We start from the raw sequence: 144,179 nt of genomic DNA on the forward strand, positions 1-144,179 counted from the left end.
AAATCAAATGTTTGAGATCAGATCAAGGAGGTGAATTCACATCTAAGGAATTTAATACATTCTATGAGGTGAATGGGATCAGAAGATAGTTATCAGCACCCCAGACACCCCAACAGAATGGAGTTGTCGAAAGGAAAAACAAAACTATCTTGGATGCACCCAGAAGTATGATATTAGAAGAAAATCTACCTCATATATACTAGAGAGAAGCGGTCAATACAACAATTTACACATTTAACAGAGTTCACATCAGAGGTGAAATCGGTAAGACCCCTCATGAACTATGGTTTGGTAATACTCCTACTCTTAAATATTTCAGAATATTTGGAAGTAAATGCTATATTAGAAGATATGAGTATATTGGAAAATTTGATCCTAGAAGGGATGAAGGAATATTTCTTGGTTATTCATCTAAGAGCAAGGCATATAGATGTTTTAACAAAAGATTGTAGAAAATTGTTGAGAGTGCAAATGTGAAGATTGATGAATAGTTTAGAGGAAATTCAAGGTACATGGACTCTAAACCATCAATAGAGATAATCACAAATGAACCTACTATGAGTAAATTGGTACAGAATGGTGATCTAGTTACATCGGCATCATCTGAAGATTCAACAGTTACTGAAGAACAACCGCAAGTAAAAACACCCTGGTATGTAAGATTGAATCACTCTGAAGATCAGATAAGTGGAAACAAATTTCAAGGAGTTATGACTAGAGGAAGATTGGCAAATGAAGATGTATTTCTTATTTCTCAAATTGAACCTACATCAATTAATAAAGCATGTGAAGATAAATATTGGATTAAAACTATGGAAGATGAATTGGAACAAATTGAAAGGAATAACACTTGGTCATTAGTTCCCCGACCTAAAGACAAAAATGTAATTGGAACTAAATGGGTTTTTAGATATAAACTTAATGAAGATGGTAAGGTAATCATAAATAAAGCAAGATTAGTGTGTAAGGGATATTCTCAGAAAGAAGGAATTGATTACAATGAAACCTTTGCATCGGTAGCTAGAATTGACGCAGTCAGACTTTTATTGGCTTTTGTAGCACACAAGAACTATAAAGTATATCAAATGGATGTTAAAAGTGCATTTCTGAATGGAGATCTTGAAGAAGAAGTTTATATTGAAAAACCTGATGGATTTTCTTTGATAGATAACAAGGATATGGTTTGCAAGTTAAGGAAAGCTTTATATGGACTAAAGCAAGCTCCTAGAGCTTGGTATGCTAGATTGGACAAATATCTTTTGAAGCTTGGTTATACTAAAGGTAATACTGACAGCAATCTATACTACAAAATGACTAATGATGACATCTTGGTTATTGAAGTTTTTGTTGATGATATAATCTTTGGAGGAGAAGATGGATTGTGTAAAGACTTTTCTAATAAAATGCAGCAAGAATTTGAAATGTCTATGATTGGAGAGATAAAATTCTTTTTAGGATTACAGATTTCACAAACTAATAAAGGTATATTCCTATGTCAATCTAAGTACTTGAAAGAGTTACTCAAGAAATTTGGCATGGAAAACTATAAACCGGTAAGCACACCTATGACTACAACTGATAAATTATCTTTGAAGGATGAATCAACACATGTTAATCCGACTAGATACAAGTCTATGATAGGAGGTTTATTGTATTTGACACAAACAAGACCTGATATTATAAATGCAGTATGTATTGTCTCAAGATTTCAGAGTAATCCTAAAGAAAATCATGAATCAGCAGTGAAAAGGATTTTTCGATGCCTACAAGGCACTACAAATCTTGGTTTATGGTATCCTAGAAATGAAAATTTTGATTTATGTGCATACAGAAATGCTAATTGGGCAGGAGATGTAGATGACAGAAAAAGAAGCACCGGCGGAGCATTTTTTCTTGGTAGTAGACTAATTTCATGGTTGAGCAAGAAACAAAGTTGTACAAGTCTATCAACAACAAAATCAGAATATGTTGCAGGAACAACCAATTGTACATAGGTATTATGGATTAAACAAATGTTGAAGGACATAAAGGTAAAATGCAAGGAACCTATAACTATTTACTATGATAATATGGCAGCAATTGATATATCTAAGAATCCGGTATTTCACTCAAAAACTAAACATGTTTCTATCAAATTCAATTTTCTGAAAGAGAATGTTGAAGCAAAAGAAGTGAAATTGGTTTATGTGAATACTAAAGAGCAAATTGCAGATATTTTTACAAAGCATTTGCCTAAGGAGACTTTTAAATATCTCAGAGAGCAACTTGAAGTTCTACCCCCACCGGTAGAGGCTTAGACAATTGATGTTTGTCATCAACCGGTAGAATTAATAGAAAAATCTTTAATTCCGACTTTGATGAGGAGAGCTACTTCTCAGGGGGAGTAGTTGGTATTTTGTAATGAGTTGGTATTTTATACTTGAATCTGGTTTTGTATTGCTTTGGCATTTGATGTCAAAGGGGGAGAGATTGATATGGAGAAACACATTATCCCTTGGGGGAGAGATTGATTGATGGAGAGATTGATTACTCTCTATTTTTTGGTTAATGATCTCTTTGGGAGACTGTTGGTTTTTGGTTTTTGGCATTTTTGTTTTGGCACTTTGATGGTTTTTCCATCTTGTGTTGCCATCAATACCAAAGGGGGAGATTGTTGGTATTTTGGATATGTTGATATGGTTTTGTCATTGATGTCAACACCTGTCATCACTTGTCAACACTTATCAGCACTTGGAGATCTTTGTTTTGTTCACCGGCAAGTCAGAAACTTATGCACAATCACTGGTATTTGGTTCACCGATAGATTATATTGTTCACCAACACTTGGAATGACTTGGAGACTACCTGGTTATGTTGAAGACATTATTTGATCACTTGGTTTTGGTGATTTGGTTATTGGTTTATTCAGGTTTGCAGATTTGTTATTACTGGCAAATAGGTCTATGTTATGCACCGACAAGCATATCTATTCCAGATCAGCATGGCACGTTATGAAGATGATTTATTATTATTGTAAATGCATTGAGCCGACATGATGCATCAGATATCGATTTATTTGTAATTGATTTTATTGTAATATTCTTTGTAAGCCGACCTACACATTTTGGTCTTAGCTTTTGGTATAAATGTAAGATCTCAATTGTGAGATTGATATGCGATTGGAAAAAGAATTGTAATAGGGTATATGAGAAAAGAAGTAGAGCTATATGCAAAGACATCATTTGAAGGTTGAAGGAAGGTTTTGAGGAAGATAATTTGAACTAAACTGGTACTGAATCCAACATATGAAGATGCTATTTTGAGCAGTACATTATCATTGGATTTAACCATCCAATTGTAATCAGTGTGACTCCCATTTTGTGATTGAGGAGTGAGCTCTAGGCAGCTGGCCTTTCTACATGTGCAGACTCCATATTGTATACACATACTATCTACAGTAGTATCATTTGATTGTGGGTAAGGCTTCCCACCATGGTTTTTCCCCTTATAGGGTTTCCACATACAAATATTTGTGTTATGTGTTGTGGATGTTATTGTCTTTCTATTTCATGCATTAATCTTTACCGGTACTGCAATTAACTGATAAAACTATCTACCAGCATAAAGTTTGGTTTATCGGCATTAAGCATTAAGTTTGATTACCCCCCCCCCTCTCAGTTATCTCTGGGACCTAACAACTTGATCACCCAGTGTCAAGAGGTGGCAGAGATAATAGGGTAGTTGGAGAAAGGAAAGAAGCACGCAGAGGAAGTTTTGAAGAAATACAAATTTAGAATTAAACATGTAGTTGATCCTCATGTTCAAGCAGTCATATGCATTATCAATAATTATAGAGCTTTCATTAAAAAGTGAAAGATGAACACACAGTTGCTAAAGATAGCAGGCTTTTTGCATGACTCCCAATTTTATATTTTTTAGCTACAGCTCCAACTCGAGTTCCAATTTTGAGAAAAATTCTGCATGACTACAAAAGCTTGGCTCACCCAACATGGTCTTTGTAGTCCTCATGCAACCCCCATTTCATAGTAGTCAATTGGAGTATTAAGGCAGAAACTTGCAAGTTAACTGTGACTCCTAGTTTTGAGTTCTTAATTTAGGTTATATTTATTTCCTAGATAGTAGGGCAGAAAACTTCTATAAATTGAGAATTTGGATTCATTTGTAGGGGTCCCCGAATTGATGATTTGTGGCCCACTTAGAGATTTTTAGAGTATTTTGCAAATTGTTAAGAAGTTGAGTTATTTTTGTTACACATTTATTGAAATTAATACAAGAAGCAGCTTGTAGATTGCCTGATCTACGTCTATATTCTACGAAATTGTTCTATATAATCTAATAATTTTTGTTATTTAGAATTAGCAATGTGGTTTTATCTTTTGTTTATTTCTTTATGAATCATATTGCGCACATGAGTGGTGTATGATAATTATTGTGGTAGGTGATATTGTTGATGATTTTATTTCCATAAGTCTGTGAAATTGATGATTTTGCAGGTTTACTGGAGGTCCATTGTTGAATGCTAATTTGAATAATATTTGATGATTTCTTGGATTGCAAGGAGCTAACTAAGTAGTTTGTTAAGTTTTTATTGAAATGATTTCATTGTTGTTTTCTTGTTCCCTTTACTCTTCATAGTTTTTTTCAAAGAATCTTAAATTATAAAATACAAAAAAAAGGAAGTTAAGCCATTCATGTTCAACAGGATTTAGTTTCAACCAGCAAGCCCCTTAATAGGTACAACCACATCAACCATTGGTCTTCCCACCACCATCATTACCCGACTCTAGAGACCTTGGAGTAATGATTTTTCCCAAACTCATTGCTTTTCAGGAGAGGTGGTGAGTTGGCTACCTAACTGTTGATGGGTGTGTCAAAAACAGTCGTCAACATGACCATTATCCTTTGATTTGTCCTTTCTTGGGGGTATATCATTGTGGTTACATGCTTGTCTTTGGGATGCATGATACCTTAAAGCAATTTCTCCCAATGAGGCTTATACAATTCTTTAACATGGGGGCATACACTCTTCTCAATGTTTCACTTTTTTGCACACAATTTCACATATCTCAATACTCAAGTCACTTTAGAAACTAAGCCTTTGCTTTGTAAATTTGGTATTTTTCTTTTCATGACTCATAGTAAGAAAACCTTATTAAGCTATTAGTCATGATTATCTCTCTCTTATGATGTCCCTTTTATCTTGATGTTGAAGTAGTAAGATCCTAAAGTCCATTAGGAGCTTGGTGCATCTTGTCTCTTTGATATGTTCATTAAAGTTTTCGATGTGAACCTTTGTACTTTGTCGAGAGTATGCTTAGTCTCATACTCTTGCTAAAGTGGGGGCTAAATATAGTGACCAAAATTGTACTCTATTACAATTTTTTCCTCATTTGGGGCCCTCACCTTGGCATTCATCCCCCAAGGCCTAATCAGAGCCTTGCTTCTGCTCACAACATGCAAATAACTCAAAATATTTATCATGTACACCTTTCTCCTCAATTTCTTAAAGTCCCTGATTGGTTAAGACTAGGGTGCTAGCATCGTAATCCTCCCAATTAGGGCCCATTTTGATGCCTCATAATGGTCATTTAATTTGACAATGAATTATGATCTTGAATTGGCTCATGTAGAAACATTAAGTTGTTTTTTGGCAAGAAAGTATAAAAGGAGGTCTACCCCTCTCATTTTAATCCTAACAATCATATTTGATCAATTCATTCAAGCAATAAAGCATTTGAATTCAAGCTGTGAGCAAGCAATTGATCTTCTTTTAAGCATTGAGGCATAAGTAAAGTAAATATTCAAGGATTGGAGTTGACATTCATGTTCTATGCTTATGAATACTACACAAAACTCCATAAAAAGGTATATCATTAGTGTTTCAGGCATTATTGAGCATTTCCCTCAAAAAAAAATCATTTTCATTACAACAATTCATTTACATTTTATTTCTATTTCATGGTTTAATTCTAAAATCGAGGTTTGACCTAAGGAAAAACCCTTATTCCCAACCATTTCCCCTTCTCTACTATGCACAGGAACAAGTACAGAGCTGTGATTTTTAGGATTGACATTATTCACAAAGAGGAACAAATTTCCTTTTGGGTAAGGAAAAGTTTGGAGGACTAGAGCGATGCGCATTCCAGTCCTAAAAAATTAGGATGACCTTCTGGGAATAGATCCAAACACTCTCTTATATTGCTTAGATATAGGTTTGTGGCTTTGTCCAATGATTTTAGCTCACTATTTATGCACAGTTACTTCAATTTCAGCACATTTACCCTAATTTCAGCATTTTCACAATTCAATTTAAAAGAGGATAGTCAACCCTAAGTTAGTTGAATCTAATAATAATTCTCAGCCCTATCCTTGTTGATTTCAGGCTAGATCTATCAGGTTCACCCATGTTTTAATGTGGTGGTCCTTAAGAAAAAATTAAAATAGGAAGCTCTTCAGCATGTCCCAACCAATAAAAGATTCAGCTTGACACTCATCATGATTCATTCCATTTGGCCAACAAATAAAGGGCATTAACAGCTATCGGGAGTCATTTGAACCCTTTTTCTTTTCTTCCACCAAAAACCCCATCCCCATCGTAGCTCTTTCCAATATCCAATATAAGTCATACAACCAATCCTTTGCAACACATCCCCACATAAACCCTTCAACCTCCTCCTTCCTTCTTACCTCAAGGCCCCAAGCCACTACCATTGAAATAATCTCTACATTTGTGCAATAACGATGCTTAACTATCATGAACTCTTCACCCAATAAAATCTCCAAAATTTGCTAGAACACCTCATAATTAAATTTAAACACATTTCTCAACCTCTTCTCATCGATCCTCCCCATGAAAGCCATTTTTTGGCATGGTGTAACCAGATAAAAGGTGGCCCATCTTGTAAACCTTCTGCCACGATCCTCTAAATTAAATACGAGCCCACCATGCTAGTATAAATAGACAAATGACTCATGTCCCATCTAATAAAGCCAAACCTAATTGTCCATCAAAAACAACATCGCTCCAACTCATGTGAAAAAGGTTCAAAATTTCACAAATCTTCAAATACCCTTCGGTACCATCATTAAATCTCATAGACAATTTGTAGAGTTTATCCACAATCCCATTGCACCTCAACGTACGTGACCAATATCATAATCATAGAAAGATGATAGGATTTCTTTTGCCACTGTAATATAAGTATTCAAATTCCATGCGTTAATATCACCTTGCTTTAGGTTATTAATGATAATTAAAGAATCTCCCTCTAAAAAACCTTAGAAAGACCTAATTCTTTACCCAATTTTAGAGCTTCAATTGCCACCTTGGCTTCGGCCACATTGTTCATTCTGTATGAAAGCCTCAAAGCTCCAAAGGCAATAAGATTTCCCTCCCAATCAATCACCATGACACCAGCTCCTAATGGGCCCGATTTACCCCTAGAATCCCCATCAAGATTCAATTTGAACCACCCATCTTTTGACTTTTCCCATGCTACCTTCTCCACCTCATTTGGAATGATATCAACCTACACTAATAGTGGTGATAGTGGGGGGTAATTTTTATTGGGATAAGCTCGGTCTTGAAGAGGTATGTATTAAGTGTGAAAGATCAATGAAGAACCAGTAGAGGTACTACCCATTAACAAGCCAAAACCTAATGACCAACCATACACAATGAATTCCCATGTCCTCTATAATGAAGGTGACATTATTTTGATTCAAAAAGAAGTAGCTAAGCTCACCAATTCGCTTATAGACAATTCAATATGGGTCACATAATATTTTAGTACTTTCCCATTTGTCTTGAAACAACAACTTATTTATGTCTTTCCCAATATCCCAAATCACTATGGATGGGCAAATCTGTTACTATTTACTAAGTTGTCATTAGTTTTATATCCAAAGTCATCCTATATACTCTAGTCGGTTAATACTACCAGAACATTCAGTCGGTAAGCACTAAAGTAGTCAGTTACAAAAGAAAAAAGTCACAGAGTTTAGTATACACCGAGTTGTCTACCGAGCAACATTCTATGTCTACCGAGCAGCAAAGAAGGTATACCGAGTAACCTAAACCGAGTGAAAACGTGTTACCAAATTCATTGAACCTAGACACATGTGTGAAAACGTGTTACAAGATCGAGGAACAAAGAACCGTTATCACATAGGAAATTGCACTTCTAGATTGTGTATGATTTTGAGGACATCTATCCAATGAAATAATTTCTAGGGTTATTCATTCGATGAATCATGAACAGGTCACCGATACAAGAGATCTATTTATACAGCATGAATTGAGGATTAAAATATGTGTGTGTGAAGTAAGACTTGTGTGAAAAGCAAAATCATGGGGAAGCACAGAATGTTATGACTGTTACAATTGACAGAGATACATAGAGGTCACTAGGAGGGATTTCAGAGAACAGTCAAGCAATAGAGTAAACAGAAGGGTTTACCTATTGGTATTTTGGTATGGTTTTGTCATTGATGTCAACACCTACTAAAACACTAGCACTTTGGAGATCCAGCAACATTCACCGACAAGCAAGTAACTATTGCACAGTTACTGGTATATGGTTCACCGATAGGATATAATGATCACTGGCACTTGGAATGATATGGAAGAAACTTGGTAATGTCGAAGACATCGTGTGGACACCTTATTTTGAAGAATTAATCATTGGTATAATCATATTTGCATATTTATTATTGTTGTAAATGCATTAAGCTGACATGTTTAATCAGTTATTGCATCGAATATTATATTGTTTGTAAAATGTTTTTATTGTAATATCTTGTAGAGCCGACCTACTAAAATTGGTCATAGGTTATGCTATAAATGTAAGATCTTATTTGTAAGATTGAATGTGGAATGCGAAAAATAATTGTGAGAAGGTATATGCGAGATTAAGCAGAGCTATACACAAAGACATCATTTGAAGGTGAAGTTAGGTTTTTGTGGAAGCATATCAGCATTACACGGGTATTGAATCCAGCATATGAAGATGCTATTTTGTGTAGTACATTCTTATTGGATTTAACCATCCAACTGTAGTCAGTGTGACTCCCATTTTGTGATTGAGCAGTGAGCTCTACGTTGTTGGCCTTTCTGCATGTGCAGACCCCATTTATGTACACTTACTATCTACAGTAGTATCATCTTATTGTGGGTAAGGTTTCCCACCGTGGTTTTTCCCCTTACAGGGTTTCCATGTACAGATATTGGTGTTATGTGTTGTGGATGACTTTATGTTTATGTTTCATGCATTAATATTTACTAGTATAGCAATTAACTATTAACACTGTCTACCGGCATACTAAACTGGTTTACCGGTATTAAGCATTAAGTTGGTTAAGTTGGTTTTGGTTTAAATTTATTTGACAACTGATTCACCCCCCCCCCACTCTCAGTTGTCTCCGGGACCTAACATTACCAAGTTAATTTATGGATTACCAAGGTATGATATAAGCAAGGTAATATCATTTTGAGCACATAGAATCTGCTATAACATTTCAAATGTGAAGTTGTAGATATTTTGTAAGATTTTGATTGTAATATTTTGAGTTGTAATAGAAACCTTTAACAGGGTAAAAGACTCTAACAAAGTCTATAAATTGTAAAGCCTTTAACCAGGTACAACATTTAGTATAAGTGTTGTAAAAATCCTTTAGCAACGTAGATCTAAAGATCTTGATACTCCTAATAGGGTAAGCTATCAGAAATAGCTAAACATGTAGCTCTAACCGAGCAACCTTTATTATTGCAGTAGTGAAGTTGTGGGTGCCATCCCCACCGTAGTTTTTCTCTCGAACCAAGAGTTTCTGCATAACCAAAACATATGTGTTATGGAGTGAATCATTTATGATTGTTATTTATTTGTTTTAGCATTATATTATGTTACAACAATATTTAGTTTATGCTTAACAGTAAAGTTATTGTTCAAGAAAAGTTTTGAAGTACTGATTCACCCCTCCCCTCTCAGTACATTAGCTTTCCATATTGGGCCTAACAATTGGTATTAGAGCCTGAATCTTGGAAAAGGGTTTAACTGCCTAAAGAAAAAGATCTTATCAATGGAAGGCTACAATCAATCTTGGAGAATTGTGAATCTTCAAAATAAATTGGATCATGCTAATCAAGTAATTGCAGACATGCAGAAACAAATGCAAAGATCACTGAAAGTTAGAAGAAGATTGTCTGATGATTTGCAGGACTCTCAAGAGCTGGTGGAACAAATTGAGACATCATCTGAGAATAGTATATCTGAGGAGACTGAATAAATGATTGGAGAACTGAAAGAAAAGAACAAAGCACTGAGTGAACAGCTAAAAGCAATGAAAAGAGAACATGAGCATTTCAGAAAATAGATGACTGAAAATCTAGATGCATTAAGGACAACCGAGGATAACATAAGAGATTTAGAAAGAGAAAAACAACAGCTTGAAGCATTAGTGTCTGAAAAGAATGATGAAATCACAAGAATGACTGGAATTCAACATAATTTGTCTGATCAATTGGGGTATGCACATCAAGAATCAAATCTGAAAGAAAATGAGAATCAAGCATTGAAACTTGAAGTATCAAAATTGACTGATGAACTTGAAGCAGAGAAGAAAGCCAAAGAATCACTAATGAAAAGTTATGAAGCATCAAAAATGTTGGATGAGCAACTGAATATAAAAAGACCCAACAAAGTTGCCGGACTCGGTTACAAAGGAAAAGACTTTATCAAGAAAGGAATCCATACCACTGAGAGAGGAGAATCATCAAAGCAAGCTGGAAACAAGAAGAATATCAAAGGAAAGAAGCCTATTTGCAACTATTGTGGAAATCAAGGTCATACTGCCAACATGTGCCAAATCATAAAAGGTAAGCAACCGAATGTCACTATGTCTGATGGTTATTGTTACAATTGCAATAAGTATGGTCACACATCTAATCAATTTAGGACAAAGTCTGTTAGCAATTATCAGAAGGCAAAATTCAAGGGGTTTTGTAAAAACTACAATAGATATGGACACAGTATCGAAAAGTGTTGGTTTAAGTAGAAGAACTATATGTGGTCTGCACACCAAGCAAATACTGGAAGCTACCAAACTCACATAGATCTTAACCGACAATATGTTGTAGTACCATGGGATTACAATACAAGGATATGGTGTGAATGTTGTGGAAGATATGGACATATAAGTGCCAACTACTTTATAAGGTTTGGAATGAAAAACTGAAGATCATGGAGAAATCCTGGTATGGCATGTTTTCATTGTCACAAAGTTGGACACTTGGCTGGAGATTGCAGAGATCAACCTAGAGGAGATACCGAGGAAATAAAAAGAAAATTACATATGATTTGGAAAAAGAAGGAAAATAGGTCAACTAATGAAGAAGGCACCTTACCTACCGAGTTAGGTGCACCTACTTCGAATTAATCGGTAAAGGAATGAAGGGACTACATTCTCTCAAAGTTAGATCTTAACAGTTCCTATTTTATCATGTACTTAATTCCAAAATCTGCATAGCTAAAATGCATTAGCAAGTTTGAAATTTTTATCTAGTCTTTTGGAGCACTAGTCAAGTCGGTAAATGCAGGAAGTCTAGCTACTCGGTTAAAGGCAAAAAGGAAGGTAATCGGTTTAGTGGAACCAAGTTCATTTAATTTTTTTGACCTAACCTGCACGGAGCCCGATAAGGTAAAATGTGTACTTAAAGTTTTTACGCGGTCATTTTACACTTACCAAGTTTTCAGAAAGTAGAGCGAAGTGATTCAAAGGTGATCAAACACCTCCCAAGAAAATTTCAAGGTATTTACACATCGATCTCAAGCATTTTTAAGAGCTAGTTAACCGGGCAATATCAGTGTGACTATCTGTTTCATATTTACTAAGTGAAAGCATTTGTTGGTTAAGTTTCAAACCCTAAGCTTTTTTCATTAGTAGATATCCTAAGTTTGTAATGGCTCCAAAGATTCAGAAACCCATTGTTGTTGAAACCAATGAGAAGCACTCATTGAAATATTCCTTACCTCCCAAAATAGCATCTGAACCGGATGATAAAATGGCATTTTCACTCATTCCGGATAAGGTTCTGTTGGTTGAGGATATTAGATTTTTCACCAAATGTCATGTTGAGGAACTAGGTCATACTGAGATCAAGGACATGTATGATGAACTTTGCACCGATGGGAACCTAGATAGCAAATTTGAGCATATCAAAGTCAAGGGATTGACCGAAGCTTTAACCTATCCCCGTGTCTTCAAACCCCAAAGGGTCAAGTTTGTTCTGAGTAGGGTTCATGATGATTTCATATGGTTAGAGGAGAAACCATTCAAAATCACCAAGGAAATCATTCACTTTATAACCGGATACCCTATATACAGCCATGCCCGAGCTCAGAAGATGATATCATAGAAAGAATCGATCACTTTAACCGGAGTCGAATCTGATTGCAGAGGTCTAAAATTGAACAATGTTACAGACCCTGAGCTAAAGTTTGCAATTAGAGTCATAGGTTATTGTTTCTTAAAATCGGCAAGGGAAAACAATGTACCATGTGTAGCTGTTGATTTAGCATATAAAATTGTGAAGAAGGGAATGAAGATTGATCTTTGTGAAGTGTTGTTGAAGAATCTACTTGAAAATCTAAACACCATAAGGAAGCCGAAGAAGAACAACTCGACAAACACACTGAAGTTTGGATCACTTTTGGTATGCATGTTTTTCTATTTTGAAAAGTTCTTTCCATCAGTCGGTAAAGTAGTTTGGGAGCTACACCAACTAATCACCCATCAAATCAATGACTTCATCAAACAGCTAGGTGATAACTTTAATGATATTATGGATGATTACTTTAGCAAGTTTTAGGAAAAGATGCATAACAGGTATAGAATACCACCCTAGTTAGTGAAGAAATACAAGGAAGATATATGTTTTGAAGTAGACACCGACTACTGCTATGTTAATGTTGTAGAACCAAGAACTCAATCTTTGCCACCTATGGGTTATGAGATTGACTTTGTCATTACATAACAGCAGATAGATGCCTATCTTTCACTTCCAAGGCATGCTACCAAACTCAGATACGGTACATATGAAGAGGTCAAAGAAAAAGTTAAGATGAGCATTGTAGTACCAAAGGCTACAAGAAAAGCTACAAAGATGATCAAAGTCTTGACTGAAAAATTTGGAGAAGGTTCTACCTCCACTCCTGCCAAAAGTGAACTACTTGCAATTGAGGAAGAATCTGAAGCTTATGAAGCTGCTGTTACATTGAGCACTGAGTTGCCAAAAGGCAAAATTTTGAAGAGGAAGAAACAGGACACATCACAGGTAACACCGACTCCTCCAGTAAAGTGACCTAATACTAGATCATCTGCAGTGTCACCGAGTAAGAAGCAGAAAACTGTTGAACTACCTAAGGTCACAAGGACTTACAAGAAAATGTCCTGGAAACTCACTTTGAGCAAAGAGTCAAGTGACACAGAGTCTGAAGACATTAGTAAATTTCAGATTGTTAAGAGTACAAAGGAAAATGTACATAGTGTTGAAAATTTTTGTACAAATGTGAAAGAATATGGTGGATTTGGAGCATTCAGATATGTCAAATATGACTCCAGAACTAAAGATGAGAAGAGACAAATAGAAGAAGCTGTAATTTGCACTCCTTTGAAATTCCGATTGGTCCCATTGGAAGTAACTAACTCTCTTCCAAAAGAATTGTATTTGCATATTGATAACAGGTGGAAATATGTCATGGACTTAGAAAAATAGATAAGAGAAAGAAGTCTGGCACATCTCTTTCCAAACATGTCGGTAGATGAGATAAAGGAACATCTGAAAAACTACCACACAAACTTCCTAGTCAAGCAAAGAGCCTTGAAATTGATGAATGACCTTTCTATTGAAGTGGAGAAGGAGAGTAAAGAACAATGGCAGAAATTTTTCGAATCAAGAGTGCTGATGAACAAGGTGAAGTTGAAATAGTTGATATCACCAAACAAGATCCTGATATCACCAAACAAGATCCTGATATCATCGAGTAAGATCCTGCTGGTGCTATACAACTTGATGAGGATATCATGGATACCAAAGCACAGGAACAGGAAATGATAGAAGGAAATGCCTATGCCAAACTGGTATCTAGTGAATCAGTTTTGGAACAAGTCAAATCCTATCCTCCGGTAACTCACCCAGTTTCAACCGAGACTCCTCAAGACACTGAACAAGGCAAAGAGGGTCAACAGTCTACAAAAGGAGAAGCTACTTCTCAGGCCACAGGGGAACAAACTTCTCAAGCACCTGCAAGAACAAAAACTATTGCCACTGAGTCCACATGCACAGAACCACCAAAGGACTCAACAGAGGCTACAGGAACCGACAAAAGTGTTGCCTCTACCGAGCAACCTACCGAGGATGATGAAGCCTCCAAAGCCATTGTACTAGTTCAACCACTAAAAGCCTCATCTTCCAAAGACAAGTAAATGAAGAAGCATAGCTCCAAGATAGATTTGTCTAAGCCCATTGTGTTGCCAAATGTTGACATATCAAAACTGAAAGGGCAAGCACTTATTGAATTCAGAGAACTCTGCAAAGCCAAAGTAGAACAAGAGAGACAAATGGCCATTCAGAAGAAAAATAGAGTACTTTAGAAGGTGAAAGCATTATTAACAGACATGCTACCTAAAGCTTTCGTGACAAAAGATGCAGCCATCCATGTGCAACTAGATGAACTCCTCACCAAATTAGAAGCATCAGGAGTAGACGCACCTGAGTACCTAAGCAAACTGAAGGACAAAGAGCTCTCTGCCAAAATGATTGAAGAAGTACAGAAAGCCATTGTTGTCGGTAAAGTTAAGCTTGTCAACCTCATTGCTGAGTTGTCCCCTCAACTCACGCATATTCTTTATTTATTTTAGAAGCTTTGTACATTCTCTTTATTCATTAAAGATATCAAGAATAAAACCAAAGTTATAGAACAAGAGATCATCGATCTCTCCAATAACTTGACCATTGAGCCAAATTTTATTCAGAATTTCTACACCAAATTGCAAAATCTTATGGCTCCATAGTTAGAACTTTGAAATGAAGAGCATAAGATCATAATGGATATCATGACTCTTCAAACCTTATTCATTCCACACTTGTCCTCCGTCCAAGAATAGATCAACTGAGCTACCTATTTATCTACTACACAAGAGGGAAGCACATTAGATGGTTTAATCTCACTGTTAGCTGACATTACAACTTAGAATTCTTTAATGGACAATGTCAAGGATTCCCTCTCTACCGCTCTCACCCATGCCAGTTCAAAGTATAAATCCATTTTTGACCAGTTGCCTCCATTGAATGGTAACTAGTTTTGATGTTTGTCAAAAAGGGGGAGTGTAGTATATGAGAATACTGAGCAAATCAATGTATCAACTCATACAGGTAATTTTGACAAGGGGAGCAGTGATCAAAGAGAAAAGAACAAATGTAGTAAACACAAAACATTGATCACTGAGCATGCAAACTCAGAATTATGTACAGTATATTGATAAGGGGAGTATATCTGAGTATACTATTTATTGACTATTGTATATACTATCAGTTTAGTCAAATTTTGGAAGTATATAGAATTTGAGTTATGACTTTGAAAGGAGTTTTGTCAAACATTTCAAAACTAATGTCAAAAGGGGAGATTGTTACTATTTACTAAGTCGTCATTAGTTTTATATCCAAAATCATCCTATATACTCTAGTCGGTTAATACTACTAGAACATTCAATCGGTAAGCACTAAAGCGGTCGGTTATAGAAGAAAGAAGTCACAGAGTTTAGTATACACCGAGCTGTCTACCGAGTAACATTCTATGTCTACCGAGCAACAAAGAAGGTATACCGAGTAACCTAAACTGAGTGAAAACGTGTTACCAGATTCATTGAACCTGGACACATGTGTGAAAACGTGTTACAAGATCGAGGAACAAAGAACCATTATCACATAGGAAATTGCACTTCTAGATTGTGTATGATTTTGAGGACATCTATCCAATGAAATAATTTCTAGGGTTATTAATTCGATGAATCATGTTTGTAAGATCGAAGCATGAACAGGTCACTGTTACAAGAGATCTATTTATACAGCATGAATTGAGGATTAAAATATGTGTGTGTGAAGCAAGACTTGTGTGAAAAGAAAAATCAGGGGGAAGCACAGAATGTTATGACTGTTACAATTGACGGAAATACACAGAGGTCACCGAGAGGGATTTTAGAGAACGGTCAAGGAACAAAGAAAATAGAAGGGTTTACCGAGTTAATTTATGGATTACTGAGGTATGCTATAAGCAAGGTAATATCATTTTGAGCATATAGAATTTGCTATAACATTTCAGATGTGAAGTTGCAGATATTTTGTAAGATTTTGATTGTAATTTTTTGAGTTGTAATAGAAACCTTTAACAGGGTAAAAGACTCTAACAAAGTCTATAAATTGTAAAGTCTTTAACCAGGTACAACATTTAGTATAAGTGTTGTAAAAATCCTTTAGCAAGGTAGATCTAAAGATCTTGATACTCCTAATAGGGTAAGCTATCAGAAATAGCTAAACATGTAGCTCTAACCGAGCAACCTTTATTATTGCTGTAGTGAAGTTGTGGGTGCCATCCCCACCGCAGTTTTTCTCTCTAACCAAGAGTTTTTGCGTAACCAAAATATGTGTTATGGAGTGAATCATGTATGATTGTTATTTATTTGTTTTAGCATATATTATGTTACAACAATATTTAGTTTATGCTTAACAGTAAAGTTATTGTTCAAGAAAAGTTTTGAAGTACTGATTCACCCCTCCCCTCTCAGCACATTAGCTTTCCATATTGGGCCTAATAAAATCTGTCAAATACGGGAGAATGTTGAGGCTTTACCAACCTGGTGCCAACCTTGAAAATAATATCACACAATCTTAGGGAAAGGACACAACCATCCCAGTTTTTGGATAATCATTTTCCAACACTTAGTTGCCACTTCACAGTAAAGTAGTCAATGATCAACAGTTTCATCAACACCACCACTGATGCAGAGGTGGGAGTAACATCAATCAACATACAGGATATACTTAAATAAATTCAAGGTGCATTCTAATTACACCACTTGGACATTTCTTCTTTGGTATATTTCACATATGTCATCTAAACTTAAGTAATGACATACAATATTGTCTTAATCATGACCTCTCACTATGGATTTTGATGGCATACAAGTCATTACTACATCAAACAACTCAATAATGTATTGTTTTGTTAAACTCTCGTGACAACATTTACTATGAAAACACACACAAAAACATCCATATCTTTTCCAAATGATCAAATAACCCAAATTCCTTTGTAGGAGCCTTTTGAAGAAATGTAAAGAAGACTATCACCAAGTTTGAGCCCTTTGGGATGATTCCATACAAAGATATAGTTTTCTTAATGCTTGTTGGAAACCCTAGTTTTATCACAGACCTACTCTCACCAAAAATGTCATCTCATTCAAAACTTAATGAAATTGGATAAATAAAATAAAATGAAACTAGAATAATTTATCCACATTTTACCATTGGTTTCACACCATTATTGTATCTTACCAATCCATGCCATACGTTTCTTTCAGACTGTTACAGAAAAATAAGTCATTTAGGACAAACTTCACCAAAATCGCCATATCTTACACAAAACTCAATAAAATATAATAAGAAAAAAGTATTTGGAAACTAGAAACAAATATATTTCCATCAATATATTATCGTCCTCAATATGAAGCCATCAAAGGTCATACAATGGTATGTTTTAGATTGCAAATTCTGAAAACTTCAGAAAGCAATGTAAGGATGCTACAAAAATAAGTTCCTTCTTTATTCCATCCTTCTCCAACCCTCTCCAACATCCAAATTCGAGTTTGTGAAAAAAATTTATACAATTTGAATCATATTAAACTACCCAACTAACCTACAACTACCCATAAACAACTTTTAACAAACTTTTAAAAAGTTGTCATGACAATTTTGACAACTTTTGATCAACTTTTACAATTTTTATCCAAATGACTCAAAACTTGACATAATGATCCAAAATGATCATGAATGGTCAAAAATTACCTTATAAATATTAAATAACACAAATTAAATCAAAAATATAAACTTTTCCTCTTGTAGGCATATTAGGTCCCAAGGGTGCTCTGCACCATACTCCCCATGGAAATGAAACTCAAGTTCCTTGAGTGAGGACCTGCAAAAAAATGATGATTGGTCTCCTTCTGATTTGATTTTCAAATGCTCCTATCATTCGGTATACCTGTCCAATGCACTAGGTACTGGAAACATGCATCATCTCTTGAACTTGCACCATCACTATGCTTCATTTTCACCCTTGGCCTTCCTATCCTTCTGCTTGGGTACTTGGACCTATCAAAGGGAATATGCTACCCATTCCAATATGATTTTATTGATTCCTTCCCTAGAATAAACATAATAACAAATTCCTTAACAAAACAAAATGATTAGTATCAATATTGTTCATGAAATCTTGGTATTGTCTCTCAAATTGCCATGACCACACATGATGCATTTGTATGGTCCATAAAACCAATCTTTCACAATAATTTTCCCATTAAGATCCTATTTCTTAAAGAAAACCAAGCAAACGCACCAACCTTAGGCAAACAAAATTATTCCAATAATCACAAGGGTCACTCCTCTAACTCATCAACTGCCTCCATAATTTTATATCCTATCTTTGTCGAGTATTGACCTTTATTTACCATAACCCAAATCACTCTTCCTTTCATATTAAAATTAATTTCCACTCCACAAAGATAATATAATTCTTTTCTGTTCCTCGGTGATATTCAAATTTTCCACCTTTTCCACTCCTAAATCACAAATCCATTCACAACGGACCTATCCAAATAACCTCTCACCCTTGTTCCCCGCTATTGTTTCAACAATTGTTTAATTTGTTAAACCTATCCAACTCTTCCAACATAGGCAATCCATCTCAAGAGTCTTCCCAAAATATTGCCAAATAGCTATCCACCAGCTACCATGAGATGTGCTCAATAATCATTGGTCTACAATAAAGAATAAAATTTTAAACTGTCAAGCTTTAGGGAGGTTTTAAATTATTAAGATTCATTCATTCACCTGGGAGTCCAAGTATTTGGCCTTGATAATTTTCACCCATAGTTGATTAGGTTTGAAGTATATATTCCACACAAGCTCTTCTCTCATAGCTTGATTCATAATATGCCAATTTCGAAGCCCAACTTCACTAGACTATTTTAGTTCACAAATATTTGCCCATACTAATAATGGGAATTTGTTCTATTCATTTGCATCATTCCAAAAAAAATTCCAAATTTTTGGTCCTCAATCTTGATAACTTTTCTCGAGATTAATTTCAAAAAAATTATAGACTAAATGGGCATAGTAGAAATTATTGTCTTCAACATCATCATTATTCTTGTTTAAGTCAACCACTCGCTCTTCCATCCAACTCAAAGAAGTTTCTAATTTTTTTCAAAGAGTAAATTTATTCACTCCACCAAATAAAGGAATACCAATATATTTCCCCAGGAACGAGCCCATGGTCATTTCAACAATCCTAGAGATCTCCCTTTGCATATGAACTGGGGTATTTAGGAAAAAAATATCTGACTTTTACTAGTTTACACAATGACCTAAAATTCTATTGTACCTATCCACCACCACTTTCATTATCTGAGATTCTCCGCAAGGATGCCTCTCCCATCGACAAAGTATCGACATTTGTGAATTGAAGTTGAGAAATAGGCTCTAGTCCATAACCAATCTGCCAAGGACTTCCACTATAATAATGAAGAGAAAGGTAGAAATTGGGTCCCCTTGTTGTAGGCCATTAGCAAACTCAAAAAACCCTACGGACTTCCATTCAACAAGATAGAGAACCTTGAAGTGTTTATACAACCACTCACCCATTCAACCCATTCATCACAATAGGTCTAGTTTTGATCAAAACCTTTAAAAGAAAATTTACGTTTACCTAATCATATGCCTTCTTGATGTCAAGCATGACCATCATTCTCTCAGTACTAGCAAGGTGGAAAAAGTGAATAACCTCATGTGCAATAATAATCCCTTCAAAAATAGACCTATTAGTAGAAAAGCCACTCCGCTCCTCGAAGATCACCAAGCCAAGAGTCTTTGTCAATCTATTGGTCATAACTTTTAATATGATTTTATAAATCATGTTACATAAAGTAATGGGCCTGAAATAATCAAAAGAAAACACCTCAATCTTCTTTGAAAAAATGGCAATAAGAGTGTTGTTCAAGTCTTTTAAGATGAATCTACCCTTCCTATATTCTTCAGCCACATTCAATATATCACTAGCAAACACATCCCAAAACTTTTGGGGAAAAAGGGCTAGAAATCCATTTATCCTTGGAGCTTTTCCAAAGCTTTTAAAAATATCGAACAACCTCCTTATTGACATCACTTTGGCCTTTTAAGAGTATCCCATTTTGGTCCATAATAGAAAAGAAATTTATTGCTTAATCTTCTAGCCTTGGCCGAATTATGAAAAAAATTGTGTTTCGGTCACCTTCTTTGAGCCAAGTATATCTCAAATTTTTACGCCAATACACCTCTTCTCGAGCAAGAATTTTCAAAAAAAGTTGATTCAAGTGTTTTTCTTTCACAAAGTCACTCTCCTGCATCCCCTCTTGGATTCTTTCTGATGAAGTTTCTCCAACTTGTCTTCTAAAATATATTTCTTAGCAAAGATATTTTTTAAATGAACCCTATTCCATTTCTTCAGAGATTCCTTGAGAAATTGGAGTTTCTTAACAAAAATAAAGGCAAAATTTCTCGTTCTTTCAGGAGCATTAACCCATTACTTAGCAATCAAATCTTTGAAGACCTCAGTACGCAATCACGTCTTTTTAAACTTCAAAGGGAATCTAGTCACTACCACATCATCATCAATAAAGAAATAGATTGGATAATGATCCGATACATGGAAGGGACATATATTAGCCTCAAAAACCCAAGGAAGGTCCACCCAATTCCCAACAAAAAACTTGTGATTTTTTTTTACGATATTAAAAAAATATTGCCTGCAATTAGTCCATGCAAATTCTCCAAATTTAAGTTTGATCTCCATCAGCCCATTATCATTCACAAATTTGTTGAAGTTCTTTTGAATTGGGCCAAACCAACCTTAAAACCCTTTCTTATCATTGGGACTTAATTTAGCATTGAAGTCCCCTCCCACAAGGATAGTTTCATCAACCGGGACTCAAATAATCTCATAAAGACACATGCATAGTCTTCTTTTATCTTTAGTCTTCATTGGCCCATAAAAATTGATAATATGAATACATTTGTTTAAAGGTTTAGAAAAAACCTTCACTAAATACCAATGTTTCTCTTGAAGAGCCACATCCCCCACCATTGTCGAAATATTCCACAAGCATCCCAAACCTCCAGAAGGACCCAAAAAGTCACTGAATACACCTTCCCACAACGCAATTTTTTTCTTGAAACTAGAAATGTCATCCCCTTCAACTTAATTTATTGAAGGATAACAACATATAAGCACGATTGGTCAAGGAAACTTTTGATCAATCACCTTTTTTCAGAGGCATTGCAACCCTTGACATTCCACAAAAGGACCTTCATTGCCCTCAAAAAAAGGCATAGCCTTTCCCAATCTGAGCTTACTTTGGCCTTTATCACTACTGACCAATTCCAACTTCTTATTGGTAGTCTTTGGATCCCTCTAGTTATTCTCTCCTATCTTGACTTTGTTAGTTTCAGATTTTGACTATCCCAAAGAGAACTTATCCATTATGCCATCAATAGCTTGTATCCCTAGCTCATCTTCTACCTTATCCTCTTCCCATGATTCAACATTACTTTCATTTTCAACTAGAGAAGCATCCTCATCCTTAGCTTCATCCAAATTCATGTCCAAGTATCTAATATGGGAGATCTAAATATCCTTGAACTAAGCATCCTCATCCAAAATCTCCTCATTGTTTGCATCTATGATTTCTAACATTTATCACTACCCATCTCTGCTTCCCAAAAATACAAATCTATAATAGCTTTATCATTCCTAACTACTTGGTTCATATACCCAATCTCTCCCTTTGTTGAAACTATCTAAATGTCGCCATCTGTGGGGGTCATATTCGGTAGCTTAACAACCTCATCTTCCCCAGAACTATCAACCACTCTCTGAAGATCTTCACATATAGGAGATGACACAGTCTCCTAGGGGAAAAGTTGGTTCTTTTAATGGGGAACATCTCATATTGTTGCTCTTCCACCTGAGCATTGTTCGCAGTGTCATCTGTCATGATATGAATAGAGTTGTTTCCATCCTTCATGGACTTTATTTCATTCCCATTGCATCTAGGGGATCATTACTCCTCAAAATCTTGGACTAAAGACAATATTATTCTAAACATGTCCCTTTCTCAGACAAAAGACACTCCTTGGCCAAATGACCCATCTTCTTACACTTGAAACAATTTTCTACTATGTCTTCAACCTCTATTTCTTGCCACCGAAACCCTTCTCCAGTTCTAATTTTAATCACCTTTGGGAGGGGAGGGAAAGGTTTCTAGATGATACATATCCTTACATACATGCTATGTTCCTTATTATCCAAAGCTTCATCCACTTTCACAAATTTTACTATGCGATTACTAATACATTTCAGGGTTTCAATGTCTCGTTACTCATGGGGAGGTTATACAGTCTTATCCATATAGAAACTTCCTCAATGGATGCCTTTTTTGAATCAAAGTTGGGAACCTAGTCTTTATTAAAAAACCCCATTCCACCCATCATAAAGGGGCCATTATGCATGATATCAAATTTCTCTCGCTCACTAGAGAAAAAAACCATCAAAAACCCATTGGGGAGAGTCTTTAGCACAATCTCCTTATTAGTGATATTAGTGATTTGTTTTCTACTCTTGAGCTCTCTTACATCCTGATGATGGATTACACAGTGTGATCCAAAACTTTGATGCAAATAAAAATACATGATCATAATCCATAAACAACACACAACAACAATCTCCTTATTTCAATTTTCATTACACCATCTACGAACCCTGGAAAAGGTCGGTCAATCCCCAACCCACTTCATATAGAAGGCCTTTTCTCTAAAAACTTAACCAAATATTTCCATTCAACATTATCAATATTCAAAGAGACCGAATGATTTTTTTATGTTTTGATACATACTTGCTTTGGAGGAGGTTCATATTCCTTCTATTTTGGTCTCTAAAACTTCTTTTCAAGATTATTAAACAAAACCTTCTGTCCATAGTGGACTCTTGTAAACCCTTAGTAGTTTTATTTATTCGGGTCACGATTCTCTTCTCCCACTTTGTGAGTAGACCATACATGTTGGATTCTGCTATGAAGATGTGTTATCATTGATGTCAACATATTCTTTTGTGTATTTCAGTGTTGCAATCAAATTAAATGAGTTGGTTTGGTCAATTTTTGCGGAAGAATTGATGCAAGTTAATGAGTTTGGAGATGCTTATCTCTAGTTGATTTTGCATAATTTTCAATGGTCCACATGATGTTCTAATCGAGTTATATGATCTAGTATTGAGATTGGTATTCAATTGTTCATGTTATTCGATATTCTAGTTTATGCTCCAAATTGCTCTGAAATTGCTATATCTTTAGTTGCGAATGTATGGGATGTGTTCAGGAGCTTGATGTGTATCCTCGGTTCAATCAGTTCATGTTTTGGATATCTACAAGTGAATATTTCATGTTGACAGTCAATTTTGATGATGTTCTTGAGCTTTGGTGGTGAGATGGTGATGATTGTAATTCGAGTTGTTGTGGTTGTTGTGGTGCAATTCATGTTGCTTGTGAATATTTCTAGATCACGTTCTATGAGTATTGGTGGTCTGCATTGATCATTGTGCGTGTTCTTGAAAATTTTCTTAGTTTGGTGATGTTCTTCGTGTTATGTGACATTCTTGGAGGTTGTAGCATGTTGCGAATGATTGAGGCGTAATTGTTGGAGGTGTTGCGAGTTTGCAGTGTTTATTTGGGTCGAGGATATGTCTTAGCTGATATTGCTTTGGTCTGCATATGTTGTTGTAGCATGTGAGGATATTATTTTGTAATTTGTGTTGAGGGTTTAGCCGACCTATATTTCACAGGTTGATGTCAGGTATAAATGTAATAATCATGTAAGATTCATGACTACAATCTTTGAAAGTGTGTATGATCAATTTATGTGTGCGAACAAGTGATTTCATCTTTCAGAAGTGCAAAAGAGAAGAGAAGTGTTGCAAAGAAGACTGTGTGCTTAACTGGAACTATACTTAAGAATTTGCAGATGCCATCTTTGCATTTCATGTAATCCGGATTATTGTTCGAATCCTTTTGTAAGTCAGTGAGACTTCTTGTAAGGTAGTGACCCTTCCCTTAAGGTTGTAGACTTTCTAGGTTTCTTGTTTGAGCAGTGAGTTCTAGGCAGTGAGCCTAAATGCATGTGCATTCCCCATTGTAATATTTCATTTACTCCTAACATGGTATTATCTCATTGTGGGTAGGTTCCCACCATGGTTTTTCCCTCAATAATTTTTTCCACGTCAAAAATATTGGTGTTATGTGTGATATTGATGTGGTGTTGTTTCATGTTTTAATTGTCAATTATCAGATCTGATTTGTTTCATGTTGATCTGATTTGTGCAAATTGATTCACCCCCCCTCTTAGTTTTCTGTCAGTTTCCAACTATTGGTATCAAAGCTAGATCCTTCAAAAGAAGCCTAACCACTTGAGGGAGATCCAGGATAGAAAACTTTGATTTCAAGAAGGAAAGCCCGAGGTTCAATGGAATGAATTACACTCTCGGGAAGAACCAGATGCAAGTTCATTTAAGATGCATAGAAGGAGTATTGAAGGATCACTAAGAATGTATACAATGTTATGCAGAATGGTCCTACTACTCTGGATGAAGTTAAGGAAGAAAAATGTAACATCTGAGCAAAGGAAGCATTGTTGAGTGCCTTGTCAACTTTTGAGATGACAAATGTAATGGACTTAGATACTGCACATGAGATCTGGGTAAAAATGGAAACTTTGCATGAAGGAGATAGTCATGTAAAGATTGCTAAGCTATACAGCCTGAAAAGTAAATATGAGAACCTGAAGATGAGTGAATATGAGAATGTCACCTCTTTTATACAGAAAGTAAATGAGCTTGTGTGCAGAATCAAATGTGTCAATGGAGTGCTAGAAGAGTCTAAGATTGTTGCCAAGGTACTGAGATCCTTGCCTCCTGCTTATAAACATAAGGTTGTTGCTATCGATGAGATCCAGACTGTGACAAATGTAACAAGAGATATGTTGATCGACAAACTAGCTGCTTTCGAGCTGAGTGAGTTTGGAGACTCCCTTCCTAAAACTGAATCTGCATTTAAAGCTACTGTTTTCTGGGAGCGGAGATATGATTGGGGAGAAATTTCTACAAGAGTATCTAGATATGAGAAAGAGATGAAAGATATGGAAGATGAAGAAAGAGAGCTTGGGGATCTTGAAGCACTTATTGCCAGAAGATTGCCTAAAGTTGCCAGTAAGTACAAAGGTAAGTTGCCACTTGAATGCTTTTCATGTAATAAGATAGGAAATTTTGCATCAAGGTGTCAGGAAAGAGATAGAAATCCTAAGAAGCCATTTAAACCATATAAGTCTAAGTATCAGAAGAAGTGTTATTATGTCGCTGATAAAGGTGTGACAGATGATGAATTGGATAAGGGTAATTCAGGAGATGAATTTGTGTTCATTGCTATCAAGGAAGATGATATTGTGACTACAAATTCTACAAGGTGCATTAATGAGGAGAAAGCCTTAGCTACAATAGTTGAAGAGAAAGATGAATGGGTGATTGATAGTGGTTTCTCTCATCATATGATAGGTGATAAGAGTAAATATGTGAACTTTGAAAAGTATGATGGTAGTTTAGTGAGATTTGGTGATAATAAAGCTTGTACAGTTCATGGTAGAGGTTTTATTTCTCTTGATGGTAAGCATAATACTGATGATGTGTTGTATGTTGAAGGATTAAAGCATATGTTGGCCAGATGGTTGATAAAGGATATAACATGCAATTCAAAAATGGCAAATGTGAGATCTTGAGTAGCTTCGAAACTAAGATTGCATCAGGAACACGGACAAAAGGTAATATCTTTCACTTGAATGCTGGCAGTAAAAGTTGTTTGATTGCTCAAAATGATGAAAGTTGGTTATGGCATAAAAGTATGTGTCATGTAGATTTTGATTGCATGGTAAAGATAAGTTCTACTAGAGTTGTAAGAGATCTATCAAAGTTGATAAAGCCTTCTAATCTGGTATGTAAGGAATGTCAATTAGGGAAGCTAACAAGAGTTACTTATAAGAGAAAACAATACAATTCTAATGGATTGTTAGATCTTGTGCATACTGATCTATGTGGTCCCTCCAGAACAAGAATCTTGCAGGGTGACATGTATTTCACGTTGCTAATTGATGATTATTCAAGGATGATGTGGGTTACCTTCCTAAAGAAGAAATCAGAAGCATTAGAAAATTTCAAGATTTTCAAGACTATGGTTGAGACACAAACTGGTTTGAAGTTGAAGTGTCTAAGATCTAATAGAGGTGGAGAATCTACCTCTAGTGAGTTTATTTCATATTGTGAAGAGCATGGAATCAAGAGACCGTTATTTGCTCTGAGGACACCACAATAGAATGGTGTTGTGGAAAGAAAGAATAAAACAGTTCAAGAAGCTACTAGAACCATGATGATTGAAGGAAATATTTCACATATTTTTTGGAGAGAAGCTGTGAGTACTGCAGTGTACACTCTTAACCGAGTAAATGTTGAAATTGGTACTGGTAAGAATCCTTATGAGTTACGGTTTGGTCACGCTCATACTGTTAGATATTTCATAACTTTTGGGTGTAAATGCTATATCAAAAGAGATGAAGATCTTGGAAATTTTGATGCTATAAGTCATGAAGGAATCTTTCTTGGTTATTCTACTAAAAGTAAGGCATTTCGGTGTTATAATAACAAACTGAGAAAGATTTTTGAACATGTTGATGTGAAGGTTGATGAAGGTAATATGTATCAGATTAGATCTTGTGGATATGATTCTGATGATCAAGATGTTAGTTCAGATAAAGGAAGACAAATGAAGACCCAAAGTCAAGTTCAGACTGCTCCGAAAAAATCCTGAAAATGGAAGTGCAGATGTTGATGCAAAAGAAAGAGTTCAAGAGACTAAAATTCCACAAAATCCTAAAGGTGTGATGACTAGGAGAAGAATTGCTGAAGAAATTTGTATGATTTCTAAGATTGAGCCTAAAAGTATTGATGAATATTGTAAATATGAAAATGGATCAAATCTATGGAAGAAGAATTAAATAAAATTGAGAAAAATAACACATGGATTCTTGTCCCTATACCTAAGGATAAAAATGTAATTGGAACTAAGTGGGTATTCCAGAATAAGTTGAATGAATAGAGTGAAGTTGTTCGAAATAAAGCTAGACTTGCTTGTAAAGGTTAGTCACAGATGGAAGGAATTGACTATGAGGAGACTTTTGCTTTAGTAGCTAAGATTGAAGCTATTAGATTATTTCTTTTCTATGCTTCTCACAAAGATTTCAAAGTCTATTAGATGGATGTCAAATCAACCTTTCTTAATGGTGAGTTGGAAGAAGAAGTCTACATTGAGTAACTAGATGGATTTTTGTTGATAGAAGAAAAGGACATGGTTTGTTGGTTGAAGAAAGCATTTTATGGATTAAAACAAGCCGCCAGAGCCTCGTATGCCAGATTGGACATGTATTTGATGAAGCTTGGATTTAATAAAGGTACTGCTGATAGTAATCTCTAATTTAAGATTAATCAAAATGACCTTTTGATTGTTTAATTTTTTGTTGATGACATTATCTTTGGAGGAAATGATTGTCTATGTAAGAAATTTGCTAAATAAATGCAAAATGAATTTGAGATGTCTATGATTGGTGAAATGAAATTCTTTTTGGGATTGCAAATTACTCAGTTGGATAAAGGTGTTTTCATATCTCAATCTAAGTATGTGAAATAACTGATGAATTTTTTTGGTTTTGAAGACTCTAAGCCTGTTGGTAGACCTATGGTGATCACATGTAAGATGATAAAGGATGACGATTCTCTGAAAGCTAATCAAAACAAATATAGATCTATGATTGGTGGTTTATTATACTTGACTCATACTAGACCTGATATAACGAATGATGTATGTCATGTTGCCAAATTTCAAGCTGATCCTAAAGAATCTCATATTGCTGCTATAAAAAGGATATTCAAATATTTGAAAGGAACAGTTGATTTCGGTTTATGATATTCTAAAAATGATGATTTCACTTTGAGTGCTTTTAAAGATGCTGATTTGGCTCGAGATGTTGATGACCATAAGAGTACTAGAGGTGGTGCATTATTTTTGGGTAAGAAGTTGGTCTCTTGGGCAAGTAAGAAACAACATGTTGTTTCCTAACCTATTGCAGAAGTTGAATACATTGTTGTTACTGGCAATTGTACTCAAGTTATTCGGATGAAATAGATGTTGAGAGATATAAGAGTAATTTATGATGAGCCTATTGCTATGTATTGTGACAATTCAATTGCTATCAATATTTCAATTAATCTGGTGGTGCATTCTAAAACAAAGCATATATCAATCAAGTTCCATTTCTTGAGAGAGAAAGTGAATGAGAAAGAATTCAGACTAGAGTATGTATCTACAAAGGAACAGGTTGAAGATATATTTATGAAGCCTTTGCATAAAGATACTTTTGAGTATCTCAGAGAGAAGTTAGGGGTAGTTTCCCCTCCTGATAATGACTAAGATGCATGGATTTGCATCAGTCCAGTGAACTTCACAGAGCTATCTTGTGATCTGGATTGATGAATGAGGTTGCTACTCAGGGCGAGTAGTCAGTATTGATGTTCAGATTTGTGTTTTTATCATAGGGGGAGAGAATCAAGATTTGTGTTGTATATGTCTTTGTCATTGATGTCAAAGGGGGAGAGAAGCATTTAAAAAATTATTATATCCAATGGAGAGTTTGTTGAGAATTATGGGGAGATTGTTGGTTGTTGATTTATTTCTTTGCATTGATTGTTTTTCATATTCATATGTTACCATCAACATATTCTTCTATGTATTTTAATGTTGCAATTAGATTAAATGAGTTGGTTTGGTCAGTGTTTTATAGATGAGTTGATGAGGTTTAATGAGTTTGGAGATTCTTATCTCTAGTTGATTCAACATACTTTTCAGTGGTCCGTGTGATGTTCTGACCGAGTTATATGATCCGGTATTGAGATTGGTATTCAATTGTTCATGTTATTTGGTATTGTGGTTTATGCTCTGAACTACTCTGAAATTTATATATCTTTAGTTGCAGATGTATGGGATGTGTTCGAGACGTTGATGTGTATCCTCAGTTATATTGGTTCATGTTTCTGATATCCAAAAGAGAATATTTCATGTTGATAGTCATTTTTGATGATGTTCTTGATCTCTAGTGGTGAGATGGTGATGATTCTTATAATTTGAGTTGTTGCGGTTGTTGTGGTGCAATTCACATTGCTTGTGAATATTTATAGATCATTTTCTATGAGTATTGGTAATCCACATTGATCATTGTGCACGTTCTTGAAGACTTTCTTGGTATGATGATGTTCTTCGTGTTATGTGACATTCTTGGAGGTTGTAGCGTGTTGAGAATGATCAAGGCATAATTGTTGGAGGTGTTGCAAGTTTTTAGTGTTGATTTAGGTCTAAGATATGTCTTAGTTGACATTGTTTTGGTCTGTATATGTTGTTTTAGCGTGTGAGGTTATTATTTTATAATTTGTGTTCAAGTTTTAGCCGACCTATATTTCATGGGTTGATGTCATATTTCATGGGTTGATGTCATGCATAAATAAATATAATAATAATGTAAGATGCATGTCTATGATCTTTGAAAGGGTGTATGATTGATTTGTGTGTGCGAACAAGTGATTTCATCTTTTGGAAGTGAAGAAAAGAAGAGAAGTGTTGTAGAGAAGACTGTGTGCTTAACTGGAACTATACTCAGGCATTTGCAGATGCTATCTTTGCAATTCATGTAATCTTGATTGTTGTATGAATGCTTTTGTAAGTCAGTGAGACTTCTTGTAAGGAAATGAGCCTTCCCTTAAGGTTGTAGCCTTTATAGGTTTCTTGTTTGAGTAGTGAGCTCAAGGCAATGAGCTTGAATGCATGTGCATTCCCCATGTAATATTTCATTTACTACTAATAGGGTATTATCTCATTGTGGGTAGGTTCCCACCATGGTTTTTCCCTTAACTAAGTTTTCCACGTCAAAAATATTGGTGTTATTTGTGATATTGATGTGGTGTTGTTTCATGTTTTAATTGTTAATTATCAGATCTGATTTTTGGTATAAGTTGCAAAAAGTTTTTGTCGAAATTGACTCACCCCCCCTCCCCCCTCTCAGTTTCTTGTCGGTTGCCAAAAATAAATTTCTTGTGATACCCTTCCATGCCCACCTCAATGGTCGCCATGCATTATTTCAAAATACTTGAGGCCTTTTGATTGTAGGCAACCACCTGCTTTTGTCATTAACAATCCTTCAAAATCTTAAATCTTGGCTCCTCCATGGCTCCATTATAAATTTTAATTTATCAAAAGATATTATCCTCTTATATCCTTTACTATTCTATTGTTTTTTTAATAACTATCAAGTTAATGAGATTCAAAAGAAAATCATAAACTTCTTATGGTTTGATGGAAAGGGGAAGAGAAAGAAGCACTTTGTCAAATTGGACTAGTGTTGTCTGGACACAACCCTGGGTAGTTTAGTCCTTAAGGATTTAAAAAGGCATGGCATTTCTCTTGCAGTTAAATGGATTACTAAGGAATTGGAAGGTGATGAACCAGAGAATGTTCTTGTGAGGAACAATATCCACCTTGTTGTCTCTAAATAGGCCAAAACTTGAAAACTTATGTCATTTTGCAATCTTATTATTACCAAACACCCAATAGCTCTGACAAGGTCTTATGTGTTTAAGAGTCTTTGAAAATCATGGGAACTTATTAAGGAAAATTTCATTAAATGTCAATTCATTAAAAATAACAATACACAAGTTCTTGCTCATTAGTCCATATGATAGAACTTGGAACACAAGGATAAACACCTTGCTTGATATAAGGGTGTTTTGCTAAGAGATGGTCCTAGAAAGGGAACAAATTCGTTAGTGACATTATCTATAATTGGCAAAAAACATGGGCCTCTTTAAGCTATGAATATGTTTTACCTCCATCAAATTAGAGGACCTATTTATTTATTAGGGAAGCCTATAAGTTGTTGCATACTCGTACTATTTGTATACAAAAAATTGAAAATTAAAAGGAATTCAAATGGACTGATGGAACACCTCTTTATAATGTGAAATCTAAGATGGTTTTAAAAAATTATCTAGTACTGACTCCATTACTGAATTTGTAAATAGATGAAATTTAAACTTAGAGGATAAACAATAGCAAAAAATCTTTAAAGTTTTACGGTCTATAATCTTTGATCCCAAAAAGGCTTGCTTTAGGTGGTTATTCATAGTGCAAAGATTACCATACAAAATAAATTCTTCTAAAGTTGAAATGTGTAACATATGTGAGAAGCGTAAATCAATAAAACTTATTTTTCTTGAATTCTTTTATGCTTAAAAAAATTGGAAAATGTTTTATGAGGGTTTAAATAATTCGACGGATCTGACTAATATGATGAATAATTTAGATAAAGAATATAATTTATTTTAGTTGTGTTTTTCAATTGAGATATTATGGAATATATGGAAAGCAAGGAATGATGAAAATTTTAAAGGGTTTATAAGGACACTGAGTGTGCAAAAGGACTTGTTTTCTTCAATGTTTTTGTGCAAGCAACCTTAACAATTGAGGTTTCTAAAAGAAATTTTTTGAAGTTGCTCAGAAAGGGTACTATGGAGGTAAAGAAATAAAAAATCAAACATGGTCAAATGTGGCCATTCAACAAAACTAAGAACACCCCCTTTCTATAAAGCTACCTGAAATTCCAAATGAAATATAATGACCAAGTGCCAAAAAAGACACTAAAGAAGGACTTGGGTTTTCAAAGCAAGACTAAATTTGAATTTGCAATGGAGGTGGTGACGTCTAGTGATGAGGCACCTCAGATCATTGTACTACTGGAATTAAATGGGGTGGATGACTACACCAATAGCAAATATTGTTAATAAACTATGCAACAATTTATTTGGTGATAAATGTTTTGTTTGGTATATATCTATTGTGTAAAAGTAGGAAATCTTGAGTATATTGTACTCAATTTTGTATACTTGTAACTTGATTGTGGCAATCTTGTATATCTACAACATGCATATCTAACTCCCTATGGTCTCATATAGTCCTGGGAAACTTTTTATGATGTACATTATGTTAAACTATATATAATATAAATAACTCTCCTCTCCAACTCTATGTATGAAATACTTGATCAACAAAAATCACAAAATATTGTTACTTATACAAATCTTTCTTTTCCAATGCAATTTTTTATTGAAATTTCCTACAAAACCCAAAGAGTTTCCATCCCTTGATCATGATGATCAATGGGTTTTCGGATCCACTCACTATAGTCTTTAACAATTTTTTGTCGATGAAAGATGTGTACAACACAATTGTTTCAGAGAAGACTTTTTATATAATATTGAATAACCCAAATGAGAAATCCCAAAATCCCACGCAAATATTTGAGAGGGAAAACAATTTGAATTTAGAATTTCGTCCCACTTTATAACGATCAACCAAATATGGTAACAAGATAATATCTTGAAGATGCTCTAGAGAAAGTCAATCAAACTATAAATTAACTATGAGAGATTCTGAACGCCCCATTCAATTGGAGACAATAAATTTAATAATTAATTGTCTTATAAAATTAAAAATTCAAGACAATTATGAATATTAAAATTATTATTTTCTCTTCGAATTTTAAATTAACCCATTGAAATTAAAATGGGTTAATTCAGCTATTCAACTTGCCATTTAATTAATCTCAAAAACTTCAAATTTGATAATATCAAATTTATAACCCTCTTCATTCAAGTTATTTTAATTAACATTTCTTTTAGACACAATTCCTAAAAATATTTTTTGTCAAAGTTTTAAAAACAATATTTTTTGTTCCTATTTAAAAAAAAAATATTGAACAAATTATTATTATTATTAGTTTTTTAAATATATCATTTTTGGAAGAAGAACCTTTGCTTAAAAAGGGGACATGACATGATTGAAAAGGCAAAGAAAAAGAAGAATGGAAGAATGATTTTATATTCAATTTCACTTGATTGTTGGGAGTATAAATGAATTATTATGGTTGATTTTTTTGGTTGTTGAAAATTATGTTTGGGTTTGTTGTGGGTTTTCTACATTTGGTCATATGTGGTTCTTCATGTGCCTTTTTTATTTGTATCTTAGGTCATATAGATGCTCTTTGAGTTATATTTGTATATTTTTTTTTATAAAATAAAAAATTTGATTCATTTCACAACACACTTCATGATCTATCATGAAGATGTTTAAGGCAAATTAATCCAAACCTATGTGAACAACAATTGATTTTATTTGTTGTAAAGCATGCAAACAAAAAGATTTAGATATATTATAACATGTTTGAATGATTGTTTCATACATTACAATGTTCAATGAAGCTTGAATCTTGTCTATCATTAGGATCATGACTCAATGTCTATATCTTTCTAGCATTATAATCAAAATGCCATCTTTTTGTGATATCCTCGTAGGATAGGACTTCCCTACATTGTAATTTGTATCCAGGACAGATCTTTTAGCAATTATTAATAAGAGTATCATCATCAACAAACATGTCCAAATTTCACAAGTGTTAGAGGGCTACATCACAAGTGAAAAAGGAGATTCATCAAAGGACCATAAAGATCGAGAAGACAAAGGGAAGTGATCGGAAGGTGGTGATTCACCACCAAAAACTCCTTCATCTCCTTCTTCTCCTTCTTTCCCTTCTTCTACTTCTGTTAATCTTTTCAAGAGCACATCTGAGTGTTGGTATTTGTATGAAGATTGCATTGATGAAATGTTATGTTGTCATTGATGTCAATTACAACCTGTAATGATGTTGTTATAATGTTGTTTTGCTACCAGTAGGAAGAGCTAGTGAAGGGAATTGTAACCGGTATGTGAGTTTGTGAAGGAAACCGGTATTACTAGAGAAGAAGTGAGATCAACCGGTAAACCCTACCTGTTGATATGATAAACCCTAACTGATGGAGTTTGGTGAATCGGTTGTATTGGTTATGATCTAATGATGAGCGGTAATGATTATGCCATGTATGCATGTTGTATGAGAAGAGTTTCAAATGGTTTTTGGCACGTAGAGATAACAGTTTTTTACTTGGGAATGAGCAAGTTCATTGCATGTAATGTAAACCGCATGATGAGTTATAGTGTTCGATGAAGCGGTGATCAAGGAGCAGTCAAGGATATCTTGAATATTGTGCAATGATTGTTATGTAATCCAACATCATACTTGAACTGATTTGTTTGTAATCTCTATGAGATAATTAGGTTTGTGATGTGTTACCAACCTGATGATTTGTTTATAAGGTCGATGAGTTGTTTTGTTGTAGAGTTGGCAATTTTTCATTGAGAGTAAGAGAGTGTGGTTGCTGAACCAGATGATGTATCTGCAGTATGTGTAAAGGCAGATAGGAGCATGAAAAGGATCTGAACAAGCAAGTGTAGTGCTATTCAACCAGATCAGTAAACCCCTGTTGTTTTCTAACAATTACAACAGTCAAATCCCCTAACCGGGTAAGCTCTAACAAGCTTAGTGTTATTAAAATCCTCTAACTAGGTGGTCCATTAGCTTGGATTTCAAATCCTCTACCGAGGTTACTCCTTATAGGGTATTGCTTCTAATAGGGCGTTATAGTCAATCCCTTAACTAGGTGGTCCCTAATAGGATCTGCTCTTAACAAGACTTTTTGTAAAGCTTTAACAGGCTAGGCTTCTAACAGGGCGAACTTTAGAAAAGTTTAGAATACTTGTGGGTATTCATCCCCACCGTGGTTTTTCCCATTTGGGTTTCCACATCAAAAAAATTATGTCAAGTGGTGAATGCTTTTGTGGTTATGTTTACTATGGTTGAATTGCTTAACTGCTAAATCTACTTTGATATGTTATGTTAACCAGCAACAATCTAAAATATGTTTTAACTACTATCAGTAAAGTATTTGAATGATTTAGTTAAAAGGTTTTGTGAGTTTCAGAGTTGTTTTACTGTTAGTTTGTTATAATAGTCAACCGGTTTAAATTGTCAATAATATTGCATTTGAAGTTCAGTGTTTAAACCAGTCAGTTTAGAGTTTACTTTGAGAGGTTGATTTTGAGATTGGTGAAAGTATATATAGTTTTGTATCTACTGATTCACCCCCCCCCCCCTCTTAGTAGTTGACCGGATCCTTATTCTTTTATCATGCCATCAATTGGTACCAAAGCATTTTAGGTCCTCTAAGGTCTAAGCCTAACAGCTTGAGGTAAATATCTTGTAGAACATGATGAAGAAAGAAGGTTCAAAGTTTAATAGAGATAACTATAGAATATGGAGTGATAGAATGAAAATTTATATCAAGAGTCTAGGAAATCAATATTGGGAACATGTTTGTACTCAATATGTTGCACCTAGTGGGATTATGGCTGATGATCAGAAGAAAGAGCAACAAGAAATAAATCAAGCACTGGAGGCTATTATCAGTTCTTTGTCTGATGCAGAGTATGTAGATGTCCATGGTCAGGAGACTGCCTATGAGGTATGGAAGAAACTTGAAGAGATCTACAGCAGTGATGAGCATGTGAAGATTGCCAAAGAAGAGAGTCTAAGAGGAAAATTTGATGACATGCGGATGGATGAAGGTGAGAATATACAATAGTATGGTCAAAAGATCAAAGAGATAGTTGGTGAGATCAAGAGTGTTGGTGGTAAAGTGGAGGATGCCACAGTAGTTAGCAAGGTGTTGAGAACCCTTCTACCAGTCTACGCTATCCGAGTTGCAGCCATTCAGGAGCTAAAGTCAATTGATAAAACTAAGGTAACCCTTGACTCCATCATTGGTAAGCTTACTACTTTTGAATTAAATGGTTATGATGGTAGTGTTCAGAAATCTGAATCTCCATTTAGAGCTTCAATTTCTAACCCATCTATGAGGAAAAGTAAAGATGTCAATCACAGTTATGAATCTAGATCCAACAAAGAATTTGATGATGAAGACAGTTTGGTTGAGCTTGAAGCATTGTTGGCCAAGCGGTTGCCTAGAGGTACCGGTAAGTACAGAGGTAAATTACCTTTGAAATGCTTTGCATGTAACAAGATTGGACACATTGCAGCTAACTGTCCTAATGGTGACAATGAGCACAAGCGTGAGAAGTTCAAGAAGTACAAAAGAAAAGGCAAAAGAGATTATCTTATTGCAGTTGATGGTGGTATCACTGATGAGGAATCTAAGGGTGATGCTAATGAAGACATTGTCTTTGTAGCTATTAAAGAGGACACATTTGATTAGAAAGCATTAGTTTCTCACATGGATAATTCTAATGATTGGATCATTGATAGTGGTTGTTCACACCACATGACTAGTGACCGGAGTAAATTTCTTTCTTTGAAGGAATTTGATGGTGGAGTTGTGAGATTTGGTAATGACTCACCCTGCATGGTAAAAGGTAAGGGAACTATTTCTCTTAATGGAAAGAGTAGTGCATATGATGTCTACTCGATTAAATGATTAAAGCAAAAAATTTTAAGTGTAGCTCAACTCAATGTCAGGGGTTATCCATTGGAATTTAATAATGGAATGTGCAAAATCTATGGGAGAAAAGGTGAACTGATTGCAACCAGCAAGTAGACTAAAGGTAACCTATTTCACCTGAATCCTAAAGTCAACAATTGTTTAATTGCTAAAGTAGATGATAGTTGGCTTTGGCATAGGAGATTTTATCATATAAATTTTGATAACATTGTTAAAGTTAGTAAGTCTAATACAGTGAGAGGTTTGCCTCAGTTGGACAAACTAGTTAATGCTCTGTGTAAGGAATGTCAGTTGGGAAAGATGACATCCTCAACTTTCAAGAGCAAATCTTTTTCAGTAGAACATCTATTAGATTTGGTTCATACAGATCTCTGTGGATCCATACAGACTAAAAGTATTCAAGGTGATAGATACTTTATGATCTTCACTTATGATTGCTCAAGAATGATGTGGGTTACATTCTTGAAGGATAAAATAGAAGCTTTTAGTAAATTCAAGGCATTCAGGGCCTTAGCTGAAAAGGAAAGTGGTAAGAAGATAAAGTGTCTCAAGGTGGTGAATTTACTTCAAAGGAATTCACTAGATATTGTGAAGAAAATGGTATCAAAAGGTAGCTTTCTGCACCAAGGACACCATAGTAGAATGGTATTGCAGAGAGGAACAAACTGTCAGTTGTTGAAGCTGCTAGAATGATGTTGATACAAGGAGGTGTAGCAAAAACTTTCTGGAGAGAAGTTGTCAGCATAGCTGTCTATACTATGAACTGAATATTGGTAAAGAGAGGTAACGATAAAACTCCTTATGAATACAGGTATGGTAGATCACCTAATGTCAATTATTTTAAGATATTTGGCAGTAAATGTGTTATTAAGAGAGGTGACTATGTTAGAAAGTTTGAGGCTAAGAGTGATGAAGGCATATTTCTTGGTTACTCGACCAAGAGTAAGGCCTACAAATGTTACAACAACCAGACACAGAGAATCATTGAGAGTGTTGATGTTCAAGTGGATGAGTATCCTGAAGTGTCAATGGAAACTAGTGTGGAGAAAAGGAAAGAAGATCCTTGCATTCTATTTTTGGAGCCAAAACCGGTGAAGCCTGAAATTGGTAAAGAGAATGTTGTTGTACCAGTTCAACCAGAACAGGTAGATTCAGAAGAAGATGATGATAATGAAGAAGAACCTGAAGATAATGATCATGTTATTTTGAGGTATGTGAGACTCAATCATAATCCTGACTAGATTATTGGAGATAAAGATGCTGGAGTGTTAACCAGAAGAAGAATTAGAGAGAATTCTTGCATGATCTCCACTATTGAGCCTAGAAATGCTAAGCAATAATTTGGAGATGATCACTGGATCAAAGCTATGGAGGAGGAGCTTGATCAAATTGAGAAGAACAACACATGGACCTTAGTACCCAGACCGGTGAATAAAAATGTGATAGGTACTAAGTGGGTACTCAAGAACAAATTGAATGAAGATGAAGTTGTAGTCCGAAACAAAGATAGATTGGTATGCAAAGGTTATGCACGGGAAGAAGGAGAAGACTATGGTAAGACTTTTACACCAATTGCTAGACTGGAATGTGTCAGGACTTTACTTGCATTTGCAGCACATAAGGGATTCAAAGTATATTAGATGGATGTGAAGTCAACATTTTTGAATGGTGTACTGGAAGAAGAAGTATACATTGAGCAGCCAGATGGTTATGTTTTGATTGATGCAAAGGACATGGTATATAAATTGCACAAGGCACTACATGGTTTGAAGCAAGCACCAAGAGCATGGTATGAGAGGTTACATTCACACCTGATGAAGATATGTTTTCAGAAAACTAGTGAAGACAACAACATATATCTCAAATCTGAAGGAGATAAGATATTGGTTAGTGAAGTGTTTGTGGATGATATAATATTTGGATGCAATAATGACATGAGCAATGACTTTGCAAATGAAATGAAAAGTAAGTTTGAAATGTCTCTAGTGGGAGAGATACAATTCTTCATAGGTTTGCAAATTCAGCAAATGAAAAGTGGTATTTTTATCACACAGTCTAAGTATGTGAAAGATGTATTAAAGACATTTGGCATGAGTGATTGTAAACTAGTTGGGACACCAATAGTTACACGTTGTAAACTGTCTAAGAAAGATGAAGCCACATCTGTTGATGAAAAGGAGTACAGGTCAATGATAGGGAAATTGCACTATGTTATTCACAGCAGACTGGATATAGCTCATGCAGTTGGTCTAGTTGCTAGATTTCAAAAGATTCCAAAGGAAACACACTTAATAGCAAGCAAGAGGATATTCAGATATTTGAAAGGTACTATTGACTATGGTTTATGGTATCCATATGCAGGTAACTTTGATTTGAAGGTGTATATAGATGTAGACCGGCCAGGTAATGTTGATGATAGGAAAAGCACAATCGGTGGAGCATTCTTTCTTGGAGGAAGACTTGTTTCATGGAGCAACAAGAAGCAGAGTTGTATATCTCAGTCTAATGTTGAAGCTAAGTATGTTGCAGCTTATATGAATTATACCCAAGCTATCTGGATGAGACACATTATGGAAGGTTTCAAGATGAAGATTTTAGAACCTGTAAAGATCTTATGTGACAATACCAGTCCCATAAATATTTCCAAGAACCCTGTTTTGCATGCACGAACCAAGCATATTGAATTGAAGTATCATTTCTTGAGAGAAAAAGTGTAGAGTAAAGATGTGATATTGGAGCATGTTTCTACCAAGGAGCAGCTTGCAGATATCTTTACTAAACCTTTGCCTAAGACTACTTTTAAATATCTTAGAAGTCAGCTAGGGGTTGTACCCCTCCATGAGGTCAATTGAGCATGATGTAGATTACATCAGTCTCGGACTACTTGTAGAATCTTACGACAGGATTGGTGTAGAGTGGAGATATTCCATAGGGGGAGCATCAAGTTGCAGGTTGATGATGCTTAATAGTGAAGTTTGACATTGCATGTTTTACTTTCACTTTGGCATTGTTGTCAAAGGGGGAGAAGAACTATATGATTGGGGAGAAGAATTGTATGATTGACAGAGAGAAGGTCTATAGCCAGTTACCAGTCAAAGACAAGGAGAGTACATGATAAAATGTAAACCAGGATTCCTATTCACAATCATAGCAATCGAGGGTATTGGTACTTGTATTTCCATCAATGCCAAAGGGGGAGATTGTTGGTATTTGCATGAAGATTGCATTGATGAAATGTTATGTTGTCATTGATGTCAATTACAACTGGTAATGATGTTGTTATAATGTTGTTTTGCTACCGATAGGAAGAGCTAGTGAAGGGAATTGTAACTGGTATGTGAGTTTGTGAAGGAAACCAATATTACTAGAGAAGAAGTGAAATCAACCGGTAAACCCTACCTGTTGATATGATAAACCCTAACCGATGGAGTTTGGTGAATTGGTTGTATTGGTTATGATCTAATGATGAGAGGTAATGATTATGCCACGTATGCATTTTGTATGAGAAGAGTTTCAAATGGTTTTTGGCGCGTAGAGATAACGGTTTTTGTCTTGGGAATGAGAAAGTTCATTGCATGTAATGTAAACCGCGTGATGTGTTACAGTGTTCGATGAAGCAGTGATCAAGGAGCGGTCAAGGATATCTTGAATATTGTGCAATGATTATTATGCAATCCAATGGTCATACTTGAACCGATTTGTTTGTAATCTCTATGAGATAATTAGGTTGTGATGTGTTACCGACCTGATTATATGTTTATAAGGTCGATGAGTTGTTTTGATGTAGAGTTGGCAATTTTTTATTGAGAGTAAGAGAGTGTGGTTGTCAAACCAGATGATGTATCTATAGTATGTGTAAAAGAAAATAGGAGCATGAAAAGGATCTGAACAAGAAAGTGTAGTGTTATTCAAAGAGATCAGTAAACCCTTGTTGCTTTCTAACAATTACAGCAGTCAAATCCCCTAACCGGGTAAGCTCTAACAAGCTTAGTGTTATTCAAATCCTCTAACCAGGTGGTCCATTAGCTTGGATTTCAAATCCTCTATTGAGGTTACTCCTTACAGTGTATTGCTTCTAATAGGGCATTATAGTCAATCTCTTAACCGGGTGGTCCCTAACAGGATATGTTCTTAACATGACTTTTTGTAAATCTTTAACAAGTTAGGCTCCTAATAGGGAAAACTTCATAAGAGTTCAGAATACTTGTGGGTATTCATCCCCACCATGGTTTTTCCCATTTGGGTTTCCACATCAAAAATATTGTGTCAAGTGGTGAATGCTTTTGTGGTTATGTTTACTATGGTTGAATTGTTTAACTGCTAAAACCACTTTGTTATGTTATGTTAACCAACAACAATCTGAAATATGTTTTAAATACTATCAATAAAGTATTTGAATGATTCAGTTAAAAAAATTTGTGAGTTTCAGAGTTGTTTTACTATTAGTTTGTTATAATAGTCAACTGGTTTAACTTGTCAATAATATTGCATTTGAAGTTCAATGTTTAAACCAGTTAGTTTAGAGTTTACTTTGAGAGGTTGATTTTGGGATTGGTGAAAGTTTATACAGTTTTCTATCTACTGATTCACCCCCCCCCCCTCTCAATAGTTGACTAGATCCTTATTCTTTCACCATACCATCACTAAGCCTATTATAAAATTGGATGTAAAATTTGAATTACCTAAGTACTATGGGGAATTGGATGTCAAAATTTTGGATGATTGGGTCCAAAAGGTAGAAATTTATTATAGGATTCAAGGCTTAGTAGAAGATGCTTCTAGGATCTAGTTAGCTACTCTCCAGTTGGGAGGTACAACTCTCACCTGGTGGGAGAGTAGGACTCGAGCATAAATTGCTCACCATGGTAATGTCGGTATGACTTGGATGGGATTTGTTGTTGCTCTCAAGAAGTAATTCTACCCTTTAGGACATATGCAACAATTGACAATGAACTGGCAAACCTTTAGGCAAGCTAAGGGTCAATCTGTCCAAGATTATACATTGTTTAAGTACATAGGTGGTTTGCATTCTTACCTAAGACATTCTATTTTGGTGTTGAATCCTAGTAATTTGGATGAAGTCAATGTTCAAGCCACACATCTAGAGTCTAGGGTTAAGAACATCGACAATAATAATGTTGTACAAAATTCATCTAAGGTTGCAAAGACAGGAAAAGGTAAGAAGACAATTGTCATTAAGAAGGATGATAATCTCACATTCTCTCATTGTGACAGGAAAGGGAATGATGAAGATCAATGTTGGCAACTGCATCTAGAATTGAAGCCAAAATGGGCTAGAAAATAGAAAGGTAAGAAGGAGGTTGCAAATGTTGTTATGGATCTTAGTTTAGAGTCTGAAGATGAAACTAAGATAACAACAATTGGATTAAAAGGTAAAGCTTCTATTGCCAATCTTTTTGTTGCTAATTGTGCTTCTACTTCTCAAGTCTATGATGTCCCTAAAAATAAGAAAAGAAATGAGCTTTTTCATATAAGGGTTGTTGCTAAACACACTAAAGTTGATGCACTCATAGATAGTGGATCCCAAACTAACTTAATCTTAGATAATGTTGTAAGGAATTTGGGATTGGAAACTACACCACCTAAGAGACCTTATCCACTAGGTTGGGTTTGTCAAAATAATGAATTGCAAGTAACAAGGCAATGCGCTTTAAGATTCGCAATCACAAGTAAGTATGTTGATGAGGTGCAGTTTGATGTGGTTCTATTAGATGTTTGTGGGATAGTGTTGGGTAGCCCTTATTTGTATGATCGAAAGGCTATTTTCTACAAGGAATTTAATCAGTATCATTTGTTTAAAGATGGCATCTAGTATAGTGTACATTCTCATAGGATTAAGACTGATGGGTCTTTTGCAAACATAAGGTAGTTAAAGAGGGTGATTAATGCAAGTAAAGATTTGTCTCTTATGTCTATCAAGTCAGGTGATTCTTGATGTAGATGCTTATGGAAGTGATAGAATGATGCATATATGTTCAACAATATTGTCGCAGTCTTGATTGTGCTGATGAGCTAGGTGTACAGATGAACAAATGATACATGACAAGTGGGGAGGCCATGTCGTCACTTATTTTCTGAACAAGTGCAACTTTTGGAGGTCGAAAAGTTCTCCAGGGGGATTTGAACTCCTAACCTCTCCTCTCTCACTCTCCACCACTAGGCTATGCAGATTCTTTAGATATGTTTTGATGTCGCTTTTATATAAAGGAGATCATATGGAAGGACGAGGTGAATGGAGAGGTCGTCAATTTGAACCATCGACCCCTCAACTCCTCATCACCCCTCATTTTCCATTATACCCACAAACATTTTGAGATATGGGTTGGTCAAAATTATTTTTAATGTATGGTAATCCAAAAGTTGAGCCCTATGTATACATTCCCAAACAAACAAAACCTGATCATATTAAATATGAACCATGAAATAAGGCCAAAAATATCATATTTATAGCCCCAAATAATAATGTAAGGCTTGATTTTTATGGGAATATCTTTTTAAAAGATTATATTGTAAGCCCAAAATTATAGGGGCCATTGTTTTTAAAGGGGAAGGTTTATTTTTGGAGATTTATGGATCTAATTGGGAGATATGGGGATATTGTAAAATGTTATTGTTTAACCCCATTTTAGCATGTAAAATTGTATAAAAGGGGGTAAATTGTGAGTTTGAATTAGAGTATTGTGAGAGAATTTTTGGAGAGTTAGCTTGTGATAGTGAATTGTTCATTTGTGTGCATTGGAAGCTTGAAGTCAAGCTTGTTGTACTTTTTGGAGAAGGACTTTTGTAATTCATTATCGTCCAAGGAGACGTGATGAGAGTTTGTAACAAGTTGAAGACCTTGTAACCTTTTTTGGAGCATAATCAAGGATTGATCACTCTGTTGGAGAGGGACCCAAAGACGTAGCCATTTGTTGAACTCCATCATCAACCCGTGTTTCCTTGTCATCTCTTCTTTCTCTCTATTGATAATTCGTTATTTAAATCTTATGATATTTACTTAATCATTTCAATCTCAATTTCAAGACCTCCAATCTAATCGTTGTAAAAGTTAACATCTCATGTACAACAGTCATAGATCCTAACATCAGATCAAACTCCAAATTCTTTGTAACTGTGTTCTCAACCAAATTCTTTGTAATTGTTTTCTCAACCTGTCATTTTCCAATATTTTGTTGTGATAAATAAAATCATCCATTATTACAATTTTGCAGTAGAGATCTTCAAGACTCCTCTTCCCTTGGCTCTCAAACAAGCTGCAACATAACTCATAGACACAAAACTTGGGAATAAACCCTATCTCTAAAAATGAAAATAGTATAGAATACTTTGTCCATCATAAGACAAAAAAACAAGTTGAATTAAAATACATAAGGAAACTCAAATCTGCAGAGGAAACAAGAAATATCAGGAAAACTAGGTCGTATCATTTGAAACTAAATCATATCGTTCCTCCATATTCAGCAAAATAAAGATTATACTACAAACACATCGAAGCAAATATTTTTCCCACACTAAACAAAAAAAACTTTCCCTTCAAAAACCAAAATAAATCTACTCAACCAAAACCGCTTCCCTTGTACTAAATATGTCCATAATGGATAGTTATTGTTTATGGTGAAAATAATAACGATATTGAAAGGCTAAATGAATTCAACCACAAAACCCTAGCCTAACAACAACAAAGATCCACCATAACATATGAAGATTACCTAAGACAATGCAAATCAAATGAAATCACAAAGAATATACCATCATATGTCCAATAGGGTTTGGATCTCCATTCTTCCTATCTCCATTGATCTTGCTTGATATATTTGCTCTCAGATTTTATGTGCACAAGAGCTCAACAAAGAACAGAATGTGGTTGCAAGTAGGATCGCATATGCCAAGTAGTCAATTGATCAAGTGGTTAGGGTTTGATAATGAAAGGAGCATCTCCTTATATAGAAGACACAATATGAAATGGAGGGATAAGATTGAGAGGTGTAAAAAGAGGTCGGCTATGATTAGAGGGTAGGTAAAAGAAATAATAAAATAATGAAGGGGTAAGTAGTGTAGGAATTAAGAGATGAATGACATATGTCATGGGTAGAAAAGGTTAATGAATTAATTAAATAAATAAAGATTTATTTAATTAATAGAAGAAGTGGGATCAATTAAATAAATAAAATATTTATTTAATTTAGGAAAAGGATAATTTAAATAAATAAATGTATTTATTTAAATGAGAAATAAGGCTAGAAGAGGATAAATGAATTAATTAAATAAATAAAGATTTATTTAATTAATAGAAGAATTAAGCTTAGATAATTAAATAAATAAAATATTTATTTAATTAGACTGGACAATTTTGGGTGTCTACATTTTGCCCCTCTTTGAGACAATGCGGCTTGTCGCGTTGTTTCAAAGAAGATAAGATGAACTGATACAGAGTTGCCCCAAAATGGGAATGATATGCCCCCTCAAGACATTGGATGAAAATGTCTGAAAAGATCACAGACAATCTCTCGATAAGAAAGATGGGATAGAATGGACTGATCGGATAAAGTGACAGAGTCACGGTATAAAGAAGACTGACTCGGGAGACGAGGGCTAGGGCTAGGCTAGTCTATAAGATAGACCACGAGGGAAATACATCCTCATTGTCATCCACACATCCTAGAGATCAAAGTGCAGAGAGAAAAAAGAGCAGCAGTAGTCAGTAGCGATGGCTTTGATTCATAGATTTGATCGCGTTCGCTGATATCAGAGGCCAGCAGAGGCAGGAGAGCCGGTAAGTACCACAAAACCTCCTTGTACTTTGTTGCATTTATTGTTGTCATTAATGCATGCTAGATAGGGTAATAAATGCGCTCTAGGTTAGGGTCCAAAAAATGTCAAAAACATCCAGGCGCATCTGCGTTGGTGTCAGGCGCGTCTATGCTCGCTAGGCACGTCTGTGTTTGTGCCAGGTGCATCTGCGCTGGAAAGGCGTTTGTGCAGAATGCGGTCGCGTATGCGCTGTGCAGGCACGTCTGTGCTAGGCAGACATGTTTGTGTCATCCAGGCGCGTCTATGAAGAGCATAGGCACATCTGCGTGTGTCAGGCGCGTCTGTGTAAAATAGACGCATTTATGCAGTCTCTAAGCACGTTTATGTCTTCAAGGTCAAATCGGCAGTTCTGTGATTAACATATGCTGTCGATTGGATAAGCTGCTGAGAGGATACACTTAAGCAGGTCCTCTAGGGAAGACTAGGATAGATCGAGGCACTTTGTAATGAACAGTGAGTACCAAGACATAGTACTTTGTGATGAACATGGAGTACTAAAATATGAGCAGCACTTTGTGATGAACAGTGAGTGCAAATGTGAGGAGCACTTTGTGATGAACAGTGAGTGCAAAACACGTAGTACTTTGTGATGAACAGGGAGTACCACTAGGATAGAAGCAGCACTTTGTGATGAACAGTGAGTGTCACAAGGATAGAAGCAACACTTTGTGATGAACAGTGAGTGTTACTAGGATAGAGTCAACACTTTGTGATGAACAGTGAGTGTTACTAAGATAGAGTACCATATGCACTTAGATAAAAAGTAGCATTTTTTGATGAACAGTGAATGCCACTATGACTGACATGATTGATTTGCTTGACTGCAGGAGTATTTGCTATGTTGGAGTCACGGGAGAGATTCCCATCGACTCAGAGGTTGCGACCTAAGTTGACGTTCGAGGACAGAGCTGCGATTGAGGCTATGGGTCTGAGACATATTATGTATGTGCCTAAGTTTCGAGCAAACATGGGATTGCTGGCTGCATTAGCTGAGAGGTGGCACTCTGAGACGTGCACTTTTCATTTGCCGATGGGTGAGATGATAGTCACCCTGGAGGATGTATACAGGATTTTGAGGATACTGATCAATGGGGAGTTGATTCCGTACGATCGAGATGGAAATAGGGATGCCCTGAGACGAGTGTTCCGGGATCCAGGACTGGAGATGAGGGCAGGGCATGTGGCATGGGATACCATGATATAGACAGGCTTGGCACTACCGACAGTGGTAGGAGGAGCAATCAATGGGTTCTTGTGTCCGGATAGAGCGACACGAGGGTTGGCTGTGGGCTGGGGAGGTGCATTGGAGACATTGGTGACACAGCACACTAGATATGTCGGGGGATCATGCGTGCTGGCACACCTATATTATGAGCTTCATTAGTTAGTGTACTATGGATCAGTGGGATTGGGCTACGGGGTCACATTGTTATAGGTGTGGGCCTATGAGCATCTACCGGTGACACGACCGATACATTTCAGGGGCAGAGGTCACGGACGCAGTTTCATGCATTTGTATGATATGATCACCTCGCAGCCACAGATTGGCAGGTTGGAGTACTGACGGCAGGCTATAAATGAGATTGATATGGTTATATGGAGGTCATACCTGGGATGCGAGCAGTGGGAGGATGATGCAGTAGACCTACCCTACACCTTCTGGAGTAGGTATTTGATTGGGCGGACACCCTATGTACTGGAGAGGCAGCTAGTTGACAAGGTGGGCAGGCAGTTTGGCAGGATCCAGCGGATGCCACAGGGTTCAGGCATGTATGCGCAGACGGTCAAGGATCAAGCGCAGTTTGGGCCGCTACTATCATATGATCAGGTTGTTACACAGTTAGTGGAGATGATGCCCTTACCCTGGGATATATGGCTAGAGATCGAGGATGTCAGCATGGATGCAGAGTACATAGCGTATTGGGCCAAGCATCCATTTCCATGCTTGACAGATCTAGGAGAGCCACTAGATGGAGATGGTAGTGGGGATGGTGATGATGATGGAGATGATGGGGGGAGAGGCCAACGGAGGAGGCGAGGTGTAGTTGGAGAGAGGAGGGTGGCGCCATGGAGGGAGGGTGGAGAGGACAGACAGGTGCGGATTGTGAGGGGTAGCGATGGATTACCGCTACAAATGCCAGCAACACAGGGTCCCAGACAGGTGCAGGGACAGGGATAGAGGTAGGTACAGGTACAAGTATAGCCACCAGTATAGGCACAGGCATAGGGACAGGCACTCGTATAGGGGGAGCCACAGGCAGAGGCACAGGGGGGCGAGGCAGAGGAGGATGAGCTGACGGAGCTGAGGGAGATCTGCCAGGGACAGGCAAATGAGATTCAGGACCTGGAGAGGGAGAGGGATAGACTCAGGAGGTGGCTCAGAGATACTGAGCGAGAGCAAGACTAGGATATTCAGTGCTACACAAAGGCTGAGACAGCACTGAGGGCTGGGAGGTAGGTGGCAAAGGACACAGGGGCTGGATATGCCTATGTCCTGCAAGCAGGGGAGGAGATCGCCTACTGGCGGGATCTCTATTATGGTGTAGTACCAACTGATCTGCGGGCGAGGAGCTTCCATAGACGATCGCGGATAGCGACAGCTACAGGAGGGAGCTAGAGGAGACAGGCATCTGTGGTGGGGTTATGGGTCCTCCACCACCTCCAGATAGGGGGGACAAGAGGGATGATCCTGGGGTGGGTCCTTCCAGAGCTTAGATTCTGTCGAGGCCAGGCGGCTCTAAGGGAGGGAGTTCATCATAGCCATAGAGGGCTCCCTATGTATCAGTATTGTATCATTTTTGTATGATGATGTAGACACTTTCGGGTGATTGTAGCCATATGATTTTGACATCATTGTATCATGACACTTTTGATTTATATATATGAGATGATTCACCTTTGCAGCAGCTATATGCATATGTACCTATGTGATGTATGTTTCTATGTGATGCGTATGATATGGATGCAAATGCAATATTTTTGTTCTTTTATGTTTTGAATATGTTATGCTAATGCAATTATGAATGTATGGAATGCAGATGAATATGATAATGCAAATGTAAATTGTGCTAACAGGTGTTGTGTGCAGGATGTGATGCAGTTGTGATATCTATATGTATGTGATGCTCTGCAAAAAGGATTAGAAAATCTGTTTGATGGCAACACACATAAGAGCACAAGAAACAAACGTTAGTGTTAGCAACAAAAGATTATCCTAAACAGGCATATCAAGAGAGATATTAAGCATGAAATAGAAAGCATATAAACATAGAATGAAATAGCTAATCAAGATGCTCATAGTTGCTCCTCCCTTGTTCCTCTCCTCTCCAAGTCCCAAATGAGTGTAGCTCTCAGCTTTTAGCACTAGCCATGGATGCCATATGGAGATTCAAGATGGTTGAATATGATAAGCAAATACTATGCAAGAGTAGATAGTGATGCTATGAAAAAGCTCTATGCTAATGCCAGTATAACAACAATACTCTAAAAATGCTTCTCCTTTTGCTTGAGGAGAAGGGTTCTATTTATAGAAGAAATAGGGAAATGAAGGGTTAAGATTGAGCAATCTTAACAAGGGTTAGGATTGAAAGTTGGGGATCCATGTGCACAATTGGCACCAATAAAATGGTGACAAGTGTCAACATAGGATTGGGTTGAGAGAAGAGGTTGGAGGCATTAAAGGCCTGAGAAGACCTCATGGTTATCTAGAAGGTAAGGGTCAAGTCTAAATTAAGATTACCCACTGGATTAAGAGTTAATCCAAGGATAAACCTTTGTGCAAATGTTTAAGAGATAATCATGGTCAAAGCATTAAAGGCTTGATGAGACCTTTGGGTTGGGTAGAGGTTGAGTCAAAACAAATGTTTTAACCATGTGGGAGGGTTTGAGGTAACCATTAATGGTTATTGGAGACTTTGGGGATTAAGTGGTTGAAGGTTGAAAGCCTTCAATGGTTATCAAAGACTTTGAGCCATTTAGTGGTTGAAGGTTGGAAGCTTTCAAAGGTTATCCAAGACTTTGAGGGTTAATTTGTTGAACACACAAAGCATTAATTGTTTTTCAAAGACTTTGGAGTCTTTGAGAAGTGACTCCAATTTGCTTAGGAATGTGACAATATTTAGGGGATGGATTAGGCTAATTAGGAAGGGTTTAGAAGAATTTAGAAGGGGTTTAGGCATGCAAGTGGATTTTGTAGGAAAATGCAAGTGGGAGAAATTTTGGTATTTTCAATTAAAATAAAATCATTTATTTCAATTAAATGGTGTAATTTGCATTTGGATAAATATTCAAATAAATATTAATTTATTTAAATGAGAAAAATGAAGATAAAGCATTTAAAATGCTTGAAGACTTTGAGGGAAACCATTAAAGGCTTGAAGACTTTAAGGAAAACCATTAAAGTCTTAAGAAGACTATAGAAGGAAGCCATCAAGTTTGAAGACTTTAAAGCCATCAAGTTTGACTACTTTAAGGGAAACCATTAAAGGTTTCAAGTGGGTGAGGATAAATAGGATTTTAAATAAATAATTTATTTAAAATAGTTGTGCAACTTGCTTTTGTAGGAAAATACAAGTGGGTGGAGGATAAAGGTGATTTAAATAAATTATTTATTTAAAATAATTGTGCAATTTGCATTTGTAGGAAAATGCAAGTGGGTGGAGGATAAAGGTGATTTAAATAAATGATTTATTTATTTAAAATAATTGTGCAACTTGTATTTGTAGGAAAATGCAAGTGGGTGGAGGATAAAGGTGATTTTAAATAAATGATTTATTTATTTAAATGTGAGAGGTGGGATTTTGGGGGTTTTAAATAAATATTAATTTATTTAAATGTGAGAGAAGATTTAATTAAACAAATATGATTTATTTATTTAATTAATGGTCTGAATTTGGTTAAGTGAATTAAATCAAATAAATTGAATAATTTATTTAATTAATAGGAGAATAGGGTTAAGATGAATTAATTAAATATTAATTTAATTAATTATTAATTGATGGTTAAATAATCAAATAAATACTAAGTATTCATTTAATTAAGTGGACAAATTTATGTGACTACATTTGCCCCTCTTTGAGACGGTGCGGTTTATCGCGTCGTTTCAAAGAAAGAAAAATAGGTGTGAAGAAATGCCCCATAAAATGTAAATTTAATGGGTGGTATGCCCCCTCGAGAGATGGGCCGAATTTTTTTGAAAAATCGGGCGATCTCTCGAAAAAGAATGAAAAGCGGAGGGGAGGTAGAATAGAAGAAATTAGAACTAATGATGAAAGAATGGGAGAAAATGGAGTGAATATGAAGAAACAACAAGCCAACGAATACCCTGAGGTCATGCAAGAGATACATAGCAGATGTAGTGTGGGGTTTGGATTGATGCTATACAATTGATCAAAATTGTTTGGACAATCTGGTGCAATCGGTTTAATTGCCCCGGTCAAGTCAAAGCGTGACAGTTGATGTCAGTTGGTCGCTTGGACATGATAAAGTCTGAGTAAGTGAATCAAAGTGACCTGATGTGACTTAGACAATTGATGTAATTGCCCGATGAAGTCAAGGTATATGAAGCAAAATACTCGTTGAGACGTAGACAATTGATGTAATTGTCCGTTGGATTGTGTTTGATTGGCTAATCAATTGATAGTATGTGCGTGTGATGGATGGTTGTGGGGAATCATGGCAACCCCGTTGAGACTAGGTCATTGTGATAAATGCCTGATGTAGTCTAGGATTACCATAATCGATTACCTGTTGAGACCCGAAGATACTTGATCAGAGTATCTGTTGATAGTCTAGGTGTGTGGGAGTCGATGTATCTGTGTAGATAGAGTAACTGGCTTAATTTTGTGGATGAGTGAGGATGGGAAGCGATGAAGGGATTAGGATGATGTTGATGATCAAGATAGGGAGGGTGAGGGGGGATTTGATGTTAGATAGAAGATATGGAGGACTAGGATCGAGGCCTATGGAAGAAGATGAGTAAAATAGAGTATGCATTATTATGACTATGTATGCATGATATGCAGCTATTATGAATGTATGGATGGTTGGAATGCAACGAAATGCAGTATATATAGATGAGATGGAATGACGATCCATGGTGCTTTATTTTTCATCATTGAGCTTTAAAATGTTGTAAGAAAATACAAGCAACTTGACATAAAGATTCAAGATGACCAGAGTATTTCTTACATGGATTTTGATATAGCAAGTTAATACAAGCAACTTGATATAATGGATCAAGTTGACCTGAGTATTGCTTGCGGAACAGACAAGGATTATCTCCGTTCATGCATGACTTGGATCGTCCTCCTTGATCTTAGGCTGATCATATCCTGAGACAAGTGCATACCGTAATAAGAGATAAAACCTTTATCCAGTTTGGATGAGGTAGGAGGAACCAAAGAAAGAGAATTGTACCTGCAAACAAACAATATATACATAAAGAATAAAGAATATGGATCCTTGGTAATGGTTCATGCTCATATGGTCGAGGTATACGTTGTAGTCAGCAAGCCGTAGTGATCTATGACTGCATTTTGCATAAGATCACGTAGCTTGGTGAACTTCCCACGTAGATACCATTAGTACATGTCCCAGAACTTCATCGGAAATAATGCGCAAATGATACAAAACAATGCTGAAAGATCCCGATACAGATAAACGAACGATTGTACTCACAAATCAACCAAGTATTTGATAGCTTAACATAATTTTCTTGTCAAAGAAAATGTCATCTTGTCTTTGTTTTGGTAAGGAAGGATGCATCCTTGTTTAAAGACAGGTTTGGATTTGTTAATGTCGATTGTGTGGTTTGATTGGTAAATGGTCATTGTGTGAGTATTTTGTCAATGTTTATTTTGTATCTGATCGGATAAATATGTACAAGGTGTTGCCATGTTTTTGTGTGATTTTTGATGGGTTTTCTGATGTTTTTTGGATTTTGTGAAACAATTTTGAATGTTTTTGGTATTTTGAGAGTCATTTTTGAATGTTTTTGGATTTTTGATGATTGTTTGAATGAAGAACTTAATGAATCATAAGACAATGTAGAATCCACTTCCATCAATAGGTTAAAGGCATTGCCCCCAGTTTTAGACATGACTATGAAAAAGCGGGATGCAAGATGTATGGAGTACTATCATAATTGCAGAGGAATAACAAGCCATGGTTGATGGATGGATGGATGTATGTATGAAGTAGATGTGATCGCCACAAGTCTGAAAGATAATGGAGCCATAGCCTTTATGAGTGGCGCCTGTTTGCCAGGTTTTCACCATCGTTCTTACCCAAGGTGCCACCGGAGTGGTTGTTCACCGTTTGGATGCATGATTTTTCTTTACTTTTTTGAATGTTTTTGTATTTTCTTTAGGACATTTTTCTGAATGTTTTTGGTATTTTCTTTAGGACATTTTTCTGAATGTTTTTGGTATTGTCTGATATGCAGGGGAGCCTGATGCCTTGTACACCTTAGGTATAAAACCGTTTGAGGTGCATGCTATTGATTGGATCTGCGAGCGGTTCTCCATCTGATGTAGCCAACTGATATGCCCCGGACCCGAATACAGCAGTGACAACATATGGGCCCAACCAGTTTGATTCAAACTTGCCTTGATGTTCTCTGTTTGGTTGGTTGCGAGGATTTTCTCGAAGAACAAGATCACCTACCTCAAATGTACGAGATCTAACTCGGTGATTGTAGCTTCTACTCATGCGCTGCTGATAGGCTTTGAGGTGATTGTATGCAACTTGTCGCTTCTCATCAAGTAACTCTAAGTCCTGAAGACGGGATACTCTGTAGGCTTCATCATCGATGAGATTATGCAAGGAAACTCGTAAGGATGGTATCTCGACCTCAATAGGTAAGATAGCTTCAGCACCATAGACCAATGAATAAGGAGTTGCACCTGTAGGGGTTCGAATGCTAGTTCGATATGCCCATAATGCTGGATTCAATTGAACATGCCAATCACGACCGGCATCATTGACTGTCTTCTTTAGGATTCTCAATATGTTTTTATTGGATGCTTCGGCCTGACCATTGCCTTGTGGGTAATAGGGAGTGGAAAAGCGGTGTTGGATATGAAATTTCTCACAAAGCTCACGAACATCCTGATTTTTGAAAGGAAGACCGTTATCTGTGACAATGGACATGGGCACACCATACCGGCAGATGATGTAATTGAGGATGAATGAGGCGATCTGCTTGCCGGTGACTTGGGTAAGTGGAACAGCTTCGATCCACTTGGTGAAATATTCGGTGGCGGTAATAATGAATTTATGGCCATTGGATGAAGATGGATGGATTTTACCCACAAGATCAAGACCCCATTGACAAAAAGGCCATGGTGTTGTGATTGGTTGCAGTTCCTGGGCCGGTGCATGTATCAGGTCGCCATGAACTTGACATTTCTTGCATTTTTTGACAAAGTAGTAGGAATCCTTTTCCATAGATGGCCAATAATATCCAGCTCGCAAGAGTTTCTTAGCGAGTGATGGACCACTTGAATGAGTCCCGCAAATTCCTTCATGTACCTCTTCCAAAGCCTTTGTTATCTCACCTTGTTCCAGACATCGAAGGAGAGTACCATCAAGACCGCGTCGGTATAGGGTTTCGGCAATAATGGTATATCGAGCAGTTTGGCGAATGAAGGTTTTACGTTGGTTATTTGATTGGTTGGGAGGAAGGGTGTGATCGCGGAGATAGGTGTAGAACTCACCGTACCATGGGGATTCAGAACTGACAAGGTGACATATCATGTCGGATTCGGGGATATCATAAGCGGGAATCCAAAGCTGTTCTACCAAGAACTCGTAGCGTGTTGAATTATGTGGAAGATCTAAGAGAGATGCGATGGTAGCCATGGCGTCAGCAGCTCGATTCTGATCTCTTGGTATCTGCTCAAAAGTGATAGTAGTAAATGATGTCTTTAGAGTGTCCACCATTTGCTTATATGGCATGAGTTTATCATCCTTGGTCTGATACTCATCTATTGCTTGTCGAATGACTAGTTGGGAATCGCCATATACTTGCAATTCTTTTAATTTCCATTGTATGGCTAATCTGAGTCCTGTGATCAAGGCCTCATACTCTGCTATGTTGTTTGTGCATGGAAATGTGATCCTGTAAGACTTCGGGATGCTATCACCTTGAGGTGTGATAAACAGAATGCCTGCCCCCGAGCCGTGCCTAGTGTATGAACCATCAAAATATAGTTTCCATGGTTGTCCTTCTGTGATCATGAATATCTCTTCATCTGGAAAATTGGAAATGAGGGGATGATCGCCTATGAGTGGCGCATCGGCCAACTGATCTGCAATAACTTGACCTTTGATAGCTTTACGGTCCACATACTCGATATCGAATTCACTTAGAATCATTACCCATTTGGCCAAACGACCTGTCAATGCTGCTTTGCTGAGTAAGTACTTGAGTGGATCAATCTTTGCGATGAGTTGTACCTTGTGTGTCAACAGATAGTGCCGCAATTTAGTGGCTGCCAGGATTACTGCTAGGCAAGCTCGCTCAATAGGTGTGTAATTGAGTTCATAGCCAACCAGTGTACGAGAGATGTAGTATATAGCACACTCTTTGCCTTCTGCATTATGTTGTGCCAATAATACACCTAATGCTGTACTTGTTGCTGAAATATAAAGTAACAACGGTCTACTTGGATCTAGTGGCATCAACAATGGTGGATTCATGAGATAGTCTTTAAGCGCCTGAAATGCTTGCTGGCATCGGGCATCCCACTGAAAGCGGATGTTCTTGTGTAGCAGGTGTGTGAAGGGGTGACACTTATCAGCCAATTGTGCAATGAATCTGCGGATGGATTGAAGCCGTCCTTGTAGTGTCCTTAGCTGACTGATATTCCTTGGAGGTGGCATGTCCATGATTGCCTTAACCTTTGCTGGATCGACCTCAATACCTTTGCTTGAGACAATGTATCCTAGAAGCTTCCCGGAGGTCACTCCGAAGACACATTTCTTTGGGTTGAGTCGAACATGGTATTGTTCCAATCTATCAAAGATTTTATCTAAGATGTGAAGATGTCCTTCTCTAGTAAGTGATTTTGCTAGTAAATCATCCACATAATCTTCCATCATAGTATGCATCATGTCATGGAAGATGGTGGTCATTGCTCTTTGATAGGTCGCTCCTGCATTCTTTAGACCAAAAGGCATTACATTCCAGCAGTATGTGCCCCATGGACATGTGAAGGTTGTCTTATGTTGGTCCTCTGGTGCGATCTTTATTTGATTGTATCCTGAAAAGCCATCCATGAGTGAAAGCATGGCATGTCCTGCTGTCAAATCTACTATGATGTCAATATTTGGTAGAGGGAAGTCATCCTTAGGACATGCTTTATTTAGATCTCTGAAGTCTGTACAAATGCGGATGCCCCCTTTTGGTTTGCCAACTGGCACAATATTGGAGATCCATTCTGCATAATCAATTGGTCTAATGAAACCAACATCCAGGAGTTTCTTGAGTTCTGTTTTGACTAGCACGGCAATCTGAGGATGCATCTTACGAAGCTTCTGCTTGACAGGTTTGGCTCCTTTTGCTACTGTGAGATGATGCATGACTAAATCAGGATCAAGCCCAGGCATGTCTGCATATGACCATGCAAAGTTGATCTGACGCTGTTGGAAGAACTCTATAAATTGAGGCTGTTCCTCTGGAGTGAGAAGAGATGCCAGATGTATGATATGAGGATTTTCAGGAGTCCCCACATTGTATTCTTTGGTTTCCTCGATAAGAATCGTTGATCGTTCCTGTTGTGTACTAGCAGGGAGGATGTCAAACCCTTCATCCTCAGGCGCCTCAGAGAGGTTTTCACCATTGGATACGCTCTTTCTTTTTACTTTTGTCGGATCAAATAGTGCCACAGTGTGGTTTTCACTGGAAGATCCATGTTTTATTGTTATATTTTTGCAGCTGAAGGATTTGGCATCCGCCCCGAAGTATGCTACGCTATTAAGTTCAATGGCGAATCCAGCTTTGTGATCCCCGCTTGGTAGATTATCCCTTAATTCCAAAAAGTCAATGATAGCCTCATCGTTCTGGAAGAGGTCAAGACATGGGGGATTTGGTTGGTTCCATTCAATGAGTTCAGGGTGGATAATGGGCATTACTTCATCGATTAAGTTAAGTGTGGGAGATGTATCAGTGAGGGTTAAGACGGTGTGGTGAAGGTCGTTGATGGTACTCTCCCTGTCAGAATCAGGCGTAGGATGAGACGTAGGGTCTGTAGAAGATGTTTCCAGCTCAGGTACCCAAGTGGTCTTTATCTGTGCTTCTCCGTAAACAGGGATGTCTTTGCGGGGTGGAGGTGGTGATGTGTCTTCCTCATCTGAAGTGTTAAGTTGCACTGAATCAAATTCCCACTCATGTGAGTCGGTCTCTGAATCACTCTCTAGCATCCGATTGCTATACCATACTGGGATGTCTTTGGAGTTAAACACGGCAGGTGTGATTGGTTTATGTATCTTTGTAGTGATCGGTGCTGCAGGAACCGTGATGGGGTTTAAAGGATTTGTTACAGGAAGTATCGGCCGTGTTGCCTCAGTGGCTTCTGCAGGAACTGCTGGGGCCATAGAAGCTGCTGCGGATTCTGATACAGTTGCTGCTGCTATTGGTGTTATTGATGGGATTACTGGTGTGATTGGTGGTATGTTTGGCACTGATGATGGTTGCGGTGGGTTTGTGAGCCTCGATGGGGCAGTGGGGATAGTGCTTGATGGTGCTTTGATTATGAAAGGTGTCCTCTTTGCAGTAGGCAGGCAAAATGATTTGCTAGGTTTTCCTTTGAATCTGAGTTTAGGAAGGATCTCTTTTTCAAAACCTAGGCCTGTATTACCTTTGGGCTTGAATTCTGGTAGCAGAGGTTCATGTCGTCCTTGTTTACAGGATCCCAAAGCACTCTGACCATCATATCCCATTCTTTGCATAATGAGGAGGCCTTTGCCATATTGTTCCGTAGGAAGTGTAACTTGCGGTTTGTCAGTGGTGATGGGATCTTTATAGATCCATTCCGCTAGGTCCTTATCTTGTGTCTCTTCCTCTTGACTCTTTCCAAGGATGAAAGGCGTTAAGGCACATGCAGGCATGTTTAGTGGTTGCTGGAGTAACTGCTGTGGTTTACCATGTGTTCTAGGAGAAGTAGGCATTTGTCCCACACAAAAGAGCTGACTCAAGTTATATTCTCCAAGACCTTCCTCTGCTACTTTCATCTTTAGCTTTTCTTGCTTGGGCATAGGGGTGTTTGAACTGGCAAGAGAGGCGGGATTTATATATGATGTGGAGGAAATGGCTTCTCTATTATTAGGAACGATAATCTCTGGTTGATGGCTGATATTATGGCAAAATGCAAAGGGATTTGCATCTCCCAGGATTGTGATCTCGACCCCGTTATGTGGGAACTTGATACATTGATGGTAGGTAGATGGAACAGCTTGCATGGCATGTATCCAAGGTCTCCCTAATAATAGATTATATGGCAGAGGAAGGTCCAGAACCTGACAAATTATGTGTTTTACCACAGGGCCCACTTGGATTGGTAGTACCACAGCTCCTTTGGATGAACGCTCTGCATCATCATAGGCTTTGATGGTGATCTTCTTACGAGGATCCACTGATTCTATTGCATATCCCAATGCTGTGACCAACTGAAGTGTGCAAATGTTTAGGCCTGCTCCATTATCGATCAAGACTCGCTTGATCCTGTGTTGGTTGACAAAGCCTTCAATGTGGAGTGAGGCGTTATGAGGTTGTTGGAAAGAAGAGTTGTCGCTTTCAGAAAAAGTGAGACAAGGTGATGACTTTAGATTTCCAACCATGGCTTGAAATTGGTCTGTATTCAAGTTTGCAGGGACTGACGCCTCTTGGAGTGCTTGATCCAAGATTGTTTTATGAGATGGTGATAGGCGTAACAGCTCTAAAATGGATATAAGCGCAGGCGTTTTGTCTAATTGTTCCACAAGATTGTACTGCTTTGGATTGGAGGTGGTGCCTTGTGGAGCTGCCTTGATGGTGACCTTGCCACGACGTGTAACAACATTGCAATTTGAGGTGGGATTTTTGAAGGTTATGGTTGCAATTTGTTCACTGGCATCATACAGGTGATTTACAATGTAGTTATACGCAGCCTGCGTATAATCAGTGGTATCAGTGCCTCGCCGGGAAGTGGAAGGACCCCTTTGATCTTGTGATGGAAGTGGATTCTTAAACATTAAATGATCATTATTTGTCATTTTTGGATCATGTCCTTCAATCTTAATTTCTCCTCGATCAATAAGATCTTGAATGAGATCTTTCAATCGATGACAATTACTTGTCTTGTGTCCTCGTCCTTGATGGAACTCACAATGTTCAGTATCTCTCCACCATGCTGGTTTGACCTGAGGCTCATAGTTGGATAGCTTAGGTAGAGTGATCAAATTTTGAGAGAGGAGTTGTCGCAACACTGTTTCAATGGGTTCCCCTAAGGGAGTGTAAGTGCGTATTTGTTTTTGTGGACGAGGTCTTGGTTCATCTTGAGATGTGATGCGACCTTGATTAGGAGGACCATGTGTATTATTTTGAGGTGGAGGATTTTGTCCTGCAAACCGAACCATAGGTTGTGCATTTTGGACAGTCCTGGCATCCACAACTCCATCATTGACGATATTCTTATTCTTGTTCCAGAAGTTCGGTTTATCGCTATTGAAGCGCGGGCGAGGAGCATCTTTTGGTTCATTAAAGATTTTGATGAGTCCTTTTTTGATGAGTGCCCTTTCACATTTTATACCCTTGGTGATCATATCGTTAAAAGAGTCTGTGTCTTTGACATCCAGGTGAAATTCCATTTCTTCGTTTAAGTTGGAAATGAAAATTTCCACTAGTTCTTGTTCAGGTAACTGAAGAGAACGTCTGCTAGACATTTGGCGCCATCGTTGCAGGAATACTGAGAATAATTCACCTGGTTTTTGTTTGGTGTTGCATAGATCAGCCATGGTGATGTCGCGTTCAATATTATAAGAGTAATGAGATAGGAACTTCTGGATGAGTTCCTCAAATGTTCTAATGCCACCTGGTAGTCGGGAAAACCATGATGTGGTTGTTCCTCCCAAGATTTGGGGAAAAAGGCGCATTAAGTATGTGTCTTCATATGCAACTTTGAGACAAGCAGAATGAAATTCTCGGACATGATCGCAGGGATCTCCCTTTCCTCTATATTTTTCGAATTTTGGTGTTTCGAATCCGCGTGGAAAGGGTGGCATATAAAGATTCCTATCAAACGGATAGGGACAGATGTCGTTAAGTGAGAATTGATTGGTCTTAACACCACTATGAAGTTGTTGGGCGAGATTCTCGACTTGTTGCCGCAACATCTCCATTTCATTAGGAGGAGGAGGTGGTGGGTTACCTCGAGGGATGTTATATCTGATGGGATCTCTACGCCTTTCTTCCTCATGGCGACTTTGTCTTTCTGATGCTTGTCTTAATTGGGCAAGATCAAAGTCTGAGGGGAGTTTGGCTCCTTCTTGAGCGAGTTTTAAGAAGTGAGCATCTGCGTTGCTCCTTAGTATTTCATCAAATAATCTGTTAAAATGAGGATTATGCTGAACCCTTTCGATTGTTGAAGGAGTGGGTGTACCTGGGTTTTCATCATTCCCATTTCCTCCAAGTGCCTCTTGAAATTCATTGAGGTTGTCCTCTTCTTCCTCAATTTCTATTTCTCGTTGCCTTGATCGTGATCGGGTTTGAGCCATTTTGTTTGCAAGTTTGTTTTGAAGTTGATTGAAGATGATGATGAGTTGGTGATGAAATGAAAGATTGATGGTTGGTGGATTGTAGATCTCTAGCACTCTAAAGGTAAATGTAACCAGAATTCTTTCTTTGAATTGCTTGTTTGTTTGGTAAGTTTGGATGTGATAAGGTGTAGAGAAATCTGAGATGTGTTACAGATTTTGACTACCTAGTAATGAGAGGATTCACTCATGAACTAGTTTTAACCTGCGTAGATGTGTCTCTTAGGATGAGCTTATCCTAGATGTAGAAACAATCTAAAAAGTGATGTGATGTGTTTTGATTTCAAGCAATATCTAAAAAAGAATCTTGGGACAAGAACCTCTTAATGTTTTGAGAGTTGGGATGGATTGATGATGAAGTGATGATGTATGAGTGAGATGATGGATGTTTTTGTTTTCAACTTCAATAAAAACTCTGTGTCACAGATGGGACAAACTCTACCTCTTCCCTTTCAGGCATTGGTGGCACTTCTCGAGCTGTGTTGTAGGTGATACAGATGTTTGGGAAGAAGTTGGGATTAATCTTTCCTCCTTGATTTTTTTGATAACTCAGAGCTCTATATTGCATAAAAGCTCTGCGGTTCAGTGATTCTGAATCAAACTTGTTTGTTTTACCTTGAAGATATAGACGCATGCGATGTAGAAAGACTCTATGTGAGACAAAGATTTGTCTATTGAGATAGAAGAATTTCCTCCTTTTGATCAAAGCCTTTGAGCTTAGTGGTCTCCTTTTCAAGGTAATATTCTGATGACACTTCTTCTTTCGCAAGATGTGAAGAATGGTCATAAATTTTGTCTCTTTGTTGTTTGTACTTTGTTTTTGATGTGTTTGGTTGTTTTTGAGAAATGTTGGATGAGTACTTTGTTTTTGAAAGTGATTTGCTGATTTTTCTTTGACAAGAAAACAAAGCAAGCACACAAACACAAGAATGTTGCCCCCAAAGGCACAAATGAGTATGGGTCTAGATCAACCCAATCTTTGGACTTGTATATGACCCTTCCTTTAGATTTATTTTAAAGTGTATTTCCAAAGCCTGAAGTCGGCTCAATTTGCACTAGGTCTGTAAAACGAACACACTTCAAACACTTTTTATCCCTATGGTCAAATGGCCAGTTGTGATAAATTTAGCCCACATCTTGATATTTCTTCGACTTTGGTACTACATACCTTATGAATCCCGCCGTGGCAGGTAAGGATGTGATATACTAAGTCTTGCACGAGCATAACAAATAGATGATCCCTATGATGGGGGAGTCACCACTTTTATCAAGCCACAAGTGACTTTTCAAAAAGCTATGTTTCTACTCAAGGAAATATGTATGGTGAGTATCTTGGGAGCAAAACCATCTATGCTCTTGCACTAAATTATATCTCAAATATCCTCAATCAATAGAACAGGTGGGCTACTACTTAAAGGTGTTTAGTCATGTTCGATGTTTTTGGACATAAGTTCATTCTGCAGTGACTCACTTAAGAGCCTTGTAACTGGTGGTGGGGCCCATTTGTCCTTTCGGCCAGTTACACTGTAGGAACAGCTATACCCAAGGCTACAGCTTTCGCTCTCACCTGATTTCTATAGCGGCTCGAAGGATTTACCGCTCGAGGTCGTTCCCAAGAGTATCGATCCCTTGGCAGGCCTCTCTTAAAAAGATAAAATTTGAGCGTTACTAACACTTTTCTCTTGCACCTAGGACCACGAGAGCCAAGGGAGAGGATAGTGTGTGTTAGAGGTAGGACCACTCGACCAACTCTTTGCACAAGTGTGCCAAGCACGAAAAACACTTGTTCTTTTTAATCTATCATTGCAATGTGATCTAACTATTTGGAGATGTTGCTCCAACAATCATGGTGTTCTTTTTAATTTTCAAAGGCAATTGTTTGAGTAAACTAGAATTTGAAAATCCTGGTCAACTTAATGAAAAACACGTTTGCATGAAGTAAAATTGCTTTGAAAATGAGACAAGTTGATTGTGAATTTTATTTGCACCAAAAATGGAAGTGTGGATTGTGAGTTTTATCTTGATGCAAGAAATAAAATTTGCCTTGTTGATTTTAAGCACCAAAATGAAGTTTGTTTCCTAACTTGCAAAAAAAAAAAAAAAATTAAAGTTGTTTTTGTATAAGTTTGTGGTTCTTTTTACCTTTGAACAATGAAATTCTTTTTAAGAGCCCCAAACAAATGTGTGATTCTTTTTCAAAAGCCCAAATTTGAAATGTGAAGTTAATTTTAAACCAAAATAAAAAGTGAATTCATTTTTAAAACCAACTTCAAAAACAAGTTAGTAAAAAATATAAATCTACTCTTTAATCTAATTTAAATCTGCACAAAAGAGAAAAATAGTTAGTAAAATCCGCCTATTTGGTGGGCTTCTACAAGCCTAAATTTTTATTTTTTTTGGTTACAAAGTGATTTGTACAACGTTTTGTTACAATAGCGCTAGTCTGCGTTTGAACAGAGGCACTATTTAACACAAACGTATTAAAAGAAAGGGAAAGACAAAGAAGGGAAAAGCACTGAAACAGGGTGAATAGCGCCAAAATAATGCCAAACGCACCAAAACAGTGTCAAAATCGCAAACTGTGTGACATTTTCAACATTCAAACATGTTATTGGTTAAAAAAAAAAAAAATTGATCTTTTTGGTGTTTGGATTCACGTCGGGTTCACCAAATGATGCTCTGCAAAAAGGATTAGAAAATCTGTTTGATGGCAACACACATAAGAGCACAAGAAACAAACGTTAGTGTTAGCAACAAAAGATTATCCTAAACAGGCATATCAAGAGAGATATTAAGCATGAAATAGAAAGCATATAAACATAGAATGAAATAGCTAATCAAGATGCCCATAGTTGCTCCTCCCTTGTTCCTCTCCTCTCCAAGTCCCAAATGAGTGTAGCTCTCAGCTTTTAGCACTAGCCATGGATGCCATATGGAGATTCAAGATGGTTGAATATGATAAGCAAATACTATGCAAGAGTAGATAGTGATGCTATGAAAAAGCTCTATGCTAATGCCAGTATAACAACAATACTCTAAAAATGCTTCTCCTTTTGCTTGAGGAGAAGGGTTCTATTTATAGAAGAAATAGGGAAATGAAGGGTTAAGATTGAGCAATCTTAACAAGGGTTAGGATTGAAAGTTGGGGATCCATGTGCACAATTGGCACCAATAAAATGGTGACAAGTGTCAACATAGGATTGGGTTGAGAGAAGAGGTTGGAGGCATTAAAGGCCTGAGAAGACCTCATGGTTATCTAGAAGGTAAGGGTCAAGTCTAAATTAAGATTACCCACTGGATTAAGAGTTAATCCAAGGATAAACCTTTGTGCAAATGTTTAAGAGATAATCATGGTCAAAGCATTAAAGGCTTGATGAGACCTTTGGGTTGGGTAGAGGTTGAGTCAAAACAAATGTTTTAACCATGTGGGAGGGTTTGAGGTAACCATTAATGGTTATTGGAGACTTTGGGGATTAAGTGGTTGAAGGTTGAAAGCCTTCAATGGTTATCAAAGACTTTGAGCCATTTAGTGGTTGAAGGTTGGAAGCTTTCAAAGGTTATCCAAGACTTTGAGGGTTAATTTGTTGAACACACAAAGCATTAATTGCTTTTCAAAGACTTTGGAGTCTTTGAGAAGTGACTCCAATTTGCTTAGGAATGTGACAATATTTAGGGGATGGATTAGGCTAATTAGGAAGGGTTTAGAAGAATTTAGAAGGGGTTTAGGCATGCAAGTGGATTTTGTAGGAAAATGCAAGTGGGAGAAATTTTGGTATTTTCAATTAAAATAAAATCATTTATTTCAATTAAATGGTGTAATTTGCATTTGGATAAATATTCAAATAAATATTAATTTATTTAAATGAGAAAAATGAAGATAAAGCATTTAAAATGCTTGAAGACTTTGAGGGAAACCATTAAAGGCTTGAAGACTTTAAGGAAAACCATTAAAGTCTTAAGAAGACTATAGAAGGAAGCCATCAAGTTTGAAGACTTTAAAGCCATCAAGTTTGACTACTTTAAGGGAAACCATTAAAGGTTTCAAGTGGGTGAGGATAAATAGGATTTTAAATAAATAATTTATTTAAAATAGTTGTGCAACTTGCTTTTGTAGGAAAATACAAGTGGGTGGAGGATAAAGGTGATTTAAATAAATTATTTATTTAAAATAATTGTGCAATTTGCATTTGTAGGAAAATGCAAGTGGGTGGAGGATAAAGGTGATTTAAATAAATGATTTATTTATTTAAAATAATTGTGCAACTTGTATTTGTAGGAAAATGCAAGTGGGTGGAGGATAAAGGTGATTTTAAATAAATGATTTATTTATTTAAATGTGAGAGGTGGGATTTTGGGGGTTTTAAATAAATATTAATTTATTTAAATGTGAGAGAAGATTTAATTAAACAAATATGATTTATTTATTTAATTAATGGTCTGAATTTGGTTAAGTGAATTAAATCAAATAAATTGAATAATTTATTTAATTAATAGGAGAATAGGGTTAAGATGAATTAATTAAATATTAATTTAATTAATTATTAATTGATGGTTAAATAATCAAATAAATACTAAGTATTCATTTAATTAAGTGGACAAATTTATGTGACTACAGTATGTATGTATGAAATGCTTATATGTGGTAATGCAGGTGCAACTACATGAAATGCAAATATTTTTGGTGTGTCATTATACTCAGTCATGTGATAGCAGGCTACACGGACTCAAGAAGGATGATGGAAGTCTATCAAGAAAGGGGGATGGAAGACAGAAGATATGAAAGTGAAAGAGATTCTTGTGCGTTATCATCATTGAGCTTTATTATGGCAAGTAGGTTATGACAATCGAGGCATATGTTTGACCCAGAAAGTCATTGTACCTGTTTGCATGGAGATAAGACAGTCACAAACAAGGAATGCCCCAGTTCACACTAGACTCACAGTGTCCTCATATCCTTGGACAAGTCATAGAATTACTAAAAGACAATCCACAGACAGCAAATATGAATAGGTGATGATACCCCATCCTTGCTTTTCTAGTCAAAGACATCCTAGAGATAAAATCTATAGTCATAGACATCCTGAAAAAGCTAAAAGACATGTCACCAAAAGATAAAATCAAAAGAAAACCAAGACTCGACACCAACATCCACTGTAGTCCTCAAGTTTAGTGTCTTTTATCACTTGTATAAGTCTTATTTGATTGTGGTCATAATGTTTACTTTCACAGAAAGGATAGATAGCACTGAACCATATGTTGTCTGAGTCTATTGAAATATTTGATTTGTTGAAGCCCATTGTTGCTGCTGTGTCTCATCTGAAATTGACTGAATCCATGAAACTGATAATTTATTGCGGAGAAGATGAAACTTTATTGTGGATCTATGATGCAAATGTTTCTTTATTGCGGATTGTGCGTGGATAGACTGAAGGAAGCTGGAAGAAACCATACTCCTTGAAACATGTGATGTTCTCAGTTCCACACCCATCACTAGACGTAGGATTAGCCTTAGCCACAGATAGGATCTGATTTATTATGAATGGAAAGGGGTGAAAAGGGAGGTTTATTATAAATGGCTAACCAATCTTAGGTAGATCAATAACAAGCCATGATGGGAATGGGTAAGTTTATTATGAACGAATAGGTTGTGAGTGTGTGCAAAGTGAAAGGATGAAAGTGAATCCTAAAGGAGGGAGGAGCAATGTCTCTACGCATGGCGCTGGTGACCCAGTTTTCACCATGGTACTTGCCCAGGGCACCACCAAAGTGGTTTTCACCATTGGACGAAATTATTTCTCTTTACTTTTTTGATTTTTCAATTTTTTTTTGTGTCACAAGGCGTCTGTTTGCCAGGTTTTCACCAAGTAACAAATTTTTTTATTTATTTTTTTGTATTTTTGAAACTTTTGAAATTTTTTTTTGAATTTTTGAATTAAGATACTCTGAAGAGCTATGTGTAAAACCTGTGAAGATGCATGTTATTGATAGGATCCTCCAAAGGTTCACCTTCTGTAGTTGAGAGCTGATATGCCCCAGATCCATATGTTGTTATAATGATGTAAGGACCAAGCCAATTTGATTCGAACTTGCCCTTCTTCTCTCGGTCTTACTATTTTTTGGGGTTTTCTCTGAGAACCAAATCACCTACCTCAAATGTGCGAGGCTTGACCTTGAGATTGTAGTTGCGACTCATTCGTTGTTAATAAGCCTTGAGATGATTAAAAGCAGTTTGTCTTCGTTCATCCAATAGTTCAAGTTCTTGTAAGCGAGAGACCCTGTAGTCTTCATCACTGATAATGTTTCGTAAAGAGACTCATAAAGAGGGCAACTCGACCTCAATAGGAAAGATAGCTTCAGTTCCATAGACAAGTGAATAGGGTGTAGCTCTTGTAGGTGTGCGGACACTTGTGCGGTATGCCCAAAGTGCAGGATTAAGTTGGATATGCCAATTACGGCCAGTGTCGTCGACTGTCTTTTTTAAGATTTTGAGGATTGTTTTATTAGACGCCTCGGCTTGACCATTACCTTGGGGGTAATAAGGTGTGGAGAAACGATGGGAAATATGGAAGCGATCACAGAGTTCATGAACATCCTGATTTTTGAAAGGACGCCCATTATCAGTGATAATGGAAATAGGAATACTGTATCGACAAATGATATAGTTGAGAATGAATGTAGCAATTTGTTTTCTAGTGACTTGCATGAGAGGCATGGCTTTGATCCATTTTGTGAAATACTCTGTGGCAGTGATAATGAATTTATGACCATTGGAAGAAGAAGGGTGAATCTTGCTTATGAGATCGAGTCCCCACTGACAAAAGGGCCAAGGAGATGCAATTGGTTGAAGTTCTTGCGCTGGCGCATGTATGAGGTCTCCATGAATTTGACATTGCTTACATTTCTTGACAAACTTATATGAGTCTTTTTCCATATTGGGCCGGTAATATCCAGTCCTAGTGAGTTTCTTGGCTAAGGTAGGACCACTAGCATGTGGACCACATATCCCTTCATGTACTTCACGTAACGCAATCTGAGCTTCATCGCTTTCTAAACATCTAAGAAGAGTGCCATCTAAACCTCTCTAGTATAGGATATTAGCTAAAATGACGTATCGAGAAGATTGGCGAATGAAAGTGCGACGTTGGTTATTGGATAGATCAGGAGGTAGGGTATTGTCACGAAGGTATGTGAAAATGGAACCATATAACTGGGACTCAAGACCGACAACACATATCATCTCAGTAGGAGTGATTTCATATGAAGGAACCAAAAGGTTATCCACCAAGAACTCATAGCGGGTCTCATTCGGAGGTAGATCGATCAATGAAGCAATTGTAGCCATGGCATCTGCAGCTCGATTCTGCTCTCTTGGTATCTGCTCAAAATCTATCTTTGTGAAATGTTGTTTTGGGTCATCCACCATTTTTTTGTAAGGCATTAAATTTTTATCCTTTGTTGGGTAATCATCAGTTGCTTGACGGATTACAAGTTGAGAGTCCCCAAAAACATGAAGTTCCTGGATCTTCCACTGAACTGCAATCCGTAATCTAGTTGTTAATGCCTCATATTCTGCTATATTATTAGTGCAAGGAAATGATAAGCGGTATGATTTTGGTATAGAATCCCCTTGAGGAGTTATAAAGAGGATGCTAGCTCCTGCCCCATGCTATGTGTATGAGCCGTCGAAGTACACTTGCCATGGCTTTACATGTGACATTGTTAAAATGGATTCATATAGAAATTTTGAATTTAGAGGAATATCATCGATCATGGGAGCATTTGCTAACTGATCTGCTATAGTGTGTCCTTTTATTGTTTTTCTGTCCACATACTCGATGTCGAATTCACTCAGGATCATTACCCATTTGGCTAGTCGCCCAGTAAGTGTTGCCTTATTGAGAAGGTATTTCAATGGATCGATTCTTGCAACCAACTTAGTCTTATGAGTGAGCATGTAATGTCGTAATTTTTGCAAAGCAAAGACCACAGCAAGACATGCACGCTCAATTGGTGTGTAGTTTAGCTCATATCCCACCAATGTGTGATTGATATAGTATACTGCCTTTTCTTTGCCCTCAGCAGCTTGTTGTGCTAAGAGTGCCCCCAGTGTTGTGGAAGTAGTTGATATGTATAATAATAAAGGTTGATCTGGAACTGGTGGCATCAAAACTAGGGGATTCAAAAGATAATCTTTGAGTATCTGGAAAGCTTGTTGATAGTTATCATCCCATTTGAATGTAATGTTTTTATGTAGCAAGTGTTGAAAGAGATTACATTTATCTGCAAGTTGTGCTATGAATCTTCGTATGGACTGGAGTCTCCCTTGTAAAGACCAAAGTTGACTGATATTTCTTGGTGGTTGCATCTCTAGGATGGCCTTGACCTTTGCTGGATCAGCTTCGATTCCTCTTTTTGATACAATGAATCCTAGGAGCTTCCCAGAGGTTACTCCAAAGACACATTTCTTGGGGTTTAATCTTACTTTGTATTTTTCCAACCGATCAAAGACGACTAAAAGTATGTCCAAATGTGTATTTCTATCTATTGATTTTCCCAAGAGGTCATCGACATAATCTTCCACAATTACGTGCATGAGGTCATGAAAAATAGTAGTCATGGCTCTTTGATATGTAGCACCTGCATTTTTTAGCCCAAAGGGCATGACATTCCAATAGAAAGTTCCCCAAGGACAAGTGAATGATGTTTTGTGTTGATCTTCAGACGCGATCTTTATTTGATTATAACCAGAGAATCCATCCATCAACGATAACATTTCATGACCTGCTGTGAGATCTACAATCAAATCTATGTTTGGTAATGGGAAGTCATCCTTAGGACAAGCTTTGTTGATGTCTCTAAAATCTGTACATATTCTGATGTTGCGATTTGGTTTACTGATAGGCACTAAGCTGGAGATCCATTCAGGATAATCAACTGGGTGTATGAATTCAACATCCAATAATTTCTCAAGCTCTGCTTTGACCAATAATGCGACTTGTGGATGCATCTTTCTTAATTTCTGTTTCACTGGTTTTGCCCTCGGTTTAACTGTCAAATGATGCATTACCAAATCCGGATCTAATCCAGGCATATCAGCGTATGACCGTACAAAGTTGATTTGTCGTTCTTTGAAGAAACTTATGAATTTTGACCTTTCTGACTCCATCAAAGATTGGGCTAGGAATATGTTGTGTGGAACCTCTTCTGTACCAATGTTTGTTTTGATAGTCTCCTCTACCAACATGGATGACTTTTCCTCATATGATGCTGGGAGAATGTCGAGCCTTCCATCTTCAGGTGCCTCAAAGAGGTTTTTGCCCTCAGATATGCTCAATCACATACCAATGCTAAGGATCAACCACCAAAGCAATTGGATATTCAAAAGCATGCTCAAAATTTGGACACAAGGAAACCCCATGTCAAATTTGGGGGCAACACATTAGAACATGACATGCCTGTAGAGTATGGTATACATGGACAAAATAGATATTTCGTTCCTCAACATGAATCTATACCAAGTGGTCCATATATGCAGCATCACTATAGACCTCCTCCATATGAACATGTGTATGATCAATATCATCCATATATGCAACATGCTTCTCCTCCAATTGGTGCCTCAAGCATGGGGTATGGTCCAAGAAGTCGATCTCCACCTAAGAGCAATTTGGAGCAACAAATCAGGGACTTACAAAAGAAAATGGAGGACATAAATACACCGAAGCCAACATACACAATGAGAGACATATGTCCTTATCCATTTGACAAGAGCATTCCAATGCCTCCTTTTCCTACACACTTTGTAACACCTAATTTTGATAAGTACAGAGGCAAAGGGGATCCTAAGGCGCACATAAGACAGTTTTTCACAGCTTGCATTGAGGCAGCAGCAGAAGAGACATATTTGATGAGATTATTCCCACAAAGCCTAGGTGATCAAGCTATGGAATGGTTCTCCCAACTTCCACCTGGTATTAAGTCATGGGGTGATCTAGCAGAGGCATTTATTCAACATTTCTCCTACAACATAGAGACAGACATATCAGTCACCACTTTGTGCAACACCAAGCAAAAAGAGGGAGAGTCTTTTGCATCATTTTTACAAAGATGGAGGAATCTAGCCAACAGATGCTCTTGCGAAATTCCACAAAAACAAATGGTAGAAATGTTCACCCAAAATGTTAACAAAGAGATTGGTTATGACTTAAGGAAAGCTTGTTTGTCCACCTTCAAGGACGTCATTGAAAAAGGCTTAGCAACAGAAAAGGTCCTAATTGAACAAGGAGTCATTAAGATATTCAAGGAAAACAAAGATGACTTTAAAGGAAAAGACAAGCCAAGATTTTGGAATAAAAACAAGAACAAAGTCAATGATGGTGTTGTTGATGCCAATACAGTGTGACCCAAATTCATTTTTTTCGGATCAAATCAGGTGAATACTCAAACAACTAAAAGATCACGAAGGAAGTACACCCCATTGGGAGAACCATTTGAGTCAATTTTCAAAAAGCTAGTGGCAAACAAAGTCATCATAATTCCAGATTTTCCTCCATATGAGCCAAAGGTCAAATCAAATTAGTGGAATGATCATGAGTATTGTGAATTTCATAAGAGCAAAGGTCATAAAATAGGAAATTGTCATCAACTGAAGAACATCATACAAGATCTTATTGATAGAGGTGACATTGAGATTGAAGGACATTCATCCAATCAAGAACATGAAATGTTTAAGGAACCATTCCCAAAGCATGACAAGGGAAAAGCTAAAGCCACAGATGACCAAACCAACTATACCAGAGCAACCTATAACTATGATTCAACTATCAATCACATTTCGATGGACAATTATGTCTCTACCATTATCATCAAGGACAAAAACCCTGAGAATTCTACCCAGAGACCCAAGATAGTCCTAAAAGGTGTTGGATCTTCTTCCGAACCTACCTCTGAATTTCATGTCACAACTCGTCGAGGTAAAATCACTTTGCAAGGTGCTCCAACTAGAAACACCACTTCTTCATCAACCAAACTTGAGTACGACCTTGTAGAACAGTTAGGGAAGACACCCACGCTCATCTCCATCCTTGAGCTCTTACACATATTCCCCGCACATAAAGCTATTCTTGACAAAATCTTGAGACACACTGTCGTTCCTACTGATCTGAACGTGGACCAGTTTCAAGCCATGGTGGGATACCTTTCCATTCCACACTCCCTTACATTCACAGAAGCCAATGACGCCTCTGTGAGCCAACCACATAATGCACCACTACACATTGAAGCCTTCATACACAAACATCAAATAAAACGAGTCCTGATAGATGGAGGAGCTGGTCTAAACATTTGTACATTGAGCACAATTAAACAATTGGGATATTCTGATAAAGTTGTGAATTCTACAAACAAAATCACCATCAAGGCATATGATGATGAAGAGCGTTCATCCAAGGGCACAGTCACCTTACCTCTCAGAGTTGGGCCAGTTACGAAGGATGTGGTTTGTCAAGTCCTCGACCTAGATCTCACTTACAACATATTGTTAGGGCATCCTTGGATTCATGAAATGAGGGCAGTCCCATCTACATATCACCAATGCATTAAGTTTCCTCACAATGGGGTGGAGGTAATAGTTAACGGTGATCCTAATCCGTTCATATACTACAATAACCTGAGATCAAAAACTGAGACCATCATTCCCAGTAATCGCAAAGTTGTTCCTTCTTCGGCATACATTGATCCTGAGTCATTAAAACCTTCGACATCAAAACAAGGTGAGCTTAAAGGCAAATTTCAAGACAAGGGCATGGGGGAATACACTTTAAATTAGACCATGTACTTACAACAAGTCATGAGTTCACCAAATGAATATGGAAGACCACATCCTAACAAGCAAGTATCCATCATTGTACTCAAATGGGACCCTACTACCTTTCAAAGATGGGGCGAACTGGAAGAGGAAGACTTATACAAAATGCTTTACAAAGACATTGAAGATGATACACAAGATCACATCAGTCTACCATGTGAGAAATATGGCAAAGGTTTCAAGATCCTACAAAAATTTAGGTATGATGGAAAAAGCCCTCTTGGGTTACGAAAGGAAGGCATCATTGAACCTTTACAACCTGAATTGACATTCAAAAAGGAACGCTCGAAGGGACTTGGTTTCCTGACTTCCAAGGTCCACGCTCAAAGGACAGAAGAAGCCTTACAAATCAAAACTGCCAAAATTCAACAAGAGGATCGCTATTCCACAGATTCCAACGAATGGGAATGGGGTTCAGACAAAAGTAAAAAGTAAAAAGAAATGACGTATCTGAGGGCGAAAACCTCTTTGAGGCACCCGAAGATGGAAGGCTCGACATTCTCCCAGCATCATATGAGGAAAAGTCATCCATATTGGTAGAGGAGACTATCAAAACAAACATTGGTACAGAAGAGGTTCCATACAACATATTCCTAGCCCAATCTTTCTGCATAAGATTTCCATAATGGTCTGTGAAGGTGACTATCATATGCTTGACCATGTGTATGTGGGACCTCTGGTTTTTGAAACAAAGATGATGGTGATTCAGGCACAAGATGTGGTCTTCTATTGCCTCCACTATTAGGTCTCCTTTGATCCATGTTGGAGTGAGGTTGTTGCAAAGGTCGATTTTCCATTATTTGAGACATGTCAAAATCATGAGGTATCTTGGCTCCACTTTGTGCCATCATTTGTAAGAAGTATTGTCTATCCCTCCTCATTATTTCCTCAACCAATCAATTGAAACGGGGATCCATAATGGATTCTTCCACATCTGCTGAATGTACTGAAACGTTGTCCATATTATCATTGTGTGTATCATTGTTGTTTGTAGTGTCCATGTTCTCAACATTTGGAATGTTTCTATAGGCATCCATGTCCGGTAATGTGTTATGATCAATATTGAAAAAGACATCATTGTCATACTCATAGACACTCATGTTTGCAGACTCTTGAGCCTCTTTAGTTTCTCTCCTAGATTTTTGAAGACAGGTTTCAACCATGAACTAGGTATTGACCGAGATGTGTGAGACTAGATGAAAATGGAAAAAGTATGGAAGACCAAGAGTTGGATGGAATGTAAATGAATCTGAGGTGTACTTGCAATGTCCAAAGTGTAAGACCAAGTATGTATGTAGTAGAGTAGGTGTGACTTCCAAAGAGAGGATAGTTTCTCTTGATGAGGTAAGTTGACCTTGACTCTAAGTAAGACCAAATGAGACCCAAAGGTGATAGACCTTGATGAGGGACCACTTAGCAAAATGTTGTTGTATGTAGTGTGTTGACAAAGTATGATGAGGACAAGCAAGTGACCTTTTGACTCAAGTTTAGACAAACGTAAATTTAATGCAAGATGTAAAGAAATGATGGACTTTGTGAGACCCAAAGACAAGTTGAATGCTAGACGAAAACCTAGAGAAACAACCTAGGAAGCTCAAGAATTCTGAAATTGACTGCTCTTGTTTGCTGGACTGTAAAAGTTTTTCAATTCTGAACACAGACATGCCTGTATACTGCACAGATGTGATTTCTTGACACAGACATGGTTTTGTTTAACACAGACGCGTTTCTGAGATTTTTTTGTAAATTGCAATGTTGATTCTGGAAACACAGACACGTTTCTGCCCTTCACAGACGCGGTTATACAACACAGTCGCTATTATGCCAGACACAAACGCGTTTCTGCAAAATTTGTGCAATTTTTTTCCAATCTGTGAAGTTGTTTTGTTGTGACCAAATCTGACTGTTTGACTGTTTTTCGTGACAAGAGGACACAATGTTGATGAAGACTCAATGTTTGCAAGTGTCTAGACTCCACAAAAAAATGACTCAAAGAAAGTGTGATGTTTGATGTAAAAATGTTTTGCATACACTTGAAGACACAAAAGACACAATGTTTTGTTGTTTGGTCTTGAATGTTTTGAATGTTTAAAATAAGTCAAGCACAATTCTTATGGCTGGCCAAGACAATAGTTGTTGATCCCACATGAGGTTTTACCCCCGAGGCTATGCTATTCAGAGTGGATACTTAGATGCTTGACCTCACTGGCTCCACCCTCGGCACTTACTTCTCGGGTCAGCCAAGCATCAGTCCCCACGAAAACTCCCTGTGGCAAACTTTGTATCTCTACTAAGAATCATATGTGTGTGGGCCGCTACCAGAGGTCCGACCTCTTGCCCCAACAACTAGAAGGATTTGGGCTTCTAAAACAAAAAGGTGATAGTAAGGGCATCCGCTCGTGTGGCCATACATGCAGCACTTTCAGCTCTATAAATACAGAAGGCTCCCAGCCGGTAGGGGTTACGCCCTACAACTGATCAAATAAATTTGATCAAACGGGTTTATGGGGAGACATAGTGTCGGTATGAACTAATCAGCACACATTATTCATAGTTTTCACCATGAATACAATTATTTATAGTGGTTTGGAAGAAGATGGCTTTTCTTTTACTACCACTTGGGTCGTTCTCTTCTCACTAGTAGTCCTAATGACCACACGGGAAGACAGGCCCTCTAAAGATTAAACAAAAAGAGCTTATTGCTCAAGACACAAAAGACAATGATTCAATTTTAGTGCACCAATTAAAGTGTTTGCTAGTCTATGAAAACAAGGCACACAATAAAAAAAAATCCCAAAAACCCTTGCCAAGGTCCTGCAACAAAGATTTGTTAGTAGTTTGGATTGTTTGAAATAATCACCCCTTCCTGCAAGCACACAAGTTAGGTAAATTTTAAATCCAAAAGACTTTGTGAAAATAGGGGCCTTCAACCAAACGATTTTGCTTTCAAGACAAGCTGCACCAATTTCGTTAGCTAGATCGGAAGATGTTAGCTCAAAATAAACCGGATCTGAAATATTAAATGACCAAAAACTGAATCAATAAAACTCTCCAAAAAAAAAAAGAAATCAACGCACACAGACGCGGTTACCCCAAACACAGACGCAACTCTTTTACTCAGACGTGCTTCTGCGAGACACAGACGCGGTTTCAGAACCCAAACGTGACTTCTGGACATAGACGCGTCTAAAAACACCGCAGACGCGACTGAGGAACACAGACGCAGTTTTCGGAATCATCAAAAAAAAAATACTGTCAAGGATGCAGACACGGTTCCAGATGTCACAGACGCGGCAGAAAATCAAAAACGCGACCCAAAAATGCGCAGACGTGAAAATGTCGAAATATTGTCGAAAATGTCAAATCTGCAACTTCAAACACAAAATCTACAACAACGACGTTAAATGCAAAAGGGACAAGAGTCCCACCGGGCGTTCCAAAATGTTTATGGTGAAAATGGATACAACAATAACGATATTGAAAGGCTAAATGAATTCAACCACAAAACCCTAGCCTAACAACAACAAAGATCCACCATAACATATGAAGATTACCTAAGACAATGCAAATCAAATGAAATCACAAAGATTATACCATCATATGTCCAATAGGGTTTGGATCTCCATTCTTCCTATCTCCATTGATCTTGCTTGATATATTTGCTCTCAGATTTTATGTGCACAAGAGTTCAACAAAGAACGGAATGTGGTTGCAAGTAGGATCGCATATGTCAAGTAGTCAATTGATCAAGTGGTTAGGGTTTGATAATGAAAGAAGCATCTCCTTATATAGAAGACACAATATGAAATGGAGGGATAAGATTGAGAGGTGTAAAAGGAGGTCGGCTATGATTAGAGGGTAGGTAAAAGAAATAATAAAATAATGAAAGGGGTAGGTAGTGTAGGAATTAAGAGATGAATGACATGTGTCATAGGTAGAAAAGGTTAATGAATTAATTAAATAAATAAAGATTTATTTAATTAATAGAAGAAGTGGGATCAATTAAATAAATAAAATATTTATTTAATTTAGGAAAAGGATAATTTAAATAAATAAATGTATTTATTTAAATGAGAAATAAGGCTAGAAGAGGATAAATTAATTAATTAAATAAATAAAGATTTATTTAATTAATAGAAGAATTAAGCTTAGTTAATTAGACTGGACAATTTTGGGTGTCTACAGTTACAAGCCAAAAAAATGTTGCATCCAGTGAGGAAAGGCCAACAGTCAGGTCTTGGGCCTACTTTTTATCCAGCAATTACATTACCACTGATACTTTCAGTTTTTTTTCATATGATCTTTAATACAGGCTATGATACTTTCAGTTTGCAGCATAACACGGTTTTCCTGGAGTTGCTGTAACAAGAGGGTTGTAATCTAAGATCAACAGAGTGTTGCCCTATTGTAAAAGTATCAATATGCTCTTTTATATATTGATTATTTTGAGGATTAAGCTATTTTTTATATATTTTTTATGATTAAGATTTGTCTGCTTATAATTAAGATTTTTAAATTCAAAAATTTCAAAAAACCTTAAACTGTCAAAATTTATTATTATCTGCTAGTCAATTGGATGTAATATCTTTAATGTTTACCTTCCAACTATACCCAACAAGACTAAGTGAAAGGACATGTCATGATTAAATGATCTTTGGTTTTAGATTTTGAATCACAAAGCACATAACTAAAGAAGATAAATCCCTAGATGATAAATTATGTCACTGCTTAATATCCTTCCTTTTAATGTTAACCAATCAAAGGAACCCGCCTTAGGAAGATCTACATCTAACCAACGGAAGGAAAAACATATTGCCTTTGCAATCGACCTGGGATCCCTAATAATATTGTAGCATTGTTTGATTAAAAATTACCCAACGGATAAGGAGACCAAATATTACAATCTTGAGAGTCTTTAAAATGCACAAACCTTTGATTGACTTCCCTTTGAAAAATGCTTATTTGATCCACAAGAATAGGAGTGGAGGAGAGGTCTTTCTAGTGAGATAATATCAACCCATTACATTCTTTAATGATGAAATAATCACTCGCTTTGTCACCCCAATCTTCTTTGAGGAGGGATTTTGACTGAGCTAATGATTCTAGATTGTTTAGTGGAGGAAAGTCATTCTAAGAGTCCTCCCAAAAAAGGCTTTTCTCCCAACATTGATGACCAAGGTTAAGAAAGAAAGAAATATTTTTCTACAGTTGACCATGAAGTTCCACATTTGGGAATCCAAAGGTGGATTTAGGGCTATGAAAATCCTTTCTAGGTCATTAGAGTGCATATATTTTGTTCTCATGATTGTTGCCCATTTAGAGTTGTGGTTGGCAAACATTTTCCAAACCAACTTTGTACCTAAGGCCACATTCCCACATTCCATATTGTGGATACTTGATCCTCCGATATATTTGGGTGTACATACCTTCTCCCAAGATAAAATATGGAGTTTTTCTTTGGGATCTTTATTAGCTTTCCAAAGAGATCTTTTGAGTTTAGATTCAATGTTAGAAAAAACTCCTTTGTGAATAGGGAGAATTGACATGATGTAATTAGGGATGGAAGCCAAAACATATTTGATTATGGGGAGTCTACCTGCTAGGGAAAGCCAAGTATTTTTCCACAAAGAAATTTTATTTTGATTTGAGTTTGAAATGCTATCCCAAAATGATCTTTTGTTTTTCTCTATATGTCTAGGTATTTACTTGGGAGAAACTCTTGTTTGAATCCAAGAAACTAAGATAATCTCTGAGAAACACTTGAAGAGCAATTATGAAAAAATTCTTTAATTTGGCAGCATTAATTTTCTAACTTGTGATATCACAATACATGTCCAACATCAATTTGATAGCTTGAGCCTCCTGCATAGTGGCTTCACCAAATAAAATTGTATCATCAACAAAGAGGATATGTGTAATGGCTACCTCTGAGCAATGGATTATAATTTCCTCTCGACAATTGAAGGCGATGTTTAGCAACAATAGATCGATTGAGAGCCTCTATGAAGATAAATAAGTAAGGAGATAATGAATCGCCTTGTTTGATTCTTTGGGATGGAGAAAAGAAACCACATGGTTGCCCCTTAATTAGGATAGAAAATTTGATGCTTGAAACACATGAAATGATTTGGATCTACTCTATTTGATTGAGAATCCAAATTTGTGAAGCACTTTGCTCTAATACTTTCCAACTGACTCTATCATGCCTTTAACATATCCAATTTTATAATCATGATCTCCAATTTATGTTGTTTGATAGAGTGAAGAACCTCATGAGCAATGAAGGCACTCTCAGAAGTCCCCTTTCCAGGGACAAATCCTCCTTGTTCTTTTGAGATGATTTTAGGAATCAACTTCACAAGTCTGATTGAAATAGCCTCGATGAATGTCTTGTAGATTGTATTGCAAAGGGAAATTGGTATGAAATCAACAAAGAAAACAGGGTATCTCTTTTTAGGAATAAGAGTAAGAAACTTGTGTTGAACTGTTTGAGGATATTACCATTCCTTCTAGCCTCTTCAAGAGCTGACTAGACATCGGTTCCCACAAACTCTCAACATTTTTGGAAGAAGAGAGGCGTTAGTCCATCAACACCAAGAGCTTTGTCAAGGGACAAAGAGAATACCACAACCCTATCTTCTTTAAGGGAAAATGGTTCTAGGAGATCTAAGCTATCTTGATTGGATACCAAAGGAGCAAAATTGTCAAGGAGACCATGGAGATCACCAGCTTCTGAATCTACACCCTTTTGAGGAGCTACAAAGAGGTTGGAGAAAAATTGGACTTCCTCAAGTTCAATTTTGTCATTTTCAACTAAGAGGACTCGAGATGAATCCTTAATCTAAAAGATTGAATTAGAAATGGCTCTCAATTTGATTGAGGAACAGAGGAATTTTGTGTTTCTATCCCCATCTATGAGCCAAAGTTCTCTTGACTTTTGGTACCAGAATATCTCTTCTCTAGAGACTACCTCCTCATAGGGATGTTGGATTCCTTTTTGCTCTTGGTAAGAAGTTGGATTGATACCATTTTCAACAATTTATGCATTAGTCTTGAATAGTTGATCCTCAAGATTGGCCTTAGAAGTAAAAATAGTTTTAAATACCTATTTGTTCTATACTTTGATATAGGCTTTCAAAATTTGAAGTTTCTTATAGAGTTGGTACATTCTAGATCCCTACATGAAAGGAGAGTTTTGCCAGCAAAATTTGAGAAGATGAAGGAAGGACAGATCCCTTAACCACATTTGCTCTAACTAGAAGGAATACAGTCCATGTGAATTTTCTATTAGATGGAATACAGTCCAAGTTGAGACCATTATTAAACACAAAATTACTTAAGTCCTGCATTATCTTAAGAGGAGGAAATATTTCACCCACTCTATCTTGCAAGGATAGAATAGCATTAAAGTCATCTCCAATAATGATTGGATCATCCAGAATGTTTGCACATGCCATTGATAAGGAGTTTCAAATGAGCTTCTTTCCAACCATCAAATTAGATTCATACACGTTGAACAAATGAAAGCATGTGTTGAAATGTTTGACTTGAATTTGAATCCAATTAGCCCTTACTACAACTTTTTGAATCTGAATGAATTTGTCTTTCCACATTATAGCTAAACCTTCAAAGGCCCCAATAGATGGAGATGCAATGTATTTCCATTTTTTCCATTTTGCAAAGAGTTGGTTGCATTCCTCATCAGATAATTTGGTTTCTTGTAGCAAAATTATATCTGCTCCACTATCCTCGACTTGGGATTTGATGAAGCATTTATGCATGCCAAGTTATAATTTTCCTACTTTACGTGGAGAGTGATGCGCTCTCCACGGGCTAAGATTGTTGTCTAAGGTAGTTTGGATTCCTACTTTGATTTCTTCCCTTAATTTTTTGTACTTTGACATCTTTCTGTAATGCCCCCTCTGTGAGGCCCAGAGCACAATTCAATAATACACAATAAAAATGTGATTTTTTTTTTAAAAGGCAAAAATAATCAATACATTACAATGAACATAATGAACATACAAGAAAGGATAACATAAACATCATATAAATGTCCTCAAGGCCTCGCAACGAAATAACATGCATAGCAATAATCAAATATAAATGAAGGAATGAGACACTTTTACAAATAATATTACAGTCTTGCTCCAGGAACATGGTTTAGAATACATAGCCATGAATATACAAATGATCCTAACATTACAAGGTATCCTTATGGATATGATCTTCTAACACAAAAGTGACAAAAGCTCATAATTTGGAGTGCAAGGTAGATCTTCAGTCTTTTCCTCTAACCATCTTGCTCCCGATGCAACTCGTACCAAAACCCAATGGGTGCGAAATGCGGTCCACCCAACCATGTGGTACCATCAAGTCCACCCTTCGTGCAAGGAGGTAGCAGTCAAGCCCCAAAGACATGAGGATGGAATAACATGATGCAAGAATATAATTGAGGCTTGAAAGGAAACAACACAAGTTTTACACAAACAAGAACAAGAACTGTCAAGATCACCATTACAAGGAAATCACAAGATGGAAAAGAGAATCACAAGAACAACAATCATTTTCCAGATTCCAGAAGCTTGAATTGTCCTTTGGGCCTCATAGCGGGGGCGTTACACTTTCTATCTTTTCCTTTTGGCTTTTTACAAGGGCAAGAGGAAGAATCTGCAATGGGAGTTGGTGGATAGCACATGGGAGAGGATCCTCAATATTTGAGAGCACTTGGGAGGGGAGGTCCTCAAACACATCTTGATAGCCATCTTTTAATCTTATGAATAAATCAGGAAGGGGAGATTGTTCTTGTGCAAGAGAGTCCTCCAATTTGGGAGACCTAGATGATCTAATAGCCTCATCGACTAGGAGTTTTAATTTATATTAACCGATGAAAAATGAAAATAGGTAAGTAACCAATTCAACTTGCTATTTATAGAAAGTGGACATGAAAAATGATGATGATCATGATGGCACTCTATGATGATATTGATTATTTAGAAAATCCATATGACATTGAAAACCGACTATTGAATACAATATTAGTATTTTAATATTGAACTTAAAGTTTTAAAAATGAATATTTTATATTTTAAATGACATTTGACTTTCTGATGGTTTTGTTGATTAGATTATGCTATGTGATATTTCAAACTTAATTCTAGGCAAGCTTTGTCTTCTAATTCATTTTTGTTCTAAAAGCAAAAAAAATAGAAAAAATTAATCTCAATAGCTTTAAGTTTGAAAATATGAAATTTATAACCCTCTTCATTAATGTCATTTTAATTAACATTTCTTTTGGACTCAATTCTTAACAATTTTGTTTGTCCTAATTTTGAAAACATTATATTAAATAATAATTATTATCTTTTTATTTTTTTAAATATATCATTTTTAGCCTAAAAAACCTTTGCTTAAAAAGGGAAGATGATGTAATTGAGAAGGTGAAGAAAAAGAATGGAGGATTAATTTTATATTCAATTTCACTTGTATTGAACTGTTGCTTGGTTATAACCATTGCTTTGTGAGATAAAAATATAGTATCATGGATATGCAATTGCTAGGATGATATACAAGCCTATACAATAAATGAGCTACTATAGATGATTTTTTAATGGTTGAAAACCTTGTTTGGGCTTGGAGTGGGTTTTCTAGGTTGGGTCATATGTGATTCTTCGTGTCTTATTTATTTGTATCTTTGGTCATATGAATGCTCTTTGAGTTATATTTGTTTACATTTTTTATAAATACAAAGTTTTAAATTAAAGTCATTTTACAACACATTTCATGATCTATTATTAAGATATTTTAGGCAAGTGAATCCAAACCTATGTGATCTTCAATTGATTTTGTTCATTGCAAATCTTACAACAAGAAGATTTAAATATATTATAACATTATATAAATTATAGTCAAATTCCATGTACATGCAATCTTTTGGTGAACTTGCCTCCGTTGTAATTTGAAACGGAGAGAATAATATCAAAATCAGCAAACAGTTCCAGATTTCACAAGTATCAGAGGGTTACATCACTTTCGCTCCAAATTCTCTATAACTGTTTTCTCAGCCTGTCATTTTCCAATATTTTGTTGTGGTAAAACAAATCCTCCTTTATTACAATTTTGCAGATGGCCACTTTGTGCATGAGAGAACCTTCAAGACTCCTCTGCCCTTGGCTTTCAAACAGGCTGCAACATAACTCATACTCACAAAACCCTGGAATAAACCCTGCCTCTGGAAATAAAAACAGTATAGAATATTTTGTCTATCATAAGACAAAAGACAAGCTAAACTAAAATACGGAAGAAAACACGGATCTGCTGAGTAAACAAAAAATATCAGAAAATCTAAGTCATATCATTCCAAACTGAATCATATCGTTCCTTCATATTCAACAAAATAAAGATTACACCACAAACACACCGAAACGAAAAAAACTCCCACACCAAAACTTTCCCTCCAAAAACCAAAACAAATCTACTCAACCAAAACCGCTTCCTCCACACTAAAAAGAAAGCACAAGCCTTAAAAAAACTTGTTTCATATAATCTTGAACACAGGCTATGATATTTAATCATAGATTCTAGACCAAACCTCCCACATGAACATCTGAAAGCATGGTTTTTGGATTCATTCTATGGTAAGAATTTCCTTTCTGATCCTAAAAATTTCAGACCAATTATTTTTGCAGTAAAACATTCGACACAGCTCTTCTGATCAACATTTAAAGCGAGATCCCAAGAATTTGTTTCTAGGTGCTGTCAACAAAATACTTGTGTGTTCCTATTTATTTTGCATTGATTTGTCCAAGCATGCTAGTTTTTACCACTTGATAATGGTAAAACACAAATAAAACTATTTGATAAGAAAATGAAAATAACTGTCAGTTTTAGATGCATGTGATACTGCTTTAGATAGCTGTATGTAGACCAGAGAGGAACTAATTAAAAAGCATTAATCGAATACATGATTGGTAAGGTATTACAGAATTAATCGTAGCATGCTTAAAACCATGGTTTTGAGACTCTGTGCATCTGTGCTGAATTAACAAAGTCCGAGCGAAGCCATCAGCAGTGAGTTTCGCTACCTTGACTAGGTCAAAATGAATGAGTTTGACAGAAATCTGCAAAACCTTCTACATTTCCATGTTACTCTGAAAAATTTGTCTGAGACTCGACCAATCTTCAGAACACTTTGTTAAGACAATAATAAAAGCCTTCAGGATTAAGGTTAAAACCCTCATCTTCATTTACGGCATTCAATTTTCTAGTATAAACTTCTTTAAACTCTGAGCAACTTGTTTGATGCATCAATGACCACAAATTCATTGGAGTAGTCCATTGAAATTCAGGATTTTGCAGCTAGCTCCAGCATTTTAAAGGATTTACAGTTTGATTCATATATTATTGATGTTCTCCTAAAATGGAATCCATAAAAGTCCAATTTATTTTGAAAAGCAAGTTTACCTAGTCAGAACCTGAAATGACCGGAAGCCCCGAATATATGGTTAAAACCATTTTACTAACTATGACTTCCATCTAATAATGCTTTGTGATGGTATCCAACTGCTACTGAACTTCCACTGTAAATTGAAGAACTTACTGGTCCAGTGTACTGTTTTTAATAATTTCTTTGAAGGACATACATGACAATCTTAAGAAAAACTGACTCAGGTATTCTAAATGATATTACATCAAACACAAAGTTACAGCTTTCGAATATATTTGGAGGCTGTAAAACTTATTTTTTGAAAATTATGTTCAATTGTTCACTCCTTCCTCTAGCATTACTCTCATTCCAAACATAATAATGCGATTAACTGAAATGCCTTTCAGATGCAACAAAACTTCTAGCTATTAAATAGACACCAATTACATCACACTGAATGACTGCAGTGAAAGCAATTGGCTCACATAAAAAGTCAGTGACTGCTACGCATACCTTGCCTGAAGAACAATTAGACACAGAATGCATGGCAGGGGAATATGGGCGTAGCTTCTGTTGCTGAATATCGTGGCTCTAGAAATGTAAAGTACCCACAGCCAACACCTCGATAAGGGTGGCCTGCCTACCTTCTGCTAAAGACTGGATAAATATGTTTGTTGTGGTCTTTGTGTCCCGACTCTCAGTCTCATTCCCAAAAATACAAATTAACAGTGGAATGAGCTCTTTGCGTGGTTGGAGGCCTTAGAGATGGCATTTTCATAAATAGTCCACAGTGTTGTAGATTCAGGATGTCCTCTGATAATATTTCTAACAAACCTTTCCTCTGTCATCATCAATACTGACAAAAGAGAAAGGCTCGGGCCATTCATGGCTTTGATTTTCTGCCAAACTAGAAACCTGGGCCTAATAATCTTTTCCAAATTTAAATGCAACAAGCAGGAGTGCTTCACTATATAATTTGCAGGGAGCTCCATGTCTTTAACTACAAAGTTCATCGTTTCACGAACTCTTACCCTGGAGTAATAAAGGGCTTGAGGTACAGCCCGACATAGTTGCCAGGTTTCTTCAACCGAGAGCCCGCAAAGCTGGAGATTCTCTATCTTGGCCTTTAGCGTTTCCATGCGGCTAGTAGCTACTACATTAACAATATATTTATACGCCTTGCTTTCTTTGTCGACGCCAATCTCCCGAATGAGATCAGCTTGGTCAGGCGTTAGAGAAGAGCGTTGCAGAATGGCCGGTCTTATCGATAAGAGTCGGAAGAGCTCCGTGCCCTGAAAACCCCATCTCTCCCAGAAAACAACCGAGGGCTTCAGGGTCTTCTCCAGGTTACAACATAAAATGGAAGGAGCTCTAAGCAGGTATTTGATGAGGAACTCCTGGGACTGAAATAGATTCTTAAGAAACTCCATCTTGGGAAGAAGGGTGTTCTCGAGGCTGAGGCTCAAGATGGTTGGATTGCTCGCCAAAAGCTTCGCCAGAGTTTCACCTTGAAAGCCGAAATCTTCCAGCAGTTTGATTTTGGGTTCCGATATTCTTTCTACACTTGTGCTGATCATTTGCGGGCGTGCCATCATTATCTTAGCAATTTGGACTTTAGAGCATCCGCATCTGTTCAACATATCAACAAACTGCTCGACCTTGTCGAGGGTTTGAAGCCTCTGCAACTGGGGATTTAGTTTAAACATCCGAGTGATGTGGGCCGCAGAAATGTTAAATTTGGTGGAGGCAAAGTGTGAAAAGAGGTTCTGAGAATAAGCATGGGTATTGATAAGGGTTGAATAGGCATTGCGAAAATGGAATGGTAAAACAAACAGTTTGCGGCATGACATGGTGTTCCTGTGGTTCCTGCAACAAGAGGGTTGGAATCTGAAATGAACAGAGTTTTACCCTAATGTATAACAACGGATGTGTTTTTTTATATATTGATTATTCAGAGGATTGAGTAGAATATCAAATCACTCCCTTTTTTCCAGCAGTTTAGTTTTCACATAGTTGATGTTTATGAGTGGATTTTCTAATTCAATTTTTTTTTAAATTCTATTGGTCAAAACTCATTCATTGTTCAATATAAAAAAATAAATTAAAAATATATATTATTATTATCTATTGTCATTTAAATTTATTATTTCTTTGCACACAATGTACATAAATATAATTTAATTTGAATAAACTTATAAGAGCTTTATATGTATGTAGGTGACATCCTTCTAAGCACTCATATAGTCTCATTCTAATTTGGATTAAGGGTGAGAACTTGTAATTATAATGTTTTATGTTGAATTTGTGTGTGTATATGTATGTGTATTGTTATGAATTATCAATAATAAATTTGTTTATTTTATTTGTTAATTAATTAGATTTGAGTCATCTTTTGTTGTTTAGGAGGGACAATGTGATGCAAACACAACTCATGGAAAACTAAAAGTGAAACAATTAGCAACTATCCACTCCTACACCTAAACCTAAAATTACCACTAAAAGGCGTAGGACCCCTATAGACAATGGTGGTCTTGGGAATGCTTCTCAGGTCATTGGCAGTGAGCCAATTATCAATGGCAATTTAGAATGCCCCATTTGAAGGGAGCGCTTGTTAAACCTTGTTCTCCCAGTGTATCTAGCAAGATGGCCATCACTTATAGATCAAACACAGATTTGTGCATTAAGAAATGTGAACAACATGGAGATAGCCATTGTATTATTGCACCAGTGAAAGTGATGGATTTGACTAATCAAGTATCGAGAATGTCTTTCAACCTTATTCTAACAAATGATTTTAGCCCCCTGATTGGTGATTTGGAGAAGACTAAACTCTATCCTATCACCTTTAGTTGCTAGGAATTAAAACTACAAGTCCCTAGATCAGTTACCCCAAATCCCTCAAAGCCAACAAGTCTCCAACTTGGAGGTGGAATCCAATGAAACATTGATTAAAAAAATGCACAACAACTAGCCATGGATAAAATCAAGCAAAATATTGCTTTGAATAGTACCAATCCTATTAAAACTAATAAGGGGAATATAATGGATACTAAGGAGACTGAAATAATTCCATTAGATAAAGATCCGAATAATAAAGATAGTGGTAATGATATAACTATGATTAGCACAAATAATGTTAATCAAGACCAATAAATCATGAATAGTGCACCTTCTATGGTAAAAAATATTCTTTGAATTTGAAATGAAAAAATAAAATTATTAGTAACCTGCAAAGCACCATTAGTAGGTTAGATTCAAACACCTCTATAGAAGAGGATAATAAGGATTTGTGCATCAATTTATCACCTAAGCCTCATTGTTGTCAAATTGAGAGTAAGGTGTTTGAAGTTAACAATGAGTTACAAGCAGATACTAATCTTAGTAACAAGAATATCCTAGACAAAGATAGTGTTGTTGGCGGGTATATGCACGAAGTTGTGGTACCAAAAAGGTGCCACACTTCAAAAAAAATGAAAAATGCTCATAAGGCGCGCATATGTCCGCATTTTGGATGCATTCTGCATTCCCAAACCCGCGTTTTGGCGATTTGGGGTGCCATTTTCTTGCACTCGCCCTTTGTAAAAGCTTGATATTGGGCACTAAGTTGTCCATCTCTTATCAAAGTGTCGCCATGCCATTGAAGAGCTCGAAGAGGTATGTATTTTTGTTTTCTTATTGCCATTTTTTTTATTAATTTGAAGATTAAACTAGGTTTATTGATTTAAATTTATTTTCATTATCAAGAAATGAGATTAGACAAGAAAATGTTGAAAACACTCAATCACCTCCTCATGAAGACCATATTGAAGAAGAAGCACATCAAGAACCTCCTACAATCTCTAGACATCCCATAGGTACACAAGAAAACCTATTAGGTCAAATAGAAAATTGTCAAAAAGAGCTTGAAGGTTTAATCACAAGGCTAAAAGATCCCACTAGAACAAACCCCCATAGGACAAAACTTGCCAGTTCTTTGCAATCTATTGTATCTCACATACAATCTGTGAGTGGGCAAATAATTTTTTGGTCCAGTAAGAAGGAAGAACAAAAGCAATTTTATGCTGACAAATTATCATATGCAGCAGTGAAGAAAAAGAAAATTAATAAATTTGACTTGTGTGCTCTTTTTTCGGACCCCTAAATGAAACAACCTTTACACCCTGGATGTAGGAGATTCCCTATTCATCAATGTCATCATGAAGGGATTAAGAACAATTTTTGGGATAGGTGGTGGATGGTATTTGATCAACCCCCATGCAATAATCATGAGGTACCCCAATACTTTTTGAGAAAACTGTATTGTGAGTTTGTCCTTAATGAGATCCCAAACTATTTTGATTTTCTAGATTTCCAAGGTAGAGATGGGGGTTCCTCACATGATAGAGAGGGTGCACAGCGTGACCCAAATCTCCCACCAAGACCCTTGGTCAGACCTATGGTGGAGCATGTTATTATTCCTTTCATTGTGAAGGAGAGTATTGAGGTTGAAACTCTAGACTCCATTAACTCACTCACTCAGACCCTTATACAATATGCTAGGCCTCTAGTAGAGGGTGATGCGAGTGATGATGGTGATTCTTCTAGGCATCGAGTTCCAACTCATTTTTATCGATCTTGTGGTTCTCTTTGCACTTATGATCCTAATAGTTCTGAGAATGCACATGCAGGAGTGGAGTTTGCTACAGAGAACATTGTCATGACAGAATCTTTGTTGAACAAAACATTTGGCATTGATAACTAGGTGAATTTCATTACAAGTTCATTTCATTCTTTTTATTAAATCTTATCTGTAAATTTGAGAATATATCTAAATTAGCAAATTATTATGATAAAAAATCAAGGTCAAAGTGTTCACAATACTAGCAACATTCCTGTAGCACCCTTTTTCACGACTTCGTCAACTCCACGAGTATGCAACGAGTGAAGAAATATAATTATTATATGTAGATAGTTGAACCTTATGTGAATGATTTTCTAATTACTCATTTTGGATGTCAAATAGTTTGATGCCAAAGCTTCAACATCAACACCTCGCAGTGTATTTCATCGACAATCTTTCACCCAGGTAAACAATTTATCTGTAATGTTGTTATTAAATAATATAGATAGTTTTGGCGATTAATCAATATACTTTTTTTAATTTTCAGATGTTGATATCAGAGACTCCTCCTGTTGTCCGTGCGTCAATGGAGCGCGGTGTTGCTGCAGCAGTAGCAAGTTCAACTGCTTTAACACAAGTATGAGACATATTTGTAAATTTGGTAAATTTAGCATTACATTTGTTATCTTAATAATATGTGATTGAAAATTTTAACGACACTTGTATTTAGTTTAATTTATATTGTGATGCTTACAAGAGGGGCTTGTCACTCCAGATCATGAACGTGCACTTGTTGTGGATGAACATCATGATTATTTGTATGCGGTAAGTGACTATTCTATTATATGTCATTCTAAAATTCAATTTTTGTATATGCTAACATCATTCTTTTCATTGTATCAGGTGGAGTTACAAAAAATTCTGGAGAGGAGGTCGAGTGGACGTACTCGAAAGACACCTGCATCATATACATCTCCATCCCCTCGACAGGAAAAGATATCTCGTGATCTGTTTCCTTCCCCTAGAGGGAAATGAATAGAATAGGGTCCTATGTTGTATGCCTATATGGCAATTTTGAACATATTTTTTGTATTACGAATATGTGACATTCTATGTCCATATGGCTTTTGGCAAGCTCCTATTTGACTTTATTGGATACCATGTTGTATGCCTATATGGCAATTTTGAACATATGTTTTGTATTACTAATATGTGACATTCTATGTCCATATGGCTTTTGGCAAGCCCCTATTTGACTTTATTGGATATCATGTTGTATGCCTTTATAGCAATTTTGAGCATATGTTTTGTTTTATGAATACGTGAAACTATATGTCCATATGGCTTTTGGCAAGCCTATTTGTCTATAATGGATATATTTGATAGTTTTAATGGTATACAATGTTGCATGGATTTGTAGCTTTTTGGTTAATGCAAATCATTTATCATGGTTATCCATAATTGCAGTACAAATGATTAAATGAATAATTGCACAAAGTTTATTGTTACTTAAGCTTTGAACCTAAATATGTGTTTGTAATCCAAGACACAAACTTATGGAAATCAACACAAATTCAATAGTTATAGTCAAAATAAGACTATACAAAGGAAACATGGAAAGAACCAAAATTAGACAATGTAAGACACCATTGTACCAATACCCATTCTAAAAAAATTGCATAGCCCATAAACTTCTATTCATCTAATGCATGCACTTAAGAGATTTCACTGCTAGGGTGCAACCCGCAACGATCGGGCGAGTTGGAGAGAAAAAAGAAGGCATTCCTAGAGTAAACCTGGCCACCCCAACACGTACGAGCTGACAGTTCAGTGCCACGACAAGCGGATTGAAAGACGGGGCATTGTGCAACTTTTCATTGAACTCATCTGACGTTTTTTGTCACCATGAGCAATTGGATCCGAGTCTACTAAAACTGAGAGAGGCTTTTTTAGAGTTCCATAACAAGACCCCATAGGATCAGATGACTCATTCTTATGATTAACGGGCGTCGAGAAACATGATGTCGAATATTGACAACTTTGAGCAACTTGAGCACTTAGGCAAATTCACTGCGAGGGTGTGGCCCGCAACGATCAAGCGAGTTGGAGAGAAAAAAGAAGGAATTCCTAGCATAAACCCAGCCACCCCAACACCTACGAGTTGACGATTCGGTGTCATGACAAGCAGATTGAAAGATGGGGCATTGTGCAACTTTTCATTGAACTCATCTGACATTTTTTATCGCAACCGAGAAAGTGTCGCCACGAGCAATTGGATCCGAGTCTACCGAAACCGAGAGAGGCTTTTTTAGAGTGCCATAACACGACCCCGTAGGATCAGACGGCTCATTCTTATGATTAACAAACGCCGAGAAATGTGATGTCGAATATTAACAACTTTGAGTAACTTGAGCACTTAGGCGATTTCGTTGCGAGGGTGTGGCCCGCAATGATCAGGCTAGTTGGAGAGAAAAAAGAAGGCATTCCTAGTGTAAACCAGGCCACCCCAATGCGTACGAGCTGATGATTCAGTGTCACGATGAGCGAATTGAAAGATGGGGCATTGTGCAACTTTTCATTAAACTCATCTGATGCTTTTTGTCGCAACCAAGAAAGCGTCACCACAAGCAACTGGATCCGAGTCTACTGAAACCGAGAGTCTTTTTTAGAGTGCCATAACATGACCCAATAGGATCAGATGGCTTGTTCTTATGATTAACGGGCATCGAGAAACGCAATTCCGAATATTGACAACTTTGAGAAACTTGAGCACTTAGGCGATTTCGCTACCAGGGTGTGGCCCGCAACGATCAAGCGAGTTGGAGAGCAAAAAGAAGGCATTCCTAGCGTAAAACTGACCACCTTGATGCGTACAAGCTGACGGTTCGGTGTCGCGATGAGCGGATTGAAAGATGGGGCATTGTGCAACTTTTCATTGAACTCATTTGATGCTTTTTTTCGCAACCGAGAAAGCGTTGCCACGAGCAACTGGATCCGAGTCTACCAAAATTGAGAGAAGCTTTTTTAGATTGCCATAACATGACCCCGTAGGATCATACGACTCATTCTTATGATCAACAGGCTCCAAGAAACATGATGTCGAATATTGACAACTTTGAGCAACTTGAGCACTTAGGCGATTTTGTTGCTAGGGTGTGGCTCACAATGATCGGGTGAGTTGGAGAACAAAAAGAAGGAATTCCTAGTGTAAACCTAGGCACCCCAATGCGTACGAGCTGACTATTCGGTGTCGCGATGAGCGGATTGAAAGATGGGGCATTGTGCAACTTTTCATTGAACTCATCTGACGCTTTTTGTCACAACCGAGAAAGCGTCACCATGAGCAACTGGATCTGATTCTACCAAAACTAAGAGAGGTTTTTTTAGAGTGTCATAACACGACCCCATAAGATTAGACAAATCTTTCTTATGATTAACAAGCACCGAGAAACGCGATGTTGAATATTGACAACTTTGAGCAACTTGAGCACTTAGGCGATTTCGCTGCGAGGGTGTGGCCCACAACGATTGGGCAAGTTGGAGAACAAAAAGAAGGCATTCCTAGAATAAACTTGGCCACCCCAACACGTACAAGCTAGCGGTTTAGTTCCGTGACAAGCAGATTGGAAGATGGGGCATTGTGCAAATTTTCATTGAACTCATCTGATGCTTTTTGTCACAATCGAGAAAGCGTTGCCATGAGCAACTGGATCTGAGTCTACTGAAACTAAGAGAAGATTTTTTAGAGTGTCATAACATGAACTCGTAGGATCACATAGCTCGTTCTTATGACTAACAGGCGTCGAGAAACGTGATGTCGAATATTGACAACTTTGAGCAACTTGAGCACTTAGGCGATTTCGCTGCCAGAGTGTGGCCCGCAACGATCGGGCGAGTTGGAGAGAAAAAAAGAAGGCATTCCTACCATAAACCTGGCCATCCTAATGTGTACGAACTGACGGTTCGGTGCTACGATGAGCGGATTGAAAGATGGGGCATTGTGAAACTTTTCATTGAACTCATCTGATGCTTTTTGTCGCAACTGAGAAAGCGTCGCCACGAGAAACTAGATCCGAGTCTACCGAAACTGAGAGAGGTTTTTTTAGAGTGTCATAATATGACCCCATAGGATCAGATGACTCATTCTTATGATTAACGGGCGTCGAGAAATGCGATGCCGAATATTGACAACTTTGAGCAACTTGAGCACTTAGGCGATTTCGCTACCAGGGTGTGGCCCACAATGATCGAGCGAGTTGGAGAGAAAAAAGAAGGCATTCTTAGCGTAAACCCAGCCACCCCAACACCTACGAGCTGGCAGTTTGGTGTCGCGATGAGCAGATTGAAAGATGGGGCATTGCGCAACTTTTCATTGAACTCATCTGATGCTTTTTGTCGCAACTGAGAAAGCGTTGCCACGAGCAACTGGATCTAAGTCTACTGAAACTGAGAGAGGCTTTTTTAGAGTGCCATAACATGACCCCTAAGGATTAGATGACTCATTCTTATGATTAACGGGCACCGAGAAATGCGATGTCGAATATTGACAACTTTGAGCAACTTGAGCACTTAGGAGATTTCGCTGCCAGGGTGTGGCCCGCAATGATCGGGCGAGTTGGAGAGCAAAAAGAAGGTATTCTTAGTGTAAAAGTGGCCACCCCGATGCGTACAAGCTGACGGTTTGGTGTCACGATGAGCGGATTGAAAGATGGGGCATTGTGCAACTTTTCACTGAACTCATCTGACGCTTTTGTCGCAACTAAGAAAGCGTCACCACGAGCAACTGGATCCAAGTCTATCGAAACTGAGAGAGGCTTTTTTAGAGTGCCATAACATGACCCCATAGGATTAGATGGCTCATTCTTATGATTAATAGGCACCAAGAAACATGATGCCAAATATTGACAACTTTGAGCAACTTGAGCACTTAGGCGATTTCGCTGTCAGGGTGTGGCCCGCAACGATCGGGGGAGTTGGAGAGCAAAAAGAAGGCATTCTTAGGGTAAACCCAACCACCCTGATGTGTACAAGCTGACGGTTTGGTGCCACGACAAGAGGATTGAAAGATGGGGCATTATGCAACTTTTCATTGAACTCATCTTTTACCATATTAGCCTAAAACTTCACGAAATGATCCCATGTGATCTCTAATGGTCCAAAATGACATTATTTACATAAAATCACACAAAACAAGACAAAAACACAATTTTTTATATTACAATGCCTCGAGTAGTCAAAAATACAAGTCATGTACATATATCCAAATAAGATTGATATTACAATTTTTTACATTTACATTTAATCCAATGAACCATCTGGATCTGCTCTATTCTTTATCATGCCTAGTATGTCATCATGGTTAGACTCACGAACCTTCCATAGGTTCTTGTTTAGTGGTCTACCCCCATATTTGATCAAATGGACATTTGAAGCTACAACAAGGTTAGAATAATGAAGAATCTTCCTATGTGTCTCAAAGTCCTCAAATAACCACAAGTTAGACTTCTTCACTGGGTACCTTCTAAGCCATGTACTAGTAACAACTATTGATCCTGTGGGGTACTTAATATTTTCTCCATCTACCATAGGGCCATCCAATTTCTTTTTTACGTCCACACAACAACACAGGTAATAATATGTTCCTTCTTCATTGTCTTTAGCTGCAATAACTGCATAAACATGCCCTGCAATGATAAAGTGAGAAGAATTTAGCAAACAACTAAGGTAAAATATTAAAGTACAAAAAACTGCATGTGGATAATTTACCTGGTTGGACTAAATTTGACACATGGTCAAAGTCAACTAATGCTTCCATCTATGTTAGTTGCAGTGCACTCGAAGGTCGATATGTCTCAAGTGGGATTAGAGGCCTCATACACCATTCATCCACCCACTCCTTTGACTCACACTCATTATAGGCACCATATCTACATGAAGAACAATAGCATGTCATTCGTCGCATATGGATAGTCCATGAACTTGCATTAGAGCTTTTGAAAGAGTGTAGCTCACTCGATCCTGTCAATGTACAACAATCTTCTAACTTTGCAATATTAGTATCATCTACCAACCAAAAAAATCTGTGAACTGAAGACTTACCTTGATTACCTTAACCAATTGTACCATTACACCACTGAATAATTGATTTTGCATCTTTCAAGTTTGCATTCCCTTTGTACTTTAACTATTCTCGTGCTAAAGCTCTTTTAATACATGCTCCTGCACCATCATGCTCCCCTTTTCCATGCCTAGCCTCAGATAAATTCCACATATGTTGAATAGCAGTCAACTTATGCATCCTACTCAACCAATAAAACATCTGAGAGTTCTTAAATTGTGATGCACAATTATTTGACCATATGATATGTTGACGGAGTGATATGCCTCGGCTAGCCAAATCATCGTAGAATATCTGAAAACAACCTTGCACAAACTCTGTAGAGTGTGAGCGATCATCACTGATGTAAAAATGATACTCCCTCAATATCTTCCTATCCTCTTCCATACTATCATGTGCATGAATGAATGCTATATGCACAAATATAGCAACTTGTGTGGAGTTGTAATATTGTGATTGCACCTCATTCTATGGTTGTAGTGTGTAGTTCTCTACAAAATCAACAATTGAAACGATTGTATGAAGTGGAAATGTGTCCTTGCATAACTTAAATTGTGATTCCAACCAACAAGCTCAATGGTTATGCCTTGCATACTCATACACTATATTCTCATGAAAGATGCCCATAAACTAATACACTGGAATCTTCTCACTAACAAATTCACACCTTTTTGCTTATTTTCCATCTTTTAGCATGTAGGCCAATGTCTTATATTTTCCAAATTCTACTAATTCATTACCAATTTCTTGTCCAATATCCATATGTTGACAAATTTGTAAATGTCGCAATCCACCACAATCAACACATGTGCCATCCAAGCAACAGTTATTGTAATATACTTGACCATCTACTCTTTCACATAAGATGCTAGATATGAATTCCCTTGAAGATGTCGGTGGACCATTTATGTTGCATTACTGCAAAACATTGTTAGCATGCAAATCTATACATATGTGTTGATAAACATCATAATGGTTAGAAAATTCAATATGTACTCTACAACAACAAGTTATGTGTGTGTGATTTATTTTGACATAAAAAGGCTTTACTATTTCAAAGAATCTTTGACTAATTTTAATTTGAGGATACATACATTGAAACTTGGCAAAAAATTGTGTTTGAGTCATATCCAAAAAATGTTTCGGATTTGGATCACGAATTTTACTACCAGTCCTCCTTCTTACAACATCTCTTTGATTTGGAGAGACCCTTGTGTTATTCTTCCAAAAATCTTCAATTAGGGATCTCAAGAATTCAACAATTGCTTTATCTTTCCGTGGTAATCTACCAGAAAATGCCCATAACTCATTGTTATATGGATCCTCTTCTCTTTGTCGCCTTCCCATAGCTCTCATTAGAGTTTGTCTACTTATCTTCAATTGTTTACTTGTCTTTCCAAGGAGGCGAGCTTTCTTAGTTTGAGTGCTTACAATTGTTGATGTAATGACACGTCGTGTGGCATTACTATCTTTTGTGTGTGAGTTAGAACCAACAGTATCATATGCATTCATTAGATTCTTCACAATAGATTTGTCGCTTGATTCAATCGATGTTCTTAGCCCAAGAATATTCATTACGGGCCTAAATTTCAGATTTCTCATCATTTCAACAAATAGTTGACATCTTCATGTCTCATTTAAAGGCTCAAAAAATATTTTCCATATCCGGTTAGCATGTCTTTGACAAGTACGCTTCAGAATCTTGTCAACCATTGGTTTTAAAACATTAGCATCAATATCAATCAAATACTTAGGCTTTCTATGCAAAACTCTAGGAGGTGTTTTCAAACTTTGAGTTACCTCAAGATTAGGAATGTCAACAACATTAGGGATAGGTGGCATACCTTCAACCGGAGATGAAAATGATGACATACCTTGAAATTGAGGTGTACAAGATGGTGTAGCTCCAATACTTGATGTTAGTCATGAAGCACTTGCAACGTCAAATGTCATAGAGGGAGTGCATTCAATATGAGATGTTGTAGATACCAACGGTGTGCCAATAAGAGATGGTGTGCCTTCAACTTGAGATGTAAGAGATGGGGTGCCTTCAACTTAAATTGTGGTAGACATGCTCTCAACCTCAGGATTAAATTATCTCATTGCACGAAGGTTTTGCATTCATTGCCTTTGTGTGGCCAATTTTGTCTCTCTCTCTTAGATTAGATGGATATTTCATGTTCCTCTTCAATTGGCACCTCTTCTTCTATGGTATTCAATTTCCTTTCTTCACGAAGTTGCTTCATTCCTTCTCTTTTTTTTTGCATTTTTAGCTTCACGCTCTTCCGGTGTTACATTTTTTGGTCATTTCCTTGACATGATGATGATTTCTACATGTACATGCACACAAAAGAGAATAAAGTGAATTCATAAATAGATTTCAAGAGGCATAAGGGGCAGCCCTAATGGATCTATGACTATCCTAATTATGTTAGGACAGTCCTAATGCACCTATGACTGTCCTAATTATGCATATGTTAAAATGGATATATGAAATTGAAATTATTTCATGTATTCCTTTTTTAAATTATTTCTTAAGATCTTAAAAAGGATGTATGAAATTGCAAATTTTGTTTTAAACCACTAAACAAATAGTTTTCTTATGCAACTTCCTTCAAATGCATTGTTAAATCTAATGTAAATCTAATAGGATTATAATCAATTTTGACTCACACTTTTATTCTAACATTTAAACAAAATAACACTTAATAAGTATTTGAATTCTAAAAACAAGAAAATATTACCTCAATTATTCAAATTTGATAAAAAAAACTATGTTCTTCCTTTTTGACGTTATCAAATGAAAAAAAAAGGTGGTGGAGAGCTGATGGAATGTATAAAATAACCTTGCATAAAATGTCAACACCATGCAAAAAGCATTTTTTTGTTTGATCATGCACCGAAAGAAGACAAAATGAGAGAATGTGGGCTTGGATCATGGGTCAAGGGTCCCACATAACCGTTTTTTAGTGCAGCTCATTTGTCTAGTGCCAAATATGGCGCTAACCAAATGACTTCCATTGAATTTTTTTAACCTTTGATAAATTTCTACTCTATACCCTATAATCTATAATCTATACCCTATAGTTTGATAGCCACAACCATAAAAATTAAACCATTTCAAACCTATAACAAATACCCTAGATTGTATGACCAAATATGCTAAATCCTCGACCCTATACAATAACCATAGACCCTATAAACCAATATGCTAAACTATATGAGGTCGTTATGGGTCGTATAGTGTCCTAAGGGGTCATATGGTGTCCTATGGGGTCATAGGACACCATATGACCCCTTAGGTGTCATTAGGGATCATATTGTGTCCTATGGGGTCATAGGACACCATATGACCCCTTAGGTGTCATTAGGGATCATATTGTGTCTTAACGGGTCATATGGTGTGTTATGACCCCTTAAGACACCTAATGACCGCTTAGGACACAATACGACCCATAATGACACCATGTAGTGTCCTAAGGGGTCATAGGACACCATATGACCCCTTAGGACATAATGTGAACCCTAACAACACGTAAGGGGTTATATGGTGTCCTAAGGAGTCATAGGACACCATATGACCCCTTAGGACACCATATGACACATAACAACACTATATGGTGTTCTAAGGGGTCACATGGTGTCCTAAGGGGTCATCTGGTGTCCTATGACCCCTTAGGACACCATATGGCCCCTTATAACATAATCTGGTGTTGTTATGGGTAGTATGGTGTCCTAAGGCATCGTTGTTAGGTCTCAGAGACAACTAAGAGGGGGGGGGGGGGGGGTGAATCAGTTGTCCAATAAATTCAACCAAAATTAACTTAATCAAAACTTAATGCATAATACCGATAAACCAAACTTTATGTCGGTAGATAGTCTTAATAGTTAATTGCAACACCGGTAAAGATTAATGCATGAAATAGAAAGACAATAACATCCACAACACATAACACCAATATCTGTACGTGGAAATCTTGTAAGGGAAAAAACCACGGTGGGAAGCCTTACCCACAATCAGATGATACTACTGCAGATAGTATGTGTTTACAATATGGATTCTGCACATGCAGAAAGGCCAACTGCCTAGAGATCACTGCTTAATCACAAAATGAGAGTCACACTGACTATAATTGGATGGTTAAATCCAATGATAATGTGTTGCAAATAGCATCTTCATATGTTGGATTCAGTATCGGTGTAGTTCTTATTGCCTTCACAAAAATCTTCCTTCAACCTTCAAATGATGTTTGGGTGTATAGCTCTTCTTATTTTCACATATACCTTATTGCAATCCTTTTCGCATTCACAATCCCATCTCTATCCAATCTTACAAATAAGATCTTACATATATACCATAACCTAAGACCAATTGAATAGGTCGGCTTACTAAAAGATATTACAATAAAATCAATTACAAACAAATCAATATCCGATGCATGATGTCGGCTCAATGCATTTACAATAATAATAAATCATCTCCATAACATGTCATGCTGATCTGGAATAGACAAGTCTGTCGGTGCTTATCCTGGACCTATTTGCCGGTAACAACAAATATGCAAACCCGAATAAACAATTAACCAAATCGCCAAAACCAAGTGATCGAATAATGTCTTCGACATAACCAAGTAGTTTCCAAGTCATTCCAAGTGTTAATGAACAATATAATATGTTGGTGAACCAAATACTAGTGTCTTGCATAAGTCTCTGTCTTACCAATGAACATAACCAAAGTCTCCAAATGCTGATAAGTGTTGACAAGTGATGACAGGTGTTGACATCAATGACAAAACAATATCAACACATCCAAAATACCAACAATCTCCCCCTTTGGCATTGATGGCAACACGAGATGGAAAAACCATCAAAGTGCCAAAACATAAATGCCAAAAACCAAAAATCAACAATCTCCCACAGAGATCATAACCATAAATAAATAAATAAAATCTCTCCAAGTAATAATTTCTCCCCAAGGGATAAAGTCTCTCCCCCTAGGATTAATATGTGTTATCCATGTGTTTTTTCATATCAATCTCTCTCCCTTTGACATCAAATGCCAAAGCAATACAAAACCAAATACAATTAGTTCAAAGAAAATACCAACTCATTCAATATACCAACTACTCCCCCTAAGAAGTAGCTCTCCTCATCAAAACTGGAATAAAAGATTTCTCTGTTAATTCTGTCAGTTGATGACAAACATCAACTGTCTAAGTCTCTACTGGTGGGGGTAGGACTCCAAGTTGCTCTCTAAGATTCTCAAATGTTTCCTTAGGCAAAGGCTTTGTAAAAATATCTGCAATCCGCTCTTTAGTATTCACACATAAACCAATTTCACTTCTTTTGCTTCAACATTCTCTTTTAGAAAGTTCAGTTTGATAGAAACATGTTTAATTTTAGAGTGAAGTACCGGGTTCTTTGATATATCAATTGTTGTTGTATTGTCATAGTAAATAGTTATAGGTTCCTTGCAATTTACCTTTATGCCCTTCAACATTTTCTTGATCCATAATACCTATGTACAGTTAGTTGCTGCTACAACATATTCTGATTCTGTTGTTAATAAACTTGTACAACTTTGTTTCTTGCTCAACCATGAAATTAGTCTCCTGCTAAGAAAAAATGCTCCACCAGTGGTTCTTTTTCTGTCATCCACATCCCTTGCCCAATTAGCATCTGTGTATGCACATAAGTCAAAATTTTCATCTCTAGGATACCATAAACCAAGATTTGTAGTGCCTTGTAGGTACTGGAAAATCTTTGCACTGTTGATTCATGATTTTCTTTAGGATTACTTTGAAATCTTGAAACAATACATACTGCATTCATAATATCAGGTCTTGTTTGTGTCAAATACAGTAAACCTCCTATCATAGATTTGTATCTAGTTGGATTAACAGGTGTAGATTCATCCTTCAAAGATAATTTATCATTTATAGTCATAGGTGTGCTTACCGGTTTACAATTTTCCATGCCAAATTTCTTTAATAATTCCTTCAAGTACTTAGATTGACATAGGAATATACCTTTATCAGTCTGTGAAATTTGCAATCCTAAAAAGAATTTTATTTCTCCAATCATAGACATTTCAAATTCTTGTTGCATTTTTTTAGAAAAATTTTTACACAAACCATCTTCTTCTCCAAAGATTATATCATCAACAAAAACTTCAATAACCAAGATGTCATCATTAGTCACTTTGTAGTATAGATTGTTGTCAGCATTACCTTTTGTGTAACCAAGCTTCAAAAGATATTTGTCCAATCTTGCATACCAAGCTCTAGGAGCTTGTTTCAATCCATATAAAGCTTTTCTTAACCTGCAAACCATGTCTTTGTTATCTGTCAAAGAAAATCCATCAGGTTACTCAATGTAAACTTCTTCTTCAAGATCTCCATTTAGAAATGTACATTTAACATCCATTTGATATCTTTATAGTTCTTGTGTGCTGCAAAAGCCAATAAAAGTCTTACTGCCTCAATTCTTGCTATCGATGCAAAGTTTTCATTGTAATCAATTCCTTCTTTCTATGAATATCCCTTACACACCAATATTGCTTTGTTTCTGATTACCATGCCATCTTCATTAAGTTTGTTTCTAAAAACCCATTTAGTTCCAATTACATTTTTGTCTTTAGGCCGTGGAACTAATGACCAAGTGTTATTCCTTTCAATTTGTTCCAATTCATCTTCCATTGCTTTAATCCAATATTTATCTTCACATGCCTCATTAATTGATGTAGGTTCTGTAGACACCTAAAATTGTCCAATCTAATTAAATAAATATTTTATTTATTTAATTACTTTAGCCTAATTCTTCTATTAATTAAATAAATCTTTATTTATTTAATTAATTCATTTATCCTCTTCTAGCCTTATTTCTCATTTAAATAAATACATTTATTTATTTAAATTATCATTTTCCTAAATTAAATAAATATCTTATTTATTTAATTATCCCACTTTTTCTATTAATTAAATAAATCTTTATTTATTTAATTAATTCATTAGCCTTTTCCACCCATGACACATGTCATTCATCTCTTAATTCATACACTTCCTATCCCTCTCATTATTTTATTATTTCCTCTACCTACCCTCTAATCATAGCCGACCTCTTTTTACACCTCTCAATCTTATCCCTCCATTTCATATAGTGTCTTCTATATAAGGAGATGCTTCCTTCATTATCAAACCCTCACTATGCATTCAGCCCCGACTACGCTTTCGAACTTGCATATGTAATCAAGCCTACTTGCAACCACATTTCCGTTCTTTGTTGAGCTCTTGTGCACATAAAAAACCTGAGAACAAATATATCAAGCAAGATCAATGGAGATAGGAAGAATGGAGATCAAAACCCTATTGGACATGTGATGGTATAATCTTTGTGATTTCATTTGATTTGCATTGTCTTAGGTAATCTTCATATGTTATGGTGGATCTTTGTTGTTGTTAGGCTAGGGTTTTGTGGTTGAATTCATTTAGTCTTCCAACATCATTATTGTTATCCATTTTCACCATATACAGGTTCAATTTGAGAAATAAGACATACCTCCTCATTTCCCAATCTTCCTCTAATCATAAGTCCTTGAAATTTGTTTCCAATTATCTGATCTTCAGAATGATTCAATCTTACATACTGGGGTGTTTTTACTTGTTGTTGTTCTTCAGTGACTATTGAATCTCTAGATGATGCCGGTGTAACTGGATCACCATTCTGTACTAGTGTATTCACAATAGGTTCATTTGTGATTATCTCTATTGTCGGTTCAGAGTCTATGTACCTTGAATTTCCTCTAAACTATTCATCAATTTTCACATTTGCACTCTCAACATTTTTTTGCAATCTCTTGTTAAAACATCTATATGCCTTACTCTTAGATGAATAACCAAGAAATATTCCTTCATCACTTCTAGGATCAAATTTTCCAATATACTTATCTCTTCTAATATAACATTTACTTCCAAATATTCTGAAATATTTAAGAGTAGGAGTATTATCAAACCATAGTTCATGTGGGGTCTTACCAGTTTCTCCTCTGATGTGAACTCTATTGAATGTATAAATAGTTGTATTGACCACTTCTCTCCAGTATATATGAGGTAGATTTGCTTCTGATATCATACTTCTGGCTGCATCTAAGATACTTTTGTTTTTCCTTTCCACAACTTCATTCTGCTGGGGTGCTTGGGGTGCTGACAACTATCTTATGATCCCATTCACTTCACAAAATGTATTAAATTCCTTAGATGTGAACTCACCTCCTTGATCTGATCTCAAACATTTGATTATCTTGCTGGTTTCATTTTCTACCATTACTTTGAATAGTTTGAATTTCCCAAATGCTTCATATTTTTTCTGTGAGAAAAGTAACCCAACACATTTTGGAATAGTCATTGTAGTCACATAAATATGTCCACTTAATTAAATAAATATTTATTATTTATTTGATTATTTGACCATCAATCAATAATTAATTAAATTAATATTTAATTAATTCATCTTAACCCTCTTCTCCTATTAATTGAATAAATTATTCAATTTATTTGATTTAATTCACTTAACCAAATTCAGACCATTAATTAAATAAATAATTCATATTTGTTTAATTAAATCTTCTCTCACATTTAATCCCCCAAAATCTCATCTCTCACATTTAAATAAACTAGTAGTTGCAGGGGAAGTGCCTACAACAAGAGGCCGATAGGTCTAATTGTTAAGGTAATATGTTAGTAGATGTGATATAGTTGTGATATTGAGAAGTATATTGTATTGTATAACTGAATAATAAAATTTTATTAAAGTAAAAAAGTTAATTGTACAATAAGACAATTTATGTGTACATAACCCAACCAATGGTTGTTCCCAAAGTTGAAAATTTTCCACCCACCATCCCCCATGCTGGTGTATGTAGCATGATGTACTTGAAGAAAATGTCATGAATATTGTTTTACATTTTTTTTTAAGCTATATTATTCCCAACCAATTTTTTTTGTTGGACCCAAAGTATTGTTGTTATCCACCCTCCATCCCCCAAGCTGGTAAGAGCAGCATGTTATATAGCCTTTTGTTGAATTCCATGTGATGTATATGTTGAAAGACCTGCACCATTGTTTCATTTGTATAAGTTAGATTTGGGCAACATGTAAGTTTGGTGAAGTTAAATACTTTGAAAAGCTTGAAAATTTTTAAGTTAGTATTTTTTAGTAATATAATACCTTATGGATGTGTAATTGTAGAATTGGAATCTCCTATATGATTCATGTCAGTATTTGTTTGTTGTGAGAGAGGTTTTCTGCAGATAAGTCAATGAAAATAATAATCAAATTTGGTTTAAGAAGTGAAAGCAAGTTAATTTTTGCAAGTGGTTATGATATAGTTATCTACCTAAGACTATTTTGTAATCTGAAAAGATTTAGTTGTTGTTCTTTATGGAAAGCTGAATTGTTCAGTGAAGAGAACTTGAAAGCATGAAGGGCTGTTAAACAGAGAAGGCAGTTAATGTTGAATTAAATAATAGGTACAAATTCAAAACCTTGAGGAAGCATAAGACGTGTAAAAGTTAACTTGTGCATGGATAGTTGAACAATGTAAACAAAGTAAGAAGCCTGCAAGAAGACATTGGAAAATCAATATATTGAACAAGTGAGTAAGGTTTACATATCGTTAAAGTAATGACCTTGTTGCATTTGATTCTATTCAGTAATGATATAGTTATCTACCTAAGAGTATTTTGTAATCTGAAAAGATTTACCTGTTGGTCTTCATGGAAAGCTGAATTGTTCAATGAAGAGAACCTGAAAGCATGAAGGGGTGTTAAAGAGAGAAGGTAGGTAATTTTGAGAAGGTAGGTAATGATAAATATTATAATACTTACTAATTTAAAGAGAGGCACAGGGAGGAAACATCATCAGAAATAGAAACATAAACAAAGCCACAACCCTACAAGCACACGGGAGGAGAAAATTAGCATATAAAAAAATGCATTAGAAAACAAAAATTATTTTAAATAAAATGAAAGCTATATGCAAAAATTTGCACAACAGATTACCTAAAAATGGATTACAAAATGAGAAAGAATATAAATATAACCAGAATTTACCTTGCAAATTGAAATCATCCATGGCTTGAAACTGACAGAGCACCATCGAAAATTCCTTGCAAATTGGAAGTAGCCACCTCCACAAATAGTTAAAAAATAGACTGAAGAGTGTTACATACCTTCAAAGTAATGAGCTTGGTGTATTGGATGCTTTTGTTTTGAAAGCTAACCTTCACAAACTATAATACCTGTGAAAGGGAAGAGGTGGAGTTAAAGACAATAAACATCATGAAACCATCAATCAATTCTTCTCCATATATATCAATCCACAATGATTGTAGATAAATATATCATTCATTAAACCTGAATCATTTAAACCCTTCATCTATTCATTTCTTGCAAATGAAAATCAAGAATTTGTCCAAACTATGAAATTTACTCTATTCTAGTCATGAAATTGTAGTCATGAAAAATCATTAATAACTCTTAAAATATTAAATTTCCAGACAATCGCTTCAGTCATAATTTATATTACTAAGTTAAACAAGTTCTATCCAAATTTCAGACAGATCCAACGGTTAAATCAAAAGTTGTAATCATTTTCCCAAAACTGGGTAACCCTTGGCAGGGTTTTGACAATTTTTGTAAAAACAAACATATCTTGCCAAATGCTCCACAAAAATGCACAAGAAAGGATTAATCTGAAATATATTTCATCAATATATCATTAAATAACATCTTCATATAAAAATTACATCAAATGTGATCCTCCATGTATCTATGACAATCACAAATTCCTTAAAACCTCATGACAGTTTGAGGGTTTGATGGATAATCTTTGTCAAATCCCCTCCAAATTGATCTACCCTCTTGATTTTGACAAACATGGTTTTATAAACCATTTCCAACTCTTTTATAACTACTACAACCACCTCATAACCAATGGATTTCATTTTTACACTTTTGTTGCACTTTTTGGCAATATTGCAACTTTGCAATTTTTACAATTTTTGCATTTTTGACATAAATGACTCTAACCCTTACATGGACACTTTTAACACTTCAAGATGGACCAAATATGATATATTTGGACAAAATGGCTCATTTGGCCTTACATATTATGATTCAATGGACTCAAATAACCTCAATACATTATGAATAACTCAAATACAATAAAATTGTTCATATTATGACTTTTGACCTCCTGGTATGCTTGTGTGCTTAGGTGCCTCTGCACCACTGAAGAGTGTTACATACCTTCAAAGTAATGAGCTTGGTGTATTGGATGTTGTTGTTTTGAAAGCTAACCTTCACAAACTATAATACCTGTGAAAGGGAAGAGGTGCAGTTAAAGAAAATAAACATAGGAAGAATCTTGTATTAGTACATCATTAGGAAGGAACGTTAATGAGAAAAGGTAGGTAATGATAAATAGTATAATAATTACCAATTGTAAAGAGTGATATAGTGAGTAAATAGCATCAAAAACCATTATATGTGTGAAAGTGAACAGGTGCCTTGTAGAGTGAAAGTGTATTGGAAGCTGTGATAAATAAGAATGTATGTGAAACAATTGTTGGGTAAATAGGAGGAGAAAAATTTGTTGAAAGTTACAAAATAGTTGATACATTGAATAGAAGATATACAATACATGAAAACATAATGAAGATTTGATTTGTATACTTGATTGTGCTTGTTCTGTAGGTATGTTTGTTTTTGTGTTGTGCAAAAGCTGCAGCAAGTGGGTTTCCTCTGCCTTTCGTAGTATGTAAAAGGGTTGTTCACTTCCACAGACATTAGTTGTGGTGTTGATCCTGAAAAGTTGAAATATTGTTTTGTGTTGATACATTGAATAGAAGATATACAATACATGAAAACATAATGAAGATGTGATTTGTATACTTGATTTTTCTTGTTCTGTAGGTATGTTTGTTATGTGCTGTGTGATAGCTGCAACAAGAGGGCTTCCTCTACCTTTCGTAGTACTGTTGATGTTGCACCTTTCAATGGGGAGTACCTTTGGTAGGTGAAGGTTGGTTGTATACATAGGTGTTCAATTTCTTTTACTCTTGACAATCTCATGAATGTTAGGCCTTGTTTCTCTATTTTTACGATGTCAACTGTGGCAAAGTCTAATGTCAGTCCCTGTGATTTGTGAATAGTAATGCCCCAAGCCATTGCTAGTGGAATTTGTGTGTGGTTTCCTCTAGTGATTGGTGGAATTGGGACACATTTTGCATTTTGTGGATCCCATGAAGGCCCAGTATAATGTTCGAAAAGAACAACAACATATTTTGGCAAATCAGGTGGTTTGGAAGCTGCATCGTAGACAATTTGTGTGATTTGACACAAAGCACCATTTACAAGGCCAACTTCTATCCATAAATTTGCAATAAGCATAATTTCCTGGTCTATAGAAAGAAGAATTTCAAATGCTAGTTGTTCTTCTTGGTGTGCCTTCTTATCTCTTTGATGTGCAATGATCATTGTTGCACGTGCAATGGGTGAGTGCAATTGTGTTAACATTTTTATGTTGTGTGCACATGAAGCTGCATTTATTGCAAACAAATGCTTATGTTGGTTGAAGTGATTATTCTCATCATGTGTCAAAGAATGGGTAGAGCGCGACTGTAGGGATTCCCAGTCTGTTTGCAATGGTGTTGAGTTGTAGATATTAAGCAATATTTCATGGAATCTTATCTGTGAAGAACTTGTTCCTTGTTGACGAAATGGAATATCCAAGGTCACAATAGTATTGAATGTGTGCCATAGAGCCAATGTCGTTGAGTGAGATGCATATAATGTCCTATCCATAACTGGGGGAAGCTGTGCAAGCTCACCAACCAAAATAACTGAGATACCTGCAAATGATTCATGTTGGCTGCTGGGAAAAGCTTCTCGCAATCTTTTATCAATCTTAATGAGTAATTGAGGGCCAACAAAGCCCATTTCATCTATTAAAATGTAATGTAAGTGTTTACATTGCTCTTGAAACATTAATAGGGAATGCCCTGTTAAGGGTTTGTACTCTTGAATGGGTATATGGAGGGCAACATGGATTGTGGTTGCTTGGATATTATATGCGGAGACACCTATTGGTGCTAGTACAAGCAAAGGGTATTGTGCATGTTCTGAATTTGAATTTAACTGTCTATGTATGCAGTCAATAAGAAATGATTTTCTAGTGCCTGTTGTGCCTTGAATGATTAATCGTAATGGTGAAGAATGGAGGTTCTGTTTAGCATGAGTTTTAACAATACCAAGTACAATATTTTGGTTTCGTGCAAGCTCATAGTTAGTAGGTGCATTTAAATGTGGGTTGGCAAGATTGTGGGGTGCTTGGCTTTTCTCTGTAAAAATAAAGTGAGATTCTTTTGAATGGAGTGGATCATCAAGTATAGAAGCAGTCCAATCAAATTGTAGATCAAAATCACGTTTGCCAAGCATTTGAAGAGCAACAACATCAAAGTTGTTTGATCCTCTCATCTGTGACAAGAATTCCCATTTGTACAGATCTTCATGAGTTGATTGATGTATATCTTCTGGTTGTAGCTCTTCACCATTTTCTGTGGTAATGTGTTCTTCAAAACCATTTACATGCCACCATATGTAAGTTGTACTTTGAAGATCTTTCCAATTTATGATAATTTCTTCAGCTGAGTTCCCTATATGTAGATGAATGATTCGAAATGGTTTGTAAAGAAGCAATTCACTCCAACAAAAACTTTCAAAACTGTTGTCCTCTTCTAAAGGTAAAGATTTGTGTTGTGGGTAGACATTTACAATTGCAGGTACCTTTCTTTTCATCCATTTACATGATTTACGCTGGTCGGAGTATGTATATGTTAGATCCAACAATGAAAACTAATGTACTGAGAGGGGAGGGGTGAATCAATACTTCAAAACTTTTCTTTAAAAACAATCTTACTGATAAACATAAATTGTATATAGTTGATCTCATAATATATAAATCCAAAACACAATCATAGAAATTACATCCATACACATTTCACTCCATAACACAAAGATTTTGGTTACACAGAAACTCTTGGTTAGAGAGAAAAATAGCAGTGGTGATGGCACCCACAACTTCACTACTGCAATAATAAAGGTTGCTCAATTAGAGCTACATGTTTAGCTATTTCTGATAGCTTACCCTGTTAGGAGTATCAAGATCTTTAGATCTACCTTACTAAAGGATTTTTACAAACACTTTTACAAAATATTGTACCTGGTTAGAGGCTTTACAATTTATAGACCTTGTTAGAGTCTTTTACCCTGTTAAAGGTTTCTAACACAACTCAAAATAGTTCAATCAAAATCTTTTACAAAATATCTGCAACTTTACATCTGAAATGTTATAGCAGACTCTCTGTGCTCAATATGAAATTATCATGCTCATAGCATACCTTGGTAATTGATAGATCAACTTGGTGATCTATTCTGTATTCTCTATCCCTTAAACTATTTTCTGAAAATCTTCTCGGTGACCTCTGAATACCTCTGTTCAATCATCACATCTTATCTTTTCACAAGATTTAATCTTCAACTCACCATCTTTTTTTTCTCTTTTTTTTGGATACTCAAATCACTCTTTATATAGATCTCTAAGGTGGTGATCTTGTTCATACATCGATTATACAAACATGTTTTATCGAATGAATATACATAGAAATTATTTCATTGGATAAACTTCCTCAAAATCATACAAAATCTTCAAGTGCAATTCCCTATGAAATAACGGTTCCCTGTTCTCGAATCTTGTAACATGTTTCCACATATGTGTCTAGGTTCATTGAATCTAGTAACACGCTTTCACTCGGTTCAAATTAACTCAATGTGCCTTCTTTGCTACTCAGTGGACATAGGAAATTTACTCGGTAGACAGCTCCATATATATCATCTCGGTGACTAGCCTTTCTTCTGTAACCGACACCCTTAGTGCTTACTGACTGAATCTTTCTGTAGTATTAACTGACTAGGGTATATAGGATGAATTTGAACATAAAACTAATGACAACTTAGTAAATAGTAACAATCTCCCCTTTTGACATTAGTTTGGTATGTTTGACAAAACTCATTTCAAAGTCATAACACAAAATCTATATACTTACAAAATGTGACTGAAATGACAGTATATACATTCGTTCAAATACATACTTCGAATACATACTCCCCTTATCAATATGCTGAACAAAACTTGATTTGCATGCCCCTGATGTTCCATGCTCCCCCTGACAATTTCATCTGTACACTCGGATACTCTGTATATACTTGATACACTCCCCCTTTTTGACAAACATCAAAACTAGTTACCATTCGGTGGGGGCAACTGATCAAAAATAGATTTATACTTAGTACGAGCATTGTTGAGAGCGTTGGTAAGTGCACCCTTGACACTTTCCATTAAAGAATTCTGAGCATTAATATCAGCTAACAATGAAATTGAACCATCTAAAGTGCTTCCCTCTGCTTGTGTGGATTGTTGGGTAGATCGGTTGATCTGCTCTTGTACTGATGACAGATGGGGAATAAATAATGTCTGAAGAGTCATAATATCCATCCTTATTTTGTGCTCTTCATTCCTAAGTTCTAACTGCTGAGCCATAAAAGTTTGTAGCTTGGTATAAAATTTTTGAGTAGAATTTGGCTCGGTAGTCAGTTTATTTGAGAGGTCGGTAATCTCTTTTTCAATGGCTTCAGTCTTCTGCTTGATATCTTTAATAAAAAATGAAAATATACATAATTTTTGGAATAAATAAATAATGTGCTTGAGTTGAGGGGACAACTCAACAATGAATCCAACAAGCTTGATTTTACCTATAGCAATGGCTTTCTGCACTTCTTCAATCATTTTGGTAGTTAGCTCTTTGTCTTTCAATTTGCTAAAGTATTCTGATGCCTTTACTCCTAATGTTTTCAATTGAGTGAGTAGTTCATCCAATTGCATATGGATGGCTACATCTTTACTTACGGTAGCTTTAGGTAGCATGTCTGTCAATAATGCTTTAACCTTCTGAAGTACTCAATTCTTCTTTTGAATGGCTATCTATTTTTCTTGTTCTACTTTGGCTTTGCACAACTCACCAAATTCAATAAGTGCTTGCCCTTTGAGTTTGGAAATGTCAACATTCGGCAGCACAATAGGCTTTGATAGATCTATCTTGAAACTGTGCTTCTTCACTTTCTTCTCCTTTGATGATGATGCCTTCACCGGTTGAATGAGTACAATGGCTTTGGAGGCTTGATCTTCCTCAGTATGTTGCTTGGTGGGAGCAACACTTTTTTTGATTTCTATAGCCTCTATTGTAGCCTTCAGTGATTCCTTGCTTGGGGTCTCAGTGGTAACAGTTTCAGTGCTTGCAGGAGCTTGAGAAGTTTGATCGCCTGTGGCCTGAGAGGTAGATTCATCTTGTGTAGCCTTATGATCCTCTTTGCCTTGTTCTATGTCCTAAGGTATCTTGGTTGTCACTTGTTGAGTTACCGGAGGATAGGACTTAACCTGTTCCAAGACTGATTCACTGGTTACTAGTTTGGCATAGGCATTTCCTTCTATCATTTCTCCTTCCTGTGCTTCAGTGTCCATGACATCCTCATCTTGTTGAATAGTTGAAGCAAGATCTTTCTCGGTAATGTCAACTATTTCTACTTCACCTTGAGGTTCCTTAGTCTGAATTCTGAATATTTCTTGCCATTTTTCTTTGGTTTCCTTTTCGACTTCAAGATAAAGTCCATTCATCATTTTCAAGGCTCTGTGCTTCACTTGAAAATTTGTCTGGTAGTTTTTCAAATGATTTCTAATATCATCTACTAACATGTCTGGAAAGAGATGTACTAAAACTCTTTCTCTTATCTGCTTCTCTGAGTCTATAGCATATTTCTATTTGTTGTCAATGTGAGAGTATAATGCATTTGGAAGAAAGTTACTTACTTGCAAGGGAACTACTCAAAATTTGAGAAGTGTACATACAAATAACTCTTCTAATTGTCTCTTTTCTTCTTATGTCTGGGAGTCATATTTAACATACCTGAATGACCCGAATCCTCCATATTGTTTCAATTTGGCACAAAAGTTGTCAACACTATGTACATCTTCCTTTGTGCTTTTAACAATCTGAAATTTATTTTTGTCTTCAGATTTTGTGTCACTTGACTCCTTATTCAAAATGAGTCTCCTGGTCGACTTTCTATAAGTCTTTGTAACTTTAGGCAATTCAACATTTTTATAACTCTTACCGAGTGACACTGCAGATGATCTAGTGTTAGGTCGTTTCACTGGTGGAGTTGGTGATACCTTAGGTGTATCTTGTTTCTTCCTTTTCAATATTTTTCCCTTTGGCAACTTGGTGCTCAAAGTGATGGCTGCTTCCTGAGGTTCAGATTCTTCCTCAATTGAAAGTTGATCATCTTTCCTACTTGTTGGCTTAGTAGGTGTGGAGGTAGAACCTTCTCCAAATTTCTCAGTTAAGTCTTTTATCATCTTAGTGGCTTTTCTGGTAGCCTTTGGTACAACTATGCTCATTTTTACCTTCTCTTTTACCTCTTCATAGGTACCATATCTGATTTCGATCGAGTGCCTTGGAAGTGTCAAAAAGGCATCTATCTACTGTTGAGTGATCTCAAAATCAATCTCATAACCCATAGGTGGTAAAGATTGAGTTTTGGGTTCTACTGCATTGACATAACAGTAGTCGGTGTCCACTTCAAAACAAATAGTATCCTTATATTTCTCCACAAGCTGAGGTGGGATCCTGTACCTGTTATGCATCTTTTCCTAAAATTTATTAAAGTAGTCATCCATTATCTCATTGAAGTTATCACCTAGATGATTGATAAAATCATTTATCAGATGGGTGATTGGTCGGTGTAGTTCCCAAACAATGTTACCAACTGAGGGAAAGAACTTCTGAAAATAGAAGAACATGCACAATAAGAGTGACCCAAACTTTAGTGTGTTAGCAAAGTTATTCTTCTTAGGTTTCCTTATTGGGTTGAGATTCTCAAAAAGATTCTTCAACAATACTTCACATAGATCAATTTTCATACCCTTTTTCACAATTTTATAGGCCAAATCCACGACTGCACATGGTACACTGTTCTCTCTCGCCGATTGAAAGAAACAATAACCGATGAATCTAATTGCACACTTTAGTTTTGCATCTATTACATTATTCAACTTAAGACCTCTGCAATCAGACTCAACTCCGGTTAAGGTTATCAGTTCCTTCTATGAAATCATCTTCTGTGCTTGGGCATGGTCGTATATAGGGTATCCGGTGATTATGTGAATAATCTCCTTAGTGATCTTGAACAGTTGGTCTTCTAACCACATAAAGTCATCATACACTCTGCTCAAAACAAATTTGACCCATTGGGGTTTGAAAACTCGAGGATAGGTTAGGGCTTTGGTCAATCCCTTAACCTTGATATGCTCATACTTACTATCCAGGATTCCATCGGTGCAAAGTTCATCATACATGTCCTTAATTTTGGTATGACCTAGCTCTTCTACATGGCACTTAGTATAAAATCTGACATCTTCAACCAATAGAACCCTATTTGGAATAAGAGAAAATGCAATTTTCTCATTGGGTTCAGATGCCACTTTGGGAGGTAAGGAATACTTTAGTGAGGGCTTCTCAATAGTCTCAACTTTGGATTTCTACTAATAAAATAGCTTAGGGTTTCAACTAACCAAAAACGCTTTCGACTTAGTAAATATAATGCAAATATTCACAACTGATATTGATCGGTTAACTTGCTTGAAAATGCATTTAAGATTATGTGAAAATACCTTGAATTCGCTCTGAAATGTTTGATCGCCTTCAATTCTCTTAGCTCTACTCTTTGAAAACTGGTAAGTGTAAAATGACCGTACAAAGAACTTTAAATACACCCTTTATCTTATCGGGCTTCATGCAGTTAGGGAAGATAAGCATTAAATGCACTTGTTTACACTTTATCGACTAACTTCCTTTAATGCTTTTACCGACTAGGCTAGTTTACTATATTTACCGACTTCACTGGTAAGTCGTAAGACTAGATACAATTTCAGAAATGTCAATACATCTTAGCTATGTAGATTTTGGAGTTATTTCCATGATTAAAATAGGAACTGTCAAGATCTAACCTTGTGAAGACGCAGTCCCTTCATACCTTTATTGATTAATTAGAAGTAGATGAACCTAACTCGGTAGGTAAGGTTCTTTCTTCATTATTTGATCCATTTTCCTTCTTTTTCCAGATTTTCTGTAATTTGATTCTTATCTCTTCAGTATCTCTTCTAGGTTGATCTCTGCAATCTTTAGCCAAGTGTCCAACTTTATGACAATGAAAGCATGCCATTCCAGGATTTCTCCATGATCTTCGATTATTCATTCCAAACCTTATCATATAGTTTGCACTTATATGTCCATACCTTCCACAACATTCACACCATATTCTTGTATAGTAATCCCATGGTACTGCAATATATTGTCAATTGGGATCTATGTGATTTTGGTAGCTTCTATCATTTGCTCGGTGTGGAGACCACATGTAGTTTTTCTTCTTAAACCAACACTTCTCGGTATTGTGTCCATATCTATTGCAGTTTTTCAAAATCCCTTGAATTTTGCCTTCTGATAATTGCCAACAGACTTTGTCCTACATTGTTTAGATGTGTGACCATACTTATTGCAATTGTAACAATAACTATCAGACCTAGTGACATTCGGTAGCTTACCTTTTCTAATTCGGCACATGTTGGCAGTATGTCCTTGTTTTCCATAGTAGTTGCAAATAGGCTTGTTATATTTCAACTTATCTTTGTTTCCAGCCTTCCTTGATGATTCTCCTTTCTCGGTGGTGTTGATTCCTTTGTCGGTAGAGTTGTTTCTTTTGTAACCGATTCCAGTAGATTTGTTGGGTGATCTTGTGTTTAGTTGCTCATCCAACATTCTTGACGCTTCATAACTTTTCTTTAGTGTTTCTTTTGACTTCTTTTCTGCTTCAAGTTCATCAGTAAATCTTGATAATTCAAGTTTCAATGCTTGGTTCTCATTTTCTTTCAGAGTTACTTCATGATGTGCATGACCTAATTGATTAGATAGATTATGTTGAATTCCAGTCATCCTTGTGGTTTCATCATTCTTTTCAGATACCAATGCTTCTAACTCTTGTTTTTCTCTTTCTATACCTTTTATGTTATCTTCAGCTGTTCTCAATGCATCAAGATTTCCAGTCATCTGTGTGCTGAAACACTCATGTTCCCTTCTCATTGCTTTAAGCTGATCATTCAGTGCTTTGTTCTTTTCTTTCAATTCTATAATCATTTCTTTAGACTCTTCTGATATGCTGTTCTCAGATGATGTCTCAATTTTTTCCACCAACTCTTGTGAGTCCTGTAAATCATTAGACAATCTTCTTCATACTTTCAGTGATTTTTGCATTTGTCTCTGCATGTTTGCAATCACTTTATTAACATGATCCAATTCTTCTTGGAGATTCACAATTATGCATGATTGTTTATAGCCTTCCATTGATGGGATCTTTCTCTTTAGGCTGTAAAACCCTTTTCCAAGAGTAGGGCTCTGATACCAATTTTTTAGGTCCAACAATGAAAGCTAATGTACTGAGAGGGGAGGGGTGAATCAGTACTTCAAAACTTTTCTTTAAAAACAATCTTACTGATAAACATAAATTGTATATAGTTGATCTCATAATATATAAAGCCAAAACACAGTCATAGAAATTACATCCATACACATTTCACTCCATAACACAAAGATTTTGGTTATGCAGAAACTCTTGGTTAGAGAGAAAAATTGCGGTGGGGATGGCACCCACAACTTCACTACTGCAATAATAAAGGTTGCTCGATTAGAGCTACATGTTTAGCTATTTCTGATAGCTTACCTTGTTAAGAGTATCAAGATCTTTAGATCTACCTTGCTAAAGGATTTTGACAAACACTTTTACAAAATGTTGTACCTGGTTAGAGGCTTTACAATTTATAGACCTTGTTAGAGTCTTTTACCCTGTTAAAGGTTTCTAACACAACTCAAAATAGTTTAATCAAAATCTTTTACAAAATATCTACAACTTTACATCTAAAATGTTATAGAAGACTCTATGTGCTCAATATGAAATTACCATGCTCATAGCATACCTCGGTAATTGATAGATCAACTTGATGACCTCTTCTATATTCTCTATCCCTTAAACTATTTTCTGAAAATCTTCTCGGTGACCTCTGAATACCTCTGTTCAATCATCACATCTTATCTTTTCACAAGATCTTATCTTCAACTCACCATCTTTTTTTTTCTCTTTTTTTTGGATACTCAAATCACTCTTTATATAGATCTCTAAGGCGGTGATCTTGTTCATACATCGATTATACAAACATGTTTTATCAAATGAATAAACATAGAAATTATTTCATTGGATAAACTTCCTCAAAATCATACAAAATCTTCAAGTGCAATTCCCTATGAAATAATGGTTCCCTGTTCTCGAATCTTGTAACACGTTTCCACATATGTGTCCAGGTTCATTGAATCTAGTAACACGTTTCCACTTGGTTCAGATTAATTTGATGTACCTTCTTTGCTACTCGGTGGACATAGGAAATTTACTCGGTAGACAGCTCGGTATATATCATCTCGGTGACTAGCCTTTCTTTTGTAACCGACACCCTTAGTGCTTACTGACTGAATCTTTCTGTAGTATTAACCGACTAGGGTATATAGGATGACTTTGAACATAAAACTAATGACAACTTAGTAAATAGTATCAATATATAGCTAGGCTGAACGAAGCAGAGTCAGGTTTGCTAATTCTAATGATCGTTTCATGTAGTTTGAGATGTAGAATATTGAGGTTTGAGATTCTTCATTACAATTAGCTATGCATTGAAAGATTTTTTGACCACTATTGAGTGTTACAAATTGGCATGTGCAAGATATCAATGGGAGTTTAAGCAACATGTGACAAGTTTCTTGAGCGCTAATGTCCCTATCAACAACAATTCCCATGAGGAGCCTTTGGTATGCTAAGAGAATTGTATCATTTGAATTTGTTGATTCAAATATACGTTTCAAGATATCAATATAACTTTCTGACTTTTGTTCAGTTTTGGATGCATACTTTGAGATATATTGTAGAACTATTTTTTTGGAGTAGACAAGATGACAATCAACATTAGCCCTCCATATGGTGAGCATTGTTGGGTTGTGTACATTCAGACGATCATCATTCCTTGCTGGTTTGTATGATGGGTTATTGTTGTGGTCTAACATCAATGAGGATTCGGGTTGTTCAGCCCAAGGAGCTTTGTAGCGGCATTGAAGTGTTGAGTTTTTTTTCCTCAAGCAGGTATACTCTGAACACTTTGTATGCCATTGTACAACATTCAATAACTCAGTATAATTAGTGCAAGGATCTGACTTGGATATGATCTTTGTATCTGCAAGACATGGATCTGAAATTGCAGGCATATATTGCTTGTTCAAGCGAGCATCCTCAAGACGTGGGTTCCAGGTTGTGGTGTACTAGTCAAAGAAGTGTTTAACTGATTGGATACTTCCATGATCTGACCAGTCAAGGTTATCAACATTTGGTGCTTCTGCCAACCAAAGAAATCCATGTATATGTGCAGATCCTTGGTGTTGCCATTCATATCTATACCAATGGTCAATGCTTTTCAGTTCTTTGACAATGACTTCATCACGAAAGGTTTGAAATCTTAAGTGTAAGTATAAAGCTATAATGTGGGGATTATTGACTAAATTTTTAGTAAATTGTCTTCTTGTGTTGGGAATAGCAGGTGACTTTGTTTTTGGCAATAAATTATGCTGGGAATAGCAGGTGACTTTGTTTTTGGCAATAAATTATGCAAGTCTGGCCATTTTATATCAGATGAACTTAAGGTGAAGAATAGTGTAGGTGCACCTAACTGTTCTATCATTGATGTAAGGTCACACCGAGACTTGCTCCAAAATGCTCGTGTACCACGCAATGAGGCTGCATATCGCATGAAATGATTTAGTAATTCACTTGACGATGTCTTTTGTAAGTGTTCCTTTAGACCATGAAGATTGTGTGGAAGACTATCTTGTAGATTAGTCTTAATGAAGACAACAGTTGATTGCTGGGATCGATGTCTCATCATAAGATTGTAGATATAATATCTAAAGTGAACATGTTGCCCAAATCTTTGATCAGAATATTTGATTGAGTGCAAAGCATATTCATGTAAATGCACTTTCCTTGTTCTTTGTTGTAGTGGTAAAGCTATTCCAGAAGGGAATATTGTTGGGAATGCCATGGAATTGAGGCCCTCGGTATTGTACTCATTGATAGGTAATGAACTAATTTGTGGCCAAGGAACAACGTTGTTGTTGTTGTTGTTATCTAGATGGAGGATGTTTTTGATTGCATCAAGTTCTGATATTGATGATGGTAGTTGTGGGATAAATGAGGAACTATTCTCCCTGATTTGTTCTTCATTGTTAATATTCACCAGAGTGGAAGTATCTTGAACAACATCTTCTTCTAGGGAATGCACTGAATGCAGTAGCTCTATAATGTCAGTAGTTTGCTCTGGCAATAGATGCACTACATCTGGATCAATGACTATATCCTTGTAGTATTGATCATGTTTCATTTTGTAAGCCAATGCATTCATGACATGAAATCTATTCACGTAACAGTCATAAGTTAATCCTTGCAATTTGGTTCTATGGACAATTAGAATTTCTAATTGCTTAATATAGCGAGGTAATGTTATTGCAATTTCAGAAATATCTTGTGGGAAGTTTATTGTATGACCTGAATATTTGTATTGCCCTCCCCTTGCATGTGTTACTTGTAAAATAGGAGCAATTCTTGATATGAGCATTTCTTCTACTTGAGAGAGACACTTTAAAATAGAAGGTTGCTCACCTAGGTCCATATTGTTTGATAATGAGAAGTGATGCGAGCCTTTTTCACCATAACATCTCGTGCACATAAGTACGTGATTGAATTTTTTAATAGTAATGCCCACATACATTTCTTTGCAAACAGAACATGGGTGTGTGAACTCCAACATATCAATCTTTTTATGGAAATTAGACAACGTATTTTGAAATGAAGCAGTCTTGACAACAAGTTTAGGAGCAGTAGAAGATGTTTGATTGAGATTAATTTGCTCAAGATCATTCTTTTCTATTTCTCATAACTTTCCTGGGTTATTGCAAGGTTTATGTAGTGCATGACATCTCAGTTGTCGTTCCTTGGAGATATCAGCTCTATTCTTTGCATAGTAATTTTTATTGGTCTAGTTTCTCTTCAATTTGATTGCATCAATTTCTTGAGGGCAAGGTTGGATAGATATCTAATATTTGAAAGAGAGCACAGGGATGTCAAAATTTTCATGATTGAAGGTAGTTAAGTTTGAACTATGTATCAAGAATGTATGAGAATTGAAAATTGTTGCATCTATAGTAATGTGATTTTAGAGGATTTGTTCTGTATGTAAAGTACTTTCGTTGTGTTTATTTGTATGTCTAGTGATCTGTTGTGTTGTTTTGTTTCTCTCGTTCAGTCAACTTATATGTACACATATTTATATACTTGTAAATGACTTTACTTGAAATGTATGGGTTCTGGAAAGTCATAAATTGACTTTGTAGTATTGTTTTGTGTACACTTGTTGTTGTTAGCAACTTGGTTTTTCAAAAGTACCATTGTAATATAGGTATGCATAGATATAGTAATTTCTGATACATATACATGTATGTATATATGTACATATGTATATATACATATGAATTAAATATTTGAAGTGTTGCATACAAACATATGCACATATATAACTACACATGTATATATCAAAAAAACTAAGACTATGAATAATTATTATATATATATATATATATATATATATATATATATATATATATATATATATATATATATATATATATCAGTGTATAATTATTTGTTGTTCTTAGTTGTTTGCTGTTTTAGAAAGCATCATTCTAATATAGGTATGCACAAATATAGTAATTTCTGATACATACAGATGTATGCATACATATACAGATGTATATACATATCATTTAAAAATTCAAAGTTTTGTATATGAACATATGCACATATATAACTACATATGTGTATATCAAAAAAGATTATAACTATGAATACTTATATATAGTTATGTATATATATAAGTATAGTTGTATATCTGTGGAATTCTATAAGTATGAATAATTCTGGTGTTGTATAGTTATATAAATAGATATTAGACCAGGAAAAAAATGATATACATGCATATATGTATAAATTTTCTGGAAACAACATAGAGTTCAACACATTTAAAAGTAATGAGTATGAGTGCAAATAACTTATGTCAGGAGGGAAAAGTTTCAAAGAGATAAGAGGTAGATGTAAGAAATGTACATATAGATATTTATAGAAGCAGCCTTGTGTTCGTAAAACGTAATTGTTTGTATATGTAAAACTATTAAATATGTAAATTAGCTAATGGTATAATTGTATTGTAAACTGAAAGTTTAATAATCCATAAAGATGCATTATAATTCTAAGCATGTGTACTTAGGTGGCCAATTTCTGCAAGTAGTGCATGATACTTAGCTTTGAAGTCAACATGAGCGACTTTATTGACTATCACTTTCATCTTTGTTTCTGAATTATATGTATCAGTGGAAACCAACAGTGTGAATGAATAGTGACGTGACAATAGTCTCTTAATCACTAAGGAAGTTGTCTCTATTGTTGTTACATCATTTTGTAGTGCACAAAGCTATTTTGCAGTTTTGTATAGCAAGTGAATGCTACCCTCATCAAATGCAGTGGCCCATAGAGTACCTATGGCATCTTGTAACTTTAGTGGCAAGAGGTAACTATAATTACAGTCTTGCATAGTCATTTGACATCTAGAGCAGAACCAAGAATCATCAACTTGTTGTGTACATTTTTTATTGCAAGGCCTTCCATTGACTATTAGTGGACAGACTGCGTAATACAAATTTTGGTCAGTTACGTTTACAAAGTACAGAACAGCTAGCAAAGTTGTCTAAATTGTTTCTAGTTTGATGCTCATCTGCTCACAGATTGAAGATATAGTCATTATACTATATTTACCATCTATGTGGATTTTTTTGCAACAAAGGGTACAACAAGCAAAGGGTCATTTCCTCTTAACATTAGAAGCTCTCCTTCTGGAAAAGTTGGGTTGATATGTAATGTGGTTGCAATTGTTATGTTTATAAGCTTCCCATTGAAATAGCCAACACAAGCACTACGTAAAACAAGGATAACCACACTATCATTGCTCAACATATTTTTCAATTCTAGGCCTTTTTGTTCTACCATTGGACCCCATAGGTTGATGTCAATTGTTGAATTAGATAGATCACTAATTTTCACAACAAGTTTGTGTGTTTAACTGCCATCTTTCCTATGTATTGGAATGATATCTCCAACATATAGAACAAGGTCAATTATGTCAACCAATGTGTTATTTGTTAGATGAAACAATTCATTAATGGGCGTGAAAGGAGGACCTTGTTGATCTGCTTGTTCTTCATTGGTGCAACGTTTCAGTATGGATGCATTAGACAAGGTGATTTCTAAATGATTGTTTAGTTTGTTGTACCTTACATTTTCCTCCTTAATAGATCCCTTTGAAATAAGATAATGTGAACCTATGTCCACACGGTTAGAGTGTAACTTAGCTATCTCATCAAAACATGTAATTCTAATTTCAGAACCTTCACAATCAACAATGTCAAAGCTAAACACATGGCCATTTTTTGTGGTAGTGCTATATGCCTTAATAGGTCATTTATGAGTAACTCTCCCTTTGATTGTCCATTCATTTTGGTATGGATTCAAATTTTTGATAGGGCTTATATTTTTAGAAGTTGTTGTTTGCGGGGATGGAAATTCAGTGGCAAATTGAAGAGATTGTTTAGATGTTGATGGTCTATCCTTAGACATCATTTCCGGTTCTTGTTCTTTGAACATGTATACTGGTTTGCCAAAGAATAGGCAATCACTTTGTTTCACTTCTAGACTAAGTATTACAATAGTCCTGTGAAAACAAAAGACTTCTTTTTAAATTACTGTTGATTATACATAAACAAAATTAAAAAAAGATGAAACATATTGTATTTAATAACCATAGTTGATTTCCTACCTTGTGTTCCATATGTATCGGTATGTATAACTCAATAACTGGACTATTGTGCCTATTTTTAGAATATCTGAATCTATCAGAGTAGCATATTTAGAAGGCAAGATTGCAACTGCATGTATGTGCCATCAGATAACACTAATTTATGTCTATCAATATCATCTATGTTGTTCTGCATTTTCTGAAATGACAAAACTTGTAGCAATGCTGAAGGAAGGTCATCCCCAGCATTGATAGATTGAATTGCAAAAGGGGTAGGTACATACTCTTGGGTTTTTGCCTACAAAAAATAATATGAATATAGAGGATTTAATTTTAACGGCAAGCAACTTATATATTTTGTTACTTGTTAATGTAAAGCTTGTGTTAGTAAAGTATGTAATCAAGCTATGTTATCTATACAGTATGCATTTACTTTTGCACTATTCTATGAAAAAAGGATGCATGTAGTAATGAAAAGGATGGTATGGAAAAGAGAGATGAATTGTCCCAAAAAAGAGCATAAAATCTTTGTATTTTGAAAAGCTTTGATAATTTAGCTTACCAAATTATCAATGGTGGAGTGGTCTATCGATTCGGAGGTGGCTGCTGAAGATGCCATTGTGCATATATACCTTTTGAGAATTAAAAGTAAATTATAAGCATGATGAATTGTAGTTCTTATATCAGAATACAATTGCAACATGATGTAAGCTTATCAAAGGTATATATGGACAAGCAGAGCAAAATTAACTGAGTTTAGAGTAACGTTGTTACAGTTTATTTTTTGTTTCAAATGGTAATGAATTGATCATAATGTGATTGAAACATGCATTGAAATGATAATTGGGTATATGCTGATAAGCTTAAAAAATATAAAGTATGACATCATGATTTACATATTTGAAAGCATATTAACAAAATATGAGTTCATCTCATCAAAGATCTTTGAAAATATGGGATGCTTCGATCTGTTTCGAATGTTAACCAAAATATGAATGTAACTTTTCAAACATTGAATAATTACAACAACATAGGATCAAGCCAAGCAACTCATCCAAGCTCATTATTAGTCCATTTAAATACTTTGTCCCCTAACGTGAAAACAACCGTTGGATCATCTAATTGTTCAGTACTTGGTATTGGTAAAGGTGCTAATTCAATACTATGTATGGTTGTTACAACACTACAAGATGTAGAGAAGTTGACTGTTGTTTGGTTTGGTGATTTATGTTTGTAGTGGGCAATTATCTTTCTGAGGTTGTTCTTTAACTTGTTGCTTTCTTGCAACATGCTTTCAATTACATTGTTGATGTTCTCTTTTGCTTTCAATCTTCTATCCATTCTGAAATTTGATTGTGTTAGTGTGGTTGTTTTCTGTTGGAATGACAGAGTGCAAATGCATTACTAAAAAAAGTGAACATACAAGAATAATACAACAAATCTTTAAGTAGATCACATTTTCTTTTTTGTGAATCAGAATGAATTTACTATTAACTGATTAAAAAAACTTGTAATAATTAGGTTAATAATTTAAGTTTTGTAAATTGACCAATGAGTCAAGTTACAAAGCTTTCACTCTGCAAGACAAGTGCTTAGTTGCATCTATTTTAGAGTATGTGTATATATATCCATATGTATCTATACAACTATACATGTATATATCAATGTACATACACATATACATATAGATCTGATATATATACATCTATATCAATATAAATACATGGATATATATTTAAGTATGGGCATGAATGCTTTCACTCTGCAAGGTAACTATTCGATTTTACAGTTTGAAGGGTCTATGATATGAATACAATAACAAAATTAAATACACTTGTGGATTTGGATGGCAAGGAAAACATTAAAGAGAGCATCACTTCAAAAATGAGAATTTATTATTAGTAAACTAAAGAACGTACCTATGTTATGTAATAAGGTGGTCACAAAAGCAGAATTATAGACATCAATTGCAATTTATTAATGTTCTAAATATGGAACATTTGTTAGTGGTTATTTATCTTGGCAATTAAAAGCCTTCATGTGCACAAAGTCAGTTATCTAATTTGTGTGAGTCTGGCCATATATTTTGTCAAGCAACGTTGTGTTTAATGTTTTCCTGTGCGAGATGTATAATCCTGCTATGAAAACATTTTTGATTTGTGTGTATCCTGTTGTAGGTTAAAAGGGTTTTACTTTGTGCTGACATGTGCCTCGGTTGTGGTCGTCTCCATGCGTGCGCTCTGTTTCCAAAGCAACGTTGTCGTTAATGATTTCATCCCCAAGGCTGTGCATGAATGTTGACGTTCTTTATGGCTGCTTACAACCCTAAAATCTAATTTGTTTTGTTATTGTTGGCAATATTTCGGTCTGCAATTTTTGCATAAGGTTGTTAGGTTTTGTTCTCGTTGTGACTGTTTTACTAGGCTTCTTTGTGAGTTTGACAGCGTGAATGGTTTTAATTTGAAAGGTAAGGTTTCATTTTATTTAAATGTGTTCGTCTACTTACAGGGTTGTTGCTTTGTTTCTATTGTTTAACTGTTTGTGTGGGTGGGTACTTCCAGTTTGCAAGACATTTTCGAGGGTACTCTCTCAATTTCAAGATGTGAATGGTTTGAATTTGCAAGGTAAATACTGGTTATATTTATATTCTTTTTTCTTTTGTAATACATTTTTTTGGCATCTGTTGTGCAAATTTTTGGAAATAGCTTTCATTTTATTTAAATTTTTTTTTGTTTTGTAATGCATTTTTTTTATATTCTGATTATTTTCTCCTCCCGTTTGCTTGTAGGGTTGTGGCTTTGTTTATGTTGTTTAAGTGTTTGTGGGCGTGGCTACTTCCAGTTTAATTGTTGTAGGAAATATTTCCCTTTGCAAATTTTCGGATGAGGTTGTATATAGTCGTTGAGTTAGGTTTTGTTCTGGTTGCCACTGTTTTATTGGGTTTCTTTGTGAGCTTCACGCCATGGATGGTTTCAATTTGCAATGTAAGATTTGGTTTTATTTAAATTCTTTTTTGTTTTGTAATGCTTTTTTTATAGTCTGCTTATTTTCTCCTTCCGTGTCCTTGTAGGGTTGTCACTTCGTTTAACTATTTGTGCACGTATACTGTTCTTTTTTTTTTTGCGTGCTGCACTTGCAGGGTTCTAAGTTTCTTATGGGCATTTGAAACTATAAAATGTAATGTCTTTTGTTGTTGTTGTAAATATTTCGCTTTGTAAATTTTCTTGTAACATTCGATTTAGTTGTCAAGTTAGGTTTTCATTTGGCTGTGAGTGTTTACTTGATGGGGTTTGTAAGGTGCTCACTGCAACGTAACTGTTTTCTTGTTGTTGTAAGTATTTTACTCTACAAGGTAACTATTTACTAACGTTCATGTTGCAGTGGTGTTAATTTACAAGGGTATATATGTGATTATTGTTGTGTGCACACGAAGGCTTTTATTCACTAAGATAAATTGATATATATATGTACATCATGTGTATATATATGGACATGTATATATATATATATATTTATTTATTTATATAGAAGCGTTGGCACTATAAAAATTCCTTGATGCTTGCAGGCTTGCTACTTTGTTTATGTTATTTAACTATTTGTGCACATGACTACTTTCAGACTACAAGACAGAGTACCCTATGTATATATACATACGCACATGTCTATATGTACATACATGCATATATATGTGTACATGTGTGTATTTATATACATGTATACATGCCTATACATACATGTACATATGTGTATGTACATATACATATATCAGCACTACAAAGCATTCGAACAAAAAGAATTATATATATAGTTTGTTTATGTTATTTAACTGTTTGTGGATGTGACTACTTTCAGACTACAACGCAGACTTGTATCAACAAATCCTACACATTGTAGAATGGAGTTATTAAAATAGAGATTTAATAAAACTCTATATACATATATATAGACATATGTATATATATGGGTATGTACATATACATATATCGGCACTACAAAGTATTCTAAGGAAAACAATTATAGAAATACTTTGTTTATGTTATTTAACTATTTGTGGACGTGACTACTTTGAGACAACGTAGACTTGTATCAATAAATCCTACAGACTTTCGAACATAGTTATTAAAACAAAGATTTAATAAAACCCTATATACATATACACACACGTGTATATATACATACATGTGTATATTTATATACATGTATACATACATATACAGACATGTATATATATGTGTACATATGTGTATGTACATATACATATATCAGCACTACAATGCATTCTAAGAAAAACTATTATATAGATGTACATCATGTGTATATATATGTACATGTATATATACACGTACATGTGTATATGCATACATATATATATACATATATATATATATACATATATATGTATACATATATATATACATATATATATATATACATACTCTAACAATTTGTTAATCTTTGCACACATAAAGAACGTCGACATTCATGCACAACCTTGAGGAGGAAATCATTAAAGACAACGTTGTTTCAAAAATAGAGCACACGCATGGAGACGGCCACAAACAAGGTACACGTCACCACGCGAGCAAGGTAATGAACACGAACGTACTGGAGGGAAAACAAACAGTTAAATAACATAAACAAAATCACAACCCTGCAAGTACACCACACAAAAAAAATAAACACTGTATAAAATAAAGCACTACAAATTTGAAAAACTTGAAATTCAATACTGAACGTTCGGTGAAAATTTTCACAGCAAAATATTCTTGAGAACAGCAAAAGAAATTACATTGTAGGGTTGCAAGCGCCCATAAAGGATGTTGGCATTAGTGCAGACAATAAAAATATCTGCAAAATCCAAAACCAAAGTAAAATTCTTTTAACCTAGACCAGAATTTAATTGCCAACAGAATGGTCAAAACCTAAATACCTGTCAAAGTGAACAGAGACATTGCGGACTCAAAGTAATCACGTCCACAAACAGTTAAATAACATAACCAAAGTAACAACCCTGCAACCACACCACAACCAAAAATAAGGACAATATCAAATAATGCATTATGAATTTTGAAAACTTAAAAAATAAACTAAACAAGTACCTGGCAACGTAAAACCATTAACGACGAGAACCTCAGAAACAAGCTGAACAAAATAGTCCGCATTCGTGCACATCACCAAGGATGAAAAGATTAAAACAAAGTAATAAACTTAAATCAATAAATATCTGCAAACAACAAAACCCAACTAAAACCCTTTTAACCTACAACTACACCAAACCTTGCAACTACACCAAACCGTGAAATAAGTAGACTATAAAAAAATGCATTACAAAATAAAAAAGAATCTAACTAAAACCAGAACTTACCTTCCAAATTCAAACCATTCAGTCAGAGTCAGAACAAAACCTAACTTGACAAATATATCCAAAGTTATGCAAAAACGCCTTGGAAACTAGAAGTAGTCACGCCCACAAACAGTTAAATAACATAGACAAAGTAACAACCCTGCAAGCAAACGGAACAAGAAAATAAGCACACTATAAAAAAATGCATTACAAAACCAATTTTTTTTTTTTTAAAAAGAGAGCTTACCTTAAAAATTCAAACCATTCATGGCGTGAAGGTCACAAAGGAGCCCAATAAAACAATCACAACCAGAACAAAACCTAACTTGACGACTATATGCAACCTTACGCAAAAATTTGTAGACCGAAATATTGCTGACAACAACAAAACAAATTAGATTTTACGGTTTCAAGTGGCCATAAAGAATCTAAATAAAATGCGAAATTACCTTGCAAATTCAAACAGTTAAAGAACATAAACAAATAAACAACCCTGCAAGCACACAGAAGCAGAAAATAACCAGAGTATAGATTTAATCCATTACAAAAGCAAAACAAATTTAAATAAATTTCCTACATTGCAAATTCAAACCATTCAAGCCATGAAGCTCACAAAGGAGCCCAATAAAACAGACACAACCAGAACAAAACCTAAGTCAACGACTCTAAACTGAGAGAGCACCGTTGAAAATTCCTTGCAAACTAGAAGTAGCCACCCCCACAAACAGTTAAACAACAAAGACAAAGCAACAACCCTACAAGCAGATGGAAGGAGAAAATAAGCAAACTATAAACAAAATGCATTACAAAAGAAAAACACATTTAGATAAAATGAAACCTTACCTTCAAATTCAAACCATTCACGTTGTCAAACTCACAAAGAAGCCCAGTAAAATAGTCACAACGAGAACAAAAACTAACTAGTAAAATAGTGACAACGAGAACAAAACCTAACAACCTTATGCCAAAATTTCCAAAGCGAAAATTGCAGAGCGCAAAAAATGCGACCTTACCTTGCAAATTCAAACAGTTAAAGAACATAAACAAACAAACAACCCTGCAACCACACGGAAGCAGAAAATAAGGAGAGTATAGATTTAATCCATTACAAAACCAAAACAAATTTAAATAAATTTCCTACATTGCAAATTCAATCCATTCAAGCCATGAAGCTCACAAAGGAGCCGAATAAAATAGCGGCTGAACTTACCTTGCAAATTCAAAGCATGCACGACATGAAACTCACAAAGCATCCTCGAAAATGCCTACCAAACTGGAAGTAGCCACGCCCACAAACAATTAAACCACATAAACAAAGCCACAACCCTGCAAGCACACGGGAGAAGAAAATAAGCATATAAAAAAAATGCATTACAAAACAAAAATAAATTTAAATAAAATGAAAGCTATTTGCAAAAAAATGCATTACAAAACAAAAATAAATTTAAATAAAACGAAAGCTATTTCCAAAAAAATGCATTACAAAACAAGAAAGAATATACATATAACCAGAATTTACCTTGCAAATGCTAACCATTCATGGCTTGAAACTGACAGAGCACTGTCAAAAATTCCTTGCAAACTGGAAGTAGCCACCCCCACAAATAGTTAAACAGCAGAGATAAAGCAACAACCTTGCAAGCAGATGGAAGGAGAAAATAAGCAGACTATAAACAAAATGCATTACAAAATAAAAACACATTTAAATAAAATGAAACCTTACCTTCAAATTCAAACCATTCACGTTGTCAAACTCACAAAGAAGCCCATTAAAACAGTCACAATGAGAACAAAACCTAACTAGAAAGTAGCCACGCTCACAAACAGTTAAACAACATAAACAAAGCCACAACTCTACAAGCACACGGGAGGAGAAAATAAGCATATAAAAAAAATGCATTACAAAACTAAACTAAATTTAAATAAAACGAAAGCTATTTCCAAAAAAATGCATTACAAAACGAGAAAGAATATACATATAACCAGAATTTACCTTGCAAATGCTAACCATTCACGACTTGAAACTGGCAGAGCACTGTTGAAAATTCCTTGCAAACTGGAAGTAGCCACCTCCACAAACAGTTAAACAACAAAGACAAAGCAACAACCGTGCAAGCAGACGAAAGAAGAAAATAAGCAAACTATAAACAAAATGCATTACAAAAGAAAAACGCATTTAAATAAAACGAAACCTTACCTTCAATTTCAAACCATTCACGCTGTCAAACTCATAAAGAAGCCCAGTAAAACAGTCACAACAAGAATAAAACCTAACCAGTAAAATAGTCACAATGAGAACAAAACCTAAGAACCTTATGCGAAAATTTTGAGAGAAAAAATTGCAGACTGAAATATTGCCGACAACAACAAAACAAATTAGATTTTAGGGTTGCAAGCAGCCATAAAGAATGTCGACATTCGTGCACAGCCTCAGGGATGAAATAATTAAAGACAACGTTGCTTCGGAAACAGAGCACACACACAAAGATGACAACAATGGACGCACATGTCAGCAAGCGGGCCGGACAATCAACACACGCACACCGGAGGGAGAATGCCAACGACAAGACATTCCGACGGCCGTCAGAATGTCTTGCAATTTTCTGGGCGCTTTCGCCCACTAAAAGCCTATTAGCTTAATTAACATTTACATTTATTTAAATCACCTTTATCCTCCACCCACTTGCATTTTCCTACAAATGCAAGTTGCACAACAATTTTAAATAAATACATTATTTATTTAAAATCCTATTTATCCTCACCCACTTGAAACCTTTAATGGTTTCCCTTAAAGTTTTCAAACTTAATGGCTTCCTTCTAGAGTCTTCTGAAACCTCTAATGGTTTCCCTTAAAGTCTTCAAACTTAATGGCTTCCTTCTAGAGTCTTCTCAAACCTTTAATGGTTTCCCTTAAAGTCTTCAAACTTAATGGCTTCCTTCTAGAGTCTTCTTAAAACTTTAATGGTTTCCCTCAAAGTCCTCAAACATTTAATGCTTTATCTTCCTTTTTCTCATGTAAATAAATTAAGATTTATTTAAATCCAAAATTCACATTCACATTTAAATAAATTAATATTTATTTAAATATTTATCCAAATGCAAATTACACCATTTAATTGAAATAAATGATTTTATTTTAATTGAAAATCCCAAAATTCCTCCCACTTGCATTCTCCTGCAAAATCCACTTGCATGCCTAAATCCCTTCTAGATTCTTCTAACTTCTTCTAATTAGCCTAATCCTATCCTAATCATTGTCACATTCCTAAATAAAAGGAAGTCACTTCTCAAAAACCTCCAAAGTCTTCAATAACCATTAAAGGCTTTATGTCCTCAAATGGTTAACCTCTAAAGTCTTCCAAACCATTAAAGGCTCTTACATAACCATTTATGGTTAACTCACCTTTTACCTTTGGTTAGAGACTTTCCTCTAACTTAACCATCCCTTTGACTCATGGGTCTCTTCAAAGCATTTATTTCTTTGACTAAGGTAACCATTTAACCCTTGCACATTCATTTATCCCTTGGATAAAAGGAATATTCATTAACCTAACCCTAACCCAACCCCCTAGGGTAACCATCATGTCCCCTCAAGCATTTAATTCTCCTTATCTCTCCTCTCAAGCCTCCTCATGGTGACACTTGCCAACATGGGATTGGGTTGAAAGTCTCACATGGATTGAATATCTTTCAATCCTAACCCTTGTTAAAATTTCTCAATCTTAACCCTTCATTTGCCCATTTGATCTATAAATAGAACCCTTCTCCTCAAGAAAAGAGGGAAGCATTAGAGTATAGTTGTTATATTGGTATTAGCATAAAGATTTTTCATAGCATCACTATCTACACTTGCATAGCATTTGTTTATCATATTCAGCCATCTTGAATCTCCATATGGCATCCATGGCTAGTGCTAAAAGTTGAGAGATACACTCATGTGGAACTTGGAGAGGAGAGGAACAAGGGAGGAGGAACTATGAGCATCTTGATTAGCATTTGGAGGAGTATAGTTTATCTATTCTATGTTTGTATGCTTTCTATTTCATGCTTAATTTCTCTCTTGATATGCCTGTTTAGGATAATCTTTTGTTGCTAACACTAGCGTTTGTTTCTTGTGCTTTTGTGTGTGTTGTCATCGAACAAATTTTCTAATCCTTTTTGCAGAGCATTAATTTAGTGGGTGGTATGCCCCCTCGAGAGATGGGCCGAAAAATTTCAAAAAATCGGGCGATCTCTCGAAAAGAGAAAGAAGTTGGGGAGAGGTAAAATAGAAGAATTTAGAAGTTAGGGTGAAAGAAGGGAAGAAAACAGAGTGAATACGGAGAAATGGAAAGCTTCGAAAGTACACGGGGTCACAGTACAAATGTAGTGTTTGTGCTTTTGATTGATACTGTACAATTGATCAAAATGGTTTGACAATCTGGTGCAATTGGTTTAATTGCCCCGGTCGAGTCAAAGCATGACAGTTGATGTCAGTTGTTTGCTTGGACAAGATAAAGTCTAAGTAAGTGAATCAAAGTGACCCGTTGTGACTTAGACAATTGATGTAATTGCCTGATGAAGTCAAGGTATCTAAAGAAAAATACTCATTGAGACTTGAGACAATTGATGTAATTGTCTGTTTTGATTGTGTTTGATTGGTTGATAAATTGATAGTGTATGTGTTGTGATGGATGGTTGTGGTGAATCATAGAAGCCCCGTTGAGTCTAGGTTATTATGATAAATGCCTATTGTAGTCTAAGAGTGCCATGATCGATTACCTGTTGAGAGCTGAAGATACTTGATCAGAGTATCTGTTGATAGTGTAGGTGTGTGTGAGTTGATGTGCCTGTGCAGATAGAGTAACTTGCTTGATTGCATGGATGACTTAGGATGGGAAGCGTAATCCCTCCTGTTAGAGAATGGATGGTGATGAACATAGCTTGATTGAGTTGATGGGAAACAATGAAGGGATTATGATGATGTTGATGATCAAGATAGGGAGGGTGAGGGGGGGATTCGATGTTAGATAGAAGAAATGAAGGACCTATGACTCATTCCTATGGAAGAAGAGGAAAATAGAGTATGCACCGATTGTCATTACTATGTATGAATGATATGCAGTTATTTATGGATGTATGGATGGATGGAATGCAACGGAATGCAATATTTACAAATGAGATGAAATGATGATCCATAGTGCTTTATTTTTCATCATTGAGCATGGTAGTGTCAATCTTGGACGAGGCAGTAGGAACCAAGTTTGGAGCATTTTACCTACAAACAAGCAACATAAATAAATAAAGAATATGGACCCTCCATAATGGTTCATGCTCATATGGTCGAGGTATACACTGTAGTCAGCAAGTCGTAGTGATCCATGACTATATTTTGCATAAGATCACGTAAATTAGTGAACTTCCCAGTTAGACACCATTAGTGCATGCCCCAGAACTTCATTGGACTAATTTGCAAAAGACATATAAACAATGCTTAGGAACCATCCGGGCCACTCTAATCACTTGTGGATATCCTAGAGCAGCGTAGGAACCTGATATAAATGAATAAATAACCTACAAATCAACCAAGTACTTGATAGCTTAAACATAATTTTCTTGTCAAAGAAAATGTCATCTTGTCTTTGTTTTGGTAAGGAAGGATGCATCCTTGTTAAGACAGTTTGTGTGTAGATGTTGATTGTTTGGTTGATATGATAAGTGATCATCGTTTGAGTATTTCACAATGTTTGTTTGGTATCTGCTTGAATGTGTATGTACAAAAGTGTTGCCATGTTTTTGATTGATTTTTTATGTTTTCTAATGTTTTTGGATTTTGTGAGTGTTTTTTGAATGTTTTTGGAATTTTGTGAGATGTTTTTTTAATGTTTTGGGATTTGTGAGACAGTTTTGAAGGTTTTTGGAATTTTGTGATATATTTTTTAATGTTTTTGGATTTTGTGAGACAATTTTGAATGTTTTTGGATTTTGTGAGTGGTTTTGAATGAAGAAATCAATGAATCACAAGTAATGCGGAATCCACTTCCATCAAATAGGTTAAGGGCATTGCCCCCAGCTTAGACATGACTATGAAAAAGTGGTATGCAAGATGCATGAAGTACTATCCTTGATTATAGATCAATAACAAGCCATGGTTTGACTGATGGATGAGTGGATGCAATGAATGTGATCACAACAAGTCTAAAAGACAATGGAGCCATAACCTTTACGAGTGGCACCTGTTTGCCATGTTTTCACCATCACACTGACCCAAGGTGCCACCAGAGTGGTTGTTCACCATTTGGATGCATGATTTTTCTTTACTATTTTTATTTTTTTTATTTTGTTCTTCAGGATATTTATCTAAATATTTTTGGTGTTTTTTCTGCTATGTATGGGAGCATGATGCTCTGGACAACTTCTGTATAAAACCATTTGAGGTGCATGTTGTTGATCGGATTTGATAGCGGTTCTCCTTCTGAAGTAGCCAACTGATATGCCCTGGACCCAAATATAGCAGTGATAATAATGGACCCAGCCAATTTGATACAAACTTTCCCTGATGTTCTCTATTTGGTTGGTTACAAGGATTTTCCCTAAGAACAAGATCACCTACCTTAAATGTACGAGGTCTAACTCGATGTTTATAGCTTCTACTCATGCGTTGCTAATAGGCTTTGAGGTGATTATATGCAGCTTGTCACTTTTCATCAAGTAGCTCTAAGTCTTGGAGAAGTGAGACTCGATATGCTTTGTCATCTATGAGATGATGCAAGGAAACTCGTAGTGATGGTATCTCAACCTCAATAGGTAAGATAGCTTCTGCACCATAGACCAATGAATAGGGAGTTGCGCCTGTAGGGGTTCAAATGCTAGTTCGGTATGCCCATAGTTTTAGATTCAATTGAACATGTTAATCACGACCGGCATCATTGTCTGTCTTCTTGAGGATTCTTAATATGTTTTTGTTTGATGCTTCAACCTAACCATTTCCTTGTGGGTAATAGGGAATGGAAAAGCGGTGTTGGATATGAAACTTTTCACAAAGCTCATAGACATCTTGATTCTTGAAAGGAAGACCGTTATCTGTGATGATGGACATGGGTACACCATACCGATAGATGATATAATTAAGGATGAATGAGGCGATCTGCTTGCCAGTGACTTGGGTAAGTGGAACAATTTCAATCCACTTTGTGAAGTATTCGATAGCGGTAATGATGAATTTATGGCCGTTGGATGAAGATGGATAAATCTTACCCACAAGGTCAAGTCCCTATTGACAAAAAGGCCATGGTGTTGTGATGGGTTGCAATTCCTATGTTGGTGCATGTATCAAGTCTCCATGAACTTGGCATTTCTTGCATTTTCTGACAAAGTAGTATGAGTCTTTTTCCATTGATGGCCAGTAGTATCCAGTGCACATGAGTTTCTTTGCTAGTGACGGACTGCTTGCATGAGTTCCACAAATTCCTTCATGTACCTCTTCCAAGGCCTTTTTTATCTCATCATGTTCCAGACATTGAAGGAGAGTGCCATCAAGATTGCGTCGGTATAAGGTTTCAACAATAATGGTATATCGAGCGGATTGGCAAATGAAGGTTTTACGTTGGTTATTTGATTGGTTAGGAGGAAGTGTGTGACCACGGAGATAGGTGTAGAACTCACCATACCATGGGGATTCAGAACTGATAAGGTGACATATCATCTTGGATTTGGGGATATCATAAGCAGGAATCCAAAGCTGTTCGACCAAGAACTCATAGCATGTTGAATTTTGTGGAAGATCGAGGAGAGATGCGATAGTAGCCATAGCGTTAGCAGCTCGATTATGATCTCAGGGTATATTCTCAAAGGTGATAGTAGTAAATGATGCCTTTAAATTATCCACCATTTTCTTGTATGGCATGAGTTTATCATCCTTGGTTTGATATTCATCTGTTACTTGGCGGATGACTAGTTGGGAGTCGCCATATATATGTAGCTCTTTCAATTTCCATTGGACAACTAGTCAGAGTCTTGTGATCAAGGCCTCATACTCTGCTATATTGTTCATGCATGGAAATGTGAGCCTGTAAGACTTCGGGATGTTGTCACCTTGAGGTGTGATAAACAAAATGCCTACCCTCGAGCCATGCCTAGTGTATGAACCATCAAAGTATAGTTTCCATGGTTGTGCTATTGTAATCATAAAGATTTCTTCATCTAGAAAATTGGAAATGAGAGGATGATCGCCTATGAGAGGTGCATCGGCCAACTGATCTGCAATAACTTGACATTTGATAGCCTTACGGTCCACATACTCGATGTCAAATTCATTGAGGACCATCACCCATTTGGCCAAGCAGCTAGTCAATGCTTCTTTGTTGAGTAAGTACTTTAGCAGATCAATCTTTGCAATGAGTTGCACTTTATGTGTTAACAAATAGTGCCTTAGTTTTGTTGCTGCCAAGATTACTGCTAGGCAAGCTCACTCAATAGGTGTGTAATTAAGTTCATAGCCAACCAATGTGCGAGAGATGTAGTAAACAACACACTCTTTCCCTTTTCCTTTGTGTTGTGCCAGTAGTACACCCAATGTTGTATTTGCTGCTGAAATATAGAGTAAGAGCGATATACTTGGATCTGGTGGGATCAACAAGGGTGTATTCATGAGATAATCCTTAAGTATCTGGAATGCTTGCTGGCATCTGGAATCCCATTGAAAATGGATGTTCTTGTGTAACAAGTGTGTAAAGGGGTGACACTTATCTGTCAGTTGTGCAATGAATCTTTGAATGGATTGTAGCCACCCTTGTAGTGTCCTTAGCTAACTGATGTTCTTTGGAGGTGGCATTTCCATGATTGCTTTGACTTTTGCTGGGTTGACCTCAATTCCTTTGCTTGAGACAATGTATCCTAGAAGTTTCCCTGAGGTTACTCCAAAGACACATTTCTTTGGGTTGAGTCGAACATGATATTGTTCCAGTCTGTCAAAGATTTTCTCTAATATGTCTAGATGACCTTCTCTTCTTAGTGATTTTTCCAGTAAGTCATCAACATAATCTTCCATTATGGTATGCATCATGTCATGAAAAATGGTGGTCATTGCTCTTTGATAGGTCGCTCCTGCGTTCTTTAGACTGAAAGGCATTACATTCTAGCAGTATGTTTTCCAGGGACATGTAAAGGTCATCTTATGTTGATCCTCTGGTGTGATCTTTATATGGTTGTACCCAAAAAAGCCATCCATGCATGATAGCATGGCATGTCCTGCTGTTAGGTCCACTATTATGTCGATATTTGGTAGGGGGAAGTCATCTTTAGGACATGCTTTGTTTAGATCTCTGAAGTCAGGTTGCGTGTTCAATTCACATCAAGTTCACCAAATGATGCTCTGCAAAAAGGATTAGAAAATCTATTTGATGGCACCACACACAAGAGCACAAGAAACAAATGTTAGTGTTAGCAACAAAATATTATCCTAAACAGACATATCAAGAGAGATATTAAGCATGAAATACAAAGCATACAAACATAGAATAGATAAACTATACTCCTCCAAATGCTAATCAAGATGCTCATAGTTGCTCCTCTCTTGTTCCTCTCCTCTCCAAGTTCCACATGAGTGTAGCTCTCAGCTTTTAGCACTAGCCATGGATGCCATATGGAGATTCAAGATGGTTGAATATGATGAACAAATGCTATGCAACTGTAGATAGTGATACTATGAAAAAGCCTTATGCTAATACCAGTATAACAACAATACTCTAATGCTTCCCTCTTTGCTTGAGGAGAAGGGTTCTATTTATAGATCAAATGGGGAAATGAAGGGTTAAGATTGAGAAATCTTAACAAGGGTTGGGATTGAAAGATATTCAATCCAAGTGAGAATTTCAACCCAGTCCCATATTGACAAGTGTCACCATGAGGAGGCTTGAGAGGAGAGATAAGGAGCATTAAATGCTTGAGGGGACATGATGGTTACCCTAGGGGGTTGGGTTAGGGTTAGGTTAATGAATATTACTTTTATCCAAGGGATAAATGAATGTGCAAGGGTTAAATGGTTACCTTAGTCAAAGAAACAAATGCTTTGAAGAGACCCATGAGTCAAAAGGATGATTAAGTTAGAGGAAAGTCTCTAACCAAAAGTAAAAGGTGAGTTAACCCTGAATGGTTATGTAAGAGCCTTTAATGGTTTGGAAGACTTTAGAGGTTAACCATTTGAAGACATAAATCCTTTAATGGTTATTGAAGACTTTGGAGGTTTTTGAGAAGTGCCTTCCTTTTATTTAGGAATGTGACAATGATTAGGATAGGATTAGGCTAATTAGAAGGAGTTAGAAGAATCTAGAAGGGATTTAGGCATGCAAGTGGATTTTGTAGGAGAATGCAAGTGGGAGGAATTTTGGGATTTTCAATTAAAATAAAATCATTTATTTCAATTAAATAGTCTGATTTGCATTTGGATAGATAATTAAATAAATATTTATTTATTTAAATGTGAATGTGAATTTTGGATTTAAATAAATCTTAATTTATTTACATGAGAAAAAGGAAGATAAAGCATTAAATGCTTGAAGACTTTGAGGGAAACCATTAAAGGTTTTAGAAGACTCTAGAAGGAAGCCATTAAGTTTGAAGACTTTAAGGGAAACCATTAAAGGCTTAAGAAGACTCTAGAAGGAAGCCATTAAGTTTGAAGACTTTAATGGAAACCATTAAAGGTTTGAGAAGACTCTAGAAGGAAGCCATTAAGTTTGAAGACTTTAAGGGAAACCATTAAAGGTTTCAAGTGGGTGAGGATAAATAGGATTTTAAATAAATAACTTATTTATTTAAAATAGTTGTGCAACTTGCATTTGTAGGAAAATGCAAGTGGGTGAAGGATAAAGGTGATTTAAATAAATGTAAATGTTAATTTATTTAAATGTGAGAGATGGGATTTTGGGGGATTTAAATAAATATTAATTTATTTAAATGTGAGAGAAGATTTAATTAAACAAATATGATTTATTTATTTAATCAATGGTTTGAATTTGGTTAAGTGAATTAAATCAAATAAATTCAATAATTTATTTAATTAATAAGAGAAGAGGGTTAAGATGAATTAATTAAATATTAATTTAATTAATTATTGATTGATGGTCAAATAATCAAATAATACTAAATATTTATTTAATTAAGTGGACAGATTTATGTGACTACAATCATCAATGATTAGCATAAAGTATCTATCTCGTTGTATACTTCTAGTTCTTGCTGGACCACATAAATCAGTATGAATTAAATCAAGAACATTGTTGGACTTCTCTGGAGTACTTTTGAAAGATTCTCTTACTTGCTTTCCAAATTGACATTCCTTACATACCAAATTGTGAGGTTTAACAATCTTAGGTAAATCTCTAACTGCCTTGGTAGTACTTATTTTCACAATGCAATCAAATTTACATGACAAAGTCTTTTATGCCATAACCAACTTTCATCAATATGTGCAATCAAACATCCTTTCTCATTGTTGTTCAAATGAAAGATTTTACCTCTAGTCTGATTACCGGTTGCAATTTCCAAACCAGTTTAGTTTAAGATTTTGCATTTACCATTCTTGAATTGTAACTGAAATCCTTTCTCAACTAATTGACCAACACTCAAAAGATTATGCTTCAAACCTTCAACATAGTAAACATTATCAGTATTGTGCTTACCATCAAAAGATATAGTGCCTTTTCCTTTGATCAAACAAGCTTTATCATCTCCAAATCTTACTAGACCTCCATTGTAATCGTGAAAGGTTAATAATTTACTCTTATCACCAGTCATATGATGTGAACATCCTAAATCAATAATCCATTCATCCTTATCCTCAACTTTAGCTGTCAGGGCCTGCTCTAATGGTTGAACAGTAGGTGTCAGTTGATCTTTTGTTATAGAAACAAAAGCCCATCCATTGTTTCCTGTTGGACCTTTAGGCATTTTCCTTGCAAATAGTGCTTGAAGTACTTCAAGTTCTTCATTTTCTCTCCTGCTTTCTTCAAGTTCTCTTGCATAGAAGGCTTTCCAATTAGATTTATCATGTGATGATGATGATGTTGTAGTTGATGATGATGCCTTAAAAGATAGATCTATCTTGATAGTAGTAACAGGACCAAATTCCTCAAGCTCAAAAGCTGAAAGTTTTCCAACCAAAGTGTCTCTAGATACTGATGCCCTAGGCATTGTTCTTAATTCATTTATAGCAGTAACTTTCATTTTATATGCCAGTGGAAAAGCTCTTAAAACTTTAGAAACAATCTCATCTTCACTTAAAATTCCTCCACAACATTGTATACCCAAAACAATTTCATTTACTCTTTCCATAAAAGCAAAAATTCTTTCATCTTCTTCCATTTTCAGACTTTCATACCTGACCCGGAAGCATTCAAGTTTTGCAATTTTTAACGTGGAATCTCATTCATTCAATGTTTCCAGTTTGTCCCAAATAGCTTTAGCAGTAGATCTATCTGACAATCCATGACTTGTTGATCTGACTATGCGGTCAAAACTTCTATTGCTTTGCAATCTTTTCCTCATCTTTTCCCAAGGTTGGTGGATTAGGTTGACCGGAAGTAGGAGCAGTATAACCATTCTTTGTGACCTCCCATATATCCTTTCCAATACAATTCAAGTTTGTCTCCATCCTAATCTTCCATATGCCATAGTTCGTTCCATGAAGTTTCAGATTGTCCTTCTTGAAATAGTTAGAAGACATTGGATCTCCTCAAGTTGTTAAACTTCCACAAAAAGAGAACTAAGCTCTGATACCAATTGTTAGGTCCCGGAGACAACTGAGAGGGGGGGTGAATCAGTTGCAAAATAAATTGAGCCAAAATTAACTTAATCAAAACTTAATTCATAATACCGGTGAACCAAACTTTATTCCGGTAGATAGTCTTAACAGTTAATTGCAATACCGGTAAAGATTAAAGCATGAAACAGAAAGACAATAACATCCACAACACATAACACCAATATTTCTACATGGAAACCCTATAAGGGAAAAAACCACGATGGGAAGCCTTACCCACAATCAAATGATACTAGTGCAGATAGTATGTGTTTGCAATATAGATTCTGCACATGTAGAAAGGCCAACTGCCTAGAGCTCACTGCTCAATCACAAAATGAGAGTCACACTGACTACAATTGGATGGTTAAATCAAATAATGTACTGCACAAAATAGCATCTTCATATGGTGGATTCAATACAGGTGTAGTTCTGATTGCCTTCACAAAAATCCTCCTTCAACCTTCAAATGATGTCTACGTGTATAGCTCTACTTATTTTTGCATATACCTTATTGCAATCCTTTTCACATTCACAATCCTATCTCTATCCAATTTTAAAAATAAGATATTACATATATACCATAACCTAAGACCAATTGAATAGGCCGGCTTACTAAAAGATATTACTATAAAATCAATTACAAACAAATCAATATCTGATGCATGATGTCGACTCAATACATTTACAATAATAATAAATCATCTCCATAACATGTCATGCTGATCTGGAATAGATAAGTTTGTCGGTTCTTATCCTGGACCTATTTGTCGGTAACAACAAATATGCAAACCCGAATAAACAATTAACCAAATCACCACAACCAAGTGATTTAATAATGTCTTCGACATAACCAAGTAGTTTCCAAGTCATTCCAAGTGTCGGTGAACAATATAATCTACTGGTGAACCAAATACCAATGTCTTGCATAAGTCTTTGTCTTGCCGGTGAACATAACCAAAGTCTCCAAATGCTGATAAGTGTTGACAAGTGATGACAGGTGTTGACATCAATGACAAAACTATATCAACATATCCAAAATACCAATAATCATATGGTGTCCTATGGGGTCATAGGACACCATATGACCCCTTAGGTGTCGTTAGGGATCATATTGTGTCTTAACAGGTCATATGGTGTGTTATGACCCCTTAAGACACAATATGACTCCTTAGGACACCTTATGTTGTGATTATGGGTCATATGGTGTCCTAAGGGGTCATATGGTGTCCTAAGGGGTCATATGATGTCCTAAGGGATCATAAGACACCTAATGGATGCTTAGGACACCATACGACCCATAATGACACCATATTGTGTCCTAAGGGGTCATAAAGTGTCCTAAGGGGTCATAGGACACCATATGACCCTTTAGGATACAATGTGAACCCTAACGACATGTAAGGGGTTATATGGTATCCTAAGGGGTTATAGGACACTATATGACCCGTTAGGAGACCATATGACCTGTTAGGAGACCATATGACCCCTTAGGACACCATATGACTACCCTTAGGACATAATATGGTGTCGTTAGGGGTTGTATGGTGTCGTAAGGGGTCATATGGTGTCCTATGACCCCTTAGCACACCATATGACCCCTTAGGACACAATATGGTGTCATTATGGGTTGTATGGTATCATAAGGGGTCATATGGTGTCCTATGACCCATTAGGACACCATATGACCCCTTAGGACACAATATGGTGTCGTTATAGGTCCTATGGTGTCCTAAGGGGTCATATGGTGTTCTATGAACCCTTAGGACACCATATGACCCCTTAGAACACCATATAACCTCTTACATTTCATTAGGGTTCACATTGTGTCCTAAGGGATCATATAGTGTCTTATGACCCCTTAGGACACTATATGACCCCTTAGGACACCATATTTTGTCATTATGGGTCATATGGTGTCCTAAGGGGTCATTGTCTTAAGGGGTCATAACACACTATATGACTTGTTAAGACACAATATGATCCCTAACGACACCTAAGGGGTCATATGGTGTCCTATCACCCCATAGGACACCATATGACCCCTTAGGACACCATACGATCCATAATGACACCATATTGTGTCATAAGGGGTCATATGGTGTTCTAAGGGGTCATAGGATACCAAATGACCCCTTAGGACACCATGTGACCCCTTAGAACACCATATAGTGTCGTTATGGGTCATATGGTGTCCTAAGGGGTCATATGGTGTCCTAATGGGTCATATAGTGTCTTATGACCCCTTAGAACACCATGTAACCCCTTACATTTTGTTAGGGTTCACATTGTGTCCTAAGGGGTCATATAGTGTCCTATGACCCCTTAGGACACCATATGGTGTCATTATGGGTTTTATGGTGTCCTAAAGGGTCATATGATGTCGTAAGGGGTCATAACACACCATATGACCCGTTAAGACACAATACGATCCCTAACGACACCTAAGGGGTCATATGGTGTCCTATGACCCCATAGGACACCATATGCCCCTTAGGACACCATATGACCCATAACGACACCATATTGTGTCCTAAGGGGTCATATGATGTCCTAAGGGGTCATAGTATACCATATGACCCCTTACGACACTATACAACCCATAACAACACTATACAATCCATAACAACACCATATTGTGTCCTAAGGGGTCATATGATGTCCTAAGGGGTCATAGGACACAATATGACCCCTTAGGACACCATGTGACCCTTTAGAACACCATATAGTGTCATTATGGGTCATATGGTGTCCTAAGGGGTCATATAGTGTCATATGACCCCTTAGGACACCATATGACCCCTTACATGTCGTTAGGGTTCACATTGTGTCCTAAGGGGTAATATGGTGTCCTATGACCCCTTAGGATACTATATGACCCCTTAGGACACCATATGGTATCATTATGGGTCGTATGGTGTCCTAAGGGGTCATATGGTGTTTTAAGGGGTCATAACACACCATATGACCTGTTAAGACACAATATGATCCCTAACAACACATAAGGGGTCATTGTTGGATATCATTGGCATATGATGAATGGGCATGTTGATATGATGATAATGTGTGTTGCCATTGATGTCAATAAATTCAAGTGAACTGGTATGAAGAGGTATGAGGAGATTTAGTGAACTGGTGTCGGGGTTTCACTAAGTGTAATTACCGGTTGGCAGTCTCAGCTCTAGGGTTATCAGTTTGGCGATCCAGCTTGTGCGATGCAACCTATGATACTCTGTGATGAGTTATCTAAGAGATGTGAATGAGATCGAGGTGTCATGTTAGCTTTGTGCACGTGAAGGATTTTCTTAAGGATCTTGCATGAGAAGATCGACCGCGTTTGAAGTCTACCTTGGGAATGATCATTTTCCTTAGCGGTATGAGAAGAGAGCATGATGGGTTACCGATTCCCATGTGTGGTGATGAATGAACAACACACATTGTATTGTGATCTTTTTAAAATTATAATGCTCTATGAAATATGTTTGGGTGGTCAGGATTGGACCACCTGTGTTGTAAACCTAAGATGCTTAGGGTTTAGGGTTTATGCTACCGACCTATCTGTTACCTATAAGGTCGATGATGTTTGTTGTTGTAAAGTTGTTGGCAAATATTGTGTGTGTATCCAAGTGAAGAGATACTTGATACTTGCCAGACCAGTAAGAGGGAAACTGCAAAGTGTTATTGCAGAGTAGAGGATATGAAAAGGATCTGCCTTGGCATATAGTGTTATTATCAGATCAAAGTTTTACCTGTTATCTTCTAATCATTTGAATAGTTGGAAAATCCCTTTACCGGGTAGCTTTAACAGGCTTATTGTAAAACCTGTAACCAGGTGACTCAAGATCATTGAGTTCTTCAAATCATCTAGCAAGGTAACCTTTAACAGGGTATATAGCCATCCCTTAATTGGGTGATCTTTAACAGGATTGGTTCCTAGCAGAACCTATTGTAAAGTCTTTAATCGGACTAGGTTCCTAATAGGGCAAGCTTCAAAAGAGTTCAAAACAAGCTTGTGGGTATTCATCCCCACTGTGGTTTTCCCATTTAGGTTTCCACGTGAAAAATCTATGTGTTATGTGTTATGCTTTTTTCATGTGATGTTTATAAATTATTTTGTTGAAAGATTATCCATGCAGAGTTAATAGGTTATGGTATTACTTGCATATCACATGCATATGTTTATGGGTGAAGTTGATGTTGTGTATTGATCGTATTTGAAGTATTCAGACTTATCAATTTATGGTGTCTGGTGTCTTACTCTGTT

General features: G+C 36.2%; 1 protein-coding gene across 1 annotated transcript; it reads right to left on the minus strand.

Moving 5' to 3' along the window:
• Nucleotides 1–82,355: 82,355 nt before the first annotated feature.
• On the minus strand, nucleotides 82,356–85,835 carry LOC131034862 (transcription termination factor MTERF8, chloroplastic-like). Its single transcript, XM_059213420.1, has 2 exons — nucleotides 84,374–85,835; nucleotides 82,356–82,666 (listed from the first exon to the last, which is right to left on the minus strand). Exon 1 carries the CDS (start codon nucleotides 85,708–85,710, stop codon nucleotides 84,583–84,585), a length of 1,128 nt encoding a protein of 375 aa, XP_059069403.1. The 5' UTR covers nucleotides 85,711–85,835; the 3' UTR covers nucleotides 82,356–82,666; nucleotides 84,374–84,582.
• Between the last annotated feature and the right edge of the window lie 58,344 nt (nucleotides 85,836–144,179).

The sequence above is a fragment of the Cryptomeria japonica genome, chromosome 10 (assembly GCF_030272615.1).
Source record: "Cryptomeria japonica chromosome 10, Sugi_1.0, whole genome shotgun sequence".
Classification (NCBI taxonomy): domain Eukaryota; kingdom Viridiplantae; phylum Streptophyta; class Pinopsida; order Cupressales; family Cupressaceae; genus Cryptomeria; species Cryptomeria japonica.

Excerpts from the sequence above, each read along its gene's own strand:
- LOC131034862 (XM_059213420.1), bottom strand. The coding sequence starts at position 85,710 with ATGTCATGCCGCAAACTGTTTGTTTTACCATTCCATTTTCGCAATGCC.